General features: G+C 39.3%; 2 protein-coding genes across 4 annotated transcripts in view; one reads left to right on the plus strand and one right to left on the minus strand.

Annotated features, from left to right (window-relative positions):
• Positions 1 to 17,143, minus strand: part of rnpc3 (RNA-binding region (RNP1, RRM) containing 3) — a 20,984-nt gene extending 3,841 nt beyond the window's left edge. For both annotated transcript variants that reach the window (XM_085361954.1, XM_085361953.1), the window contains exons 1-13: positions 17,110 to 17,143; positions 16,137 to 16,287; positions 15,990 to 16,037; positions 15,783 to 15,892; positions 15,555 to 15,644; positions 12,333 to 12,444; positions 11,620 to 11,688; positions 9,529 to 9,671; positions 8,501 to 8,626; positions 7,970 to 8,115; positions 3,695 to 3,892; positions 1,585 to 1,679; positions 866 to 924 (exon numbers count right to left, since the gene is read on the minus strand). In XM_085361954.1, the coding sequence (XP_085218080.1) occupies positions 866 to 924; positions 1,585 to 1,679; positions 3,695 to 3,892; positions 7,970 to 8,115; positions 8,501 to 8,626; positions 9,529 to 9,671; positions 11,620 to 11,688; positions 12,333 to 12,444; positions 15,555 to 15,644; positions 15,783 to 15,892; positions 15,990 to 16,037; positions 16,137 to 16,283 (1,343 nt within the window). In that variant the 5' untranslated portion in view covers positions 16,284 to 16,287; positions 17,110 to 17,143. The remainder of the gene's footprint in view (positions 1 to 865; positions 925 to 1,584; positions 1,680 to 3,694; positions 3,893 to 7,969; positions 8,116 to 8,500; positions 8,627 to 9,528; positions 9,672 to 11,619; positions 11,689 to 12,332; positions 12,445 to 15,554; positions 15,645 to 15,782; positions 15,893 to 15,989; positions 16,038 to 16,136; positions 16,288 to 17,109) is intronic.
• A 25,783-nt stretch (positions 17,144 to 42,926) lies between these two features.
• Positions 42,927 to 109,058, plus strand: col11a1a (collagen, type XI, alpha 1a). 2 transcript variants are annotated; one of them, XM_085361955.1, is made up of 67 exons: positions 42,927 to 43,041; positions 47,535 to 47,699; positions 48,028 to 48,241; positions 50,467 to 50,629; positions 57,085 to 57,207; positions 57,832 to 57,924; positions 59,008 to 59,106; positions 60,527 to 60,833; positions 61,993 to 62,042; positions 62,369 to 62,410; positions 62,526 to 62,588; positions 64,530 to 64,604; positions 64,738 to 64,821; positions 65,575 to 65,631; positions 66,526 to 66,579; positions 66,685 to 66,738; positions 67,715 to 67,768; positions 67,886 to 67,939; positions 68,790 to 68,843; positions 69,261 to 69,305; positions 69,506 to 69,559; positions 69,654 to 69,698; positions 70,423 to 70,476; positions 71,892 to 71,936; positions 72,445 to 72,498; positions 74,216 to 74,260; positions 74,605 to 74,658; positions 74,775 to 74,819; positions 76,167 to 76,220; positions 76,328 to 76,435; positions 76,508 to 76,561; positions 77,350 to 77,403; positions 78,397 to 78,441; positions 78,618 to 78,671; positions 78,820 to 78,864; positions 81,069 to 81,122; positions 81,720 to 81,773; positions 84,767 to 84,820; positions 85,260 to 85,367; positions 87,468 to 87,557; positions 88,646 to 88,699; positions 89,828 to 89,935; positions 90,034 to 90,141; positions 91,089 to 91,142; positions 91,298 to 91,351; positions 91,442 to 91,549; positions 93,291 to 93,344; positions 93,429 to 93,482; positions 93,658 to 93,711; positions 94,169 to 94,222; positions 96,014 to 96,121; positions 96,512 to 96,565; positions 96,715 to 96,768; positions 97,731 to 97,784; positions 99,460 to 99,513; positions 100,936 to 101,043; positions 101,367 to 101,420; positions 101,894 to 101,947; positions 102,691 to 102,798; positions 103,762 to 103,815; positions 103,903 to 103,938; positions 104,036 to 104,089; positions 104,179 to 104,419; positions 105,034 to 105,146; positions 105,544 to 105,612; positions 108,128 to 108,361; positions 108,912 to 109,058. In XM_085361955.1, exons 1-67 carry the CDS (start codon positions 42,927 to 42,929, stop codon positions 109,056 to 109,058), a joined length of 5,433 nt encoding a protein of 1,810 aa, XP_085218081.1. The 2 variants fall into 2 exon arrangements, with proteins under 2 accessions (XP_085218081.1, XP_085218082.1); XM_085361956.1 differs by having other exon boundaries at positions 60,527 to 60,811; positions 61,977 to 62,042.
• Positions 109,059 to 144,179: the final 35,121 nt, after the last annotated feature.

Below are 144,179 nucleotides of genomic sequence, written 5' to 3' on the forward strand. Positions count from 1 at the left end.
TTGCATATTTCAGCAATACGATGCTAAACTGCATCCTGCACAAACATCTTTGTAGATTACTTCAGACCTTTCCCCAACTGGAAACATTTTGCAGATCATAAAATTAAAAAACATGAAAGCCAACAGGAAAATATGAAAGTTCAGGACTGTTGAGCAGCTAGAATTCTAAATCAGACAATAATGGGGCAACATTCCTCTCCCAGCAGACCAACAGCTGGTCTCCTCAGTTCCCAGATGTTTGCAGATTGTTGTTAAAGAAGAGTGAATGCGACACCATGTTAAACATGGCCCCACAACAACTTTCTTATACATGTTGCTGCCTTCAAATTCCAAAGGACTCATTTTTTTCCCCTTGAAATTGAACATTTTCGCAGTTTAAACACTCAAAATGTTTTCACTGTTGCAAAAAAAGCTGGTGTTCAGAACTCTTTTTCAAAAGTGTTGAGGTCACTAATTGTTGTAAACGCCAAAGAAAAAAGAAAAAAGCCAAGCAGGTCACTAAAGTGAGAAACTGATTGGCTCGCAGAGTTGCAGTTTCCTTTTTATCACCTGAATCTGTGTTCAGAGTCCGTCCTCAACATAAGCTCGGTTTGATGACTCAGGTGGAATATTCATTTGAAGTAGTGCTGATGCACAAACATAAAAACATCCCTCATGATCTCTACATCAGTTTAGGTACTTATTAATAACACAAGACAGTGTCAGCATGAATAAGTAAAAACTCTCAAGAGAAAGTGACAAATTGCTAGAGTCAAAAAATAGCTCATGAAGAGAAACTTGGGGGGGGGGGGGGGGGGGGGGAGTGAATCACAAGTTGTGTTAATATGAAGTAAAGACATGATACGGAGGATTGATGTTAACATACATGTTTCTCTCCTCTTCTGACGAGAGGTTAATGTATCTCCCGTAGATGTACTTCAGCTCCTGAAGACAAATAATAAACATTAGCAGCAAAAATGATTAGGATTTTATTTATTTTTTGTGATGCATCATTACAAAATTGAATAAATATTAACCCAAAATGTTGATGACACATTTGCTTCGCACTTAATTGAGTCTCTCTGCGAACTAGAAGGCAACAAAGTAGCTTATTGGATAAATCAGCTCGACACAGCCGGGAGGTTAACGGTGGAGATTAAGGCAGCCTGACCTTCAGGTGAGCCCAGAGACGCCCACACAGAGAACACTTTCGCTGCCACCTTTTTTCTCACCTTCACCAGGGCCGTTACTCACAGCTGTGAGCTACGGCTAAGAAGGCCTGCGAATTCACTGAACAGCTTCCGTATCAAATGTAAGGAAAGAAATATCACCATTTTCCCAGGAAGCATAGGGTCAAACAGTAGTAATGTATGACATCATCCTGATATAATGCATTGCAAGAACACCTTTTATGAGGTAGTGGCACCTGTTATATGCTTTATGCAATAGCAGTTATCATCAAGCTTCTAAAACAAGACATTTTTAAAGATAACTGATGCTATGCCAATTTAATATATAGGACGATGATCCCAGACTCTCACGAAACAACTCCAGTGAACCAAACAACCGCATAAAAGTGGATCAAAGAGCTAAAATTGGACCTACCTTCTCTTCCACTTGCTTTGCAATGTTCTTCACGTATAGTCTGCAGGTCGGCTCGCCAGGTTCATAATTTTTAAACACAGACATCCTTTTTATCTCTGTTTTAAAAGAGAGAAGGAGGGGGTGCCTTGATGCAAGGTGAATTTCAAAAAAAACAGGTACAAAGGATCACAGGGCTGCCTATACCAAAAAATTTAAATAAATTCAAAGTCGTTGCAACTCAATACCATCCGCTCAATGTTTTATTTAAGACAGGATTGAGAAAGAACTAGGCTTAGAAGCTCCATGACTTTAAAGCAATGATTACATGTATGAACTTGTTTTTCAGTGTAATTGGGCATATCGTGTGTTAGCTGGTGTATACGTGCTTCTAAAAACACGGCGTCAGAGAACGTGAGACAAAGTATTGGTTGGATAGCCCAACTATTTAATAAAGGTCTACCTTTCTGTCAAATTTGCTCTCATGCCAGGGAGAAACAAAACAAGTTGTATAAAATGGTTTAAATATACATGAAAATGTGCATTTTTCCACATTTAAACCTATGTAAATGGACAGCAGAGCCAGAGGAATGTCAGTGTTTATTTGGAGGTGTGTTTTCACCTATTCAACTAAACAGCAGGATTTGAAAGCAGCTCTGCCCTGAAGCTGAATTTAAGCTAACCTGCCCTGCAAAGCCGAGTAGACCTGTAAATGATAATTCTGTCTGTGAGTCACTGGATAAATTGTAAATAATTACGATAACGGAATCTTAAAATCACAACCTCATTAGAGAAAATGACTTGTAATCATCATCATCCCTACAATCCTGCTAATGTCAGTAATGTTGATCATTTTTGGCCTTCCTGAGTAATGGAAGTTTCAAAGTTTTATATAACACACCCCAACAGCTAGACAGACAAAAGCACTGGGCCACCTACCAGATCAGTCTTTGAGCTGATGTCTTATGAGTCAGCAGAGCGTTGGTGACTTTTAGCCACTATACGCCTCAGCACGCAGCGCCACCGTTCTGTAAATTTATGTGGCTGCCACTTTGTTGCCGACACGCTGTGGTTCCTAACCGCTTCCACTTTGCAATAATACCACTTACAGCTGATTGTAGAGTATCTAGGAAGGAACTGATCGGCGGCAACAAGTATTACAGTCAAGCTACTTTCGACTGCTCGCTTGTCACAAGGGGCTGCCGCAGTGGGAAGCTCTGCATGTTTGATGTGGCAGCTTTACGGCAGACGCTCTTCCCAACGCAACCCACAAAGGGTCTGGAATTACCTTCTGGTGGTAAACTCGGGCTGGAATTGAACCAGTGACCTTTTGCCTGCCAATCAAACATGTGAACCACTAAAGGTAGACTGCACGGCTAGGTTGTTGATTCTACACAGGGAGAACGATGTTACTTTACTCCCTTATCTCGTCTTAAAATGTTTCAGATTAACAATATGCTGACGCTGAATGCTTTGATATTTTGCACTCAAAAAAAGGTGAGTGTAATATTAGACAGTCACAGTCAGTAGAAGCTAATTAGAAGCAGGGTTTTGCAATGCCAAAAGAAAATTCTGTTCCATATTTACCACCAACTCCTGTTTCTGTGAAGGATTTCTTTCAAGGCAGATTTTCCACAATTTGCACTTCTTTTTTGTTTTAGCCATGATGCCTCTCAGCTAACTGGCAGTTTACGCTAATATGCATTTCAAAGTATCTACTGCTTCTACTCTACTCGCATCTAAACAAAGGAGGGAATCAGAATATATTACAGCTCCTTGAAATGGAAAGCAAGGACTTTTGGAAACTGACACAGCAGCTGATGCACAATAAACTGGACCAACAGAACAACAGTTCCATGAAAAAGTGACTACTGTAATCACATAGCTAACCTAAAACTGCATTTTTGGATCGTTTCTTACTGATTGATTAATCTGGTAAGCATGAAAATGATGTGACTCAGATCCTGTGGCCTTTGCAGTGACTAGATCACACCCTGCATCACACTATGCATTTTATCCTTACAAAGACTTTGAATTGATGACATGCTGATAGCACGAGGTGGCCCAACCCCTTTACTAAGAGACTTTGTTGCCTTTTCCTTTAATCTGTCACATTTCTGTGCGTTACATTTACCATCTCTTGACAGCCGTCCTTTCTCCAGCTCCTTCCTCGAGATGACATCTGAGACGAGATCCTGCTCGTTGTCACTGTGCTCCTCCTGCTGCTTTGATGCCTGCGTGCTGAAGTAAAGCTTCCCAAAACCTTTAGCCTCTGCTTCCTCCTCATTGCTGCTGGGCTTGATCTCGCTCTGATCCACTTGAATGGACGATGCTAAGGGAGAAAAGTGTAAGCGTGCTAAAACCTGTGTATCACATTGTTACATTAATTATGCACGTATTTCTCATGTGCAACTAGGTTAGATCTGCTCAACCGCTTTATGGTATCAAAAACAGGAGGATGACACTCTCCCTCTAGCACAGTTGAGGTTTTCAAAGTGTTTACCAGTAGCAGATGGTGAAATAATCACTTCCAAAATGTTTATCCTCTTCAGTAAACAACACCAGCTCTGGATGGGGATGGGAGGGTGGAAGCAAATCCTCTTGGTCACAATTAGTTTAACATATTGATATTTAAATTTCTAACTGTGGCATCAGTATAATCCGAGTTGGAAATAATGATTTCTTTGTCGGGATTAATACAACAGGGTTTCATAAGGCAAAGAAATAATGAAAAAGGTGGAAGGTTAAACTTGGTGGCGCTGACTACTGGAAGACGAGCAAACATAAGCACATTCAGTCTCTGTGAAATAAAGAACTGTAATCAAAATTCCCTCCTATTTTGCAAACATGAGTTTGAAAGGCGGTGGAAGGATAACTCTTTTGAGGAGCACATGAATATGCACACACACACACACACACACACACACACACACACACACACACACACACACACACACACACACACACACACGTTGTAGATGGAATTACTAAGAGCAGTGAGCCTCTACAAATCCGAGGAGGGTGGGGGGAGTTGTCACCCACGCAAGGTGTATGTGTGTGTGCACTGGAGCAAGCAGCGTTGGGGAGCTTTTCTGATACACTCTCTGCAGAGAACTAGATCGCTGCTTTCAAAATTATCCTTCTCCTTATCTACCCCCACCTCCCCTTTTCATTTAAATAGCTTGTTTATCGGATCCCACACCTCCACTTCCCCAAAACAAGACTAATCCAAAAAGCCACCTGTCATAGTTTATCTTTCCCCTGCCTTTAGGAAATCTTTTGTGTTTGACTTTGAGATCTATTTTACTTCGCAGGGACTTGCCAGAGAGTGAAGTTGTAGCTAGAGAGCAGGGAGATAAGGCAAACAGGGAACTGCACAGCTGACAAGTAACACAGACTGTGCCCTCAATGACATTTGCTCATACAGATAATGGTTAAACCTTTTTGGTGGCAGTTTCTACCGTGATATACTACTGTGTAACACTTGGCTGCGACTTCGTCCATGGTGCGGGCTTTAACTTATGTCAATAGGAACATCAAAACACCTCCTGCATCAATGTGATAATAAACATGATGTATAGTAATAACTAAATCCCTACACTGCCTCAGCTGCACAGAAGGACATAAGCAAACCCATCTTTAAACTTTTGCGATATATTTGGAGACTGCAGCATTGGTCTGATTTATCTTAACGGTAACTATAAAAGTAGCTTTTTGCATGTCTTAATACAACTTAGCCTTTGTTTCTCACATGCTAGAGATTTAACAATTTTCCACATCTGTCGCTCAGTACACATGTGGATTTTTTTTTTTTTTTTTTTTTTATAAATAGAGGGGGAAAAGCAAACTTCGGGTGGGTCATCCACATAAAGAACGCCGGTGGGTTGATCCCTGACTTCTCCAATCCACATGCTGAAATATCCGTGGCCAGGACATGGACAATACATCCATCAGCATGTGTCAATGACAGAAAGTGCTTGAAAGCTATGTGTGATCATGGTTAACTAGCACAATCAACATTGGAAACTGACTAATTAACATTGCATCATTACATAGTTGTCATGGCTGCCACTTCTCATTTCTTAATGATGTCATATTTTAACACTGCTTATGCTAATTTAAAACACGCGGTAAATGTCTGGAGCTTTTCTACTCTACCTGAACACTCAAAGCACTTTACACAACTTTCATCATTCACTTTTATTCATGCACGTGCTCTCTGTCGAACATGCACACACATTCATTGGTGCACTGGAGAGCAGCTCTGGGTTAGGATCTTGATCAGAGGTATTTGACATGCAGACTGGAAGCAGCCTGGGATCAAAGAATCAACCTTCCGATTAGTAGATGACCTGTCCTACCTCCTTCTACAGTTTCTGCTCTTCACCTTTACCACATTTCTACATCCTCATAAAGTTTATTAGTAACTCACTGAGAGCTCTATAGCTCTGGCAGCAGGTTGGAAGAAGCAAATTATAGAGATCATATTTTATTGTTGGAAGTAGGGCTGCTCAATTAATCGAATTTTAATCATGATTACGATCTGGGCTTTCAACGATCATTAAAAATGACTGAGCCGATTATTAGCCCCTCCCTCATTTATCCGCGACACCTTAAAGGCCGGTCCGTGAAAATATTGTCGGGCATAAACCGGTCCGTGGCGCAAAAAAGGTTGGAGACCGCTGATTAAGAGGACCCGAGGGAAGCTCGGAAAGCTAAGCAGAAGTTATTTGGAGAGTGACTGCCGTTGGTTGAAAAGAGTTTAAAAAAAAAAACTTCAGTGGTGTTGCACACTATTTTATATTATTTTTTAAAAGTCATTGTTAACCCTTTAAAGCCGGTCAGAGCAGCACGCTCCGTTTTGCGTAACTATTTTTAAATCCCTGTAGAACCTGGACCATGTAAGCTAGCGCAATAATTTGTTTTGCATATGAAACCAGAGGAGTTGTACTTACATCTGATGCCATCAGCTTGTCCTCGGTCACGGTTTCGTTCCACATATAGCTTTGCAAAAATTGCATAAAAAGCGCTTGCAGGAACAAAAACATAATATTCCAGAAACACGCTTTGCCGTTCCTATCAGCTGTTCGTAACACTTCCCACAGTGAAATGATGCACAGGCTGTTTTCTTTGCAAATTTGCATCATAGGATTGTTTTTTGTTTTTCCTGCAGTATATAAAAATTGCTGTATCTCCAAAATAAAACTATGAAGACACTCAAAATAAATTTCCTGTGGTGGGAAACTATTTTTTGCAACTTTTTTTGTATTTAAAGTTTTGAGGGATAAACCTCTTAAACTTCTCCAAGTAGAAATATATGTAAACAAAACAAAAGCGATTTTCAATTTTTTTTTGTAGTTTATTGCACTTTTTTGCAATTTATGTAATTACTATGGACTTAATGCATACATATTATTAAAATATGGGCTATAACAGTTGTATTGATGTATAGCAACTTGAAATGCTCCCACAAATGGCACTACAGCATGTAAAATAAATAAATAATATAAGCTCTGGTGGACTTGGTTCTATAGTAGGTCTTAAAGGGTTAAATAAATATCGTCAAATAATCGTGATCTCAATTTCAGTGAAAATAATCGTGATTATCATTTTTGCCATAATCGAGCAGCCCTAGTTGGAAGTATTAAATCCACCTTTAGCAAAGGTCTGTATATCCCTCTTTGGAGTCGCACTAAAAGTTAAGCAGCGATTAAAAGTAAAAATGAATAAATATCTTGTGATAATTAAGCACAAGCATTTGGATGGTACCTTAAAATGTAAATAAATTAAAAACAGATAATTTACTGTGAAATGATCCTTGTCATTCTGTAATCCTTTAATCATATTATGTTACATTGATCATCGTCTGTGCCTCAAGCTTTCATGTCTTGTGCATAACTAAACACAAACAAATTACGGTCTTGCAAAGCCACCTGTGGTTGATGGACGACTTCTTCTATCTCAATTTCCTTTTCAAACAGTAACTCTGGCTGAACTGTATCTTTCCAGCGTCATCAGTACAACTTAAATAAGTTCAGTCAAGAGAAGGACCAACAATAACTTTGATAACTGGGACAAAAAGTCTCAATTTCATTTTTGTACCTTTTTTGTTACCATTTCTGTGAAACAGTTATTTTTACCCTTCAACAATGGCAGGCTCCTTTATCTCAGCTCTGTTTGTCCTTTTCAAAAAAAACAAAACAAAAAAAACCCATCATGAATTTCTACAACTGATTAACTACTCTAAACTTCCTCCTGCTTTCCTCTTTATATTACTCGAAACTGAATATCTCTCGATCTTCAGTTTCAGAGGCATCAGCTTGGAAACTGTCATGACTCAACAAAAAAGCTCAATCCAGTAAAACTAGCCAACATAATTGACAGCAGAAATTGTGGGAGGGAGGATTACCTTTGCCTTCGTCGTCTTCAGGCTGAGCTGGCCTACTTCCTTCAACAGCAGCTGCTACATCCGGAGCTGAAATGCGGAACTCAATTTTCCTCGGACCGGCGGCGTGGGGCTGCTCAAACACATCCGAGGGCTGCAGAGTCGCAGCACTGAGGACAACAAAGACAATCACTGCTACCCTCTACTGCAATCTCTAAAAATAACCTACAATAAAACTGAGCTTCTGAGCCCCTTACGGTTCAGGATATTTTGTTCTGGTCAACCTGAGATATTTCCCAGTCCACAAACATGTGGCCAGGAGACTGTGTGTTTGTGTATATTTATAGTTTAGTAACAGAGTTTGTGGCCTGTCATTAAGGGAGTGTGTGAGTGTGTGATGCTGAAACAACAAGTCTCCAAGCCGCACGAGGCTGTGTTTATGAGGAAGACTTATTATCTGGAGGTTTTTGCCCTCTCTCTTTAGCTGCCTGTGAATACTGTCCTGAGATGAGCTATGCGTGAGGACTGTGACATGCATGAGTGCCTTTGGTCTACCTCTGAGAGTCTGGCTTGGGAGCATAGAGTAGATCCTTGATCCTGGGCTTCTTTCGTTTTGAAGCTGTTTTTGGTCTCAAGGGTCGCTTGCATGCTTGGTTGACCAGGCCCATCAGACGAACAATCCTGAAATAAACCAAGCATAGGGAATAAGGGGGAAATCGTCCAACTTGGTCCAAAAAATAAAAAATAAAAAAATCTATGAAGCTAGTACTGTAATCACACATTTGCAAATGTATATGGATAGTTAAATATCTGCTGTAATCAGATTTAGAAATGTATAAAAAAAAAAAATTCTCTAAATTTATATTCTGATTTGTAAATGTGCAGAAGGATCATTGATTTTCCAGGTCTCTGGAGCTCAGCTGGAGGGCTGGGACATCACTTTGGTGATTATCTTCTATAACACGTCAGTCTAAAATCATCCATAGGTGGTCAACTAGGGAGGAGACCTGGTGACCTGGTGACCGCAAAGACAATAGTATATGATTCACACTAGTTTTTTTTTTACTCATCAGACCATTCAGCATCCTCAGACCCTAACACTGGAGGCACAGCCGTTCTGGAAGATACCACTCCCATCAGGACAGGAATGTTTCATCACACCATAAAGGTGATCACTCAGAGCAACTTCATATCGATTGGCAGTGACCCAAACCATGCCAGTATCATTCCACTGACAGCCAGCCAACGCCGTCGATGTAAGGTTCAAAGATTCATATTTGCCCTTTAGTTTGTCACCTGCTGCTAAAGTGGAGCAAAAGTCAGACACGAAAATCTTTGCATTTACACAATTGTGGATCTACACGAGCTTTCTGCATATTTAGAAAATATGACAGGGAGTGAGATACAGATGTGAAAGTCTCCACACACGTTTGCAACTAATCTTTTCTCTAGAAAGATTAATACTGATGAATAATATGTTAATACGCCGGCATGACCGTTAGCTATGATGAGGTGCAAAACTATCTGAAAGCCAGTCTGACTGTCTCAAACAGTGTTTGTGCTGCACTCTGTCGTCGCCTCACCTCTCTTTGTCTTCGTCGTCTCCACTCTCATACTCGGATTCTTCCTCGCTGCTCATTTCCATCTCCTCCTCTGGTAAAGGGGGATAATCGGGAGGGAAGGGAGGAGGCATGGGGATGGGTGGAGCAGGAGGCAGGAGTTCAAACTGCGGGAAAGAAAATTACATGGCTTAGCATACAAATGGGAGAAGCGATGGCTGATTTTGATTTTAAATTAAATACAGATATTTTAAATTCGACAACAGTCAAAGGAGACGACTTTACGGTACTAAAAACAACAATTATTTTTGCAGTTGAGCAACCTGACGACCAGCTTCTAATAACTAATAAAATGTAAGAAAATGAGCGCACAATAGAACCAACGTGTCAGAGGAAAAAAGGAAACTCCTAGCACAGCTGGACACAGCATTCCCGGACATTTTGCATGAGAGAGGATCTCTCCCTTCACATCCTATCAATTGTTTTTTTTGTCTATGACTTTGACATTTTGAACATTGGAATTTCCTTGAATATTGAGCATCATTGCTCTGCTTCTGAACCACCATGTCAGTTACATACAGTTAAATGTAAAGTTTCTGTTGTATTCTCTGTCTCTGCTGTTTTTGCTGCTTGCATGTGTACAGTATATGAACCCTTTTGTAATCACTAAGGCTGGAAAAGACGAGTGAAAGCCTGACTTTAATAATTAACGGACCCTCTAATAGCAGCAGCCTCCATCAGACCTTGGCTGTAGCTGCTTCTGACACTTCCAAATGGTTTTTGGCATCTTTTTGGACCGCTCCTCTTTACAAAGCTGTTTCAGTCCATCAATATTTCTGGGATGTTTTGATTAAACACAATTCCTCAGGTCATGCCACAGAATGAAAACCGAGTTAAGGTCAGGTCTCTGTCTTGCGAGTTTCATCCTTTTAACCATCCTTCTGTTGATCTACTCGTGTGCTTTTTGTCACTGCCCTGTTGCATCACCCAACCTCCCCTGAACTTCAGGGCATGGACTTCTTGCCTGCATTTCTCCTGTAAAATTCATTATTCCTTCAATGATAGCAAAGGAAAGTGTTTTGGGACAGGCGGTTGATTTTCTTTTCTCTTTTCCTATTTTGCAAACCTTTTTTGTGGACTGTAGCGCTTTGGGGTGTCCTTCCATTAACACAATTCTTTCTCAGCGCTTTTCTAACAGTTGAGACATCAAAAAGGATTTCACAAGTTTACCAAGAGATTTCTGCAGGTACTTTTATGTTACCCTCGGGTTGTTTTTTCACTTCTTGCAGGACTGCACACTGTGTTCTTGTGTGATCTTTGCCCACTCCACTTCAGCTAAAGTAGCAACCTGTCCTGAATTTGTCCTATTTGTATGCACTTTGCAGACTGATGAGCACTCAGGTCTTTAGAACGGCCGTTGCAGCCTTCTCCAGCTTTGGGTATAAAGCCTGCTGTGATTTTGTTGAGGTATGGTTCATGCCAACCAATCATTTGAGGGAAGAGCAGCACCTGCATCTGCTTTACTGAAACACCAAACTCAAAGTAGTTTTTGGAGAAGTTCTGAATGTGAATATTTACTCATTAGTTTTCCCTGTTTGTGTATTATTAGTTTACTCAGACTGTGTCTGAATAAAGTACTCATAAAATACCTTTTATGAGTACTCAGTGTAGAAATACTGATCATACTAAAGTGTTCCTGCATCTGAAAGTGTGACGTGAACACATGAAAGTTCTGATGATTAATAAACAAGCTAACTAGTACATTTGTATATTTATATGTGCATTTTGACAAAAAAAAGAATATGAACTATGAATGAAAAGAAAGTAGGAATATTTTGGCTGATCTGGGAAAAGTGCTCACATTTACTGCTCAAACATGTTCTTTTTACATTTAAGAACTTTCAGTCTCCGTATTTGGGAGAGTCAAAAAGTTAAGGAAAGGTAGGGATCTATAGTTCTGCTCATCAACCTAAAGACACACAGCTGAGTGTTACTGCCTTAACAAGCTGTCTAACTCTCAGAAGTACATTTTGTGAAACATAACACCTGCTTTTATAAAAACATTTACACACTTGGAAAGAGCTTTACATTCAGTGATGGTGTACAGAAGCTTACCATGGGTGGTCTGGCTGTGATTGGGCCAAAAGGACATGGCAAATTCATCTTGTTCATCAGATGAAGTACCTGTATAGTTTGAGATACGAGTTTGAGAACAGTGAAAATTCATAGCACAGGCTGGGGGGAGAGAGCAGGTAATATAAATATATATTGCCGCTCTCAAACAGGCAGCCGGAAACTCGGGCTCCATATGTAAAACAGATTTCCAGGCTTTCGCATACAAATACGAGGATCAAGGTGAGATTGAGGCTCGAGTGAGATGCCTACAATGAGGCAGAGCACCGGGAGAGCTTCTCCGAAACACACTAGCACCACCAAGCTGCTGACACGGGGAACAGCAGCAATTAAAATCCAGGCAGCGCGGCTCCCAGGGAAATGTTAAACCCATAACTCATGCCGCCCACTTATGGTTTATTATTAATACTTGCTTCCCAAATTGAGATTTAAAAAGGCAAATGTTTGCTGTTTGATCTTTAAGAGCCTGGATGCAGTTCAAAAACCTCTGGGACACTTATTCCAGAATCATATTCCTATTTTACAATATAAATGTAGGGACTCGAAATGCTGTCACATTAGCTTGAGTTTTTTCTTTCCTGCACTAATTCCCACTTACCAAAAATGAACACAGGGACATCATTATTATGGCCAGCATCTGCGCATCAAGGTAAAATAACAAATAAAACCACACAAAGGAAGCTGTGTTTACTCACTTGAACATAAAACTTTGGCACGCTCATGAGGGCGTGTGTTATATTTGTCAGAATGCCATTAGAGGGTGGTGGATATAAATATTTCAAAGTGGGATTTGATTGAAACTTCAACCTGTAGGAGACAAAGAGAGGGGGAAAAAAAAGAGTGTTAGTTTAAACCTGCAACTCTCTGCCTTAAACACAATAAAGCCTTCACTGAAAAACAGTCACGAGAAAAAAAAAAAAAGTATGGAAATTAGCGTGGAAACAACTGACGTTTTGAATACATCTGAAGGAGCAAACACTCGATCCATTTCAAATGAGTGCATACAGATGAAGGTGATGTACTCTAAACAAATTCAGTCATTTTCTCAATTTCTATACACAAAGCAGTCAAACGGGAACGAAGCATGTACACTTCTATATTTATCTCCTTCACCTTCAAATCTAAAATTGGAATCCAGATTAAAGCACAAGTGATCCGAGTCTGCTCTGGGGAACGACAGGCGGAAACGGTCTGAAGCCAAGAAATCCTAAAAAGGACTAAACCACGCTTGGCCGGTGACCAGACAGGAAAACACCCAACCTTTAGGAATAATGTGCTCTGTACTAGCAAATCAAAAACAGTGTTTTGGGGTTACGCTGTTAGTTTATGGCTTTACGGAGCATGTCCCTTGCAGTCTCTGATTCAACTGTAAAGTCTGCATCACACCAAGGACTGCTTGAAGATCATTTTAGGCCATCTGCTCCAAGAATTAATGCTGAACCAGAAGTGACTTTTGAAGAGGATAATGATCCTAAGAACAGCAGCAAATCCACCAAAAAATGGTTTCGGCATGAGAAACGGAGAGGTAGAGGAGAAGGAACGGTCTCGTCAAAGCTCAGATGTAATCCCACTGAAATCATGGGATTAAATCATGCAAGAAAACCCTCAAACATCCTGAGAATGAATGAATATTGCATATAAATTGGTCAAAAGTTAAAGCAAGATGATGTCAGAGACTGGCAGACAATTATGTAACACGTCCCTGTTTTGTTTTTTGTTCTTTTTATAAGCACTGTTCAAAGATAATCACGCGTTTGCTTTCTCAAATACTTTTTATGGGATAAACTTCTTCACATGACTATATGTCAAAACAGTCACACATCAGTGTGTGGCCCAGGCAGTGGCCCTACCTCTTGCTAGGAGGCCTGTCATTAAGATTAAAAGCACAAGCCATGCCGTGTCAGCACAGCAAGGTTGGTCCTCGGGAAATAGATTTCTTAAGGTGCCAATCTACACAGCATGGGACAACAAATTCACCTACACTCAAGACTAATGAGCAAAGACTGAAGGTAGGAGAGAGTTATTTAATTTGCCACTAGAAACAGCAGTTAAAGGTGCGGAGGCCTGGTAAATGGTGCCTTAACAGCACTCCAACTCACCTTCGTCATCATTTGATTTAGTGAATATAGATTCTGTTGTGTTGCGGCTTGAAGCCACGTCATCAGCAAGATGTTTTTCCCCACAAACATTTCTCCTTTGTTCCAGCGCTCAACCACAACTTCTCCAATTAGAATGAAAGCAAGCTGAAGTTAAGGACTTAACCACAGAGCCTGACCGATACTGATATTTAAGGATTTTAAAAAGTCATTCTGATCTTTTGAACCACTGTTTTTTTTTTTTTAGATTTTCCAAACATTTGCAACATGTAGTCATTTATTTACCCGACTTGACTGGATCAGCTGGTTGTTGTGCTTGTGGTTCCAAACACGTGCTTCTTGTGTTTAAAATTGAAAAACAGGGATGTTGCAAAGCGCCCTCTGGTGGGCAAACTATGAAACATCAACACTCATAATATAGTTGAAGGGTGTTTCTCCCATTTCCTCTTTACTTTTAAAACGTTCCCTTACCGACCATTATGAATGCAGCTAATATTATTGGTCGCTAGCAGCAAACAGCTAGTAGGGGTCGCCGATAAAGTCGGACTGTGGTTGTATGCCTCTCCCAGCTCAGTTTTTTCCAGTTTGCATCAATGTGAAATTTGCAAGATGATTAAAATCTCCCCTTCTGCTCTTTAATTATTAATGGCCAGGAAAAAAAATACATGTTTTGCAACGCATCAGCATATGAGTCTGTCTGATTTGCACCTACTCAAACAGACTTTACTTATTTCTTCTAAAGAAAACAACGTAAAATTGTTTTCTTAATTATTAGCATATAATTTGCCACAGAACAAATTGCAAAAATGTAAATGTGTACAAAATGCAGTTCTAGCCTTTCTGCTTATACAATGATTGAATTAAGAAAATGAGCATAGCTGACCACTATTTTAGAGTCCCCTTTTTTTAAAAGCACAGATTAATGTATTTTAAATTCACTTAATATCCCTCAATGTATTATTTAGTCCATAAAAGGAACCAAAGACTAGTGAAAAACAGTGAAAAACATCAGAGTTCTCCTTCTGCAATCACATTTTTGCTGTACAGGAGATTTAAAATACGCCGTCATTGGTGAACTCAAGCTCAAAATAACCAGCAAGTGCAGCTAGCAGGACATCTCAATTTGTCCCTAATCCAACCTTTCTACAAGCTCTAACACACCTAAATGCAATATACTCGTCTAACCAGACAGCACATTCTCTCAGTTTGTGCAGACTAGTATTAGAATATGGAGCTCTTAAGTCTGGGTTGCTGTAGCAGCAGCAGCAAGACAAACTGTCAGAAATGGAGTGAAAGGTATCAAAGACCACCTGGTCCCACCAACTGGCAGGACAGACGGCCTGTCAGGCGCTCAGTGGCAGCCTGGCTATCTAATTGGACACAAGGCGTTTGACAGCTCCCAACTACAGCTCTCAGATTCTCATCCAGGTTTACTGTCAGCCAGCCTCCAGGCAGTTTCTGCATAGCCAAACTGGCAACACTCTGACCGCAGTTTGGAGAACATGTGTCACACATGCATATTTAATCGAATAAGACAGAGTTTGGGCAGGTAATGACTCACAAACTCTGGGTAATGGGAGACAGGGCCTGTCACCAAAAGGCAGAATGCAATATAGTGTTTTTGTTTTCTTTTTTTAACCCCACAAAATGGCAAAAAGAACAAAGACTAGAAATCTACAAGGTATCTAATGAATAATGCACTAGAGAATAACATCAGCCAAAAAAATAAAAATAAAATAAAAAACAAAACAAGTGATAAAAATAAAATGTTTCCTTCCCTCATGTCACACCAGCTTCATGATGACATGCTTTCATTCTTACCCGAGACTCGGTGCAACGCCCGTCTCTATGATGGGAATATTTGGCTTTTTACTCTCCTGCTTCTTCTGCTCTTGTTTGACATTTTCACCGCTACAGAAAGGCAGAGGGGAGGTTCAGACCACTACAAGGGATGCAATCATCTGCTGTTAACTGACAGAGGCATTAACAGTCCATCAATTTACATAAGAATGAAGGTCTGTGCAGCCCGGGGTTATTCAGACAGCTCACCTTTCTGACACAGGCGGGTCCTTTAGCACTGTTATGTGATCTTGGCCTTTTGCAAACTCCACAATGAGTGTCTGATCAAGAACCTCTAACTGATGGAGTCTGCTTAGAGCCTATAAAAAAAAAAAAAAAGATGTTAAGGGGACTGAAAAAGACCATACAGGACAAAGTGAGAGAAAAACCAGAGGAAGTCTCAAACAAAACGCTTACCCTTGCCGCTGACTTTTCACTCCTAAACGTTGCAAAGGCTGCATGTTTCTGTGGAAATGGACAAACATGTTCAGACTGCCTGGCAACTCAAATGAATGTCAGGATGTGAGATACAGCTCATGGGATAATCGGTGAGGAGAAACGTACCAAGCGGCCCCTGTTTGAGAAGACTCTGACTGACTCAGCTCCGAAATACTTCAGGAGGTCTTCCTTCTCTTCCTCGCTGAGCTCAGCTGGTAAGTGGTGGACAAGCAGTGTTTTACTGCAGTTTGTTTGGACTGGGTCTTCATTCATTTTGCTGCAGGACAGCAGTAAGAGAAATGGCAGCAAGAGAAATGGCAGCAAGTTAAGCTCACAAACCTCCAACAGTGAGCAGCACTCACCTCCTGTGTCCAGTGATAACCACTACCTAATAAGCAACCTTTCACCTAAAAGAGCAATTTCACAGGCTAACTGGTGGTGCAATGCCTCTTGATACTGTCTGCCCCACTGATGCTTTTGACCGGCCCTATGTTCAATATCTAAATCGTTTAAATTGGTGCCAGCCTTCGCATACAATCATATATAATAGTCCTGTGACCATACGAGTAGTGAAGATTTAGGTTACACCAGATGCAGCACATCAGTCTGATACTAACGCTGATGTATTAGACTGGACATCTGACACGTGCTTCTAACAGGCTGAGCAAGCCTCTGTTCAACCCCTAGCAATCGTTAAAGACAATGAGAAATGTGCGTGACTGCAGGCTGAGGTACTAGGTTTAGGCTCATTTATAGAAAAACGTTGGTATTTATTTAAACAAATGATGCCGAATTAATTAATGAATTATGGTCATTTAAAAAAAAAAAAAAAAAGCTGAAGTGAAGCGATATAAGACGTGCTGCTTTTTCCACTAGCAAAGCCAAGTTTAATATGCCTTTCCTCCAATAGCTGCTCTACTCCACGATGACTAAGTCCTTACCGTAATGTGCCGCTAACGCTGGTACTACACGGAGCTAACGTTAAGCTAATTTATCTCAGCCTTTATATGTTCTGGACACTTTCGAGAACCAAAGTAAAGATTTTAAAACATAAAACAGAGTTCCAAACCGCAATAAACCTTTCTGATCAGAAACTTGCCTCCAAAACCAGCCAGTAAACAAACCCACTTCCGTATTCTCTTCTTCTTATAACGTTTGACAGCATCAGGAATGTACATTAGCGCCACCCTGTGGACTGGAGTATAAAATGCCTAACTTCTTTTTGCGAGTCCCCCTTCCTCCGGGACTCTCGTACAGAACACGCATATATGTAAATATAATTTTAAAATGTACTAATATGTAATATTTGATAGTAATACATAGCTCACTGAAGCTTCTTTCATCACTTATTTGAAAGCTAAAGCTCTAGTGTTTATTATGAAGGAAATACCGGAAGTAGTTGGTGTAGTCATTCAGTTAGACCACTATAGAACATACACGGTAACAATAAATGGTTAGTTTTGGTCTCATGTTTTATAGATGAACTTAAATTATAGCTCGCATTCTGTATTCCTTGTTCCTCTAGTGCGCATCATTTTAATACTGATTTAAGTATTAAAATGATGCGCACTAGTGGCTTCAAGTGAAGACTGACAATGGGAGGCAAACCTGAGCAAAGCAGTCGAATTAATAAGCCGATAACGTGTTACAGTAAAGACTGACATGATACCTTCTCATTTCCCACAGAGATGGCTACTTGAAGATGCGTGTTTTTATCGCCCTCTAGTGGTTACAATGAATGACTAAATTCGTCAAGCCAAAGGTGAGAGCACGTGGACACTTCCAATGACTACCTCCAAAATACAACGACAAAAATCGAGGAAATAAACAAATACGGGAACCTGTCAGCGTGCCTGCTCATTTCGAGGTTTCTTGTGCACCCACACGTCCAGCCGATACATTACGATTTAAAAAAAGAAGAAGAAGCATATTTAAGCTTCCTGTACCAAAAAAAAAATCTTATTTTTTCTTTTTTTAAATTATTAAATCACAATACGTAGATATCGATTCATAGAAATTTGTTACAAAATTGCTGAAAACAATATTTTTTATGCTAATTGCTCTTTCAAAAGTACAATAAAGTACACACTTTCTTCTTCTTTCCCGGTCATGGATTCTATATCATTTAGTACAATCCATGTATAAATGCTATAAAAAAATTCAGAGGCACAATAAATTCACAGCTCTATGCAGTATAATGCGTTAGTGGTGATTTTTCACCAGCAGGTGGCATACTCACTACATCAGACTCTGATTAGTCTGACTGCTCTAAGCAGGTTCAGCAGTAACTTCCAGATTCTCCCTTAAGCCACAGTTATATTGTATTTTATTATTAAACAAAACAGTGCGATGTGATTAAAGCTAAGCGTGTTTTAATAATACAAAAAAACCTGTCTAATGTAACTGACCATTTTCTAAGAAAAACAAGTTTACAGTGTTCTTGTTTGTTTATATTGTATGAATTCTGATCTGTTACTGTCACAGAGACTCAAGTTAAGATCTGTCCTTCTCCTGTCCAGCCTCGTGAAAACATCCAGGTTCCTATCCCCACCTCTGAGAAAATCTCCCTACACCTCTCGAGGTCCCTCCAAATTCCTGGCCAAATGAGGCCTTTTCTTTGACGAGCGACGCGAGGGCATTCCTCATCAGGGGGACACAATACCCCCTTTCACCGTGGCCTGGCTCTGAAATTTCACAGGTGATGGGAGGAACGGCGGACACTCGATCCTCCCTCCCCTCTCCAGTGTAACACATCAGCCTGAGGAAGCGGGAATGTGGCTGCTGCATGGAGAAAGAGAAAAAATGCGGAGTGTGGAGCACTGACTCAGTATCTGTTGACTGTGCTGAGAGCATTATTTCAGGGACTAAAGATGCAGATTGTTAATAATTTGTGATGAAATCGTGATGTTTGACATATCAGAGGTGGCTCAATCGCACCGTTAATAAAATGCAAGCCCCACCCTACATATGGGTTTTAAGGAAAGAGGTGAAAAGCAGGGCATGGACTACTAAAACTGTAAAAGAGTTTCAGGTAGTGAGAGAGATGAAGATGAAAGGCTGTGGCTGCCTCTGTAAGAAATCTGAGGAAATGACACAATTAGAAAAAGGCCCCTGTCTTTCTCAGTAGGACATTTTAAATGCAGAGAGGCCCCCGTGGGAGATATTGATGCTCCTACTTGTCATTTAGCCAATCCTCTCATCCAGACACACTTACAGCTTTGGGATGCAGAGTAAGATTCTCATTTCAGCCCAAAAGAAAAAAAGCTTAGCAGCCTTTCAGTGATTTATTGGAAAATCAAACAGAGTCATTTGGAGACGTTAAGGCTCAATATAGAAGCAGCATGCTCCTTTTAAGTGGAGGTGTTAGATCTATTATTTTTATTTCCATCACTGCTGCACTGCTTCTCTGTCTCTCTCAGAAAACACAGTATTACTGTTTGTTTTATTTCCAAAGCTCATTTTGATAGTTTTTATGCCTGCTAACTCGACATTTGTTACTACAGCCAGGAAACTGGTTGGTGGAAGCAGTAGAAAGCAATAACAATCATGGCACATGAGCTGAGTTGATCTGGATAGTATATGTCAACTGTATTTCAGTATTTAAAAAAAAAAAAAAAAAAAAAAAAAAAAGCATTGCATATATGAAGGTGTCCACTTAAAGTAACATCCTCTGGAAAAGTGTATGTAAGTTCTTACTGCTGTGCCATCAGTGTGGTATTAAAACATGACAACAAACAACAACAACAAGCCTGTAAATCTCCCAGACTTAATCTGTAGTCTTCTGATTTCCTCTACTTCATGAAATTTCTTGTAGACTTGGCACAAGGTGGGCTCGCTCCCCCCTCCTGCCACACAACAACAACAACAATGCGTTTTGGTCTTTGCACAGAAAAAACTATAAATGCTTTTGTCAGTGCTGAGCAGGACAGGCAGGTGAGGTCTGGTGATGAACAGTGTTGTGGAAATGGTGTTTGACGTGTGATTAAGGCATGAACAAGACCAGAGGCAGGGGTTTTCTATTTGTAATCACTGATATTAAATCCTAAGGAGATATCCTGATTTGGGTAGTTAGCTGAGGCTAAATGAGGCTAATGCGGGATTTGTGGTACTGCGTTTGTGTAGGTATTTGTCAGAATGACCTTTGCAGATGTACTTTTGAGCAGTCCCCCCCAAAAAAACACGGTGAGTGTCAGGTGTAAGGATTGTGACCAAGATGCCCAAACAGGTGTGTGAAACCTCTTGAGATCTGTAAGTCACGTGACAGTGATCCTGGCTTAGAAAGAGACACGGTGACAGTTTACTGCAAGTTTTTGTTGTTTTTAATACTTTCTTCCTCTTCACTATAAAATAATTCTTTGTATATTCTTCCTTCACTTCATCAGCGGCTGAGCTAAAACACCAACAACAGCAAAAATGTGAAGAAGAGCAGTTTTTGACTCTAAACCCAGTGGTCACAGTGTTGGTCTGCAAAGCTGTGTGTAGGCTTTTTAAGGGACCAGCACACAACCGTGCTGTTCCTGGTACTCAGCTGTGTTGTCAACAGCGGACCAAGAGTTAGGAAGTTCTGGCCTAGTGCCAGTTACCAGATTATGGTTAGGTTTGAGGTGTGAAGATCCGGGCCTGTTTGGGCAAAGAATTAGCACTTTTATCCTTATTTATGGACCAAATATGACCTGAACTGAGCAAAAATGAAATTTTGAAAAATTCGCTAAATTGCTGCTTTACTTAGTCAGATGTTACAATAATAGTTTATAATGCGATATGAAGTGACCTTGCTTAGGTGTTTGTGTTGAATTAATTATGTTTTATGTTGATGTTAATCTACCAGACACAGTTTCTCTCCTGGCTATTTAAAGTGAAGGCACAAGGATTTAGGGGAATGCTTGAAATTCTACTTGCCTCTTCAGTATTGCATCTTTTTTCCCCGAGTTTGCCCACCAAAATACTTTCCTGCGTGGTTCTACCCACACAAGAAAAATACTGGAAACTACACACACCGACTCCTGTTTGTGAGTTTGAGGGACAACCTGAAAAAACAAAAAAAGAAAGAACCTTACAGCATTTCAGCTGGAAGAGCGATCCGAATAAATTCAAATAAACCTATAAGAAAACGCACGCTTCCTTCATATGTGATGAGTGTTTTTGCCCAGAAATTCAAACTAATTTGGGAGCAAAATAATCTCTTCAGGCTCTGCACCTTCAACAGGGTCCTACAGTCCTCATCAACTCCCCATGACCAGTTTTCCCTGACTGGACACACAAGGATTTAGGCTAATACCCCTTAGACAGTAAACTCAGGTCATGCCCAGCCTCTGACGCTTTAAATGGACTCTTTCATGGTTGGGGGCAATGTACAGGGCAAAAGGGGGCTCTGTGGTGGGATAGTGTGTATTTCCAGAACCCATCATGGAAACAGCATTGAAGAACTTAGACTCCACTATAACATGCCTCTATTGTGCTTGTACAAATATGTCACATCAGACTTGGTGGTGCTGATTGAGACATGTCTGTTTGTTTGTTTTTTGAAATTTCCTTTTATACATATTTTTTAAATAGTCTTTGTTACTTTAGTATAGACAGACCTAGTTACCCGTTTCCCAACCCTGGGTTAAAGTATTCTAACTGACTGTCTGCTCTGGCTTCACAATGAAGATGTGACAGATAACTTAACATATTTGCCCAAACGTCAAACTATTCCTTTCACAGTGAGTGCACCTAGCTTTCATTTTGCTAGTTGCATGCAGAGCAGGCAGCTGAATCCCTTCCTCTTCCTGTCTGTCTGTTTGAAACTTTGCATGTGTGTGTTTGACAAAGGCCATCTCTCGGATTGGTGTGGAATGCAAGCACACAGTCTTCGCTCTCCTCTCTCTTAGAGCAGCAATCTTTCGCTCCGGTCATTCATGGTTATAGAAGTGTAGAAGCCACAGTAAATATTCAAACAACAAACATTCACTATTTATATATTTGTGTGTTGTAAGTCGTGACTTTCACAGAGGCACCTGCCAGTAACTAGGACTGATTGTTACTAGAATTTAACTATTGTGTGAAATGGTAATCGCTGAAATAAATAAATAGCAATTTATTATTGCCTGTTAGTCAATACACATTAAACAGACTTCCATGGGACTAAACACGCCTCATGATTCAACAGCTTGTAGAACAACGCTTAACAGTGATATTTATTGCATGTTATCAGTCTCTCACATTGTTGTGGAGGAATTCGGCCACCTGCTCTTTACGGCGTTGCTTCAGTTCATTGAGGTTTGAGAGCATTCATTTGTGCACAGCGCTCTTAAGATCCCACCGCTGCTTTTCAATCAGGTTGAAGTTTGGACTTTTTTCTCTTTCAGCTGTTCTGTAGCAGATTTGTTGCTCATTGTCCTGCTGGATGATTTGAGACAAGCTTTAGTTGTCAGACAGATGGTCTCAACTCTGGAATCCTTTGGTGTACAGTCATCAAGTTAACTCGATGACTGCAAGGTTGCCAGGTCATGTGGACGCAAAACAAGCCCCAATCATCACCCCTCCACCACCATGCCTGACGGCGAGTATGAGGTGTTTGTGCTGATGTTTGAGTTGTTCATTAGCTTTAACAAGTTTAACAAAGTTCCAAAGTTTTTTTCTTTTATAGAGGCGCTCACATTTGCTGATGATCACTGACCAAATACTTGTGATTAATCGCACCTGACTGCTACTTACCCTCTTAATTGCTGTGGAAACAGTAAGGATGTACTTAGTTTTACACATGACTGCACACAGTAACTCTTTTTCACATGACTTTATATTGGTACAGTGGTGGATGCCCTTTAACCATGGCCAAGATTTTCAAATAAAAGGGTCAAATTATGCCCAAGTAAGGCCTGTAAGCCAAAAACTCGGCCTAAAAAATCAGTAAAAAGTTCTGCACAGTGTATCAATGTATTCTTTTAAAATTAAGGAATTTTTTGTAATAATATCCATCCATCCATCCATTTTCTTCCGCTTATCCGGGGCTGGGTCGCGGGGGCAGCAGCCCAAGCAGAGAAGCCCAGACCTCCCTCTCCCCAGCCACCTCCTCCAGCTTATCCGGGGGAATACCAAGGCGTTCCCAGGCCAGCCGAGAGATATAATCTCTCCAGCGTGTCCTGGGTCTGCCCCGGGAGGATTATTATTAGGATTAGGATTATTTTTGTAATAATAATAATGATAATTACAGACTAATGTAAAGACAGAAAATATTTTCCTTTTCTTTTACCTTAAAAAATATTTTATTTTGTTTTTAGCTTTCATTTTACAGTGGATCACTTTCGGCGAACAAATCTGGTTGTGAACACAGCCTAGAAACAGAAACCAAGGTCCAATATACAGAAGTTTTGAACTGTAAATTATGCAAAACTACTCTAGTAGAGTCCATAGCTGGAAACTAGTATTGTAGTTCCTATTTGAGGCTGATTAAATTGCAGCAGTTAGACCAAATGCAGAAATTATCTTCAAGATTTTGACATTATCGAAAGCTTCAGAGATAATTATGTCATCTAAGTCTTCTTTCAGGTTTTGGTTGTATGCAACATGTGTACAAAGTACAACGATGTTGATGGGAATGACATTTGTTCAGTAACTCTTTAGTAATGTGATTATTTGAATTTCTTCCACAGTGAGCCTAAACGTCATTGAAACCACCGAGGCAACACAATTCAGCTCAGTTAACATAGAAAAATTAGCAAGACAGCTAACAGAATCATACCAAATCCTTTCATTTTAAAGCATCTGCTAAGTAGTTGCTTACTGCAAACCAGCAATGCTGGTGGTTGCTTCTGCTAGATTCAATTTCCTTGTGTTTAAGTCATTTAACAAGACAGTCTGTCTTTTGAGACGCCATAAAAACATCCCACAGACATATGAATGATGAACTGAATGTCCCAAGCTGACACTGCATATAAATTATGTTTCAGCCAGTCACAACAGGCACCACATGCTGTTTGTGTTGCGTTTAATTTGTGTCAGAGTGGATTACAAAGTCATTGTGCTGACAGATATAGTGGATCAAGCCATGTGAAAACTGAAGATTCATGTGGCCTGCAGATGTTCCATATTGGAGGTACTATGAAGTTATAATTTGAATGTCATTATAAGTTACGCAACAGTTACTATAGTTTGAGTCTCTTTGTAAGAAATATTCTAGCATAATGTCTGTTTTCCCCTTGAGCCTAAACAATGCTTAGAAAAAGGAGATGTGGCATGTGATATTTAAAGATGCACATTGTGGATCTGGATAGCGCAAGTTGGTAATCATGGCATAGAGTGGTTCTCGGGTACTGAGCTAACCTCTCATTCTCAGGAGTCCTTGCAGCTTATCGGAGTCCGGGCAAAGACGGAAATAACATGAACTGGAGAGCTGTTGTTTAAACAGCATTTCCCAACAAGCATTTGATGGGTGGTGATGGAGAGGAAATGGTAAAGTTCAGCCTACTAGGTTTTACATGATAAGCAGTTTCAGAATCAGCCCAAACATGAGCTTTAAAGTCACAACGATGTAGTGTAACTGTGTGTTAAAACACACCAAAATCACTTTGCCAAAAAGTAAAGCTGCAGTCGTAAAATCTTTCTTTTCTTCTGTTCTGCAGACAGAAGATACTGAAGAACAAATCCCCCTGATTTAGAATCGTGTAAACAGGCTACTTGAGAGATCATTTATGTCTGGCCAGTCCACACACCACTCCAGCCCTCAGCTGTGCTCTGCGATTAATGATAGTACAGGCTGCACTGTCATTGGATAGGCTTAAACAAGCTCACGAGTTTCCTTTTGTCTTCCTGACTATGCAGGGAAAGCCTTGATGAAAGAAGGCAAGAAGCGAGCAGGGGATCAAACACCGCGTCACCCACCGTGGAAGAAGACTGCAAGGGGTGAAGGGAGGTCAGGAATCCAGGGTTGAGGCAGAATGTGAGGAATGTTCCCTCCAGACCTGAACAGTGAAAACCAGCAGCCATAGAGAGATGCTATCTAAGGATTTGCAGAGCAGCAGCAAAGGGGTCAAAGTTAAAGGCTGAGCTATATTAGTGAGGGTCCAGCCCAAATGCATGAAGTCGTGTGAAGGAAGGGCCGTTTGCACCGATGAAGGGCTGCACCTTTTTCAGCAAGTAAAATGAAAACAAGCTGTGCATGACTTTCAAATTATTATTTCACATTAAAGCACGTAACTCAAAACACGTGCAGTAACATGTCAGTTGAAGCATTTTCTTCCTCCTAGTGGCGTGCTTCGACACCATTACATGATCTTCATCCATGCTGAGGTTTGAGGAAACCACAGAGGGCTCTGGGCATAAGGCTGTTAAGCTGTGGTTTATGCTAGCGCTAGTCAGCTGGTATGGTGACGGATTCTCTTAGCCTGGAATATGACTCGATCAATACAATGAAGACGTGAAAAGTTTTCAAGAAGAAAAGCTGCAATAATGATTTGAATTCCTTTTAAAGTCTACATGATAGTTTTACCCTTCGTTTGAACAGGACTGAGAGTTTATTTATTTATTGCCTCTGTCAGGAAGTAGTTAGTCACAGCAGTGCTTTGAGCGAGTCACTAATGGCAGAATGTTCACAACAACAATGCTGAGATCTGATCTTTAGCAGATGTTTAACACGTTCAACATGATGTTTGTGTTAACATGTTTGCATTCACTGATTAGTGTCAAATACATACAGCTGAGGTTGAATAGCCTTTCTTTAAATCAGGGAGTTACTTTAAAAAATCATTAGAATTGCATATATTAAACTTTAATAATGAAAACATATCAAATGTCACTGATACATTTGGGTCAGGAGATTTCCTCTCCATTGTCACTAAGTGCTTACTCGAGGGAGAAATGTCTCTAAAATACTGTAAGGTCTTTCCCTTGTCATGTAAAATGATCCCATTGCACGATAGTCTCCAGTATACCTTCACCAGCCACTTTTCGATGCAGCTGTTCAACTGCTTGTTAACACAAATATCTAATCAGCCAATCACGGGGCATCAGCTCCAAACATTTAGGCTTGGAGATCTGGTCACAATGACCTGCTGAAGTGTGAACGGAGCATCAGTGATTTAAATGACTTTTAATTTGATGTTCATAGTCACTTAAATCACTGCTGATAGGATTTTCCCACAGAACCATCTGTACGGTTTAAAGAGAATGATCTGAAAAAGATTTATTTATTTTGGGTAAAAATTCCTTGTTGATGCCAGAAGTCTGGAAAATCGTTTTCAACTGGTCTGAGGTGAAAAGCAACAATAACTGACCCCACAAAGCTCGAATGATTTCAGAATCATGGACATGCAGCCAGCAAATCTGCAGCAACTGTGTGATGCTGTCATGTCAATGTGGACCAAAATCTCTGAGGAATGCTTCGAGCATCTTGCTGAATCTATGCGATGGAGATATAAGGCAGTTCAAGGAGGGAGAAGCAACATGTACGTGCACTCAAGTGTCTGGTGAATGCATTACAAGTATATTTGTGCTCTCTGTCACTCAAAATAGGAACCAAAGAAAATAATCCTTAAAATGTCCAATGTTAGCAAATGGTGGGAGCACTTTCTGAATAGAAACCAAAATGTAAACTAGGCCACAGCACTTTGCTCAGCTCAAAGGTCCTTTATTGACAATTTTAGTAAAAAGGTCTTTTACCCTGTATTTTGCTTTGCCATCCTGTTTGATATTTTGTCAGGCCACATCATCCCAATCTGCCCGTTCAGCCTGCGCCCACCCCAAACTGCTAATTATCTCTCTAATGCAAGGGCACCTCCCAGAGTCTGACTGGACCACATTGAGACTGTAAGCACACAGCTGGATTAAAGCAGGCATCTTCCACTTTCTGCAGGCATTTCATGTCCCTTAAAGGTTGTTTCAGCCACAGATTTGTGTCTCGGCGATTGTGTTTCTTTTTTATGTAAAAAGAAACAGTTGTTTCTTTTTATGTAACACAATAATTGAGCATGATTTTATCTTTACTTCACTCTGACATTACCTCAAAGGCTTTTCCCTAAAAAATCAGATTGTCAACACTAGAAAACAGAGAAAAATTATTGAAAACAGCGATTTCAGTCCCATCAAAAAACTATTTTCCAGAAAGAAAAAAAGAAAAGAAAACAAGAAAAGAAAAGAGCAAAAACCCTCCACATTGATCTGACATAATTTAAACACCTCACAAAATATACCAAGTGAGACTTCCGTGGCATTGGGAACAAAAGGCACATACGGAGACCATTCACAAATCTGATAGATTCCAGATACGGCCTCGCAGCTGTGCTCAAAACCACTGCTGCAGAAAACAGGCGTTGATTTAATGGTAGTACACACGCATCTTTCTTCTCATAACATGATCATTTTTTGCTTTGGGACGTTAGACTCATTGTTAAGCTTCAAATGGTCTTATACATTAGCTCTTTTCATGCACTAAAATGCTCTATGCAGCCACGTGTGGGATTGCTGGGATTCACAATCCATAACAGTACTGAAGTGATATGGAAGAGATTTCCCATGCAGTTAAAGTCACAGGGCTATTTAAGGACAGCCGTAATGTGGGAAGGATGGAGAAAGATTCCCACCTCTTTACATGTCGTGCCTGCTAGTCTCCACTAACTCTCTTGTCAGGCTGGAATTCTCCAACTCATAGCTGTTGAAATCCAAATCCAATTTATTTATATAGCACATGTAAAACAGAGGTTGGAGTGGGCACAGTAAAAAGAGTGTCAGTCAACTCGGAAAAAAATCCTGTAAATGATAATCTTTTAAATATCCTGTGATGACTCATCAACCTTACATTACGTATTAGTTTACATAAAATCTTAGATATAAATAAGAGATAATAATAATGATCATTCTCTGCCAGAGAGATATAGTGTACTGTAGAGGGTGACAGAATGAGCGAAAGATTTCTTTTATGCGTCCTCAGCAGAGCTGAATCAGGCTGTTTCAGACTGCTGCCTGTTCAGTAAGTGGTGCAACAGCTGGTCAGGATTCTCCATAAACTAACAGCTTGTCAGTGACCTCCTCTCAATCACAGCTTCAGAAGTGTCCAGTTTGCCACCAATCACAGGGTCAGCCTTTCTGATCATTTATTCAGTCCATCTGATGCTGCTCCCCCAGCAGACCACAGCAAAGTACACTTCCCTCATAACAACTGAATACTAGAAAATCTTAATCATTTTGCGGCACACACTGAAGGACCCGCTCCTCCTCTTTCAGCCTGCTATCAGTGCCCAGGCACCCCATCCATCCATATCCTGTCTCAGGATTAACACAGACTGTGTGGTTATTCTCTTCCCTCTGAAATTAATCATCTCTTTGTTCTTATTCACAGAGGATTTCTTTCAGATCACTTAGTGTTTTTAGTATAATGTGATCACTGTTTTTGTCCTTGTCACATGATCTGTAAATAGTGTCTCTGCATGTTTTTACTAACTTGTGTTTAACACCAACCTGCCAGAGGGTCTGCAGGTGGAAATTAGCCCAAGGCTATAATCTGGCATATTTACATTTGTTAAGATGTTCATTAATATGTATTGCCCCTCTTTCTAAAGAAAATAAATAAAATAAATGTCACAAAATCATCCACTTGTGCTCATACTCCTCCTCCTGCCCATCATTAATGCATCCAACCACTGCAGAATCATCTGAGTATTTCTAAAGATAGCATGACCCGGACTTGTGCTCAAAGTTTGAGGTGTTCCAGGTGAACAGGAATTGATACAGCACATGAGCTCTCCCTGCTTCTTTACTGCACATCACAAAATCAGGCAGAGCACTTCCTACTTCCACTTATACATCCTGTCTGTCAGGCAGTCAGTGATCCACGAGATAGTGGATGTGTTTAGCTCTCAGTTGCTGCTGGATCATGTTAAATGCATTTGTGAAATCAAAGAAAGCCATTCTCACCATTCACCTGTCACTTTATAGATGGAAAGAAGCTCTTTGCAGCAGGTTGATGGTCATCCACTCTCAGATTTGGTCTGTATGCAAACTATAGAGTGTTGAAAGGTGTTTTTCAACTGTGGTCTCAGGACTAGTCAAGGCTAGTCTCTCCAGCACCTTCTTCACATGTGATAAAAAATGATGGTCCAGGATCAGCATTGAAACTGAGCAGCCACTGAGCTTATGCTAATTAAATCTGGCTAGCAAACTAACATGAGTAACTTATATTGGCTCAATATTTTACCTCAGTTACACTCAAGAGAATGCATATGTAACCGGTGTGTTCCTGCGTTATGTCTGACAATGAAAGGTAAAAGAAAGAAAGACCTCCAAGTAATTAACTTGCCCGCTCCAGCTCCTCTCCCACAGGGGAATTGTAGAAAAGGGCTGCATTTATTTTTACATTTAACATAAAGTACGAACTTGCATGGAACATTTGATATACGTTTAAAAAAGGACACCAACACGAAATCAGACATAACTGACAATGAAAGGTAAAAGAAAGAAAGACCTCCAAGTAATTAACTTGCCCGCTCCAGCTTCTACAACCAAATACAAACAGTAGGGAAGAGGGTTAGCTCAACCCACCACAACTTCCAAGCTAGCCAGAATTATCTATTCATGCTAGCGTTAACTGTGCCTATAACACAGACGCGGCACATACGTACTACACATTTACAGGATCTAGGAAAGACAGGCATAATGATGATAAAATTGAACTAAAAACACAACCAGAAATTTCAGGGTTGCTAAATATACAGTATGTGTGTTTTACAGTGTTGGAAAAGAAATTACACCAACCTCTCCCACAGGGGAAGTGTAGAAAAGGGGAGAGGCCAAAGGGGTACCCTGTATTTATAGGGTTGCACCAAAGAAGAAGAAGAAGAATGAGGAGGGGCTCTAACTGATAATGAACACAACTACACGCTTGGAGGTCCTAAAAGTCAGGTTTAAAAGGAATGGTTTGGGGTCACATTTTGTTTAATTATAACAATATGTAATTTATGACCCAGTTACACATATGTCCACAGTGGATACCTCCAAAGCTAGGCAGTTCACGCTAAAATAACCAAGAAGAATACATTTATATAAATCAGATTTTTCTGACATACTTTTTGCAGCATACCTGAACACTGAAGTGCAGTTGAAGTTTACTCCAAGCTTACCTTGGGGCCCTGTGTTGGATAACTTGCACAGACCCAACAGGGTAAAAGAACGTACAAAACAGACAGCTCTGGTTGGGGTTCAGGATTTGATGACTTGTTTTGATTTTGGGACTTCTTCATCAAACTCTCAGAGGGGTTAAAGGCTAAACAAAACAGGGCAACTAAACATAAAAGCAGCATGATACCTAACATTTCCATCCAACCCTTTTTCATTCAGTTCCTGACAATGAGCTAATAAGTTTGCTGGCCAAAATCACAATTGATTGCCAGGATGACAAATTCAACTCATGGACACTCATTCACCCTCTGAGCTATGATGTAGTCAATAGTTACTTTGTAAAAAAATGTTTTTACATTCATATTTTTTTTTTCAAATTCATGCCAAAATGAAAAAGTAAACATTCAATGCACAGTCCAAATACTGTTCATGCATATACTAAGTAATGTCTTTATTTATTATTTAAAGCATTTGTCGGCATTTGTGTTTTATTGTATTTATTTTAGTTTAAGACTTTTTCTAAAGTGTGCTTTGAATTTGCTGTGATTCCTGTGTTTTCAGCAGCAGCTGGTCACAAGTCATGACTGAGTGGTATGAGCACCAGCTTGCAGAAACGTGCAAGCTGCTTGACATGTCATCCATCACAGTGAAATACAGTGAATGCTCACACTTACTTTACTCTTGGTGTTATCACTGCATTGAAATGTTGATGCCTGAAAGGAGTCGTAGGATTTTCCAGCTGCCTGTGTAACTCGCTACATGGCAACTGCAACGTACGGAAAAAAGACTTTTTATTTGGAATGTAGCATCGAGTGAGTTAGTAGTGGGATAATTATGTGGTCAGTTAACTAGCAGAGGGGTTTTGATCACTTTCTGCTGCTTTGGTGTTAATGAAATAACAACAGGTGCACTAGAGGGCCAACAATGAGACAACCCCCCAAAACAGGAATGGTTTAACAGTTGGAGGCCTCTGACATTTTGTCCCTTGTCATCTTTTCTCAATGTTTTTCGCCTAGTTTCATTTGGCTAATGTCAGTGTCTACTGGCAGAATGAGTTGATACCTGGACCCTAAAGACGTTGCACAGATATTCCAGCTCTTCCAGAATGGCACATCAATACATACCATTGCCAGAGGGTTTGCTGTGACTAACAGCACAGTCTCAAGAGTACGATGGAGATTCCAGAAGACAGGCTGTAGAAGACCCTTAAGCAATCCGGAGGACTTGTATCTCCTTTGTGCAAGGAGGAACAGGATGAACACTGCCAAGGAACAATGAGCAAGTAGTGTGCAGTTAAAATGTCATTTTTTTATCCTCAAATCTCCCATTTTTAAGTAAGATCATTGAAAAAGCAGTTTCTCAACAGCTCAGTTACTTCTTAAAACAGAATAACTGCTACGATGCCTTCCAGTCAGGTTTTAGACAGAACCACAGCACTGAAACTGCTCTGACCAAAGTGTTTAATGACATATGTCTGAATACAGACGGTGGAAAAATGTCAGTCTTAGTTTTACTGGATCTCAGTGCAGCATTTGATACAGTTGACCACAACATATTACTCAAACGACTGGAGAACTGGGCAGGTCTTTCAGGAACTGTACTAAACTGGTTCAAAACATACTTAGAAAACAGGAAATACTTTGTATCAATAGGTAACTTCACATCCGAGCAGACAAGTATCACATGTGGAGTTCCCCAAGGTTCCATCTTGGGACCCCCTCTGTTTAACATTTACATGCTCCCACTGGCACAGATTATAAAGAACAACAAAATAAACTATCATAGCTATGCAGATGACACACAAATATATATCACAATGTCACCAGGAGACCGAGGCCCTGTACAGGCTCTTGGTAAATGCATTGAGGAAATTAATGACTGGTTGTGCCACAATTTTCTCCAACTAAACAAAAACAAAACTGAAGTAATAGTCTTTGGCGCCAAAGAAAAACGATTACAGGTCACCAGAGAACTTCAATCTATACATCTAAAAACCACAAACCAGGCGAGAAATTTGGGTGTAGTGATGGATGCAGACCTAAACTTAGAAAAACACATTAAGGCAATAACAAAGTCAGCTTACTATCACCTCAAGAATATATCAAGGATAAAAGATCTGATGTCTCAACAGGACCTGGAAAAACTAGTCCATGCATTCATCTTTAGCAGGCTTGATTACTGTAACAGCATCTTTACAGGTCTACCTAAAAAATCAGTCAGACAACTACAGCTCATTCAGAACTCTGCTGCTCGAGTCCTCACTAAGACCAAAAAAGTGGACCACATCAGTCCAGCTCTGAGGTCTTTACACTGGCTGCCTGTCCGTCAGAGGATAGACTTTAAAGTTCTGATGCTGGCCTATAAAGCTCTGAATGGTTTAGGACCAAAATACATCAGTGACCTCCTGACCCAGTATGAACCTTCCAGATCCCTCAGGTCATCTGGATCCGGTCTTTTATCAGTTCCCAGAGTCAGAACCAGACACGGAGAAGCTGCATTCAGCTTTTATGCTCCTTATATCTGGAACAAACTCCCAGAAAGCCTCAGATCAGCTGAAACACTCAGTTTATTTAAATCCAGGTTGAAGACTCACCTATTCTCAGCTGCATTTGAATAAAGCACCAAATCCACACTTTTAAGCTTAAATTTCAAAACTTACACTAACTACTGATCTTATCTATTTCTGATTTTATCTGTTTTGATTTTATATACTGTTTTGTTTGTTTGTTAAGCTTAAATTTCAAAACTTACATTAACTACTGATTTTATCTACTGTTCTGATTTTATCTGTTTTGATTTTATATACTGTTTTGTTTGTTTGTTTGTTTGTTTGTTTGTTTGTTTGTTTGTTTGTTTGTTTGTTTGTTTGTTTGTTTGTTTGTTTGTTTGTTTGTTTGTTTGTTTGTTAAGTGGGTTTAGAGCTCTGGGTAGCTCCCCAACTGGGTCTAGACTGGGTCTAGAGAGTATTTTAAATTCAGGGAATTTAAAATAGAAAGTAGCTCGTCCACAGAAGGACTGGTAGCTCCCCTTACGATAAGGGTTCAGATCGCGCGAACAGGTGTGAAATGTGTGTGTTTAGTTAGTTTGTTTGTTTGCTTGTTTTAATCAATTTTAAATCATGCTTTTTATTTGTTTTTGTTTCTAATGTCTCTGTAAAGCACTTTGAATCACCTTGTTGTTGAATTGTGCTATACAAATAAATTTGCCTTGCCTTGCCTTGCCTTGCCTCTAAAATGGGCAGAGTGAGTCAGTCATCAGCTTGGTTATTTTTGGTTGATCACTGTTGAACATTTTCCAGAACATCTTTGGGCTTAGCTAAATAACTGAGTTACTCGTGTTTTCTTTAAGTTCATTTTGACAGTTTAAAAAAAATATTCCCATTCCAAAATGTTATGTGACAATCTCATTGGCTTACAGACTGATGATGTCACAAAGACATCATGAAGGATCTTAGACCCTTTGCATGCAGAAAGGAGAGTAGGAATCAGCAATTTTTAGTCAGTTTGTTCACAGCAGTTGTGCTCGTAGCCTTCAAACGTTTGACCAGAGATACATTTGGAAACCTGTGTACAGACTCCAACATGTATCCACAAAAACGCCAACAAAGAAGAAAAGATTACGCCGCCTCTCCTTCCTGGCGTGGCCAGCAAATTAATCATTCAAAGGGCATTACAAAAAAGTAGGAAGGAAAACTACGACCTACAGAACAAAATTAATCAACTAGAGGAGAAGTGCAGACGAATGGAAGCACAAAATAAAGAGCTGGAAGAAAAACAACAATGCCAGCCAGACATAAAAAGAAAACAAGAAAAAGTGTGCTTCAAGACAGAAACACTACTATTGAGGTGATCCAATGGGATCTCCAAGACATGGAGCAAAACAATCAGATGCTCAGAGGAAAGCTCTATGAAGCGCTGGAAAAAAAATAAAGAAATCCTCCAACAGAAGGAAGAAAAGGACATAAAGCAGAGAGAAATGGAGCGTTAATTCAAAGGCATGGAGGAAGAAAACAGAGTGCTGAAAGCCAGACTTGGTCAAACACTGCGCAACAATGAAGAGCTTCTTCGAGAAAAAGAGCAACAGAAGGAAAGACAGGAAGAAGAAAAACGTATTCTGCAGGACTTTAAGAGGAAAAACCTGCAACTGCAACAATTCTGTGATAAAATGAAGGGCAAAACAAATGAACTTGAAGGAGAAAAGGAAAGACTGGAAAAACGATCCTCAGAGATGCAGCATAGGATCAGTGGAATAGCAAGAAACAACTCACAGCACATTAAGGTGATGTTGTTGAACTACAATGACTTGAAGCGTGAAAACACAGAAATGCAGGCACAAAAGCAACAGCAAGAGAAAACGAATGAAGACCTGCAGCGTACGCTTCAAGAAGTCCAAAGAAGAAATGAGCAGTTGCAAAACGAAGGACACGAGGCAAAATCGAAAGAACTGAAAGAAAAGCTTGAAGAAACACAAGCAACGTTAGAAGTGAAGCAAAGATACCAGAAACTCGAGAAGCAAAATGCTGAAACAATCGATGAGTTGAAAATCCTCATTCTGGAGAAAAAAGTGTCTGAAAAAGAAGGAAAAAGCGCTTGCACTTGTTCCAAAGGAAAGACATCTCACCCCCAACCAGTCCTGGCAGTTGACTGCCCCCTCCTGAGCCTGGTTCTGCTGGAGGTTTCTGTTTAAAGGCACTTTTTCCTCCCCACTGTCCCCAAGTCTTGCTCAGAGGGGATCGTTGGGGTTTTCTCTCCTCTGTCTTGTTTCTTTATGTACTCGTTTAACTTTTTTTGCTCTTCGTATGTAACAAAATAATAAACCGACTGAATTGCTCCTTTGATTATTTTTCATCTATTCATTACAGAATTTTTCCAAAACAATTTCAAACATTCAGATCTGTCTTTTTTTCCCTGTTGAAGCCTCATAAATGGTGAACTAAAAACACTGGAATTGTTTCAATTGAAACCGGCAAAGTCATACGTACGTGTGTGTGTGTGTGTGTGTGTGTGTAAAAAGAAAGAGAGAGAGACATCATAAGGCCACAGAACTCTTACCCCTGCAAGAACCAAGTTTAGTAGACATGACTGAATATGTTTGGCATAGAAGCTGACTGGCTTGCTTTAAACCCTGACCTTAACCCCATCGAGCACCATTGTGATGGACCGGAATGGAGATTGCAAACATCCAACATCGGTGTCTGACCTAACAAACACTCTTCTGAATGGGCAAAAACAACAACAAAAAATGAAGAAAAAAAAAAATCCACAGACACTTTAAAAAATCTTGTAGAAATCCTTGGCTGACAAACGTAAGCCATTAAAGCTGGCAATGGGTGGAGGGGATAAAGAACGTGACATCATGCTGTAGGTGTAATGTGTAGGTGGCCCAATACATGTCTGTAGAACGTATCAAAAAAATGAGTCCATTTAATGTAAGTAAGGGAAAGTCTCTCTTAATGTGCATGTATCAAATTAAAGAGAGTATGGTTACAGTGTTTTGTACCACCCAAAAATTAAATGAGTATACTGAACATTTGCCTGTATAAACATCTGTGATTGTAAGTAGCCCAACCCATCATTTTAAATCTCTTGCCAGTATGGGTACAAGTGAACTTGTATAAACTCAATATTTGGGTCTTTTTAGTTTGGGGTGAATTCTTAAGAAGTTCTTCGGAACTTTTAGGAAATGGATAACCATGTACGCAAACTGTGTATTAGCATAAGTGGGGTGGTCATGTTTATATGTGAAAGAAGCTGATAAAACAAACGCTAATGCTCATAAACTCTTTTACAATCATATGGTGGTTGCAGACAGACTTGGATCAAACACTGCATCCAAACTCCACCACATCAAATGCGTATGGTAATGCACACACCCTGTCATTTTGTAACATGAATAGCAAACTATAGTTTACCTCCTACAATTCATCACTCAGCCAGTCTTCCTCATGGGCTTCCATTTAGAGGCTGCAGTATTTTCAGTGCCACCCCTGTGGGTGCGCTCAGTTACAGGGTGGGAGGAGAGAGACATAGTGCATGAAAAGGAGCTCTATGAATGAAGCCTGACTCCAGCTGCCCACAGAGCAAACCCGGAAACACGAGGAAGAATATTTTAGTTGATGCCTGCTAAGAAACCTCTGCTTTGTATTGGTGACATGTGTGCAGCTAAGGCACTTGATGGGCTTCTTATAACTTCATTATTACAGGATTATTACTACTGTTCAGTTAACTCACTCCGGTCTTCACATATTATTACATAGTGATAGATGGTGGCTTCCTCACTGACCTATAAAAATGTTTGTTGCTTACAAACACAAAAAACGCTAGCTAGTTGTGGGCCATCCTCCATTACTTCACAGTAGAGTTGCTATCTTGTGATTCAGCCACAGTGTTCACCTGCTTTCTTCACTCATACTCCAGTCAGTCCAAGTTTGCTTCAATCCTTTGTAAAATGTTCTTCTTTATTCAACTGTTTCGCGTTAGTGTCACAGCACACCTTGCTCCTAGTGTCATGATCTTCACCTTAACACCTGTAAGAAGAATGATGTGCAGTATGTTTTTCCACAGACTTTTACACGCCACGTTTGTGCAACTCTTCTAATCCTCCATTGTCCTGAGGGCTCACTTTGGAAGCGCCCTGATCAGTTGGTGGAAAAATGTGCAGCTCTCTTTTGATTGGCTGAATGTAGCGCTTCTTTTCAGTGAAGGAAACTGTTCAAACTGTCCATCAATATATTAAATGAAGTTATTCTGATGTGCTCTGGTATGTTTTATGGTACGGCTGAAATTTGAAAATGATTTTCTTTCTTTTTTTTTTCCTTACTATGGCTCTCTGCGCTTTATGAGCAAAAAGTAGAACAGTATTCTTAAATCACAGGGCTAGCACACTAGAAATGCTGACTACATTTCCGCTCTGTCTTGTGAGACAAACTTACCCGAGATCTGGATCTGAGCTGTTATTACCTGTGGCTCATATAGCATACATAAAATAGTAATTATTAAGCCATCTGAGTTGTGAATATCACAGCACCCTTGAAATTATACTTTTATCAACCGAAGCCATCATTTTAGATGCCTCTTAGCTACAGCGTGCTCAGACGGAAAGACATTCCTGACTTTCTGAGACACATAAATGGCTTGTTGCATGTCTGGCTGCAAAATTGCTGCTTTCTTTCTCTTATGTGCTGTAGCATTGAGTTGCTTCCCATTAAGAACACCTGTAGACCAGGCCAGACTGACTGCAGTTCATTTCTTTTTCTCTTGGCCCAAAATAGTTGACACAGATTTGTGTTTTTTATCCATATAAACAATAGAGGCATGTTTGGAGGAGCTTTTATCTCAGGCCTGCTTAAAACAGAATGTTAAATTTAATAAGCAACACAAACCCCATATAAATAGTTCTCTTGTGCCCAAGAATATCCTTTAGCCAGATTTTTTGTTAATTATTTGTGTGTGTGTGAGAGCGAGAGAGAGAGAAAGTCGTAAAAGATACATATGTTTATATAAATAGAAAGATACATATCTTTATATTTACTGTGCAAAAGTCTTGAGTCGTCTATCATTTCTTCATTTTTGCTTCGAAGGAACCATATGTTCTTGTTCTTTTTTCAAAGTGGTCTTGAGGAATAGTTCTCCAAGCTTTCTAAAGGTCCCTCAGAGTTTTCTTTGGATATTGGCCTGATCATTTTCAGAGGAATGTTTTTTTAAGCCAATTAACACTGACCCATGAATCATTCAACCATAAAAAGGCACCTAACTGGTGAGACAAACCAATATTGTGTCTTTAGGCACATAACAGAAAATTTAGCAAAGAAGTCATTTTAGATTGTGTTTCAAGAGACTTTGTTACTAGCAGCCTGTTGTAAAATCATGTAAAATGCCAAACATAATATAGTTTGATTGGCACAAGATGGCATTTTTTAACCAATAAGATGATTCCCAGACTGCTATTAGCCAAAACTTGGCAAAGCTTGGATTTATTCTGAAAACAAACTATCTATACTAACATATGAACGGTATCTGAACAGCCCACCCTTAAGAAAAAGACAAAAAAACACCTGACACACGACCTCAGAGGTACATACGCCCCTTCTGTTGATCTACTGTTCACTGAAGCCTAATCAGAAAAGGTCGCTGTGAAAGGGTTGCAGGGACAAAAAAGCCAAATTATACAACAACTGGACTGAAAATCAGTTTCAACAGGTCTTATGAAGCTATGAATCCAAATGTAACATTTTTTCATGTTGTATGTACAAGAGGGAGGACCAACAGTGACTGTCTAAAGCCCTAAGTTAAACACACTGAAGGCTCCATCATGGTTTGAAGTTCCTTTTCAGCCATTGGTGTTGAGGGTTGAAAGTGATGAGTCAGTTTTTCATCATCCAATATCAGCTTGAAACATCTAATTGTCAACAGTTCAATTTTTCAGCATAACAATGACCCCAAACACACTGCCAATGTGGTAAAAGCTCAACTGGATAGAAAAACACAGTACAGACCTTAAAAATGATGGTAGCAGTGTGGAATCATCTCGACAAAGCGCAGAAAAGGCAGAAACCTCCGAAGAAGAGCTTTGAATGTCCTTCAAGAAGCCTGGAGAACTATTCCTGAAGACTACTTAGAGACATTACAAGAAAGCTGTGTAAGAGAGTTCAGGCTGTGATACCACCAAATATTGACTTTCAAGCAAATTAGACTTCAACTTTTGCTTTATATACTGTATTTCCTTATGTTTGCAAAAGTTTCAATAAACTTCCTTCCTTTTCCTAGAAAATAGAAGCTAATGATTGTTGGCTCAAGACTTTTGCACAGTACTGTATATATCATTTGCAATACAGTAACAGCCAAAAATAATATTACTGAAGTCAGGGAACCTTTTCTTACTTGTTTTAGACAGAGGACTAGAGTGAGTGTGGAGAAAGAGCTCTTTATACTCGCCTCTGTGCAGTGTGTAAACAGTGACAGACAGTGGCTGGAGGGTGGCTCAAGTTTGCCTGTGAAAAGTGCTTGTGTTTCAATACCATGTCAGGTAAAAGTCAAAGCAGGTTAAAGAACTCTAATTTTTACACTTCTGCTTATATAGTATTTTTATTGCAGGTCTATTTTGCGTTAGAAGGGTTCTGTGTTTTGTGCTTGAAATATCACTGACTGCTGTTCCATATGTTTAAATTAAGGTTTTGACAAATGGCAAAATAGTTGCAAATGATTTGCAATCCTTAACATAGATTTGCATATTTGCCACTTTAGCACATTAACACACAAGCTTGCTTTTATGCAGACTGATTTTTATTCTGACCTTCATTGTATCAACAACACACACAATTTCTTTTATGTCTCTTAACACTCTTAGTTATAAAATAGATTTTTTCCTCACATGAATGAATAAATTATAAATCCCTTTATGTGTTACTCGGTCAAATGTGTCGAAATAGTGATAAATTGCTATCAGTTTGCAATTGAATGCGGTCAAGTTGGCAAATGCATCACATCAGTTTGTAATAATACAGTGAATAACTTTGATAAATAACTTTGATAAATCAACAAAAATTGCAAAATTTCAAATTAAACAAAACCTTATAGATCTGAGACAAAATTCAGAAATTCCTCCACCTTTAGTGACACAGCAGCATGGTGATTGAACTGCATAATGACAGAGGCACTTGGGAACCTTGCTTTTACATACGAATAAAACCAGTATACTGCAAACAGCTGAGTTAAGTCTCCAATTTCAGAGAGACGATTCACAGATGTGTTGCATTCTTTGTTGCAACCTGACAAAACTGGTTGCAACATGCTGGAAATCTGTTTGCATTTTTAAGTTAATATATTTGCAAGCCTTACCAGTCTCGGGGTGATTACTAGAGGTTGCCTTCCTACAGGTGACCTTGGCGACCATGCAGTCACCTAGGAACTGAAAGCAAGGTTGAGAGGGTTGCACGTTCAACCGCTGGACAATCAGCTGCTCACCTCAATAACTTGCAACTGGTTAACAAATACAAAGAAAAATCAGCGCAGTCATCAAGCAACCATCAATTCTTCCTAGCTGCAAGGAGGTTACCGACCTATTATAACTCTATTGTGACTGAGCCATAACACAGCATGCTTGAACTAAACCAGTATTAACTCCTCCTACACTTTTCCTACTGTGACCAAATAATAACTAATAAAAGCATTCTCAGCAGTTTCTGGATATACATGTAATAATGAATATTGAATTGTATAACTGTAAATACCATAACCCCAAAGTTGTAGCAGAGCACTACCCAAACTCTTGTGCAGTTATAGTCTTCATACAGCAATATATACTAATTTTGGCTGTAAGACATAAACACTTATTTACAAGTTGCTGAACAGAATCAGTAATCATTACTGTGGAAATAGTAAGAGACTAAAGCAGATAGCCAGAGAGATTATTCATCACTTCTCTGGCAGCAGTTAGTTGGCTTTGGTTCTTTTGGTTTTAGGGTCATCTCATTAGTGGAGATGGTAATAATTTTGAACAAAGGCTGATTGTTCTAATATTCACAGCTGATAACAGCTACATACACACGCTGGCAGTAATTACGGGAGAATATCTGAGACAGACTATATATCACACTGAAAGAGTTTTTATTTTATAAATAGGGACCATGAAACAGTTAAAACGTCATTAAATGGATGTCAACTCTAAAGTCCACCTCTAATGTGTCACTTTAACTATACATGCATTTTGCATACATTACACCCAACAGATTAGGCACATAAAGCTTTCTGGCACTACTTGTATTTAGCTATCTAATATTTATAACAACATAAATAATCACTAAGTACAATTATTTGGTTGCGCCCTATTTCTAAAACACAGGGGAGAATTTGCTTTACTTATTGTCCAACAGGAAATCAAACCAGCCTTAAGTGTGCCTCAATGTCCCCGGGGCTACCATCTGCTGCTGTCACCCTGGCATCTTTGAACTGTACTGTAGCTGATTCACTCACCCCAACTTTATCTCCTTTGAAGTGCACTTCTGACTCTAAAGCAATAAAAATAAGTGAAAATACACACAAAAATAAGATTCTTTGCCCTGAAAGACTTGCCAATCATGCAAATTTCATTTGACCAGATGTTTTATTAGACCAATGTAGCAAAGTTACGTGCATGATTTACATCTGATCAGGAAAATAACAATAAAAACAGTTAAGATCCTACAAGCTAGATACATTGACACCAAATGTGTCTTAAATTTTTAACTGGAACAATTTCTTATGAACCAAAAAATAAAATTACACTCAGGATTAAGCAGACCTCCAAAAGAACCCATGGACGTCACTGGAGCCCACTTTTCTTGAATGACTGCCCCTGCTCTGTGAACCATGCTAGGATGAGATGTAGCATGAAACCATCTCTGACCAGACAGCTATTCTTCCCAGCCATGGATTCGGTCACTGGGCACTGGGACTAGCATCTGATACGATTTGGCTGGGAGCTGGCTGGGCTGGCCTGGGAGGATGAGCTGGCTGAAAAGACAGAGGCTGATCAGAGCTCTTGCCATCAGTGGAGTGAGCCAAAAGACATACAGATCTGACTCCTAAATCCTGGAATGCTTCAACTTCATTCAATTACAAGTTAAAGTTGTTTAAAAGAAAAAAAAAACAAAAGAAGGTAACTTGCCTTAGTGTGTTGTGGTCCAAGAAATTGAGGAAGTAACTCTCTGTCTTTCTGTCTTTTTTTTCTTTCCTTTAAAAAAACTTTAAAAGCAAAATGACCTAATCACTGATCTAGAAAGCACAACATAAGGTTTATTGGCTTTGAATAAGAGCATGGTGTAAGTATAAAAAAGCGATAACATTAGCAAATAAAATGAAATGTATCTTCAGGTTTTGTTGTTATTTCTTTTTTTAGTTTAACTACACATCAGGAGAACATTACCCTTCATGACCAAAAACAAACAAACAAACAAACAAATAATATTCTGTTAGCTTGTTGAAGGTCAGTGTATGACTAAAATATTCCGTAGGTCTAGTTGGTCTGGATGTTTATGAGGCATAACATCAAAACATTTATTGATCTCTCATACCCCAAAGCAAAACATCTGCATTCCTCTAATTTATTCAAGTGTTTTCTTTCATTCCACACCCGCAGGACCTTTCAGGATCGGTTTTCTTTTCCTTTTTCATGTTTCTGTCCACGGAAAATCCTGTTGATTAGTATTTGTAGTGATGTAAAATATTGAATCCTCAGTGACTCTGTAGCACTGTCTGGTGTTTTGTTTGATTCAATGGTGCATTATAATTCACTACTATTATTTTTGAATGGTGTATAAGAAAACATTGTGGATAACAAATGATGTAGTCTCTGGTGAATTGTAGATATTATCAATGTTACCGAACATCCTGCGTGCACAGTTTTCCCAGGTCATTATGAGCTGTGTCAGAGTTTTCTTTCATGAAAAGCGCTCTGAAGAGACTTCGGGGGGGCGCACAACAAAGCCAATGGGTGGACCCGAAGGAGAATTTCCAGCCCCGTGATTTGCTAATCGGGGGCTGGTTCACTTGTCATTTCCCTGTAATCCTTGCTCTGGTTTGTGGAGCTCGCCCAGCCCTCCTGTCCGTGGACGCACCAAGTGTACCGATTGCACTCTTTGCGTTTTGGATAAAGCCCGACTACCTTCACTGTGAAGGCTGGGCACGGTACAGGAGGATCAGGGCCTCGTTGTGGCTGAGAGAAGAGGCTTAAATTCGTCACATATGGCTTTTTTGTAGGACAGTATCTATCATTACTTGGGATTGTGGAAGGGACGTCAGTAAAAATCACTTAAGTCGCCCAGAAGTTTTATACACTTGTGGGCGCGCGACCATGGAGATGCAAAGGTGGTCCACAAGGTGGAAAACGAAAAGGTGGCTTATGGATTCCACTGTAACCGGATTCATCACTATAACCTTGGTTCTACAGGCTGCTAATGTCAGAGCAGGTAAGATTACTAGGTCCCAAACGCCTCTAATAAACTTTGTATTGCCGAAAAGGGGACGGTGTACGGAACGCCGACTGGATGGCAAACCTAGGTAACTGATGATGGAGATTGGGGGGTGGGGGTGTAACATACTTACCTGGAGAAGGCAGCGTTATGCTCGCATCGCAATTAGACGTGTTTTCCCGTTTCACAAACAAACGAGTCACAATAAGGTGAGACTGCCCCATATTTAGAAGCCGATGAAAGCCGAACCAAAGGCACCGCAAAGGTGTGCCCTGTTACTGCCACTGTGAGGAGAACCGTTAAATACTTTGAGACAGGCGGCGCAGGTAGTGCTCGTGAGGAATCGCTTGAAATGCGTGTATTAGTTGATCAAAATCCCGTTAATTAAAGCAAATTTTACCTCGTGCTACTTTTACGCATGAATGAAAAGCGTCTGCGGCAAATATGAAACACATGGCCTAATTAAATTCATCCTAAGCCGCTGGTATGCACTTATAAAGATCAGGAAACAGAGCATGGTGCTTTTTCTCTCTCTTTTTTGTAAGATTCACTTGGGCAAAAAGAAACCTCTTTGTTTGAACTGTGGTCCCCTAGGTGGATTGGAACACGGTTAGCAGGGTGGGCTTTTCCAGCCAGATGGCACTGGACATTTGTCGGACCCTGGACTTTGTTCACTTGTTTCTTACAACTGTTTAACTGCACCACTCATATCAGAATGCAGTTCTTTACTTCATGCCTGGCTGAAGATATATTCAACAGTGGATTGGTGTTTAACTTTGGCCGTGATCTGATTGCCAGTCTCATATTATACAGTGGGTGAAATTCTAACGTGTGAACGTGTGGAAAGATATTTAATTGAAGGTTCTTGGGCACAAACATTTTGACGTGAAAGTTGTGGTTTGCGGAACAGCAGCAATCGTTTCATGAAATCCGCTTTTATGAAAGGTCTCAGTGGATCTCCGACCTGTCAGAGCAGAGTGCAAATCAACTGTCGGTGTGGGTGCTAAAAGTGGTCATGCAGGTTCACCCTATCTCCACACTGCCCTGGTCCACACCAAAGCCCAAAAACTGGCCTGTGCATCCCCCCTCCCCCTTGCCACCCACCAACTTTGCACTTAAAGGTTTGGTCAGCTGCAGGACAAGGCTGTGTTGTGTCCGTGGTGGGAATGCTTCCTCTCTAAGTATTGAGCAGTTATTTGATGATGGTCCTTTTTGAGCTTCCCTATGATTTAAGAGCCTTCAAAGAGCAGACCTGCGTATGGGCCTAGCCTACCATTACAGCCACAAGTGACATGGTTCAGGATTACATGGGTCTCACATCTTGGCCGACAACTCTGTAAGGACTCCTTGTTTAAAAAAAGGCTGTTGGAGATAAACATGAACTTCATAGTGATATTTGTCCAATACCTGCAGTTTGTCTAGTGGGTTTTCAGTGGTAGACTGAAAGCGTGTTCTGCAAAACAAGAAATAAATGCAGTTTAATTGTTTCACTTGATGTTGTGCAAATGCAGGGGTTCATGATTACGTTGTTGTGCATTTATCTACTTCACACAGCATTTTGGTATCATTTGTTGTGTTAAAGTACTACAGAACCTGTTAAATTTGATGAAAATTACTGAATTTATGGTCTAAATTGAAAATGTACCGTTTAATAACTAAACAACTAGAGACATTTTTATACAATTTAAATATCCTCCTGCAGACTTTGTGCTCTATGGTCCTAATTTCTTCGCCACTCTTTATGGCAGTAGGAGCTGTTCCTGTAGGGTGCCCTCTCCATCTAGCAGTGTACAGACACGTTTTCTCAGCCCCTGGGGCGTAGGCTCAGATGTGCATTCCAGCAGACAAAGCTAGCATTTCCAGAGTCTTCTCCTTAAAATGCCCAACTGTGAACAAGAGCTAATCAGCTCCTTGCTGGACCTTTGTCTGCTGAAGCTGTCACACATTTATTGTTATTGTCAGTTCATTTAGAGATTTAAACACAATGGGGCAAACAAACCCATATTTCCATATGGAGGCATACAGTAAAAAGAGATAGTGTGAGGAAAAGTAAAGTGAAGGAAGAGGAGTGGGGGGAAATGCTTTGAAAACTGGGTTGGTCTCAGTGAAGTTTCTTTGGTATGACAGCAGCATAAAGCCGTCTTGTTTTAGCCGGCAGCGTGGTGGAAGTTAAAGGAAGCAGAGAGGGAGAGTGGGGGAGAGGGGCTATATATATAGAAAGAGAGAGAGAGGGAGAGAGACACTCTGAAGATGTTATTAGAGTCTCAGGGAGCTGCAGGTGAAAAGGTCCTCTTCTATTTACCAGCCAATTTTACATTTCTTTACCTTAAAAGACAAAAATGCTGAAAATGAGAAAGTGAGTGTGGGATTTATTATAGGAGTGTTATGTACAGTTTAGTTAGAGTTGAGAGTATTTGGCCTCAGATGTGAATGATGATATCTTTTGGAACATGCAGTTTACAATGATGTACACTTGTGAACATGACAAATAAATTAAATCTGTCCATTTTGATGTCTTATGGCAACAAAGCTTTATATTGCTCCTCCCATTCTCCTCTTTCTCTATAGTTTGCATTATCATCCACGCAAGGAGTGATGAAACAACAGAGTATTTAGCAGCTTAGGTACTGGTTCCTCCTCCACACTAAGGAAGGTCCATCCTGAGTTCTTCTCACAGCTATGTGGCCTATTTACTTAGCCTTGAGGGCAAACACACCAGCTCATCAGATGCACTCTTTTAAAATCTGTGCACACTCATTTGGCCACCTTGATGGATTGGCCAGTATTGACGTTTTCACAGCACCACTGTATGAGGGTCGTAGCCTGGCCAAATTGGCACATCTGGAACATATGAGTCCTGGAGTCTGAACTGAAAGCGACTCTGCGGGAACTCACAATAAGCTCCTCAGTTCACGCTCCAAAATAAGTAGCTGCTTCATCCTCACAAGCTACAAAAATGACCATGTTGTCCTTAGTGAGGGTATTCCCACAGTCACGGCTGATAATGCTCTCAACTTCGCATTTATTTAAGATGTTTTTAGATACTTTGCCTTATCTTCCTTTGAGCGTTTTGTTGAAATGCGAGTGAGTTAATCAGCCAACACAGATTTTTCTTAGAGGGATCTATTAGCGGTTGGTGTTTGTGAACGGCCTTGTGACTTCTTCAGATTTCAAAGTTCAAAGTGCACCAAGTTTAAGGAGATCAGCTCTCTGCTAGCATTTTGACCTGTTGTGACTATCTAATGATCTTATACAAGCCTTCTGTATGAGAGCTGCTAGTGGCACATTCAGTATTCAGTTGTAGATGTTAAGACAGGAGCTTGTTCCCAGAGCACATGCTTCTCCGAATGAATGAAACATGCTCTTTCTTTTCTTTTCCTTGCCATTGCTGGAATGTTAACCAGAAAGTGTTGAGATCGACATCAGTGACTTTTTTTAACATCCTCTTGTGTCAAGAAGTTAGAGAAATACAAGAGTTATTTGACCTCAACATGCCAACCATAACAGCGGCTTGAGAGCGATCAGAAGAGGCTTACTGATGCTTTCAGGCACCTTTGCATGCTTCCGCTCCAGAAAAACACATTAGTGTTATTACATCCAGCAGTCTGCAGTTGTATTGCCTGATTTATTCAGATACCGCTGTCTGCTTCATGGAGTAAACTGAGCAACTGTCATTTGAGCATATTCAGGAGTTAAACTCATTTGTCTATAAATAACGCTTGCTGAATTTATCCATCAAATATTTCACATTTTTATCAGACCTTGGGCAGGAAAAAAAAATCTTCCAGCTGCTAATGGCCTATATGGCCAATGTTGGTATATATACATATGGTATATGTTGCAGTTGATGTTTTCCCAACCTAATGTTTTATGATGAGACAGTGGTCTGAATAGAAGGCATAATTACAATGCTTTCCCATGGGAGTCCATTTGCACCCACATAGGCTCCTTTATGTAAAGCACATCAGATTGAAGAGTCTTATCAAGGTAAACCTATCCAGGTGTTATAGAGCTCGAATTCTGTTGGTGCATTGTTCATTGGTATGCTTGGCTTAGACATTTCCTGTCAGATGAGATTGTAGAGCCTGGGCAAGGCCACATTTCCTAATTTAACTATTTATTGTAAGAAACTGAACTCCACATTTAACCAGCATAACACACATATTTTTGATAAAAAGCCATAATTTATAAAAATTTAATTTAACATTAGGTAGAAGTCCTGTTAGTGCCCTGCATTTATTTACAAGCACAATGACATGTTTATTTATATAAAAAAAAAATGTTAAAAGCCCCAACACTCATCATTGTTCCCTTAATATCTTTGGACTTTGTTGAGAATGCACCTTCACTTTAGCATACTATCTTGATGGACTGCGTTTTATGTTTCCAACCTGAATCGTTCATGAGGTGGTTATGAAAAGGAAGCGCACCTTCATGTTGCCCACAGAAATCGCTGCAATAACCTGATGTTTTCTTTGCCTTTTAAACAGCAGAGCCAGTGGATGTCCTAAAAGTATTAGCATTTGAAAATTACCCCAAAGGAGTGACAAAAACAACAGGATTTTGCGCAAACCGAAGAGCATCGACGCCAGATACAGCTTACAGAGTTGCCAAGGAGGTCCAGATCAGTGCCCCCACCACACAGCTATTCCCTGGTAAGTACCTTTAACCTTAGACTGCTATGTGCAAACTGCTAGTGACTGCTTTTATCACGACATTAGGTGAGCATGAGAAAAACATACCATGCAGATATTCCATGCGCCTTAATATTTTACCAAAATTAAAAGCGAGTAATGTCGCATCATTATAGTGTTATTATTATTGTAATTCACTGTGATAAAATGAGTATTTACTGAGAACGTACTAAAAATATTTATTGGTAGTTATTTATTACTTTTGAAAAGAAAAGTGATGCTGGGCGAAATTAAATTTTATTTATTAGATCATCTCAGTCACATTAACTTTTCTGTTTTGACCATGCAGGTGGTGTTTTTCCTGAGGATTTCGCCATCCTAGCCACAGTGCGTCCCAAATCTGGCATCCAGTCCTTCTTGCTGTCCATTTACAACGAGCAAGGAGTCCAGCAGCTGGGCGTGGAGGTTGGACGCTCACCTATCTTCCTGTATGAGGATCATAATGGCAAGCCAGTCCCAGAGGAATACCCCCTGTTTGATGGTCTTAACCTTGCTGACGGAAAGTACGTCAGATCTCGAACATTCACTCACGTAGTCACGTATTCGAACACATGCACAGGACCTCAGAGGGAATGGGTGTGGAGAGTGAAGGGTGTTAAAATGCAACATGGGGCAAAGGAAACATGCCAGTGCTTTGGCATTTTGCAGCACTGAATAGTTTTGAACAAAGTGATCCAGCATTTATTTATTGGTGCCAGTTTTGCTGGACTATGCGTTCCTATAATGCATTGAATGCTATTTTAATCAGCCTAAAAATAGTTTAATGACCATGTAAAGCTAAATATTTTCTGATTCCCACTGACTTGTTCTTTTTAATAAAAGTGAGAAAACAACCCAGATCTTCCCCTTGTTGCGCTGCAGGTGCTCATCACCGGATTAGCCATCTCATCAGGGGTCTGTGGGCATAGAGACAGGTCAGAGACAGACACTGGATTATTGGGGCACAGCAGGACTGCTATGGACAACCTGACCTCATCTATGAACTCACTGCCTCTGCTATTTTAGAGACAGAGGCAAGGGGCAGTACCAGAAATACAGGCCTCTTAACATTTAGCATAAACCTGATTATCTTCTCCCATGTTCAAAAATCACAAAATGCTCAGTGGGAGTTTTTAGGTCACTGTCAAGAGTCCATGTGCAGGGACAGGCTGGGGATAAATAATCAGAAAGGCTGCTGTGCTTTACAGTTTCTTCCAGTGTTATTAAAGGATTTTGCACTTGCTGAACATGCTGAACTTTAGAAGGAAGTCAGAACCCAGTCACAATATTTTTGTGCTCTAAATTGGCTTAAGATGAGTTATAGTATATATGCTGTTATCATAATAGAAATAAGCTTGACAAATCCTTGAAAAGTCAGCAATAATGCTGCTTCGTGAGCATTTTTCAGCAAATGAAAGATACTCTGAGCCGGCTTTGTGCTAGTCTTGTAGGCGGTTTTGCCCATTATGTGCTACTTGCTTTGTTAGAGAGTGCACTGTTTTTGGTGGAGGACTTTCCAGCTCAAGGTCTTGTTTAAAACTTCAGTGGCTATAGCTGCATGCATGGATGGATTCACTGGTACTAGCAAGCAGACACTCAGGCTGAATAGGGAGGTACAATGATCTGCTATTAATGAGGTAAAAAGGAGCATTCTTTTATTTAGAAAAATGGATAAGATATGATGCAACTTAGTTTTGCCATAATTACACTTTTTAAATATGATTTATATAATAATATGCTATTTCAAATATAATCTTACCCCTCCGATCAATATGCACTTAAAGTCTGAGAAAACTGACTGAAGTCAACGATTGCTTTTCTGCCACATAAGGTGACAAATAGTCCTTTGTGCCGTAGTGCTTATCCCAGAGAGTGTTGCACATTTATTTTTCTCCAAGCTCCATTTCCTGCCCTGGAATGTGTCTGTATGACTTAGCTGATATTCAAAGACACATTTTCACTTTTGGTAACACAATTGACCACGCAGATAAATGAATTATCAGAAACAGTTATATCTGTGATTAAAAAAAAGGTCTTTGATTGCTATCTTAAGTTAAGATGTTGTCAGGTCTCATCTTCCACCTGTGAACAATGTTTTGACTGTCTGTCTCCTGCTCTGGCAAGGCAAGCCTTCCTGGATCTTGACACACACTTTCCACAATGTTCACAACGTCTGTCATGCTAAGTAACCCAGAAGGAGGATTAAGTTTGGAGTTTAATGAGTGTAATCCCGTGTTAAACAGGGCCAAAGTGTGGGGGCAAGAATGTGGTCCAGTGCTGCCTGGTATGCAATAGCCCTCAAGTGCAGCGCAAATGGTGCAGAGGCAAGGAAGGTGTCAGACTCACGTGTGACCCCAGTTAACCCATTGCATCGATGGCGGTTGTCGATCAAAATATACCATAAACACTGGAGCATGTATTGTAATGAGTATTGTGAATTTCTTTCTCCTTGAGTTGTGTTGTGAAGCAGTCAAAGTGGACTACATACTGTTAAAGTGCTGATGTTGTTTTAGATTATGATTAAATTAAATTAAATTAGATATCCTAATTTGTACTTGACACCTATAATAATATTTTTTAGCAGCTATCTGCTGTGTCAAGGCCTTTTTATTATGTGAGAATTCCCACAGCAACAACATGCAACAACATTTCAAAAATGATTAAATAACAAGCAGTTAACTTATTGAACTTTATAGATGTTTCCTTTTTTTCATTTATTGCTTTTCTCCTTGTGTGTGTCCTTGATTAGGTGGCATCGTGTAGCCATCAGTGTGGAGAACAAAGTGGCCACTATCATTGTAGACTGTAAGAACAAGGTCACCAAAAACCTCCCCAGGAGTGACCATGCCTCCGTCAGCACCGATGGCATTACTGTGTTCGGCACCAGGATACTGGATCAGGAGGGTTTCCAGGTAAGGTTGTCAACGTGGTGGATTGCATATGTACAGTGTTTGTGATTGAGTTTTCTAATCTGCATTTTGACACATTTGCTTTGTATTTTGGCACATTGTTTAGGAACCATGCATCTGCCATCTGTGACTGAAAAAGTAGAAGTTTAATCCATTACTGTGTGTATTAAATGCATTTTTCCCTTGTTTAATTTGAAAGAGTATTTACTGTCTACCCAGTTTTGAAAGTGCGTTGTTTAGTAGGTTATAGTTTAAATCCCGCTGGCACAGATCCTTGTGATCCTGACAACATGCGTATCAGATATGAGATATCTGAGACCATTTGAGCTTTGTCGCTTCTCATTTTCAGTAAAGCTACCTTGTGGCAACTTTAACATTTGCTGTTTTATTTGATCTTCCCACAGAAGAATTTTCCATAACTAAGGGATATTGAATATAAATCGAATACAAATCTGCTTTGTTCTGCTTCAAACTCCCAGACTGTATGAGTAACTGTCTGGGAGTTTGGGTTTGTTACCATTTGTTCGTTCAGTGTGATGTTTGTTCTGCTTTGAGGCGCAGGTCATCCAGAGGTTGATGGTGGCAGTGGGTCAGGCAGACGTAAATAATGACAAACAGAGGCTGAATTGTCATGATATTTATGGTGAAACATAAAGGTCACTGGGTGGCTGCATGAGAACTATTTTGGACTGAGGTTTGCCTAAGTGGTACAGACTAGATTTACTGCCTACTTTTACTTTTATTTAAAAAAGTAACCATTGCAGGTGTATATTAAAGCATATATTTATGTGGATGATTCACTTATGTATTTTAATATATTCCACAAAGATGAGAAAAGATAAAACAAAGACATCAGTGTCTAATATATAAATCCAACATTAAAGACCTTTAAAAGCTCAAATCAGACACAAAGACATAGACAGCACAAACAGTCACACCACTTCATGTTATGAGAACATGTTTGCTTATCCTGTTTACGTTTATAAAGCATTATTTTGCTTTTTATGTTGTATATCCTGATTATTTTTGTGAGAGCCCCTTAAAAAGGATTGTTCATCTCAAGTGAATAATCTTTCTAAAAACATCTAAAAAATGTTTATCAGCTGACAAAACCAGATTGTAGTTTATGATCTATGATGGCCGACTTATTCCTATTTGTTGTACTATTTTTTTAAACGTTTATAAGCAGATTTGCTTTCACATATCCTGTCAGTTTTGATTAGATTTATGGGAGGGGGGGGGGGCACTGAGGCCCGTGTTTGTATCAAACAGTGTGTCTAGTCAGAGGCTGGCAGTGGAAGGGCTGAAAATATGAGCCATAAGTCACCTAACAGGATCTTCTCTGTGTAGTTTTTGGAACAGGTCTCCTGTCTGTTCTCTGTCCTTGCGCTCTTCAGATATCCTCAGTGCCCATTGCATGCTGGGATGTACAGTAGAGGGGAAGGAAATACCTCGACCTTTTACATTCATGCCAATTTTTTTATAATGAGAGATGATGTCAGACCTCCCCCTGATGTTTTGATCTTTTTTTTTTTTTTGTAAAATTGGTCATTGCTCGAGTTTTATGAGATTTGACCTGGTAAAAATATAACTATGTATAAGAAAATTTAAAAAATGTTTTGAAATGTAAGAAATACAAAATTGCCAGTTTGTCCAAAAGTTTTACTTCTCTGTTAAATGAGTAGTGTTCGATTTATAGGGTTAGATAGCACACATTGCTGTTATGTGTTTCTTTACTCAAATTTTGGAATTTATTTTCCCAACTTCACCTGCATTTTTCATAAATGTCTATTCATGCAGTACCTGCCTCAGGTTTGAGGCGACCACCATGGCAAAGGGATCTGGCTTAGATGAATGGGAGTCTTTCATTGAGCCTTCAGGCCTTCTTAGTTGCTCATCTCCTCCCCTCCCTGCATACTCACCCATGCTCACCACCCCCTCCTCCCACTGTATCCTCCCTAGGTTCAGGCCTCCCTACTGTGTTAAACGAGACTGTCTATTCATGCCTGGTGAAAACACTCACACATATACACACACATATATATATATGTATAAATGCACAGATATATCACTTTGCCTTTTGAGTTCTTTTTCTTACTTGCGCATTCTAGTGTTTACTAGGATTATAAATCACATATTGTTGTAATTGTTGTATGAGGCTGTCTAATTACAGCTGACTGTGGTTAGACTTAAAGGTATGTTGCCTTTGGCTACAGTATGTCAAAGGACACATGCTGATGATAAATTTGGCCAGTGATAACTTGCCTCTGTATTTAGAACTTGAAGTAGGACTTTAACTGAGAGAGAAAAACAAACAAATAGCTAACTGTCACAGAAAAAGGTGACATTGCTGCATGCTAATGGTTCAAAAAATAGATGTTATTTCAATATACCTCTCGATTCCAACAATTTTACTATGCGTGGACCTCTTCCATGTTTATTTATATCCCAAGATGCCTTGTGGTTAGGATGAGGTAGAATGTAAAAAAAGATATATGTCAGAATTTGCCCTTTGCAGATCACAAATATGATTATTTTCCAGGTTTATTTCTGTCACTTTGTGCTACATAAAGTATAAGACAGATGCAGTTTTTCCAAAAAAAACAAACATAACTTTTTATTAGCGACTCCTTGACTTAACTAGTACATGTTAACAACGATCCGTGAAATAAACAAAGACATGTTTCAGATAATAATGTAATAACTGGTAAATTTATTTGAAAATTATAATAATGTTCTTCGTAACTGCTTTGACCCTGCTTATCCTGATTAACTAAAATTAGCATAGCTTTAATTTTAGTTACTTTTCCCTTGTTAGATTCTTTAACAGATCCATTGGATGTGTGGGTGAGGGTGATTTAAGTGTCTGATTACATTTGTTATGGTATTTGTTTTTGTGACAACAGATGCGGTTTACATTGGCAAACTTTGTGTCTGCACACACAGTGAAGAGCTTCCATGCTAACGACATGTTAGCATGTGGCTGTGAGTGCTGTGAGCGTGCACACGTGTGGATGTTGCGCATGCCTGAAACAGACCGCCTTGAACAATTTGGAAATCAGTTGATTGTGGTCCCTGGCTGGTTGATCAGTGCATCTCCGTTTCTTAGTCTTGTATTTTGCTTTAACTTCTTTGCCAAAGCCCTTTGTGAAAGTGGATTTTTTTCAAAGGCATTACATAACTTTACTATTTTGGTAGCATGGGATGCTTCACAAGGTGGATAAAGCAGGTATAGAGTAGCAAACTGATTTCTACAAGGACTGACAAGTATCAGCTGTTGATCTTAGTCCCACTGCTCTTATTCATGCCCTCCCTTTTCTTATTGACCTCTAACAGTGCAGTCATTAATGTATAACCTCATGGGCTTGCTTCCATGCTGCACAGAGGTATTCTGTAGCCAGGAGGGGCATATTTTGGAGTTCTGGCTTTACTCCAAGTTGCTTTGGCTTTTTTCACCCCTTTTTTTCTCAGCAGTCCACATTAGAAGACAGGCTTAGAACTGTGGTGTAACTCTTCCCAGGTGTTTCCCAGTACAAAACATCTTTTACCATCCCAGCTGCTCTCTCTAAATCCCCGTCTGTCTCTGGAGCCCTCATGGTGTTACTTTCCAGATTTAATATTAGTTTCTCTCTTACCTTGTCTTGGTTTTGTGGTTTGGCTCTTGTTTGTAATGCAGGTCTGCAGCAGTCTTATTATTTACTGGAAAGACATTTTAATGAACCGTTAAAGGAAGAAGCTGTCTGTGGGATTTCGGTTTATACCTGAGAGATGAAAGAAGAACTTGGCAGGTATATTGATGATGAGATGATTCATATAGATTTGCTTCAACATTTATCATCCCAGCAGTCTCCAAGAATAAAATCTTAAATTTAATTTAAAATGTTTTTATCTATTAAAACTTTACTGGTGTTCTTGATTGTGAATGCCCATCTTTGATCATTTTTTTTCTAATTATAACTATTGTTGAATATGTTGGTCATGACGCAGTCAGAAGTTTACTAATTGTGCTGAGCTGGTTTTGAGTGAGAACACCATGTCTCCACAACCTATTTGTGTGCAGAAGGGTGGCTCTCAGACGTGGACTAATTACAGCTGACTCAAATCAGGGTTCAAGCATTCACTGTTGGTCTTATGGTGACACATGTGAGGTAATACATGTCAGCTTGATTCAGGAGAAAGCTTGATCTTACCTTTTTTTATTGAGTCCCCTCCCCCTAAACACTTGGACTGAGGCACACACAAATCTCTTTCCAGGCTTGATTTATAGCTGTTCAATGATCATTATACAAGTAAAATTTTGATTTAATGAACAATATGGCAAATGTCTTCAAATGATAACACAAGTTAATTTTTTATTTGTAAATGTATACACAGACAGGTATGTTAAATCAAACTAAACAAAAAGACATCACCCTTAAGCTTTATAAATGTGTGTTTGGGCTCTGTGTCTGGCATTTTGCTGCTATTGTTTGTCTCCATTTGTGTCCTTAGAGGGAAGAGACCGGACCTTGGTACTGAGTGGTTACTAAAAGCTTAGTTGTGTGGTATCTTTCAGACACTGTGGGTACAGCTATTTAATTGTCCCACTGTGCGATCCAAGAGTGTGGCTACTAAAATGTAATATATGTAGTGTAATGACTTGGCATGAGCAGAAATGTTGTGACTAGCCTAATAAAACAGAAAGTTTGAATTAGGCATGACAGATAAGATCAGATGTTTGGCAGTCCAAGGAATGGAGCAACTGCAGTAGCTAGAAGAACCAGAGACAGAGAAGATGCTTTCTATGGTACATCAGATAGACTTTTGTGTGCAGTTGCAGTGTGTTTAACTTTAAACTGACAGTATGAGGTTTAATTTTTACAAATGCATTCCTACATTCAGAAACATAGGCAGGATTCTCTGGACTGCCAAAGTGATGCAGTCAAACACGATGCGGATGGATCGTTATACACGGAGCAAGCCCTAACACATTGATGTTTATTCTGAGGTACATGTCAAGGATTCCATAGATCTGTTTTTTTAACAAAAGGAGAGTTCATGCATGCACACACAAACGTGCACACAGACACACAAACACATTCTCCTGCCAAGTTTCAGCTTCCTTGATTCCTCTTCTGTCTGACTTCCAATACTCTGTTCTGCTCTTCCACCTATAGTGCCTCTGCTGACACAGATATGTTGGGATTGTACCTGTGAGCTGCCTCAGATCCAACACCCTTCACCCAGCCATTGGTTCAGTGGTGGTGTAGCGTGTAGATGCACAAAGTCAGTCTGCAGAGACTCAGTTCAAGCAGTTCTAGACGCCAAAGAAAAAAACTGTTTGATTTGGCTATAAGACCAAGGGCTTGGCAGTGCTGGAGTGGTGTCAAGCGTTGCGGTATCCGGTCACACAGTAAACATTCATAAATCATGTTTGAAATCTACCTTTGTTTGTGTTTTAGGAACTTAAAACTGTGTGCAATACAAATTTTGCTTAATTGGTTGTCTTTATTTAGTGGTCAGCTGAGCTGTAACACAATTGCCTTTCGACACTCACTACAATCGACTTTATGGGTAAACATGTCGTCTTGTGGGTTTGCTAGGCAAATCAGAAAATACTGAGTTTGAGTCAGATAGCTGACTTGTGAACAAGGATTCGAGGGGAAACAAAGATTCTTGTGTTTGCTTTTTACGTACCCAACATTTTTGGCAAATATGTTTTTTATTTTTTGAAGTGGTGTAAAAAAGCTGTGTGCTGTGGCAGGATATGAAGTTAGAATTAAATGATCAAAACCACAAATGACACTTAAATTTTATTTTTCTCAATGTATATTCCCTGTGCACATGTGATAAGGCATATGTGGGATAAAAACAGAAATACTGCATTGCCAGGATTGTTTGCATTTCATTTTCTTATCTTTCGTTCACTATAGTTGTTGTACTGAGTATAAAGTCTTTTATATTTATAGTAAAACACACGACTACACCAGGTGTTTCTTGTGTCTTGATGATACTCGTTTATTTATTTTTCCTGAGGTAAAATCCAGTGCTGATAACAATAATTTCCCAGTGTCTGAACTCGGTTTCCTCCCTGCGCCTTGTCGGTGTGGATTCTGTGGTCTGTGCTTCAAGCTGTTTAATCATACAAGACTCTACTCTGCCAGACTCTATAAGTGTCTATAATTTAAGATTTTCATTTATTCCACTTTACACAGTGTGTGTGGATGTTGTGTGAGTCTGTGAGCAAGATGAGGCATGACCCTCATGCCAGTAGGCCTGGGTACAGCATTGCCTTGTCAGGGAGGTAGTGATCAGGTTTCATAATCCTTTAGGGAGTTGTCAGTACTAGTAATATTCATGCAAATTAACATGCAACGAAATAAGGATTTCAGATGTTGACTGTATATTTTTAAAGCTGGCAAAGAAATTCATGTGTGGTAGAAATTTGCTTATTTTTTCTGTTTTTCTGTTTTCTGCAGGGGGACATCCAGCAGCTTCTGATTGTAGAGGATCCCAAAGCAGCATACGACTACTGTGAACATTACAGCCCAGACTGTGACACTGCCCTCAGCGATTCTTTGCAGGCACAGGAGCCAGAAGAGGTCAGGCAACCACCAGGGAGGGTGGTGGAGATTCCACAAATCAACCATAGTAGCTAACATAAAAATAGGAATATAAACTAAACTGTGACAGAGGAGGGGCTTAGATGTTTTAAAGCCTTAATTACCCTTCTTTTTATATTTTAATGTATTAAAATAAATTCGATATTGGGAAATACTCCCCAGGGTAAAGTGCAATGCTTTGACTTGATCTTTCACTGTTTCACAAACCTAAAGGTTTATGATCCTGGAGAATCAGTTCATCATTTGCACTAGAGTGATGCATGCTGACATACCGACAGACATGCAAAGCTGTTAGGATTTAATAATCATGACTAAAACTTCTACTACTACTGCAATGTTGTATTTTTGTTGCAGACTATACAAATAAGGAGTAAAAGAGTACTGATTGGCTGATTTTCCATTTGTGTTCAGTACAATACAGATATATTTATCCAACACATCCATGAATTCTCGGTTATCTAACTGTTTGCTGTTTAAACACATCGGATGATGAAGCTGATTTAAATTATGTGTGTCATTTTCTTGTTGAAAGAAGTTGAAAGAAGATGTGTCTTGCTATTGCTAACATGAAAACCTCTCTCCCTCCTCTGTCATCCTCTCCAGTACACTACTGATGATTTAGATTACTCTGTGTTTGATGAGTATTCAGAGGGAACGACAGAAACCAGTCCAACCTATGATGATTTTGAGCCGCAGGTAAATGGAAAAAGCGAAGGACAAGATGTTTTTGCGCTGTCTCATTTAGATTTTGGTTCTTTCGTGTATTGTCTCCGTGTCCCACTGTTATGTTTACATTCATGTCAAAGCTAAAAAGGTCGACTTGCCCTGCGACATGAAAATATTGAGATCATGCCCTTAGTGTGCAGTACTGCAGGTGTAAATTTGAATGTGGATGCAAACATACACAGTGTGCTAGTCCTGTCTTGTCTGTCTACAGCCTTCTCTTGGAATGCCATCTGCTTTAAGTGAATTTCCAGCATATCTTTGAAAGTACTGTATACACTGTGGAATATCAGCAACTCTGTACTCTTCTGTGGATTTCATATCTATGCATTTATTTATTTGTTTTTTGTGCGCTTGTGCCTGACTGTGTCCTAAAATCGTTCCTGTGTGTCACATGAACAGCTCAGTCCTTGATTGTTGTACAGCACCCTGTTCTACCCAACTGTCACGCAGTAGTATTAACATGATCAGGGCTCCAGTTGCAGCCCTTTTTAGTTGATCTGCATGAACAATATGTAAAGTGATACGTGCAGACCAAGTACTGTGTATCCAGCTGCTTCTGGAAACACAATTGTATTGAAAAAATACTGTACATCAATCAAGGAGTGTGGCTTCAAATCATTTCCATTTTCCATTTTCCATGTTTGGTATTATTTATCACCGTCACCTCTTCCAGAGAAAGAAACGTAGTCTGTCCTCGAAAAAGAAGATGACCAGAAAGCCCCCCAGTAAAACTAAGCCCAAGCCCTTAAAAGCTAAAAAGTATTCCACTAAGAAGAAACATCAGATGCCTGGCTACCAGGCTACAGCACCGGAGCAACACCGAGGCGATATTAGGGTAAAAATTCATTTCGAGATTAGAGAACATCCCATCAAGATCTTCCCGCCCTGAATTCAGAAGGGAAAATCTGTGATGGCAGATTTCAGCCTCGCTAACCTTCTCAGTGTAGAGGTAGCAGCGACTTCAGTCAGCTTGAGAAGACCTCAGCAAATAACCTCTAGTCTGAGCTTTTATGCTAACCTTTATTCTTCTTTGCTTTTTTCAACATGACTCAGATAAACAATTTAGAAGGAGATTACAATACAGACATTGACTACGGAACTGTAGATGGTACTCACACTCAGTCCCCCTTTGCCACGAGTGGACCCTATGAGGTAATTTTCAACTCACTTCTGTGTTAGTTATTTTGGGGAGTATGAACCAGGATTTTACCCAAGGAAGTGCCTGGTATGATATGACAAAGACATGGAGATTCAAGTCAGTGAATCTCTGTCTTTTGACCTTTGAATTGATGGACAGAGGATAATTTTAAATGCTTAAAAACAAAAATACACACACACAAACACACAAACATATATATACATATATATTAGTGCTGTCAGTGTTGATCTCATAAAAATTACGCTGTAACCGCATTAACGCGGCAAATCTCCATTAGCGAGGATTGCCCCGTTTGTGGGGCTGCACGGCGTCAACGGGTTAGCTTAGTTAGCTCGTATATATACATATGTGTGTGTGTGTGTGTGTATATATATATATATACATATGTGTGTGTGTGTGTGTATATATATATATATATACATATGTGTGTGTGTTTGTATGGCAGAAGCTGTGTCATCCAAAAATACTGATTGTAAATTATTTAGCAGAGATTATCTGCTAAACAAAAAATAAAATTTCCTGTTGTCCATCACAACATGAGCCTTGTGTTGGTCACTATTTGTTCTTATTACCTTGAAAAGAACTATGATCAAAAGGCTTAACGCTCACAGCCAGCTATGACTGTGCATTGTATACTGCAGTTTTTGACAAAGTTGATGTGATTATTTTAATGCTTAATTTGCCTAAATGTCCACAGCAAGTGTAATTGCATCCACTTTGTCTTGCTCTAGAACTAAATCCACAGCGATCACCACTGTGTTTGAAAAGCACTATTGTGCCAGGTAATCGTGGTTGTGGTGAAAATCGCTGTGGCTAAAACATTTTAATAGAAATTGATTTGCTAATTTTGATTTTATTTGCGTTTCAGTTACTTCACTTCAAATAATTTGATGTTTTTGCAAGTTGCTGATGTCTTTAGTGACATCTGTTTGAGCCTTTCTTTGCTTTTTGCATCAGTATGCCATTTACAGAACGGCCATACGATGAGAGAGAAAAGCAGGCTCGGATAACATCAAGCCTTTCTTTATATCTATGATTGCCAAACTGATAATGATTATGTTTTGTTATCATGGTAACACTTTATTTATTCCTTTTTTTCTGGTATAACAAGTAAATTTATTGAAATACATATATCACAGTACTTGGCTGTAATGGAGTGATATATTGAAGAGTGAAAAGAGTGTAGTTGTTTTTCTCACATTAAAGATAATCTAAGATTGACAATATGGTATTCAAAATAAGTGAAGTGTTACCATTTCTTTTCTTTTCTGCATTTCCTGTTGAATGAACTTGCAATTTTCTTTAATAACATCTTAAAATGGATTATTTTACCTCAGTCGCTTAACTAACATTGTCATTTCCTTGGTTGCTCACTATTATCCCCACCCCCTTGGCTTGGTTAACACATGAAAGGCTGAGGAGGAAGATGTTGTCGGTGCATATGTCACCGAGGCCACTCACGTTGCTCCAGAGCCCACCGTTGTTGCAGAAGCACAGGACACCTTGGATACTGGTGCGGACGCATATGACTTTAAGGAGTATGACCTAAACCAGTATGACTTGGGCGAGGTTGACAGCAGGTTGTATGATTATGGGGCGTATGATGAGTATGGCACAGCCCTGCCTAAACCTGAGGCGACCTACGATGATGAGGTGGGGCCTGGGGTCGCTGCTGAAACCGATGTTTCGGAGAGTACTGTAAGTATCACACCCGGACCTGGTGACTGACGGGTGTGCGCATGAACAGCATGCATTAGAGACTCTGTGTGTCGTGGTTTCACTTAGTCCTTCAGTGCACGTCTTCTTTGTTTGTTGCTTGGCATGGGAAATGCGTCATTGACACGTTAAGTGTGGAATCAGGTGATCTGCTGCTGTTTCAACAGTGTGTGTCTGGTGATTCAGCGGTCATAGGGACTATGCATGCATCTATTTCGCTATAGTTTTTGTTATTAAGGTGGATTTCTATTTAACATAGCACAGACACTTATTCCATACACATCTTTTAATCAGTGTATGCTGACCCAGCCTACACCCACTGATACCAAACAAGGCCTATTGCACCTCCCTACCCACCTCATCTTTCAGCAGCTGGCTGTGATCCCTCCCTCTGCTCGTCTCACTGTGGACTGCAATTAGCCTATAAATCGTAGGCAGCTGTCTGCATAGTGCACCCACACAGTTGTAAAGAACATGCAGACTTTACTAATCAACAGTTTGTCACAGTATGTTATTTAGTCAGTATAAAGACCATATAAATTAACATAACTCCTCATTTTGTGTCTATGTTGGAAAATTTGGCCCCAACTTTGTGCTAAATGTACACAACCAGACTCCATTAAGTGCATTATGTGTCTGTGCGCCTTTGGGTATTGATACTGTAGAATGTTAAGATGAGGCCTTATATGCCTTTTACTACCCATCTCACACACAGCTCACCCAGACTTGCACCTTCTAATCTCACCACACCTTCTCCACCTCCATAAGGAAGAACTTACTCATATTATACATTTGTTATGTTCAGCTACTCGTGTGTATTTGCTAAATTGCAATGTTGGAAAAATAATGGGAAATAAAATATACTAAATTTACATAGATAACCGCTGGTATGTTATATTGGGTGATCATTTATTAACCACACTGCTCAGTGACGATGCAATGACAGCACGACTCCATTTCAAGCATGCAGAGGTCCGTTGTCGCTCATGAGGATTACCCTTCTTCTTTGTTAGTGTTTGTTAATGTCTCGCTTTGTATTATCCATGATTTACTTAGTCTAGTGCTATTTGTACCTGTGGAGAATAACTGCTCCATGGTTTAGCTTTACATTTATAAAACTGCCTCCACTTTTCTTGCTTAACTGCAGGTCGCTGGTTCCGTAGCAGGCTTTGGACAGAAGGGAGAGAAGGGCGAGCCGGCTGTGATTGAACCTGTAAGCTCCAAAAAGTCGATAATTGTCCAAATATTATGACTTATTATCACTTTCCTGGTACACATATTTTTTAGAAAAATGTTATTCTCAGAGCGAGCAGTCTCACTTTTATTAGAACTTTAAATCATATTAAACCCAAACGAAATAGTGACAAACCCAAACCACAGTTTTATTTATATACTTCTTTAAAGATCCCATTGCAGTGCTATCTAAACATCTCCAGAACACAATTTTTTCCTATTATTATCTAATCTGGAACTTATCTATGATACTGCTTTTGCATATCCCACTATTTGTGGTGATAAACACTTTGCTTGTATTTTAAGGGCATGCTAATTGAAGGACCACCAGGACCCCCCGGCCCAGCAGTGAGTATATTTTTTTGGGAAAAAAAGAGACCTAATTATGCGAAATTATCAACTCTTGTCAGAATTTCCTGAGTTGACACTCCGTTGGTCTGCTAACTTTGTTTTGCTTATTCAGGGTCTTCCAGGACCAGCAGGCCTACAAGGACCCCCAGGCACCTCTGGAGATCCTGGGGACAGGGTAGGTTTATCATTTATGTCTCCAAGCTCATAGTTTTTTATGTGGATTTACTCTGAATTCTGAATTCAACTATGTTCTTTCCGGTTATACTCTTTCAGAAAATGAATGTCTGGACAGCTTAATAGACACTCCGAATTAGTGAAATTATTTTGTTATAGGTTCATTTATTGGTGGACTTCATTTACGCGTTGAAGAATAACGATCTGTGTCAGTGTTTTATATGTGAAAGGAAGGCAGTGTGAGGAATAGAAATTTTATAGCACACTAATTGCATTGAAAACTGCATTGAGAATAATACTGAATGAACTGTGTGTAGCTTACCATTAAAAGTTAATATGAATATCAAACACTAGTGATCTTGGGGGCATTACTTGTGCTACACACAGTTCACTGAAATTAAACTTCTTGTTGTAAGAATGGTTAAAAGCAAGTTTTAGCACATTCAAACTCTGACAGTCATTCATTTCTACAATAGTGCACTTGAAAGTGTATTAATAGATTATTGTCAGTAGACAGAAATAGTCTTGAGCTGTTATTTTCACTTCCTTGCTGCTCATCATTAGCATAAGCAGCAATAGCCAAGGTGAGTGAGACTATACCTGAGATGTAAAGTATTGTTATAAAAGTCTTAAAACCAACTGTTCCACAGTTCTGCTGCACGCTCACACATGTGCACAAATACGGCTAAAAAGAAAAGATGGAAAAAAGGTTGTTAGTTTTGGATTGCAGATGGTTGTGTTGCTCACCGATGGACATTCCTAGTATCTGTGCAATTAAGCATTTATGTTAATGATATGAATAGAAATAGCACAATATAAGATTAAAACTTAAACTAAAAAGGAGCAAAAAAAGTAATAAATCACCTGAGTAGAGATTCAGTAGTTTTGTGTTTCCAACATCAAACTAGTCTATATATATTGTAAAGTTGACATCTTCTTGTTGCCATCTATACACCTAAACAGTGTCCCGAATGTAAATAGTATAGTTTTGATGCTGTCATGACACAGCCTGTCTACAGACATATGGACAAACAAACACGCAGCAAATTGCTGTGAATCCTGGTATAGCAGGTATCTGCGCGTCTGCCTTTTTGCCGTGATGACACACACATACACAGACACATGATTACAGCCACACTAGCTACATCAGTGTGTCGGGTAAAAATTGTAATTTTGTAGCTCAGATAAAGATACTTATTATGTAGTTACAGATGGACAGAAAATGTAAAAAATGTCAAACAGGGCTGTAATCTGGGAAGAGGAAAAAAGTACTCAGTGAGGGTCAGTGTAACCCATCTTTGACCAGAGCCTTAATCTGAACATGAACTATGCAGTTTAGTTAAAATCTATAGATCGACAGAGAGATATATAAACACCCAGCAAATTAGTAAAGGCAATCATTTTGTTTAAGTGTCAACACACACACATACAGAGTCACAGGGTGCACTGATGAAAGTGCAGAGCATATAGATAATTATGTTTTTACATTTTGTATAAATTTGCTTTCCACCCCCTCGTGTTTGAGTCATTTTAGCGATCTGTACCATCATAAATTCTTGAATTCAGCCAAAATATAAATGGTAGTACATACAAAGATTCAATTCCATTCAATTCAATTTTATTTCTATAGCGCCAAATCACAACAAAAGTCGCTTCAAGGCGCTTTATATTTTTCCAGTAGATCGCACAATAATAGATACAGAGAAAAACCCAACAATCCTATGACCCCCTATGAGCAAGCACTTTGGCGACAGTGGCAACAAAGATGTGACAAAGTCCACAGGAAACTGCCAGAGAGCTTTTGCCACAACTGATTTGCTAATGGTTAGATGTTATAAACATAACCAGCTATGGAAATGTATTTTTTACACTTTTTTCACGTGCCATAATTTGTTTTCAATGTTGATGCTATTAATAATTTTTTGCCTCTTCTGTATCACAGGGTCCTCCTGGACGCCCTGGTCTGCCTGGTGCTGACGGTTTGCCGGGGCCCCCTGGTACCATGCTGATGCTTCCAGTAAGTGCTCATACAGCAGAACTACATTCCATCCAAACTTATCATATATCCATAACCAAGATCATTTTTAGGATATTGCGTAGTGATGACAGAGTGAGCTGAACAAAATGCGCTGTCTGTGTGTGTCCAACAGTTCCGTTTCGGCGGGGATGGTGAGAAGGGTCCAGTGGTGTCGGCCCAAGAAGCCCAGGCGCAGGCGATCCTTTCACAGGCTAGAGTAAGTAGAAACAACATTTTAAAAGCCACAGGGAAACCAAAAGGCTGTGGACAAACCCCTACCCCCTCTTGCTGGCTACATAGAGCTGTAGGGGGAAAGGAGGGGAAGGAAGACAGAGACAGCATTTTGGTGAGGAGGGGTTGTGCTGCATTTTGTTGTCCTTGTGGGGCTAAAAGGAGACATGCCGAGTGGGCTAAAGAGCAACAGCATGAAAAGGCCACTTTGAACAGGTGGACAGGCAGGAGAGACTGTTAAAAATACTTCAGGGGCTCAGTGTCTGTGGGTGGGCTAAGAAACAGGTGTAGTCTTTGCATCTTTGTGGAAGAGGAGATGGGCACTTAGAAAAAGAGACAATTCACTTTAGACCCAATAACTGAACAGGTAAACCGAATAATTGCTAAATCTGATTATTAAATGTTAAAGTCATCACAATGAGACAGCAACTGGAGGATGATAAAGAATGTTTACTGCAGTCCAGATGAGAGGCATCTCAGAATAGGATGTAGTGATCATGTAGTGTGAGCAGCGCCACAACTTTCTTAACCAAGACCCAAAAAAAAGGATTATTAAGTGCAGACATGCCAGGATACTAGAAAACAGACTATCAAAATATGTAAAATGGGAAGGAAAATTCTGAAAAATGCATAAAGATATGCGTCATGTGCTGTTTATGCAGTTTGCAAAAAGTATTATGAATGTTTTTTTTGCCTCAGTGAAATTTGACCTTGCTCTTGTCTGTGCCCATACCTGCAGCTGGCTATGAGAGGACCCCCTGGGCCAATGGGTTTGACGGGAAGATCGGGGCCAGTGGTGAGTGAGAATTTATCCTGTGGAATTTATGCTGCAACACAGCTCTTCAATCTCTAAATATGTTTATTATTCATAGTTTTGTGTTTATTGTATTCATTAAAGTTGTCATTTACAGCCATTGTATATATCTGGAACAAGTATTCAAGATCAAGTTAATCAAATGCATATTTTTAAAAATGCAGTGTTTTATTAGATTGGATTATAAAATATCTTCTTTTGTTGCTTGTGCATTTTTCTTTGTACTGTTGGTACTAGAAGAAAGTACAATCAAATACAGAGTAGTACGTTTTTTTTGTTGCTCAGTGAAACAGAGGAAAAACACGTTAACGAAAAACATGTTAACAGCTGCTTTACATATTGCAACTGGGCAAACTTTTTTTTTCTTGGGCTTGTTGATACAAGATCCACAGCTTATCTCCAGGAAAAGACCCTACAAAAGACTTGCCCAGAGATGAATGCCAGATAAAACACCGATCTATCACTGTACCTGTATGTGTAATCTTAGGCCTCTGGTGCCAGCTAGACCTGGAGCTATCAGGCTAGTCTTGCAAATAAGTTTGAACTCTAACTTGGCACAAAGCGTTTAGAAGCTGATTGTTTGCAGCAAATAAAGATCAGCGTTTAAGCCAGGTGGATATAATCCATGATTCAAAAATCTGATAGGAGTGTCTTGCAGTTTATAATATCATATGTGCCAATTTGTGCTTAAAAATAATCGGTGCAGTGATGTTTATTTTGATGAGCATTGGTATATGGTTTGAGTGCTGTAAAATGTCGCCATCTGCTGTTTTTTTAAAGAACTGTTTTCCATAATCTTTCCTGAAGGAAACTGTGAAAAAAGCTTGAAAAGATGTGTATATATAAGCATGCTTGGTTTGTGTTCTCTTACTTTAGGGTCCACCTGGCATTTCTGGATTGAAAGGTGAAAGTGGAGACCCTGGTCCTCAGGTGAGGGATAAGTTATGACTTAATGAATGAGTGAAAACATTTCACACAAACTGAGAAACAAATAGTGCTGCTGATCACCAAACTGGTCCTCATGTGCTTTTACAGGGTCCTCGTGGCACCCAAGGTCCCCCAGGGCAGCCTGGCAAGGCAGGCAAGCGGGTGAGTGAACTCACTCACCTCCAGCACTCGCACTGCAGTGTGTGTGTGTGTGTGTGTGTGTGTGTGTGTGCTTGCATGCCTCTGTGTTTGTTGTGTGGTTGTTTGTACTTGTCGTCTCTCCTCAGTAGCTGAGAAGCTTATTTCCACTCCAACAAACAATTGCTTGAGATGTGCTTAAAGGCCTGTGGTCCCTCCAATCCTCGGATCAATGGCTGGGCAGTTAATCTGTCTGAAAATGCCAAAACATTAACACTGACTATGAATGTAGGGTGCAATTAGTGTCACGGTTCAGTCCCTCTGCAGGGCCAAACATCGTGACCTAATTGGATACTAATAAACATAAACCAGTCATTTGCAAGTTAGTAATACAAGCTTAATTAAAATGCAGGACCTTAGCTGATTTTAATGTCACAAAATGTGATTAAATATTGCTTAATTAAATAAACAGTATGCAAGCTAGTTATGTATGGATGCAGTGGATGAAATGTATCTTGCACTGTCATTTCTAACGTTTTCCCTAAAAACTAGTGAGGCAAGGAGGAGATAGAGTTAATAAGAGAAATGTAAGCTGCCCTTCAAAAATGAGTCAAATCTGAAAAATAAACATATTCTTTGGTTTTAATTCATTATTTACTGATTATAACAACCAAACAAATACTCATTTTCTTCATCTATCGGTAAGAATTTGCAACATCCAGGAAGCCAACTGGTTCACAGGAAGAGTAAATCTAAATGAAAAAACAAATATTGACATTTTATCTGATGATATAAATAGAACGTAGTCGCTGGTAGTTTTCTACAGAAATGAAAAAGGAGACTGATACTAAAATACAAAATAGAAAAGTGCGTGTTTTTAAAGCAGATATAACAAAAAAAAAATATTATCTTACTTATCTAGAATCCCATAGTTATGTTCTGAACGTCTCCGCGGTATCAAAATCTGTGTTCATATTTTTAATCTCGCTTCTGTTTTAAGGGTCGTGCTGGAGCTGATGGTGCCCGTGGGATGCCTGGAGAATCAGGTTCTAAGGTACAAATGCTGCTACATAACATTTAAAGTTTATTTCACTAGAAAAGAGCAAATAGTGGAAGTGCTCTTGTCCATATAAAGATTGCTTTTGTAATATTGCGTACTGTTTCCTTACAGGGTGACAGAGGATTTGATGGACTTCCTGGGCTGCCTGGTGAAAAAGGACACAGGGTGAGCATAATATGGCACTTCATACGTTAAATCATGTGCAGTCTGCTCCTTTTGCAGAGCTCTCTGATTTAGAATAGCTGTGAGATTTATCCACTGAGAGTAAATATAAAACAGAGCATCGTTTGCCCGAGAAACAACTCTAGATGTTTTTGAGCAGGTGAACAAAACACTGCTTCCTCGTGTGATAAGTCACAAAACTGGCATTAAAACAAACTCTCTCAGTTATACAGGATTAGCCGTCTTAGATTACAATAATAACCAAAGGTTTGGATATCTTGGATCTCTTTTAGTTGGCTGTAGTGGGTGATGTAGTTTGAAATTTCAGTATCTTTCTAAGATCATGTTGAGTAACATCCTTAAATTTCAGTGTGCTGAGTGAAGAACTGTTATGCCAAGAGGGGAAAATGGATTAACAATTTATAATTTGCTACATGGCTTCCACTAATGTACCTGCATTAATCACGCACTGAAGCTCGGTAATTGGTTTGTACATTGAAAAATTACCAATGAAATCACTGTCGAGTACGACATCCTGCCTGTCACCTGGTTATTCGAAATCTGTGTTATGATGTCGTATTTGTTTCATTCCGAGCAATGGTTTATAGCATCAAAGGTTTGGTATGAAGGCTTTTACAGTATAGTGAGATGCAGCAGGAAGTGAAAACATAATGTGTTTAGTATGCAAGGATGAAGAAACAAAAAAGTAACCAGTGTTTGAAAGGACACTAATGTAGTTTTCAAATTAAAAGCTCCAACTAGAAAATTCTACAAAATAAATAAAAGAACATCATAATGTGAGACATTAACCTCAACCTGTGTGTCTTTCTGATCTCTTTCTTCTTTTTCTTAGGGAGAACCAGGACCAATGGGACCCCCAGGTGCCCCTGGAGAGGATGGACAGAGAGTAAATGCTTCCTCTTTTATCTCACAAATACCTGCACTCAGCTGAGATGCATCACCAACATACTTATTTAGATCAGATGTGCTTCACCAGCTCAGCCCTCAGGCAGCAGCAGCTGGGTTGAGACTGGGAACTGGGAACGAGGGGAGGTTGTGTCTAACCTTTTCTTCTTATGAAACTACCTTAACCAACTCCTGGCTGTTGGTGCATTCAGTTATGTTTGCAGTGGTTTAACATAAGCTGTAACTGATAGAGGATTTTGAGCACCTAAAATTAAAAGTGATGATTACTAATATATAATGCAAGATGCCACTGTTTACTTCCTGGTCTGGTTTATTTGAATTAATATGATAAACGCTAAAAGTTCCGTAAAGATCATTATATTTCATTTTCTCTGATTATGTCTGTTTCTTCCCTCAGGGCGAGGATGGAGAGATTGGGCCTCGAGGATTAGCTGGAGAGAGTGTAAGGCTCCTGGTTTTATTATATCATGCCATCCCAGATCTATGAAATTACAACAAGCTGCAACATGATCTTCCTTAAGTCATTTAAAAAAGCTAACACAAGCATCCAGCAGGGGCAGTAGTGCCCCTCTGACAATTATTCATGAATATTATGACCATAAAACAATTCTCAGTTTACTTGAACTCGTTTGTTCCTCATAGGGTCCAAGAGGTTTGCTGGGACCTCGTGGTCCTCCAGGACCCCCTGGATCACCTGTACGTACTCTGACTTTTACCATGTCCCCATGTAGTATCACTGCCTGCAATTAATATGATCGGTCACGAGTCTTGTTTAATGTGTCCTCTGCAGGGTGTTGCTGGAGTTGATGGTCCTCAAGGTCCAAAAGGAAACATGGTACAAACACAGCTTCCTCATTATTATAGTCACCAACATGTGACCATATCAGCTTTTAGTGCTGCAGATCTTCAGACCCTGGGCTGAACTATACAGATGCTTTTACTCAGTGCGCATTGTTAAAGTTAACTTTTAGGTTGTAGAATGCACAGCTGTGAGATCAAAGGTTCAGTGCTCAGTTGTGAGTCTGCTGTGATCATTATATCTTAAAGATGTGTTAAAAGTTACATTATGTTAAGATAAATATATATAAATAACAACAACTTACAGAAATGTGTTATTAATAAGTTTTGCTGCTTTTGAGAATTAAATGTCCACCAAGAGTATAGCCTCTCTTTCATTTATTTCTGTCCTGGACTCCTAAGTAAACATGCTGCGGTATTTTAGGAAAGAGTGGAATTTTTTGGACTTTGCTTTTGTAACCAAAGTAAAATACATTAAGCTCAGTAAAAAGGCAGCTATATTCCAGATTGGAGTATATGAAGCAGATTGGGAAAAGTAGGCATACCAAAATATTTCAATTAGTTAATTAAACTCTTCTGTAACTTATCCCCTGAGATATCATTGTTTTTTCTTTGTGATCTGGAGAGTAAATAGTCCTGGCGACAGAGCACACCTGTTAACAGTGCCACACTGGGTGTAATTCAACTGCACTGTATTTGTGAGAGTTGCTCCAGGAATAATGTTTCTTGTCTAGTTTTGACAGTCTTCTTTTTTTTTTCAGGGACCTCAAGGAGAGCCAGGCCCACCCGGGCAGCAGGGAATCCCTGGGACACAGGTGAACGAATCAATCACGAGGTGTCATCACTGCACCTGAAACAAGCAAAGACAAGTGCAGTGCAGGGATATTTTCCATGGACTTATCTTAGGAGAAAAACTATTTGTTTGGTTTGGTTTTCATTGTCTTTGTGTTGGTTTAATTCCTGCAAAGCTTCTACAACTGTTGCTTCAAGCTGACACACACCCACACATACACACACATAAATATATAAGCACATATCAGATAGTGTTATGTTGTGCTTCAGTGGAAAACATTATGAGGTCAAAGAAAAGTGTGAGGCAGAATTCATAAGGACCTAGGAAAAGAGAAGTGCAGCGGTCAGAGAATCTCAGACAGCTTAATAATGTGGCAGCGGATGTTGTTGATGTGGTGAAACAGTGTCTCAAAGATGGACTACACAAAATACATCTTAGATGCCTCATGCAGTGTTACTGTGCTGTTACATGCAGGTCTTATGAAAGAGAGAAATCAGTGAAAAATATCACTTTGTTACAAAGGACGGAATTCGGACTCATCATTAAATACAAATAACGTTCACCGGAGAGGTCACCTCTCATTGAAGGTTCAAATTTTATCAGCACGTTTTGGCATCAAATAGAAACGGCACTACTAATGAACATTTAGCTGTCACATGTCAGTGATGCTCATTGCAGTTAATGATGTTCATGTATTATATCGCTATGAATAATGGGAGGGCATTATCTCCTTTCACTTCATAAAAGGATTGGTCTAGTCTATCTACTGCTGAAGGAGGGGATGAAAGAATCACTGGAGCACCTTTCCTTAGTCATTAGAAAATTCATCCAGTTTTTATTAAGGGTTATTATGGCTGCCACTCAGAGAGATTCTGTGTCACTTCCCTCTGTTAGGATTCTTCCTAAGCAAGTTTGACAGTTTGCTTGTAGCCTCTGTATACACTGAGCATTGGTTTAAAAAATGACACACAAGTGGGGAAAAGGGCACATGGGCCGACTGTCAGGCATAGAAGGCAAAGGAGCAAAGGTGGGAAGTAAAAATACAAGACAAATGGGAAGACGAACTTTCACAGTACAACGGAAAGTAACCAAAAGATAAATAACTAATGCTGAAAGACATGAAGACAAAAGCATGGGAAACAAGGACAGAAACACAACCAAACCAACAAATATAAAGGGCAATGGCAGGTAGGGACTCAGAAATGCATATATGGGAGCACATAAACAAATATTTAAGGATTTGCAAGAATGCTAAGGACCAATATACCCCACTTAGAAAGAACAAGCACACTTAAACACACAGGCTTAACATTTCTTTACCAGCTAAACTATTTACAGCTCCAACAAATGCTTCAGTTTATCCAGCTTGCGCATGTGTTTGAGCATGCCTGTTGTTGCTATATCGACTCTCATCTCTATCTGTCTCTTGTTTTGCAGGGTCTTCCTGGTCCTCAAGGCTCCATTGGACCACCTGGAGAAAAAGTGTGTTTATTTCTGTCTTCATTATTTGAAAGCTTATTATTAAAGCATTACGGTTTGTACCTGGTGAATGAAATGTTTGTTGGTACAAAAAAACGTAGTCTTGTGCGAGGAATTATTAAGTTGCCGAATCAGTAAACTGTATTTGATATAAGATATAAAGACCCATGATTTGATGTAACTTTTGCATTATTTGGCAAAATAAGGCAAATTTGGTATCTGCAGGTTAGCAAGATTCATGCTAAGTATGCTATGTACTGCATGCTTCTTTGTCATGTCTCTTTGTTAAGGAAGCTTAGTTGCATTTATCTAACTACAATTTAAAATTTAAATTCAGTTTATTTATTTTTTGTTTATGATAGAATTTCTTTTTCCTTGAGTTTTCTTTCATCAAAACTAAGAATCTATGCTAAAGTCAAAAAGTTGCATTTAGCTTATTTGAACCTGCACGTGACCTTCATAAGAATCCTGGACGTTTTTTTAAATCTGTCTTTTTCTTTTCCTCATGCAGGGACCTCAGGGCAGGTCGGGGTTGCCTGGATTACCTGGAGCTGATGGGCCCCCTGTGAGTGCTCTTGTGACCTAAACACATGCATACTGTATATCAATATTACATACATACATATCCCACAAAAAAGATAATCTAACACCACTTTACTCATTTAATATTCACTAAAATTGTGGGTGCTATTTTTTACTTTTTATTTTGTACTAGTATTAGTAGTAGTTTAGTACTGCCGTTTAAATATGGGGAAATTGTGCACTTTTATATAACCACCAAGTTCAAAGATAGCTGCACAGCTAAAGTACTTACGAGATCATTGAGGATTAGCGAAACAATAGACATGCAAAGTTTAGTTTGTGGACAATCCACTTTGAGAGCCTTTCCTTTATTTGTTTTGCAAAAATAAAGGGAAGTTTTAGTTCCCATAGATTAAGAATTTAACTATGGGTGCTGAGTAGATGAAATGGACATTTTGCTAAAAATTGTTCTTAAGTATGCAAAGAAAAAGTGCAGTCATTAATAAAAAATCAAACCAAAACCCAAGTTAAATTAGTTACATGCTTCCCCTTAAAAGTCAGGAACCATGTCTGGAACATTGTAAAATTGTGGTGGCCATAACTCACACAGATTGAAAATTTACATGTGGAGGTGGTTTTGAGAATATTCGTCTCACACGTCTCACCTGCAAGTTATCAGAAGTTGTGAAAGCAGAAAAAATAAAAAGCTTATACCGTAAAATAAGAACCATTCATTCAAATGACCTGAAACAACAGTATTCTCTATTGAATCCTCTGCATAAACCCACCAAGTGGAAAGTAGATTGCTAAGAAAACAGACAGCGCACACACAGATGCACACATATACAGTGACTCCTTGACTTATTTGTGTTATACCTTCAGTCTGTTGGTAATGATTTTTGGAAATGGCCCGATTTTTTGTTTGTTTGTTTTTCTTGAAATATCTCATATGCATTTGAGACTATAAATGAAGTTGTTGTGCAAGCTATGTGCTTCAAAAAATGCACATGGACAATATTTTGATTTTTATTTAATCCTTTTTGTGCAACATGGCAGAACTGTACCTCAGACATCTCTCGTGGCATTTTCCATCACCAGAAATTTGATAAATAGCCTACGGGATTTGTTATTTCGACCCGTAGTTGTTCATGTCATACCTCCTTCACTGCCCTTACTTGGAGAGGTGTGTAAGTTCAACAGGCAGACAGCCTTAGCTGGCCTCAGGCGCCAGAGCCTGGTGATTTACAGCCCTCTACCTCAATGTCACACTTCAGATCGGGATGTCAGAGGCCAAAGGATCCATTATGTTTGTGGGCAACCTGTCTGTCTGTACGATAAACCTTACTTCATCAGTGGCCATCACACAAATATCTAATTTAATATTATTACTAGAAAAACTTGTACTTGTAGTATATCTGCTAATATACTATGCTATTGTTTGCAAAAAAGCACCATAGAGCACACAAGTTTACCCTTATAATTAATGCAGCATTGTGAGAATGCACTACAATTCAGCTTTGCTCTGAAATAGTAACTCTTTTGTTGGTTTGCCATGTGTTTGAAGGACAACACAAAAGCTAGAAATTGATCTTAATATGAATTCAGAAAGAAACGCTGGGGTTCTTTTTTGTGAAGTTGCTTCAACATCATAAACGGTTGCATCACGTAGCTCAGTGACACACATTAGGTCACAGCATTCACTAAGTTCAATAGTTTTGCAAGTTTTAACCATGTTGTGATGTCTTTGTTTTGTTTTGCAGGGTCATCCTGGTAAGGAGGGGCCACCTGGAGAGAAAGGAGCCCAAGTAGGTGTTTTGAAGTCACAGAATTTTATCTTATTTTTATTTATTTTTTTATTTTTTTCATTTGTTCATTTATTCATTCATTCACTTTTTAATTGTTATTCATATTCAGATCACATAACCTTTTGTTAACTGAGCTTATGTTGTGCCAGTATTTAATATTACAGTTTAGCTTGGTTCAATAATTGACCAACACTGATTGTTTACGATGCAATTGTAATGGCGAACCATCTTAAATTGACACTAATCGGGTATTTAAATATGTAATTACAAGTTATTATTAATGCCATCTGCATTTATCTGCTAAGCGTTAGCCCCAGTAATCATAAACTCTTTCTTTGCTCCAGGGTCCATCAGGCCCACAGGGTCCCATTGGTTATCCTGGTCCTCGTGGTGTTAAGGTATGATGTTTGATGAGGCATGTATTTGATTGTCCAAACGCTTTTTATTATTCTACAGGAGTTTGTCCTGCTAGACATCATTGTCATCATTCTAATCTCTGGCTTCTGTCCTGCAGGGTGCAGATGGTGTCCGTGGTCTCAAGGGATCAAAGGGAGAGAAGGTATATATGTCTTTTTAAAATATATATATTATTTTACACAATTTTTTTTATATAAAATATAAACAAAAATAGCTTAATAATTATACATAATGTATTGCTAAAGTCAAAGTAAAGAACCAAATGGGAGTCAGTTCAATGGGATAACTCCCTTGGTTTCTGTTAAGGAAGTTGGCAGAGTGAATTGCAGACTGTCAGTCTAAACTTCATCTTGTGATAAAACTGAAGGCATCAAAAATAATGTTTGGGAACAGCTAGTAGATAGTTGAACGTCACAGGCAGGACCTCTCCAACAGTGGCTGTTTACCAGCACTCCCAGCTTTGGTTTGAGTCCTTTGAGCTGGAGTGGACAGCTGCTGGAGCCTGAATGTAGAGGTCAGTCGATAGCCTTCTTCAGCAAAGACGGAGACTTTCTTAAAGTGACCCTCGATCCACTGTTGAATGTAAAGCTGTCATGCTCTAGAATATTTTTGAAAGCCCACTACAATCAACTCCAAGCAGTTTCTGAAGTGTTGAACTGTGCATGTATCCATGTAGAATTTAAACTAATATTTTTTATATATAGATAGGCATAACTTTTATTCAAGATCAATACAGCTGTGTCACTGTAAAAAAAATCCATTATCTGACTGAGAGATGTTGTTCTTACTACAATGACAGGTATTCATATCATTTTTTATTGAATTATTTATAGCAAGAGATCCAAAAGCCAAAACCTCGAGGAGAAAGCGTTTGTTATGAATAAAGGATGTGCTTTTCTTGAGGTGTGTGCGTGTGGTCTTTGCGATGCGAGTTGGTGGCAACAGACGTGCTCAGTACTGCATTATGCATCAGAGAGTTGAAAACATGGACAAGTGAAAGTTTCAAAGAAAAGAGTAATAAGTTTGGATGAACTCAATCGTGTCCTTCAGTCCATTTATTCACAAAGTCAATAAACCCGAGCATCATTCGGTGTATTGTAGATATACTGAGTGTCTTGTGTCTTTAAAACTAGAGCAAATTATATAATGTTTTCTAATTTGGTACATCGGTATATAAACAGTCACAAATAAAAGTGAATGGGCACTGCTGCAAATGTAGAGGATGAAAATGTCAACAGCTTTACGTTTCCATGCAGGTGCTATTCCACTATCTGACCAGCAGATAGCACTGTCAATCCTGTGATTTACACAGTGAACCTAAGAAGGCTGAAGCTTTAAAATATTTTCAAAAAATAACTTTTAAAAAAAAGTTTCAGGGAGTTTCTTAGAAAAAATAATCAATTTCAGACAGTTAAACAATGCTTTTAGCAAGAATATAGTAAATTAACCCCAAAAATGCCAGAAAATTCACTAACTTCTCTCATTTCAGGGTGAGGACGGTTTCCCGGGTTTCAAGGGGGACATGGGAATCAAAGGAGACCGGGTGAGGAGCTTGACTGAAATAAAAACACTGATGACTCAACATTTAGTTGAATCTTTACTATTTGGATGGAAAATTAAGATATGTTGTTATATATTTGTTGATTGTAGGGTGAAATTGGTTTGTTTGGGTCCCGTGGAGAGGATGGTCCTGAGGGTCCTAAAGGCAGAGCTGGGCCCCCTGGTGAATCTGGTCCTCTTGGTCTTGCTGGAGAAAAGGTAACATAGCTCTGACTGCAGTTGTGCTAAAATTGTATTCCTGTGCTTACTTGTGGTGTTAATGTCTCTCAGGGTAAACTGGGTGTCCCAGGATTGCCAGGTTATCCTGGAAGACAAGGACCTAAGGTACGTTTGTAAAAATCAAGTTTTTTTGTTGGTAATAATAGATAACAAATATTAAATGGTGGTTTACTTTGTTGGCTGTGGTACTTCAAGTCATCGGGTTTGCCAGGTTACTCGGAAATAACGCAGCTGACAAACATCCCATATTATAGCACGCTGGTTATTTTTATTTTTTTTAGTTATTTTTCAAAAAAATATTTTTAAAAAATTGGCATCACTTTTTAATAAGGTGTCACTAACAAGGCTATAATTCCCTAAATGAGTAAACAACACAGCTTTATTTTGGCAGTGCAAAATTTTAGTGTTATTGCTTTACGGAGGTAAAGTTTGCCATGGATTCAATTTTTGTTGAATGTCCCCAATGCAACATTTGAGGCTCTGCAGAATAGGTAAGCTTTTTAAAAAAAAATCCCCCTGTTCACAGTATGATTACAGAAAATGTCACTTTGTCTCGTGTTTAAAGATATTTTGTGCCATGTTGTAAAGTTTCCCTCTTCTTGTTTCAGTGTGTCAATTATTTTATATGGACTGAGAAAATGTTCTTTAACAAGAAGTATAGTGCAGTATAGATAAGGAACAGCTTTTTTTAACCCCCTTATGTTTCAAACTCTAGATTCAGGCTATTTGACAGGAGCGTGGGGTTAACAGTGTAAAAGTAACTGAAGATGACATGCAACAGCAGTGCAGATAAATACAGGATGAGCTTTAATTATTATGCATGTGCTGACCCTCACAGCTTCTCTTGTGTTTCTGTACTTTCCCTCCACGACATATCTACCTCCTGTCGACAGGGCTCAAGCGGTTTCCCTGGATTCCCCGGAGCCAATGGCGAGAAAGGAGGCAGGGTAAGAAAACACATGCATTAAGTTTTTGTGTATGAAAATCACCACGACATCACGGTCCAGCACAAAAGAAAATTGATTCCCATTACAAAGCATCTGCATGGTGACTCGGCACAAAAATAAATAAATAAATAAATAAATGAATAACAGCAGCGAAATCAATGTCAGGGAGAGAACAAAAGGTGCGGAAACAATTGTGCTTTCATTGAGCCCATGGCCTCATTTCTTGGCTTGAAAAAGAGTTGCACTCACGCAGTTTTGGAGAGTTGCTGAGATGCTGTTTGAGTTTTCATATTTGCACGTTCACCACTGACGTGTGCAGTAAGCCAGATATCCCCAGGTCAACACCATTCGTTTTATTAAAGGTGGAGGTAGTGGGAGAGAGTATTAGTTTGAAATCCACTTTAATATAAAGATTATTAAAAGTATAAAAAGTTATTAAATAAATTGGCTTAAAAATCTTTTATTAAGTGGATACTTTAAACTGTATTATTTGACCAAAGCCAGGTCCATCTAACAGCTTTATTTGGCACACAGAGGTTATTTTGTGAAATAAAGCAATCCAGCCAAAGTCAAAATTTCTCTTCTAATGTGAGAAGCCAAATAGTTACTTAAAAATTCTTTGCTTTCAATGAACATAACTCCTGTACTCTTTATTTATATTTCCATATGAGCCGTTTACATTTATTAATGGGATCACAGTTTAAATTCAAGGTTTTCTTAGTAGGCCCATACAGGTAAATGACATTGCACTGTGTCCTGTAATTACAAATTATTGTTTATTTATCAGTTAAAAGGAAATAATGAGTCACTACAGTGTGTTCCCTGCTTGAACAGGGAACACACTGTTCTCTGGTTGTTGCTCGATGTAGAAGAGATGCTTTGTGTGGAACACATGTTAATGGGGTTTCATATGTTAAGTGGATTAATGCTGGATGAGGACAGACGAGCAGAATCTGTGCTTAAGCCTTTTTTAATTTTTTTGTTACCTAACAGGGCACTGCTGGCAAATCTGGTCCGCGAGGACAAAGAGGTCCGACGGTAGGTCCTGTTCACGCCATATTTTTTGTGATTAATGGGCTATTAGTGTAAACATTGTTGAATCGTTTAAATTATTCTTCCAGTCAAATTATGTGCATATATTATAGCTGTTGAACTAGACTGTTGTTGCCATAAAGTCGTGTGCTTAACATGACTTTGTCTCTCTCTCTCTTTAGGGTCCCAGGGGCGCTCGAGGAGCCAGAGGTCCAACAGGAAAACCTGGACCCAAGGTCCTGATGCTATAGCCGTTACAACAAAACACTACTCACAAAGAGTCAAGACTTTTCAATTAAATTGCTACTTTGTCACATAATTAAATAGAGCTGCTTTTTTTTTTTTTAATTTGAGCTGATGATGATTTGTTTTTGTGTGCTGAAGGGCACAGCAGGCAACGACGGTCCTCCTGGCCCACCTGGTGAGAGAGTAAGTCCAACACACTGAGCCTGCAGTAGCTGTTATGCATTTTAAAAGCACACAAGGTTTAGGTCCATACCAGTTTGTTTTTGTTGTCCTTGCATTAGAAATATACTTGTAATTGTTGGTATTAGGTCTATCTCATCAAACTGGATTCTAAGCATTAAAGATAAATAGTAAGAAAAGATGCTAACCTATATGCTTTTTTTCTTCCCAGTAGATCTCTAGCATCTACTAAAATGATGGCTGTGCCTTACTTTTACTTTTCTAGTTCAACAGGAGGATAAATAATAATTAAGAAATTAGTTAATCAATCGATAAATCGTTTGTTTCATTTTTAATGAGGGGTAATTCGGGCATCATATAATATTATAATAAGACTTCTGTTCTATACGTTGTTGTCAGCTGGGATTTTGCCTTAATGCTATATCACTGTTCCTACAGACAGCAGCATTTTTGTTTTGTGTTTTTTCACCCTATCACTTGGCTCCCAGCATTGCAATAAAGTAAATTGCTCCTTTGCTGCATTTCAAACTGACACTCCGAAAGGAAAGGAGGAAAGAAAGGAAAGAAAGCGCTTCAAAACTAGATGTTTAGTGCTGGGTGGCTTACTCAGCAAAACAAAGGAAAGGAAACAGTGTGCAGTTGCTGCACAAAAAGAGATTCCCAGCAGTGACACCTTATTTAATAACTTTCATTAGATTTTGTTAGGTTTCTAGTGCCGTTTTAGTGGAATTTGATTTTGTTGTGTATCAAAGAAATGAGAAACATTGGCTTGATTTAGTGAAGGCCTGAAAGAAGGAAGGCTGTTAAGCACCTGCAGCAAATGCTCTGTTTCCATTAGCATTTACCTACCAGCACTATTTGTACTGACACAGTGTGATGAATTTTAGTTGATCGGGAAAACTGAGCCTCTTTCCTGAAAGTTGAAAGTTGGTAACAACAGAAATGAAATAATGGCACATGTTGCTCCTACTTGTCCTCGGCTAGGTACAGGGATTTCATCATTAATCAGTCATAAAATCGTTTTTTCAGTCTCAAAGGTAAATGTTTATCATAGATATGCTTTCACAGACTTAAAGTTTTCTTTTTTACTGATCTAATACAGTAATGGCACAGTGATTGAAGCAGATATTAATGGACTGCTGTCAACAGTTCTTTGATATTTAAGCTATCTGAGATGTAGTGTCATGAACTCTGTAACAGTATGAACATCCTCTTTTGTTAAACTCCTATGAACATGGACAAGTGAGGTGAAATAAATTTGAATCTGATGAATAAGGATGATTAAAAGATAACCTTAAATGATGGAGTCAGCTTTGAAGCTTTTATTAGACTGCAGAACATTAAACTTGTATTAGATGTTTCATCGATTTATGTTTAATCTCCTTAAATAAAACACTTGTTACCTCAATAATGTAAAGTAACTGAAATCCTTCTTTAGCATATTTGACTCTACAGACTCGGATACACAACCCCACAATATGAATGTCTCTATTTGTAACATTGTGGGTGGCCAAGACACTTTTCCCCCCTTAAGTAATTAAGATACTATTTGTATAACAGCTTTTAGTCATTACCCTGATTTTTTTAACATGCAGTTTAGCTTTCAGCTGGTTTCAACCCCTCATTAATTATATAAGCTGAGGTCCCCCTGGTCTTTTCTACAACAATGAAAAGTAATATATTAGGATACAACAACGTTTATTTGGAGTTAATGTTTATGTTGATGAACTTGGAGAATTCAAAAGGTATTTTTGGCTTATTATTATTGCCATGATTATAATCCTCCCTGTGATGTTGTCTGCTTGATTTAGTCAGATCAGATAGGGACTTTTTTTGAAGTTATCTTTATAACAATATAATATTGGATTTCAAAAAAATATCCATGCTACTGAAATTTTAAGGTTAGCTGGACAAATAAATCATTGCAAAGAAAAACTCCAGATACACTTTTACTCTCACTACTTTTCTGTGTGGTTAGAAAGTGAGGCGAGTCTTACCAGTAGTCACATCATATCATTTATGACCTGAGGCACAGTTACTCACCTCAGGGTGAGGCTAGTTTTTCAATTCGAAAAGCTCCACTTCTCCAACCTTGTTTCGAAATTAGCCATAAGCAATCCCAGAGCCTGACACTTTTTCACTTTTAGGTTTTGTTTTGCCTTTTTGCATAATGTCATAACCTTAATTTGACCGTGTGTTGATTGCAGGGACCTCAAGGACCACAGGGACCAGTAGGTTTCCCTGGACCAAAAGGCCCCCCTGTAAGTATTTCTCCATCCTTGGAACAGAAGAAAGCCACTTGGCCTCTCAGACTAAAAAAGCATCTACGCTGAGGCTTTGTGGTTTTGCAAGGCTCTGTGTCTAATCTCTTACTTTATTTACCCTTCCTCGGTGTTGCAATAGCAAAATAGCCTGTTTTCAAACATTAGAAGTCACAATTGATTCAATTTGAAGAATTCATAGGGTGTAGTAATACATAGCAATATCCCTAATTCTGTTCAGAGGTCATTACTCTAACTGTTATTGAAGCAGAGCTCATTTTCTCACTACCCAGTCAAGGCAGGAGACAAGTGGTAATTTCCACCTATTGATTCCGGTTACATTCATAGCTGGCTCTCACGTCTCAGCCCGTAACGATATTTATTTCACACAAAAATAAACAAAAAAACTCTAGCCCTGAGCCTATTTTCATGCCATTCAACTACTTCGAGATATTCAAGGGTTTTTCCTTTCTCAATATTATGTTTACACTGCCCACAAACCATTTGCACAAAATTGTAGTAATAAAACTTGTTGCTTAGAAAAAAAACTTTGAATGAAAAAACTGGTGAATGTATGTCTTGTTTTCTACCTGACAGGGACCACCTGGCAAGGATGGGCTGCCCGGACACCCTGGCCAGCGCGGAGAAACAGTGAGTAATTGCAATATCTTGTATGAACGTTACAGACCTCACGTTGAACTTAAACCCAGCATGATCTAAGAATTATACATATTGGCTTTTTTTTAGCTTTCTACATTTAAACTACTTCAAAACAAGACTTATTATTATATTATTATACATAAGCATATGTATAGTGCTTTCATATGCAGTAGATAACGATGAAATCGTTGGCACAACATCTCAGTGGGATGCCAGAGGTGCAGACCCATTTCGTAAAGCAAACTCTAAAAGAGAAAGCCCTTGTGAATACTGCCTGAGTCTGCTGCTCAGCTGGTCTTTATTCACACAGACAGAATACACACAGACACCGTCGAGGTAAATCCACAGGGCTCAGACTGTGGGCTGTGTAGCCATCCACTTCTGATGGAGTTTCTATCTTATTGTTACTTTGGCATATTTGCAAATATCCAATGAATAGATGCTAAGCCTTGACTGTTTAGTTCCACTAAGGTTTACTTGTGTATCACTGCCTACTGTCTAACAATAACACCTTACAGATAACTAAGCCAGCATAATATTTGTTGCAGCAGGATAAAACAGTTTGTTGCTTTTTTATTTGTATTGTTTGTTTATTGTTCCAAAATGTGCATGAGCTAAATGAAAAATGGCTGAATTGGCACATAGATAACAACAATAAAAAAACAAAGCGGAGTAAGATTCGATCAAATGAAGTTAGAATCCCCCGCTTTTCGATTCCTCTGCGCTTGGTATGCATCAGTGCACCATGGTTTGACGAGGCTCGGAGGACAATGATTCTACTAAAAGCTTGACTTTGCCTTTATCAAAGCTTCCTTTTCCATCTGCCTCTTTCCCTTAGATAATATAATACAACACACACAAGTGCTTCCCTGCCTTTTCTGTAATTCAGGCCCCAATAGTAGTCTTCATTAAGGTGTTTATGTGCTGATGAGTGGGCTCCAAACAACAATAAAGATGCTCATAGATGCACATCATCAGAAATGCAAGTTACATTTAAGTAAGTGCAAATAAAGATTTGAGCCGGTGTCTCTAAGCCGATGCTGCAGCAGCCTGGCTTGAGGGCTTCCTTTAAAAAATACATCATCATAAATCACAGCACATAGTGATCAATAGGCCTGGAGTCATAAGTCTTTCAGTACTGACTTTGTAAGAAGTTTGCATTTGAAACTTTGTTTAGTTATAGGATAATAAGTTGCAAATCAAATGTGCTGCGATTGTAATACCTCAGTGTGTACAGGTTATAGAAAAGGCCAGAGAATGAGGGATCCAATAGAAAAAGCTGATTTCATCTAACGCTCCTCTTGTGCTGATCCTGGGGTTGTACTTGTTTGCTTCTCAGTAACTCTCAGGAAGCTTAATTAAGCTGTACACTGTTCACTGTCTACAAGTGTGTAGCCTTATTACAGCTGTGATACAGGTAGAAGATACCATTCTTTATCTGCTTGTATCAGTACACTTAATAGTGTGTTTTAAGAAAACTGTTTAATTAGTATTTCAGGAATATACTGGAGTGCACTTGGACTCTGGTCAATGTGGATTGGATTGTTCCTCTCCCTGAAGACAGAAGTTCATCGGATTTGTACTGCACTGTCGGATTCAATGCTCGGGAATTCTGAACTTGGATCTTTTTTGGCACGTCCTGTTTTGCTGTTTAAATGTGCTTAAACGTATCCACAGGGAGTACTTCAATGCAAATCAGCCATATGCTGTGAATGTAAACTTAAAAGTTAACTACAACTAACTGGTCTGTATTCTCCCAGAGAACATATAACTTAATGGTGACTTGTACACTTAACGCTGTATGCAGTAGTAGTAGAGCAGCTACACTATTATACTGCTGGCTTTGAAGTTGGCTAGTTACACATTGATACACAACATGACAGGAGTTTTATGTCACCTCAATGACATAAAGTCAGTATTTTATTAAAGATTTCAAATTAAATTCAAGAAAAACCCCAACAATCAGATGAGTTGGTGCTTGCTCAAGGGACCATAGGAGGTCCCTTTTAACAGAAAGAAACCTTTATCGGAATCAGGCTCAGGGAGGGGCAGCTATCTGCTCTGACCAGTAGGGGTGAGGGGAGGAAGACAGGACAATAGATACACTGTGGAAGAGAGCCAGAGATTAATAATAACTAATGATTAAATGCAGCGTATATAACTAAGGGATGTTTAAGGGTAACTATATGCAAAATCGAAAAGGGAAAGTTTGAAGCCTAATCTTAAAAGTGCAGGGTGTGGCTGTCTCCTAAGTCCAGACTAGGAGCTGGTTCCACAGAAGAGGGGCATGAAAGTTGAAGGCTTTTATATACACTATGAACCACGAGTTAGCCTGCAGTCTAAGAGTGACGTGTTCTGTTAGCGACCAAAGCCCAGTGTAAGAAGAAGGACAGGACTTAGAAGCCAAAATGTTCATAATTTTGCACATTTTTATTCCTCATGTAGAAATCCATCACTCTCATAGCAAACAAATGAAAATGTCATGTCAAATCTGTTGTCTGTTGTTGTGTTATTTTCAAATCTTAATTACAGCATCCAAGTACAGGTACCCCACTTTATTGTCTGAGTGTCTTTATTGCCTGGTTTGGTTTAAAGAAGAGGCGTATGTTGTGTGACCCTTCCTTTTCATGTCTACTTTGGACTGCAAGCAAAAAAAGCTGTAAAGCTTATTGCATAGACTTAATGTCCACATAGACATTAAGATATACAACATATTAAACAACTGTACATATAACTCTAGTTATTTACTACCCTGCACTGTATTGCAAAACAATATATCCTTGACTGTAGATAGAAGCTGAAAAACTCTTGTTCCAGAATCAAGGAAACGTCAGACCCAAACATATAGTAAATCCCTGCTCATCATCATAAATAATATCACAGTAATTGCTGCACATGGGCTTGAATAGATACGATTTATGTCTCCAATGCTGCTGTAACTTGTATAAATAAGGTTTCATACTCTCTCTCTTTTCTTTTTTCAGGGTTTCCAAGGAAAGACCGGTCCTCCAGGACCAGGAGGTGTTGTTGGGCCCCAGGTAAGAGGAGATATACAGAAGAGGCAAATACATATATTACTAAACAAACAGCAAAGCAGAAGGTGATATAAAGTAAGTGCTGTATTCGCAGTGCTGTGGATCAAATTCTTCTATTTTACAATTTTATTCCAACAAGAAGTACTGTGGGCAATTAAAAGAAAACACATAATTGCTCATATACAGTAGATAGGTCATCATTTACTCAGTTGGATCTTGGACACCTACTGGCTTTGAGCTCTACTGTACTGGCGTAAATTATAAGTGAAAACTGATAAGCTTTATTTATATGGCACATTTTAAAGAAGGTTACGAAAATAGAAAAGTTAAAAAACAGCTGTGAAATTCAACCTTTCATTACTTATTTTCTAAATGTAACTTACTGATTTGTGGTCATTTTCATACGTTGACCTGTAAATCCAAATGCGTGATAACATCTTAGGGACCCACAGGAGAAACTGGTCCCGTCGGTGAGAGAGGCCACCCTGGACCTCCTGGCCCACCTGGAGAGCAGGGTCTTCCAGGTGCTGCTGGCAAAGAGGGAGCCAAGGTATGCATATTGGATTCCCTTTAATTTTACTTTTCCAATTTATTTTAGATATAGTATAATAGCAAACTATGCTTTTCTAGCAGCTAACACTTTTACACACTAACCTTCTGAAAACACTCAAAAACAAACAAGAAAAGTGGCCTTGGCTTTTCTTGTAAACTGAAAAAGAGGATGCTCATGACATTGATAGGAAGTTCAAGAGGGTATAAACGGGCTGCAAATTAAACCTACACATTGTTCTACATGATTTGATTTTGCAGACTGAGCCAGCTGTCCTCATAAACACTTATACTTTTGGGGGGCATACAATGCTTGATAGATTACATATTCCTTTGATAACAGTGTGGGATGTGTTTCGCAGCAATCACCCGACTATCACCATTGCTCTCTATGCTAGACAGTGCAAAATTGAAGGAAGTGACTGCTGAAGATACAGAGGATGAGATTTGAGCAGTGTCTGGCTACGTTCTCTCACTGGGCCTCCCTGCTCGAGAAGTGAGTTCCCATTAGGAGCAGACAGCAGGCATTTTGTAGACGTATGGGCTGCTCCTAACCAACCCCCTGATTCCTAGGGCCACTCAGCATACCCTGCTCCTCAACCCCCACAACCCTCAAATCCTCATGTGTTCTTCTTTCATTTTCTTCCTGTCTTCCCCAAGCAGACAGTTTAATCAAGTCTGTCGGCTAACTCCAAACCCTGTGCCAGTCAGGTCTACTCCGTTCAGACCTGCGCATCAGTATGCCAGGGACACTTTGAAGAGACCTTGGCAGCAGAGCCCAAATCCTCTTATACTTCTCAAGCCTACTCTTCTCTGCCTCCCTGTTTGCAGATAAAGTCAGCCTGCCAGCACTAAAGAAGAGAAGACGAAGCCAGAAGTTACTTTTTCTGAAGTCAAATGTCCTTGTTTTAGAATTGCACCATATAAAAGAAAAAGAAAAACAAACAAACCAGAATAAAAATCTGTACTCAGTGAGGATGCAGTACAAAGTTTTTTTTTTCTTGTAGGCAGAACACAAAAGAACTTCTGAAGGAGATGTCTTATGTTAGGGAAGGGTTGAGTTTGTGCAACCCTTCCCTAACATAAGACAGAAGGATGTGAACTTTGTGTTTTTTTCTCTGTTTTTTGGGTTTTTGTTTTGCTTCATTGCAGCAAGAAACTGGCTGCTGGAGTGGAGCACTCTTGATTTTTGATTTTCTTTTTAAAATCTGACTGAAGTCTTTATGTTTCATATTGTGCCTGATGATGCAAAAGCAATACTGCATTGGTATTAAGAGTTATTTATTGACTGTGTAATGACAGTACTAATGAATCCACAGGAAACATGTGTCTGTAAAACTAATTGCATCTAATAGCTCATGATGGCTGTCAGTTTTGAAACAGGTTCACTCCTGTCCCTGCCGGGGAGTTCAGAGGCATTAGTACACATATTTGCTCATTTTCCCAGTACTATGTATCTCTCCCTCTCTCTCTCTCTGCCTCCTGCTACTCAGCAGCCAGCACTGCAGTATAGTCCTTTTTTAAATACATAAATGGCTGCAATGCATATTCCACCAGTGGGATGAGAATCATTAAGTGACTTGGTCATTTCATAAGTTTCTCAATTTCAAGGTTTTCTTTGTAGTGCAACTAAAAATCCTTTGGTTTTTTTTTCACATGTGTTGCATCTCCAAACCCATACTAACATCATCAGTTCCTATGCAGTAAAGTTACGTTAGCAGTTGTTATGTAGATGATGTCGTTTTGTGTAAAAATCTCTCTATATATATCAAACATACCAAAACAGTAGTTGTAAGTCTTTTTTATTACAAGGACATACTCCTGCAGTAAAGAATGAAGACCTTTTCAGACTGAGACTATACGAAGAGTGAAGCTATTCAATACTTTTCTATGGAAAGTGAGCTTTTGTTATTCAGCAACAGTGCCTGAATTAATCTTTGTGAATGGTGACAGATGATTCATCTTTTATAACAGTCTTAATGTAAAGAATTAGTATGGTACAGGAAAGTTTCAAATGACACATTTGTAGTTATACTCAAAAATTAATGCAACATTTTGAATTATAGTAAGTCCAATTAAACACATGTTATTGCTTGTGTAGGGTGATCCTGGGCCACAGGGATCCCCTGGTAAAGACGGTCCCCCTGGTCTTCGTGGCTTCCCTGGAGAGAGAGGTTTACCCGGTGCCCCGGTAAGTGCTCCATTTCACCTGCATCTATTCATCATCATCAGTTTTCCTTTACACGTGTTTGCTAGTAGAAAGTGACAGAACATAGCTACATAATAAATGAACCAGCATCTATCTAGAGCAAGTCACTTCATTACCGACTCCGGCCCCGGAATTCACACCAAGTGATCAATCCGATGCAGAGGAAATCCAAAGCGACATTTTATAAATGAACAGGCGTGCCTCGGCATTGCTCTGCTGCCACCGACGGCGCTGTTTTAACAGCCGCAATGGATCTTGGGCCTGTATTACAGAATTGGGAATTGTTGATTAGGGATTCATTTGTAAAAGTTTAACTCAAACATTTTTTCTTGTGGGGAGGGCAAAGTTATGTGCTGTTTCTATATGCATTATTTACCTAATAAATTATTAAGTGAGAAATGTTGGCAATTAGACTGGGTTATCTGGGAATGGATATACTGCAGGGAGAGGAAGTGTTGTGCTTCCTCCATCCTCAAGGTCAGTCGGGCTCTGCAGGACAGCAGCACCACTGATTGTTTTCTGCCATTGTAATTTACTCCAGCAAACAGCCAGAGCCAGCAAAAACTCATTACCCATACTGCTATGTGTTCTTTTGTGGCCCACTGGGGAGCTGCACATGCACATGATGGGAACTGACAAATATATAAAACAGCACACATGCGTCTAGCCTATTATGCACACCCCTGCATGAGCAAAACTGAATTTACAAGCTTGCATATGCAGAACAAGATGGAGAAAATTGTATGCACCCATACAATCGCTTGCAACTTTAAGCAGCCATCTATCTGCAAAAGAATCCCACTACACTTTCCCTGCAGTATTCACAACAACACAATTATAGATGAAATGTGTTTTTTGAAGTGTTGTATATTGTGACTGAGATATGTATTACAGATATTAGATTTACAATACACTAGCAATCTATAGCTTTGGCCTTTGATTTGTGTTTACTAGGATGAAAATCTCAGCGCTCAGCTGTAGTGGAGATTGGCTTGGTTAAATGCAATTAAAACACAAAGTTCAACAGCTGTGTGAAGGTATTTATGTCTCTTGTTCCATCTTCACCTCAGGGCCCTGCTGGTCTGAAGGGAGGAGAGGGTCCCCAGGGTCCACCTGGTCCTGTTGTAAGTACAGTACTGAGAGCTATGTAAAGATAACTGTTTTTATGCTCTCTGGATTGTGTTGGTTTGCATGCCATTTATATTATCATCTTAGATTTTTCTAGATAGTTATTCTAGATAGTTCCACACTATACATTTGAAGTATTATTAAGACTTGAATATTCAAATACTACTTTAATTCAGATATTTGTTTGTTGTGTCATCATGACACTTGCGCAACACAGTACTGGCTAAATAGAATATAAACCAGATTTAAGTTTTTATTATTTATTTACATATTTAGGGTTATTGTTATGTTGAACGTTGTAGTGTTTTAAGTTTGATTAGTGTAGTTTTAATCAATTTTAAATCATGCTTTTTATTTGTTCTTGTTTCTAATGTCTCTGTAAAGCACTTTGAATCACCTTGTTGTTGAATTGTGCTATACAAATAAACTTGCCTTGCCTTGCCTTGCCTAGAACAGCCTCAGTAAGCCAAAACTACCAGTCGTTTGTATGAATTTATCATTTAAAAAAAGAAGATGCATCCCTGTCTCTACATAAAGCATTTGTTCAATAAAAACAGAGTCTAAATGATCTGTTTGGCTTTTATACTCAGAGTTTTTATCTTGTGTTTCTGTAACCAAAATTAGTGTGTATGCAGGTTGGTTCACTGCATCAATAATATAAAACAAAAAGTGCTGAGTGTCATTCATAATCATGTTTTATGGATTGAGCTGAACACTGAGTAGTATAATATATATGCAACAGAAGTCTGCTTCATTTTGTAATGCAGCTGCAGGTGAGAGTTGCTCAGGGCTTGGAGAACCACTAAGACATCGGCTCCCTGACAGGAGATAATGCTGACTACTTTCAATGAGCTTTGCTCTCTTTTAGAACTTGAAAGCCACCTGATACTGCATGTTTCTGCTAATGTTTTCACACTTTCCATTTTAAAAAGAGGGTTTTGTGTGTAGCTGTGTATCTATTGATATATTATTAACAGAAAGACACAGTGGGGTCTTTGTTTGCCATCTTCCTAATGTCCTCGGTGTTTGTTCAGTGCAACCAGGCCAACAAAACTGAAATCTTTAAAAAATCCTTCTGCCCTTGTTTTTCATTAATATTGTCCGTATTGTGCTCATGCTTACAGGGTTCTCCTGGTGAGAGAGGTGCTGCTGGCCCAGGAGGTCCAATTGGCCCATCTGGTAGACCTGGCCCTCAGGGTCCCCCAGGTCCCGCTGGGGAGAAGGGAGCACCTGTAAGTGTTACTTTGCTCCTAAAGCTTCATTCTTCTTGTCCTTTCTTTGGTTACCAATTTTCAGAATATAATTAAAAGACATTTCTGTCTTCTTATAGGGTGAGAAGGGGCCTCAAGGTCCAGCTGGTCGTGATGGTGTCCAGGGTCCTGTAGGTCTGCCTGGACCTGCTGGACCCCAGGGCCCACCTGGTGAGGATGGTGACAAGGTCAGTTACCTACATTCAGCACCACCAATTTCATCCTGTTACAGCTGCTTGTGTTCCCTAAGTGGGGCATGTGGGTAAATCAATCATTTTCCCATATTAATCTGCAACAAAAATATATTCCTCTTTTTCTAACTGTTGCTTATCCATCTTCATAAACAGATGTAACAGAAAGCACAATTGCAGGAGATGCTGTTGCATCATTCATTTCTTGTAATTATTATGGCCTTTAGGGTTACTATCAGACATTCTATAAAAGCTGCCAAACAAATGCTCATGCAGAGATTTGCAGTGCATTAACTTTGACTGACAAAATACATTTCTGTACTTGTATATACATAGCGTGAACTCTCGGGAAATAAAGTACCTAATTGCACCTTGACAGGAAGCACTTATTTTCTTCTTGAACCTCATTCTTCCATTACACAAAATTAGATTAAGAATGAAACTTGTCACCGTGTATTAAATGCTGTAATTTATCTTTAATTGAAACTGGGAATGAAAACAATATTCAGCCTAACCTAACCATTTTCTGATATTCCACCTTAATATCGAGAACAAATATTATACATATGCATACCTTTATGGCCCTCAGAAAGGTTGACATAGTTAGTTTCAGGTCTAAAAATTAGTCCCAGGAGTGCATTTGTGCAGACTGTGTCGGTATACCCTCTCACCATTACAGTTATAGATAATGTATATTTCTGTTAAGCTGAGGTTTTCAATGATTTTGCAATAACAGAATGTAGTATTGTGCTCATTTAGAAGTCTTAAATCCTACATTTGGTGTTTGGGCTTGAATTTGCAAATATGCAGAGAAGAAGAATATCAGCACTAGCTGATAACTATTATTGTTGTTGTTTATTGTTGGGTTTGGGACATGTTTTGTTTATTAGTCAAGTCATTTTTCATTATCTCAAAAACTGACTGTGTGTTTGTTTCTTTACCAGGGAGAAGTTGGAGAACCAGGTCAGAAAGGAAGCAAAGCTGACAAGGGAGAACAGGTAGGTGATACAGAACATTTATATCCATCCTTCTTCAAAATAAAAAAATAGCCCGTTAGACTTCTACTCAGGAAGTGATTCGTGGGTGCTTGGATTTGTCTTTGACTCTGTGGGGATGTGCATTTTGGTGGCATTATTTTCACTGTATGTTTCAGGGTCCTCCTGGTCCAGCCGGTCTCCAAGGTCCTGTAGGCGCTCCTGGTCCTGCTGTAAGTACTGACAAAGAATGAGAAGTTAAACCTGAGCAGGAGGTCACAGCAGTGCTGTTCAAATCTTTGCTTTTGTTTGTTGTTAATAAGGGAGGTGATGGAGAGCCTGGTCCCAGAGGACAACAGGGCATGTTCGGACAGAAGGGAGATGAGGGCTCCAGAGGTTTCCCTGGACCTCCTGGTCCTATTGGTCTGCAGGTTTGTGCCATAACTATGAATACAAATTGTAATATATAGCTGTCACACAGGATAATATTCACGTTATTTTTTTCCATTCTGTCTGCCTGCAATAGTGTGTCTAATGATGTCACACGTTATAGTCAGAAACACTCATTTACCTTTTTTAACTACACTGTGACCTTCAGGTTACAAGCTACGGTGGAAAAATGGTAGACACAAACAAATTCATATTTACACTATTGCTTAAGCACTTTAATTGGATCTGGAATGTCACGTCCAGTAAACTTGCTTTGACCTGCAACGATTGCACCTCTCACCTCCATTCAACGGCAAAATCCTTTTTTCATCACGGCCTGGCTTCTCTGTGCAGTGCCAGTCTCAGCCCCCGCAAAGAATTCACAAAAACCAACGAGGCCTGCCAGTGCGTGTATTGCAAAATAGATTATTATCAGTGGCGTACTTTTCTTTTCTATGTATTCATTGGTGAGGGTTATTCATCCAAGGAAATACTTGAGGCCAGACTAAAGTTATTGGGTGCATTTTAAAAACCCAACACTTTGACACAAAAAGATACACATAAACTTTAATGATGTTTTCCTGAACTATGATAATATTCTAACGAGGTAGGACCTTTCCCATAGATAGACCTCATTTCTTTGTAATTATCTGTTTATTAGTAATCAACTTCTTAAGCTAGACGTGTTGGGCATTTACTGCAGAGATTGGGGTCATTGTCTTGATCAAATTACATAGACTGCTATTTATCAATCCGAGGTGCTATCCTGTCTCTGCAGGATTTTATTCAATGGACTTTTAATTGGGAGTAATTCACTTCCCATCACGATTCCATTAATTGCATGGACTAACCCACTCCAATAGCCTGGCCTCATTGAGCACATTTACTATTCTACATAATGAGTAGCACTGCTAATGATCTTAGACTAGACGGGACCTTTACACAGATTATATTACTCAGCACAGGAGACATTAGCATGCATCCACACACCGTTTTTTCAGCACCCAGCAAGCACACACATGCTGAGACGCATGCATGCACAAGCTCAAAACAGTCAGCACAGGGTCTTTGTTTTCATTGTGTGTCCTCAGTGTAATGTGGGGAGAAATAAATTCTTCGATCTCCCCCAGCAAACCTCCACCACTCACTCACGATCAACTCCTAAATCACACAGAAGCAAAGCAACCTTCAGCAGTGATATCGTGGCAATTACTGGTAGAAATGTCACAGATCAAAAACACATGTGAGGTCTGGACCACGCAGCTTATTTTACAAGAATTAGTGAGCAGGATTTATGCCTGCACCTTGGAATAAGGATGTACAAGTTACTGACTGCAAAAGGGAGAAAGAAATAATAGATTAGTGCTCTCTTACATGTCTGCAGAGCTGCAGGAAGAATTGTAGAATAAAAACATGACATAAGGGAGCTTAACCCCCCCCCCCCCCGTTTTGCTCAGGCAACAAGTACGTAACATAGAGTCTAACAAATTCAACCTTTCAGGGCAGCAGTTTTCCTTGACCTTACTGATCATACTCACTGGATGTTTAATTGAACACGGACAGCAGGTGAAACATGAATTCAAGTAATTCATTTGTGCACATTTGGCTCACAGATACATTTAATATTTTACAGCATCACTGCATCAGTAGTATCAGCCGTTGTGACTACAGTTAACAACTCTAGTAAAATGATTGTTTTCTTTTCTAATAACATGATCATTTATTCATTTTATTTGTCCACAGGGGCTTCCAGGACCTCCTGGGGAAAAGGGTGAGAACGGCGATGTTGGACCTATGGTAAGAGAGAAACCACTCGATATTTGTTAGTACTTATAAAAGTTTGTTAAATACACTGTAACACTCTCTGACTCTTTCCTGCAGGGCCCCCCTGGTCCACCTGGTCCCAGAGGTCCTCAGGGTCCTAGTGGAGCTGATGTACGTACAAATAGTTGTTAACAACTGTACTAAGTACAACTATACTCATATGCATACTAGACTGTGACTTTTTTTTTTACTTCTATCAACTTACATTGTGAGGCCTTTATATCATTACTTGTCCTTCCCTGTAGTGATTGATGATGATTTATCTCTTTCTTATGTCCTGCTGCAGGGTCCACAAGGTCCTCCAGGTGGTGTGGGCCCCATGGGATCTGTAGGTGAGAAGGTAAGAATCAAAACTTGGCACCCCAGTGTTTTGTGCCTGCACTGAAGGATGTTAGGCACTGAGACTGAATTAGAGTCTGTTACACCTTCCAGCCAACTTCAGACAACCCAGTCACCTTCTTGTTTTTTAACACCGTGTGTTCATTTCAGTATGTTTTTTATGACTTAGAGCTTGGACACAATGTCGTTTTTAAAAAAAAAAAAAAAATTATAGCACTTCCAGGACTAGGACTACGAATACTTTGAATATAGTAGCACATTATTAGTCAGCTACAGTTATAGACTTAATAGAGTTAACTGTTAGTAATATCATTATTTATTCTGACAATAATACTTATTCTCATGTATGACTTACGTAGTTATGGCTCAATTTCAGATATCATATCTGAATTTGGAAAAAAAAAAAGTGTGATATTGAAGATTTATTTGTTTTGACATTGACATTTGTCTAACCACAGGGTGAGCAAGGTGAGGCTGGAAACCCAGGACCACCTGGAGAGTCTGGAACTAAGGTAAGTAAGCTCTTGTTTTTGTTTTCTGTCAAGCTAAATATGTGTTGCTAATGTATATTTGTGTCACTGTGTTACATGTTAGATGTTTACACACTGGACCATGCTTATCGACATACATTCAGTATTTTACTGTAGATTCTAGCACTGTAGCATGATTGAAGGGCCCGTCTTTAAAATGGATAAACTCACTTTGTGCACACCATTGCAATTGAATGGTGACAAGGAAAAAAAACAAGACTCACTAACTTTTGGTATATTTACCACTAACTCCAACCTAATGAGGAGGTGTTTTTGTTTGTTTTTTGTAAGTGACACTGTGTATTCATCACCATGATAGTAATTGTTCCTCACATTTAACAGAAGAAGAGTCATCTCAGCATGACTCTTCTGCTTTGCACCCTGGATCCACATAACCCGCCAAGCTGAGTCTATTCCTCTTAAGATGCAGCCTAATTAGCAGGAGGATCTGCACACTGCTTCTGACCTTATGAACAATGATTGCAGCAACCCTGAAGCAAGTTGCCTTTAAAACATCAGACATCCGTGTTAATGCAGCTTAAGTTGTGATTTGTCCTCCTTGATAGTTACATTGGGGCTGTTGCACAAGAAATCGGAAGTGCTCTTCAGTGCCATACTTGTTTGGAGTTACTTCTAAAAGCTTTAAACTCATTAACGTACTGCAGTCATACACTTGACCTTGCTGTTGTCGAAGAAAAACACCCATCAGTGTTTGCTTTTTAGCTCTTAATTTATCATTATTGAGGTACAACAGCAGATTGAAAAGTTGTAAAAAAAAGTGTGATTATAGGTGTCTGTATGCCCTCTATTAGTTCCTCTTTGAATTGCTGGTGTGACAGTTTCAGAGTTAGGGTGAAGTTTACATTCCTATCATAAGCAATAGTGTTGGTACCGTATAGTTTAGTTAGTATAAAATAAATCTAAATCTAGCTGTCATCCTATTTGCTTACACGCATGAACCTTTACATGCTGTACATCAGATTCAGACACAATAAATAAATTAATAATACAAATATTAAGAAATGAAACAGTAGTGGACTACATGAGTTTCTAGTTTTCTGTTTCTTTGCTTGTTTCCACATCTTAACTGAACTGTGAATCATCTTACTTTAAGAAATGTTGCAGAAACCAAGGACATTAATTACCAACTCGTACGCTCAAAGACTTGATTTTTCACCCACATAAACATGAAGCAAAAAGTAAAAATAGCCTGAAATGTGTAAAAGTAAAGATTTATTTACTCAAATTATTGATCAGTAAGGATCTTTGTATAAACTGACTATATACTGACCAGATTCCATTAAAGTTACAATCAAATTACTTTAAAGTCAGAATTTTCAGAATAAAAGATTTTTTCGCATGTATCCAAATCTTCTCCTGATTTCTCACCAAATCAGCTTTAATCCTTTACAACACTTAACAGCTGGACTTGCAAATAATAGACACGGTTTGAAAACTTGAAAATCATAACCAGCATATTTTTTCATCAGGGAGGTTTTAAAATATATTTTATTTATCTATATAATTTAAATAAGGCTTTTAAAAATATATATGTTGCACCTCATTTCACATCAGTGTTTTTGACCATCCAGGGTTGCTGTGCTCTGTTACCAACACTGGGATGATCTTTGGATCCAGTGTCTCTCAGCAGCCTCTGACTGCTTGTCTGTTTTTATCACCCCATCCTGTTCAGTGTCAGCCTTGGAAGAAAAAAATGCTCCCTCTTGTGGAATTGATGTAATGAATGCCCTCCCTTGCCCCCCATCACTACAGGGACCTAAAGGTGAGAGGGGAGAGAAAGGAGAAGCTGGCCCACCTGGAGCTGCTGGACCTGCTGGTGCCAAAGGACCCCCTGGAGATGATGGCCCCAAGGGCAACCCTGTACGTCTGGCACATACTCTCAATATCTCTATAAGAGTTTTTTAGGATTGACTCAGACAAGCTTAAATTTACTGCTCCAAAGGAAATATCTCTTGCAGCCATAAGGCAGGCAATTTTAGCCTAGAACATATTCATGAGCTAAAAAGCCTTTTTATTGATGGAGATTATATTTTATGCCTGCATAGAAATGGGATGCAGTGAAGCCTTTTCTCAAAGATTTGCAACATTATCATTAAGTCCATCATATTTCCTTCAGAGGCTGTAACCAAGTACACCAAGTCTAAATCACTGTCGAAATTACTAACCATGTCCTTAATGCTTGAAGCCAGGAAAATTATGTCTTTTTTTAAACACGGATGCATCTCATCATCTTATTTCTTTCTTCCAAAGGGTCCTGTTGGATTCCCTGGAGACCCTGGCCCTCCTGGAGAGCCAGGTGTAGCTGTAAGTATGAAACCCTTATGTTAGCCCTATATAGAGTACAGAGTACATATAACTCTGTTCCAGGTGGATCATGTTTAATGCAAGAATTAAAGAGTATGGTCCTAATGGATATTCCAGTGTCAGACTAATCTCTAATGTCTTTTTTGCAGGGCACTGATGGCGAACCAGGAGAGAAAGGAGAGGATGGAGAGGCTGGCCAACCGGTAAGTTGACACTTTTTTATAATTTGGAATGAAGAAATGACTGCATGACCTTATATCACGTATAACATTTGGTACACTTGGTGCAAGCACATCATATGAGGACATCAGCTTAATAGTCAGTTTCTCTGTCAAAGTGCTTTTATTAATTTTTTAGTTTTATATTAGACTTTAGTACTCCACCACAAGTTTGCCACTAAATGCTCTAATTATATTTAGTGAGTAAATAATTTACACTGCGGCATTTTAATTCATGCTAGTTACCTCATAGGTATGGGTGTAGGGTAAATGGACTTATCTGCTTTGTAGATTCATTAAGTATAATTAGAAATAAAATCCACGTATTAATGTGCTGGCCCTGTGTAAAGTGCAACGAATGACAACTCTGAATATTTATGGATGTAAATAAGCCTTTATCATTGCCAGAGAAAAACTCGACCGATGTTACATATTCTGTTTTTTTTTGTTTGTTTGTTTATGAAGCCGGTTTGCATCTTTGAATGCTGCAGTGAAATATGTTGATTTAGAAGGTATATTAATACATAATGTGAACTTCATATGATGGCTTCCCCTTCTTTGAAATCAGATCTACACACAATGACTTTTGTATTTATATGTCACTGTGCAGTCATCCCAAAAATGAGCTGATTAACACTGTGAATATTTACCAGTTTGAATGTTTAAAAAAAACACTCTGATTGTCTGCAATTAACTCAGAGATAATTGGATGAAAGTATCTCAGGGAACACAGTGTGTATTATTTCAAGCAGTGCTGTGCACCATCCAACTTTGGGTTTAGCATTCCCAAAATGTGTATTCGGCCTCTGTGTTATTATCCTTCTGGCAGACAGAAGACGAATGCTGTGCTTTCATAAAAAATCATAATCAGTACAGATTTACTTGTTTATGCAAACTGTTAATAGTGTTTCTCTGTTTTCTTTTGTTTTTTGGCTTGCTTCTTTTAGGGACCTCCAGGTCCATCAGGAGAAGCCGGCCCACCTGGACCACCTGGCAAGAGAGTAAGCCTGAGGCAGTTAAAACTCATTTCAAACTGTTTGCATCACTGGTATGGTTCCAGCTAAAATCCACAATCGACCAATCGGATGGTCCCATTGTTACAGTTGTCATTGCTGAATAAAAATTTAAAATGTAAAAAACAAAAAAAAAGCATATAGCCACACTAAAAGACAACGTGAGTAAAGCAGATGTCCTTCATATACTTCATGAGGCTGAGATTTCGGTGAAAAATATCAAAGAAAATAAATTGCTGAACAGAATGTGCAGGTCAAGGATTGAACATTAACATATTTTCAATCCCACATGAAATTCAAAGTCCACATGAAAATGAGCAGCTATTCTCCCAAATTTGAATGAAAAGTTACAATCGTGAGTGCCTCACTGCATTTCAAAGAAAAGCACTGGGCTTCGGTCCAATGGGATAAAAAAACATGTTGTGCATTTATAAACCAGGGTTGATTGCTTTTCTAATGTCTCCAGTCAAATTTATATTCTGAGTCTTTAGCATGGTATCAGCATATGCTGCACCTTAATGTCCTAGGGATTATAGTTAGGATAAGGGCCATTTTTCCCTCCACGCAGATCCTTGGTAGTCCATGCCCGGTCGCTCATACATAACTCCTCCTAACACTTTTTTGTAATTTCTCTGCATTTGGCCTTTTAAAAATCTGTAACCGTCCTTAAATCGTTGTCTGCTTCAGCCTGTGATTCTTAATTAGTCGGTTGAGCCTGTCCACAAATTTAGCTTCATTTATTCTTATAATGCGTTAATGCTGGAAATTTATTCACCTATGCTCCCTGAAAAAAGAGAGGTGGGAAAACGTATTAACCCCGTCTGGCTTTAATTCTTTTTATTTGGGTACAGGCCACAGCTTTTCTTTCTTTTTTCTTTTTTTTTAACTGGAACACTAATAATCTCTGTCCTAAACACATGGCATATGTCAAGGTGCTTTAGAAACCTTGACATAAACCTACTTATTGACTCTAGCTGCTGTATATTGTGCCACAACTGAAATGGTTCTTTGTGCTGATCAAGAGCCTGCCTCTTCATCACCAGTAAGAGGTGCACATCAGGAGAAGATGAAAGCGCCAAGACAGGAGGCAAGCTCACATTATAGGCTCTCAGTCAATAGCACTCAGGCTGCAGTCGGCCAGATCAGAGTGGAATTTGGATGGAGAGTGGATTTGAAGAGGGTGGAGTTGAAAGAAATCATTGTGGGCCTCGAAGAGCCTGACCAGTAAGATAAGAGGATCCAACAACTGTTGGCTCTGACCGAAGACGCCTGTGTTTCTTAAATGTGATTTTTTCTGTTTTTAACATGGCTGATTGCAAATTATTGAAGGCAGACATAGAAGAGTCATTCAGATAGATCTTTGCATAATAGACCTGTTGTACTTCACAATGGATGATAGAGAAAGATCCACCCTGTTTGAAGAAAATATCCACCAAGAATTTAATTAGAAAGACAACTGACAAAAATTTCCAGCGATTCCCCTTTTGAGACCAAAATATGCATGATGCAGAGTTGCATGTAACTTGAAAAAATGAGCCAACAGACAGAGTAACAACTTCTGTGAATAACTCTGGTGTTCATTTCCTGTACGCGTTTGTGCAGTCTTCTTGTACAGTTGATGTTATGTCGGAATGCTGAAGCAGTGTACTATCATCCTCCTCAGGGACCTCCGGGGGCTGCTGGTGCAGAGGGCAGGCAAGGAGAGAAGGGCGCTAAGGTAGGAAAATCAATTCTTCCTTTGCAAAGTAGAGCCGTCTCAGCAAGTCCCTCGGACTTCCTCCTCCCTCACTGCGCCCACATTGTGGAATTAAAATCGCAAAAAAAGCGCTGAAGTCATTTAATTTCCATCGCAGATTAGATGGAAATTTATGAACACAGTCTATTTGAGTAAAACCAAGATTCACTTGTTTCTCCTATTGTTCTGTGGCTTAATTTCGAGGCCTACAAAGGAAGTCAAGGCTATTTACGTATAGCCCTCAGGTATTCTTCAGTTATCGTGCGTTTCTCTTTTTTGTGCTCGCTGAAATTCCTCTTGAGTTTGCACTTGTTGTAAGCCAATTTCTTTGTTTCATCATTGTCTAAATGTACACACATACTCTGCTGCTTTGTGCATAGGCAAAATCATTTAACACCAGATGCTGCTTGCAACAAGATGCCTCTCTGTTTATGGATAACAGGGAGGATGTGGATGTTAACCTGAAGAAAATAATATTTTTTAATGCCAGTAGTGTTGCACACTTTGCATACATGTTTGATAATCACTGTTAATGAATGACACTCTACGGTGTTCTTAAAACAGAGATTTGGCCTTAACTATCTGATTCCTGATCGAAAACATTGCATATGTCATACACAGTGGTCATAATAAATTCAGTAAAGTTGTTCTGACAGCTTTGCAATAAGCCTTTAATCTGTAAGTGCCTTGCAGCTCAGACATGGTTTATTTCCATGTGCTCTGTTTGCATAATGCTGTGTTTCAGATTACAGCTTGTCAGTATTCAGCTGTAGAACATGAGGACTTTATGTTCTCATGAGCTTTTTATTAAAACATGGCCAGAGTAACTTCCATCTATTGGGCCAATTTTCAACCCTGTGTAAAGCAGCAGCAACATAACTTTGAAAACTCAGGATCTTTTTAATTTTATTCATTTATTTATATATGAATTTTTTACTGGCCCCCATTTACCCAGTCTAAAGACGAGATACTTTCTCGGCATAATTTAAAACTCAAAGCAGCCTGCAGTTGAAATTAGTCTGTAGTGCTGAGTCGCTTCAGAAAAATACTTAATAAGCTAATAAGGTTGTGTGTGTGTGTTGCAGATCTCAAACGCCACACACAGTTTTTAATCTATCCCATTATATTACACACTGCTATTACACATTAAGACTTTTATGAATAACCAGCTATATACCACTGGTTTTGAATCTGTGGTGAGTGCTTGCAGGCTATGCTTTCCTAAAAACCGTGTGCATGTTGATTTATTTGTTTGTTTTACTGCTTGTAGGCTCCAGGACACATTTCCTAAATTTCTTCAATGACTGAACACTTTGGACTAGCTACTTTAAAACCTGCATTTGCTCAACTGTACAAAACTTTGCTTAAGTTATACCATTAGATCATTTGTATGTCCACATACAGGGTGAGTCAGGTGTGGAGGGTCCAGCAGGTAAAACAGGACCAGTTGGCCCCCAGGGACCTCCAGGAAAACCTGGTCCAGAGGGTCTGCGTGGAATCCCTGGCCCTGTTGTAAGTTGAAGCTTCAGCAATGATGCCTTCCTGTTCATACGATATACTCCAGAGAGATACGCATGCTTAAACTAAGACTCACACTCAAAGTGCACACACGTTTTTTCTAAAAAAAAAAAACTACGGCTAAGGCATGATGATAGACTTCATGGAATAATCAATACTCCCATTTGGCTTATACTTTAGTTTCGCTTGTTTATTCCAGCACACTTTTCTTCCCTGTTTGGGCTATTAATCATCATGCTGGGCACAGAAAATCAATGGCAGACCAGAGAAAATACAGCAGCCTATAATGCTCACTATAATTGAATGGTTTTTCACAGGGTGAACAAGGAATGCCCGGCTCCCCAGGACAAGATGGCCCACCAGGTCCTATGGTTAGTATGCATAGCGTCCCCTACACTCTCCTGCCTTCTACCCTTGGCATTTATCTGTCTAACTAGATCTGGTGCTGTTGGAAGGGGATGTTTTTGAAACAGTCTTGCTTCCAGACTTGCAGAGGTTAACTCACATTAGACTTGTTCCAGATTTGGTTGTTTAACAAAACCATAGCCTATCCCCTTAAATAATGTCTCAATTGAAAGTGTTTTCATCTTTTGTGTTGTTTCTTTGCTTCCCTCTCTGTGAAACGTGTGATTTTTGAGTCACTTATTTTGTTCCCTCTCATTTTGACACTCCAAGTTCTCTCTTACTGTCTTCTCTTTCTTTCTCTTTATTGCCTCATTTAAAAAAAATCAAGTCTTGTAACTTTACAGTTTTGCTTGTACTGTCATGAGTTCTTTTCTCTTTTTTTTTTTTTTTTGTTCGTCTCTGTGAAAATTGATTTTTAACTTCAGTTATTGTTCTTCAGGGTCCTCCCGGTCTTCCTGGCCTGAAAGGTGACCCGGGTTCTAAAGGTGAAAAGGTGAGCGTAGCACTTTCTTCTTCGTCTGATTGCAGACTGGTTTCATTTCTCATTTTTGATATAGGAGATAACCCTATAATTAGAGAGAGGAACTCTGGGGCAGAAGTGAGTCAAGACTACAACTTCTACCCAGCTTCCATGCCTTTTGGAAATTATCAAAAGCAACAGATTTAATTAAGAAGACAACTATACCCTTAAATTAAAATGAACCAAAATGAGTTCTGTCATACTTTCTGTAAGGAAAAATGCCTTAAAGTGATTGAATATGCAGTTGAATGTGATGTATCACTGTAAATCTGTCTAAACTAAACACTGTCAAATTTGCTGATGAAATATAACTGCAGAGGATATTCAGACAGCACACATTGCTAAGCTAAATTGCCTCCCACCCACTGACAGGGTCGGCTTGGGAGTGAGCAGTTTAAAAGTGCACAATTTAGGCACCGTGTTGCATGTTGTCAATTTAGCGGGCCCGGTTAGAACTCACCAGTTTCTCAGTAATCACGTACTTGTGAATTGGCCTGGCTCATGTTTGATTTTCAGAGAAGTTCTTCGGTGTGTGCTGTAAGAAAAGCATTCCAGTTTTAATCCCTGAGGATTTGTACTGTAATGAAACTTCACCCTTTGCAGCCTCCCACGTGCATTTCATTTTTGCGGATAAAGAAATAACTTCACCTTTGTCAGGAGATATGAACATTTTTTTATGGTAGAGTTCACAAGTGACATTTGTTTTCATCCTGCAGGGTCACCCAGGTTTGATTGGTCTGATTGGACCCCCTGGCGAGCAAGGAGAGAAGGGAGACCGAGGTTTGCCCGGGCCTCAAGGTTCTCCTGGTGGCAAGGGCGACGGTGTAAGTGATTGATGACTCTATTCCCACACTGGTCCACAGGCCACTTGCCCTGCACCTCTTGCCATTTTTAGCCCATTTGCCCTTCTACTGTGGCCACAGATCTTGCCACAGTCACTTGTTTTTGACTACAGCTTTTTACTAGAGCTCTGCAATGCACTGCACATCTCTTCTCTTGCTGTATCCAAAACATTTGTCTCATTGGATTACTGATGCAAATTGCTTAAAATGTGTAGAGAAAACTGTATAATTATGGCTGTGAGGTGTTTAAACCAAACTCTTTAGTTGTCACTGCTTTAGCATGTAGAATATCAACATCATGGAAACGAGCAGTTCAAGTATATGAGCATCAACACTAGTATAGATGTTCTTTGACGACTCATTAACACCGTGGTCAGTTCCTATGTGTGTGTGACACTGCTGTTATAATATCACACTGTGTGATGTGAAAAACTGCTTTCATTCTGAGCCACATCATTAAAAATCAGACCGCTTTTATTCTGTCTTTTCCACTTAAATAAGAAGCAGTACTGAAAGGAGGACATGACAGCCTTCATCCATTAAAAACATACACACACTGCAGGATCACTGAATATGTTACATTTGTAACACATTCTGCTGTAGTCTTCAGCCTGCCTTCGTTTAGTGATTTAAGGTGGTGTGCTGGTTATCTATCCATGTGATACTGCACTGCCTCCTTTTATCAAAGCTAAAGAATGTAAACATTTTTATTCAGATTCGTATGTTTACTTTAAGGCCTGAGAAGCAACAGGCCTGTCACAAGTGCAGTGTTTGGCCACTTTTGATAGTTTTCTTTGAATGTCACTGGTTCTCTTATCGTATTTTTTTTATGTCACCAATTATTCAAGCTTGACAGTAATTCTGTTCCCTGCAATGTTTTTTGTTGTTGTTTTGTTTTTCTTCTCAAATATATGTACCTTCTACTTCGATCTGATCTCATAACAGGGTATCGCTGGAGCCAGCGGTCCTCTTGGTCCCCCAGGCCCACCTGGTTTGCCCGTATGTTTGTTACTTATTCTACTTATATATTAATGTCATAACAGAATGACTTTGCTAAATTGCTGTACTGTGTTCTTTGTCATACAGGGTCCTCAAGGTCCCAAAGGAGCCAAGGGTTCAAGTGTGAGTACAAACCCATGTTTCTAATAATGCATTGCTGCTGCGACAATCAGCATTTACTTTAAATGGAGCTTTAATAACATGTTTGTAAACTTTAAAGGGTCCTGCTGGTCCAAAAGGAGACACTGGTACAATTGGTCCTCCTGGTCCTCCTGTGAGTCTTTCAAACTACTGTTTTCATTGTTTCCTGTACAAAGTCTGTTGTATATTTTTATATTGTATGAAATCTAAAACACCTTACAGGGCCCACCAGGTGAAGCTATCCAGCCTCTGCCAATTCAGTCACCAAAGAAGACAAAGCGCTCCAGTGATATCCAGTCAGATGGTACCATCATGGATTATGGCGAGGGTATGGAGGACATTTTTGGCTCCCTCAACAACCTCAAGCAAGATATTGAACGCATGAAATACCCCATGGGCACCCAAAACAACCCCGCCAGGACATGTAAAGATCTGCAGCTCTGCCACCCAGAGTTTGCCGATGGTAAGTTGAAGCCCAGCAAGACTTCAGCCTGAAAGGAAAACACACCCATGTTGTTGTCATGTTTCATTGTATCAGCAGAGAGAAGCAGCCACCAGAGATTCTCCTCATGTTTTCAGATACTAATGCTCATCCTAACAGCCATTATTGTGACAAATGGATTCTCTATTGAAAAAAATAAAACCGGTATAACAGTGATTGGCAGACCTGCTCTGAAAGAATTAAATTCAGAGCATTAGTGTTTGTTTGATAGCTCTTTGTATATCTCCTTTTTAAACCTTTGTGCCCTGTCTTTGCCTTATAATTAATGCATGAATTTTAGGCCGTCTCTCCTCTCGGTACAATGTGGGATTATCTGCTTCTAAAGTCTATAACCATAGCTGTTGCTGCGCAGTAGGTTTATTACTGCTGCTTTACTTCCTTTGAGGAATAAAATGTACCTTGGCTCAGGCATAAAAACATCATTTAATCCAGCTGTGTGTGAGCCATGAAAATGAGCAACAAATTTTTACTTAAGGTAAAGAAATCAAGCACACTAACGTTTGAAACTGAGCTTTCTGCAATTTTCTGTCGATGTAAGTTGAAGAGAAATTTTGGCTGTTCTTGGTTCTCTTCAGGTGAGTACTGGATTGACCCGAATCAAGGCTGCTCAGGGGATTCCTTCAAAGTCTACTGTAACTTCACTGCCGGAGGCGAAACCTGCATTTATCCAGATAAGAAGTCCAGTGGAGTAAGTAACTTAGGTTTTTACGAGTTATTTCAAACTGACTATTGTTAATCATCCTTTCTAAATTACTATTAAGCCATTATGCTAAGACAATGACGCAACAGAAGGCACATCACAAGGCTGCCATTGTTTATAAGAACTTGTTTGATCTGCTGCAGGTAGAAACCTGTTCAGATCTGATTTTGTGCAAGCACCTCAAACACCACCGACAGGCAAACACTACACACAACTCAAGAAGTTTGTGAAAATGTTCTCTCGGAGATATAAGTTTTATCTTCTTTCCCAGATGATAAACTTTGATGCTATGCTTGAGGCATTGCTGTATACAGCAGAAATGTTCACATATTATGCCTGTGGTAATCTAAAATATTAATAAACTTTGTCTTTTTATTTTCCAAAGGTCAGAATATCTTCGTGGCCCAAAGAAGTCCCAGGATCATGGTTTAGTGAATTTAAGCGTGGTAAAATAGTAAGTTTTCTTTTTGTTTTCATCTCTCATCCATCTCTTAGAGATCTAACATAGACTGAAACATATTTAGTCAGCTGTTGGTTCAACAATATGATTCAGCACCTATTAAAATAAAAAAAAAAGAAGCTTAGTTTGAATTTGGCTGCAAACTCTTTCAAAGTTGTCTCTTTGAGCAGTCCTGCTAGGTTTCAGTCACTCAGTCAAAGTCCCATTTTCACTTGGAAGTGTTCATTTATCCCAATTGCTGGATCAACTCCAGTGTGTCAAAACAGGGGCAAATACTCCAGGCAGTGTCCCATCATTGTGTTGTTTTAGCAAAAACTTCAATAAAAAAAAATGCAAAAACCTGTTACCAGTTTTTTCTTTTGGGCAAGATTCACAGTTGTAATTGTAAAAAAAATATTTTTTTTTTAAAGAAAGAAAGAAAGAAAGAAAGATCGATCTGATCTAATGCACTTTCTCCTGACTTGGAGGCCCAAACTGCAACATAAGTAGGGATGGGTATTGATAAGATTTGCACGATTCCGATTCCATTTTCGATTCTGTTTAACGATTCGATTCTTTATCGATTCTCTTATCGATTCTTTATAAGAAAGGAGAACACTAAGTTCGATTAGCTTGGAACTTCGTTTTATATCTTCTCTTTGAACAAGATAGAAATTTAGGAGTAACATGGCCTTACAAACCCAACAGTGAGATCTTAAGAGATCCACAGCCTACGGCTCTTCAATGGGGTGTCACAGGGTCCCCAGGAAAAAAATTTGTAAATGTAAAATAATAAAATAAATATTCTTCTGTAGCAATAACAAAATATAACATAAATTATTCAGTAGCAATTATACAAGAATATCCAGTAATGTCCCTGCCTACAATTAAACACATTCACTTACCTAAAATCGGGGGCATCTGCTGTGGCAAATGGGTGCAAGCCTTTGACCACAAACTTAGACACTGCTGGGTGACATTCGTCTATCCTGGCCTGAAAGGAGACGCTACCGGTAGACTGCAGCGACAACTGCCAGCATCTGAGCCAGACTCTGTCTGTCTCTCTCATCATGATCACCTAAACGCACAGTAATGGCAGGTTTTGTAATAAGGCAGATCGCGCTAACATAATATGCACTGTTAGTTGACCGCATTAACGGGAGAGGACGTGCAAACGTTACCGCTGCTGCTGGGTTGAGATTCATGAGTCCGGAGCGGAATTAAAAACACGACATTCATTTAAGGTTATCACGTGTTTTCTGAGCAAATGCTTTTGCATATTCGTAGTGTTTCCTCCCTTAAATGAAATCTCTACTTTGCAAGTATTGCAAGTTGCCCTGTTGTCATCCGTTCTAGTAAAGTGTAACCAAACTTTTGAGCGTTTGAGCCGCTTACGCGCCGTGTTTCCTGCTAGGTAAATGATGCTCCGCACCGTGGTGACGTCATTCGGGGCGACTGGAATCGATAAGGGAATCGTTTGCAAAAATGGCAAACAATTCCAAGGAATTGAAACAGTGGGAACCGGTTCTCAACAAGAACCGGTTTTCGATACCCATCCCTAAACATAAGTTTCAGTCAGTTTGACACAGAAGTTGATCTCTGCCAAACCTGAGATCAAGATAATATCACAAATGCAAGAAGTCAAGGAGTCAAAAATGGACTCTTAGTGAGTAATGTAAATGTAACAGAGGTGCTGGAAGCACTGCACTGCTTTACAAGAAGATGACCTTGAGAGTGAAAGCAATCACATTTAAAGCAGGTATGGATTTGCTTTTTATGGGTGCATACACTGAAGTTTTTCATTGAACTTCAAAAACTTGCTTAGACAGTAACACCACACATAAATGGTTACTGTTGAAACATTTCTGTAACCAGACTTTGCCATATACAGAAGAAAGTATCACTAAAATATCAGAGTGAAGCCGAGGAGAATTCTTCAGGATGTTAGCATTCCAGCTGTCCTCCTTCTGTCCCTGGACAGTGAAAATCTCTCTCTAAACGTCATCTATTTACTGTATTCACCAATGAAAGAAACAAGTTTGTCCCACTCCATCAAACTGGTGTCATGGTTCATTCCACAACAGCACAAAGGCTGGCTGTGACAGAAAATGACACGACTTTGAGGTATTGAAAGCCCGGTGCATTTCCTGACTTTGGATAGTGAGTGCTTTTAATGCACATGTTCAGACATGAGTTACACAAAGTATCTGTCAGAACTGTGTCGTGTCTAAAGGTCTTGTTTCTCTTGAAGCTTTCCAAGACTGTGCATGTGTATGGATGCAGAGCATCCATACACATGCATTACTATCCACATGCATTACTATCCACATGAGTCCTTCAACTTAAAGTATTTAGGGATCTGAAATTATTTTGCACTGTTTTTCACATAGTTTGTACGATCTTGCATGGAGAGACAGAACATTTTGTTCTTGTTAAATAAGATCAGGTATCAGTCATCACATTTATTTAGATTTATTTCACAAACATTTGGTAATTGCTGCTCATTCTCTCTCTTTCCATCTCTGTCTAGTTTTCCTATGTCGACGCAGATGGGAACGCAATAAACATGGTACAAATGACCTTCCTCAGACTACTGACAGCCTCAGCCAGGCAAAACTTCACCTACAGCTGCCACCAGTCTGTGGCGTGGTACGACGCCTCTAGCGACAGCTACAACAAGGCACTGCGTTTCTTGGGTGCCAATGATGAGGAGATGTCCTACGACAACAACCCTTACATCAAGGCCATCTCAGATGGATGCGAGGTAAGCTTGACCACCTAAATAAGAATGTTTATTGCGGTGTATTAAATTAAAGATAAAGAGCAGTCCTGTTCTGAATGGCTATAATCTCTGTTTGTTATCTAATTCACATTTGTTGAATAGAGCTATTTTAAGTATTTCATTTACTTAAAAGAGACAATGCAGTTTGACATGGTTCCAATGCTGGCCTTTGTTGGGCTTTTACATCTACAGTTGAATGATCTAAATCACAATTTAAATCATTCAACTGATTCCAAACCTTCATACAATATGAAAAATGAGAAAATATCAGAGAATGGATAAAAAATTGAGCTGCTGGCACCTTTAATTACTTTAATTACAACTTTTATTACTCATGCAATTAAAGTTATCAGTTGGTAACATCTTCCTTCAAACAGAGTTTTTCCAGTAGCTTTTTTCTCTAAGATATAAATGAAATGGCTTTATGATGAGCTTACAGATTGAGCACACAGCTGAAGGTCCCGGTTTATTTTCCTGATCATTTCTCATCTGACTGCTTGTTTTTAATGTGTTCCTCTCTCTCTTGTTGCAGACGAGGAAGGGCTACGGAAAGACTGTGATGGAGATTAATACTCCCAAAATTGATCAGGTTCCAATTATCGATGTCATGTTGACTGACTTTGGGGATCCGAACCAGAAGTTTGGGTTTGAAGTTGGGCCTGTCTGCTTCCTTGGCTAAATACAAATGAAAAAGTCAAATAAAAAAATAAAAAATAAAAAAAAGGACTTGATGGGGCCAACAAAGAAAGTCAAGTTGAGACATTCTGGGTACTACCAAACCCCATTTTTAGCCCCCCACCCTTTTCCATGCCACATGCAAGTTTTGAATAAGAGATGGTGTAGCAAACATGTCTTTCCATGTATGTATGTGTAACCCAGGAAAATACTTGTTGCCCTTGTGGGGCTCGAACCACATGACTTAACCACGTCACGGAGCAAAGGTGAAGGACAATCGAATCGTGTGGCAGAGAAGGGTGAATCGGACATAACCGAGGGGGGTGACACGCGTCTCCTCTCTGGACTCTCCAGGTGCTGTATGAAAACAACAATGGTGCTTGTTCAAAACACACACAAAGTCTAAAAGAGGTGCTACAAAAGAAGGTGTATTTTGCTAATTATAAAATACTGTAATTATTATTTTGTACAAAACTTTTATTTCTAAATCCACTTTCAAAACTTGCATGTGTATCAGATTTCACTTTTGGCTCTTTCATTTCAACGCTGGTTTAAAGACATACCGTGTAAGTTAAAGGCATCATTAAGTCAAGTCAATTTATAATTCTGTCTTTTTGTTCCAACACTTACTGTGTACATGTCATGAAGAAAATAAAAGTGAGCATTCAAACAGTTCTCTATTGCTAAATTAGACTGTATGCCCTTTGTATATATTGACAGTCCAAAGCTTGAGGTTACTTGCTGTTTTGCCCTTGTGACCGTAGGTGAAACAACTGGAAGTATTACACCTGCACGTATATGACAACATCTCCCACTAATGTTGTGATCCCGTGCTAGTAGGAAGCAATCATGGCATTCATCTTCTTTTATTTAATTCTATTTTTCTTTTGTTTTGTTTCTTTGTTTTTTCCATTTTCTGACAGGCTTTCATTTTGGTTGGATACCTCAAACTTTCTTGATAACCTTTAAGATGCAAGGTTGCCATGCCCTGTATATACCTTGGTTAAGCAATTAAGTTTATATATATTTGGGTGGGGATTTTTTAAAAGAGAGAAATACATTAACTGTTAGAGATCCACTGTTCAGATCCCTCTGTGAATGCATTGAGAATCCCTTTCGGTGACCCATTTTTGTAACTAAGATGTTTTAATGTGCTTTTTATAGTTCATTTAAATATTAAAAACCGGATTCTAAACAACAGTGAACTGAATGTCTCAACAGTTTGTGTAAGATGATTTTGGAGAAGATCTACCTACTGTACATGTGAAATGCTTTAAATCAAGGATATGTTCATTCAACTAAGACTCTGGGCTGGTGCAATTCCATCTCTTGAAACCAATAAAGTACCATCTTACACTAATTTACGTTCATTTGGAGTACATGAATGGAAACATAAAATGTTTTTTATTTGCCATGGAATGGATGAAAGAGACTTACCTGCCTTCATTTTTAAATGTTTCAGTATCTGCTGCTTATTTACCCCTGATCAGCCTGTGAAATACATGCTGTATTTCACTATGATGCCTATTTGAGAAGCATGCGCACACAATAACACTTAATTCCAGGGAATACACTTTATTTCATTCAGTTGGTGGAAAAAAAACTGGGCGTATACAGAAAAGGATGTAAAGACTGCAGCAAGTGGGGTTAGAGTATTATTCTTTGCATATAGATGTTACATGCTGGGCGCAATTTACTTGAGGGGTTTTCCCCCACTCATCTATGTATCCTTGCCTCTCCTGAAATATTTTTAGCCCTGGTGGGGGAGGGACCTTCACCAAAGTCATTAATAGTACTTTAAAAATAGATATACCAAGATATGCTGTGACCTTTCAGTGTGGTGCCAAGCACAGCTACCTAAACGAAAAGGATTTAGAGCAGCAGATATTCCTATTTTACAGCACTCTTACAAAATAAAGTGGAATTTATAACTGCTGAGAATGAGGTTACAATCTCATTCTACAGTATCATTAAAGCATTTTTATCCTTTTTTTTCTATCTGATAAGTAAGAATACAATCGTAAAAAGAAAGTTTTCATAGCACTCTGCAAACCTGTGAGAAACTGCATACGCCGCATGATTCAGTTGCTCGTAGAGCTACCATCAGCAGCAGGGACTATCAGTAATAGCACTTTGGTCAGGTTTATGTCTGGTCTCAGACTGGGCCACTGCAACACTTCGATTTTTTTTCTTTTTTAGCCATTCTGTTGTAGTTGCTGCTGTGCTTGGGATCATTTTCCTGTTGCATGAGCCAATTTGGACCAAGCTTCAGCTGTTGGACAGATGGCTTCACATCTGATTCTAGAATGTTTTGGTGCACTGACTAGGTCACAGTTGGCATGGCAACTGCAAGGTTCCCAGACCCTGTGTCTACAAAATAAGCCCTAATCATCACACCTCCACCACTGTGCTTGACAGATGGCATAAGGTATTTGAGCTGATGTGTTGTGTTTGGTTTCTTGACTGTGGCACTGCACATTTGGGCCAAATACCTCCACTTTGGTCTCATCTGTCATTGTTCCAGAGGTCTTGTTGTTTGTACAACTTGCAACTCTTCCAAACAAGCCAAACTACAGTACTTCAGCCTTCTTTCTAATGGCACTGACATGAACTTTAACATTTCACATGCTAACTGAGTCTCAGATGTAGAGCTTGGATTTTTTTGCAATTTCTCTGCAAAGTGCACACTTTGACCTTGTAGTGAATTTGCTGGGTGGTCCATTCCTGGTGAGATTCTGGTGAACACTCCAGACCACCAAACTGCTAAGCTTAATCAAGTGCATATGATTAACAGCACATGGCTACTACTAGCAATACTTTGTCATCAAATCGCTAATTCATTTTTTTTAAACAGAGGAAAATTGTGAGTACAGTGGTTAAGTTCAAGTTAGAATTGGAGAGCTAAGGCCTGTTTTAACTCCTACAATCCATAATGTGTATAGACCATAAAGATGAAATGCCACCATCAAGTGTTGTAAATATGAGCCAGAAGGCTAGCTAGCTAGCTTTGCTTAACAGAATAACTGAAAATATGCAATCATAATGAACTATCCTGGCTGTGTCCACGAGCAATAAAATTCCCAAAAACAAATTACATCAAACCTGACCATTTAATTTGCTCAATGTTTGTGTCAGAGAGTAATAGAAACACTTTGCTGGTTAATGTAATGACCAGTTAACGCAATGAACAGCTAGCTTGGTCTGCCTCTGCGCAAAGGTAGCAAAATCAAATCAGGAGCATATTAAAAGTGCAATAATTAATAATTAAATATTAAAATTGCTATCGAAATATAATCATGGAAACAGTATTTGCAAAATACCACATAATCACTAACTCTGGTGCATAAAACATTTTCAGAGTGTAATCAAAAAGAGAAAATCCAGTTTCTGAGTACATCTTTGGTGCACTGAGAGAAGGAAAAGTTTGGCTAGTTTTATCATTGTTTAATAGAGACATGAGTTTAAATTAGCCTTTGAGGTCATTAGAATATAGCTGATCTCCACAGGTTTGTTCTAGAGTTGAAAGTTCTTGGTACTTGGCCTTGCTTTTTTATCAGTAACTTGAAAAAGCTGAATGAAAGCGTGTATGGCAAGTATACAGTGTTGTGTGTCTTTGCTGATTCCTCTTGGACTCCACAGTAACTAGACGTGATTGTATTAACGAAAACAGAGACAGGCCTCATCTATCTAATGAGAAATCAAATAAATGCATTTCAAATGTAAAACTATTGCTCTACAGTCTTAAGTCATCCTGAAAGTGCCCATTGTCTTTCTAATAAATGTAATTCCATTACAGTTGTGTAGGTTGTTCCAGCCAAATCACTGCAGTTCTGCAGCTCCTCTTCTCTCCTTGAAATTATGAGGGGCAAAACAGGCCTAATTAGTATTCAGTCCTCCTGTGCCTTCTTGAAACAAATGTTAGCAATGGCCTGTGTCACTTCAAAGGACTGACCACCGCTAAACCTTTTATTTTCTCCTTGAAAGGTGTAGAAGAAATCCTCATAATAACAACTGACATGTCTGTGCTAGGCAGCAAAAGAAATGGACTTTGCATTTTCTTTTATCTTTTTTTCCCCCTTTAGATAGTGGGTCTTTGTAGGGAAGCGACCAAAGAGAATACTCATGTGGAACTGCACACAAGCAAAACAATCAAGAAATGCTCCCCGTGGGTTCAGAAGCAAATTCAGCTCCACAACTCACGCTACCTTCTTTATAGTCCTTTAGCAAATACCACGTTTGTCTCAAGAGATTGCTCACACCCTTAATAGCTCTTTTTAAATATTCAATTCACAGAGTTTATTCAAATGAAGCAATCAAACTTCCTCGAGTTGTTGTGAAAGATAGTTGTAATAATAATCTCCTACATTACCATATAAATGTCAGTTTTGCTGCATTTGCTGTCGTACACTGTGAGGTGAACAAGATCTCAAAGAGTCCCGCTGACAGAACATCATTCTTTATTAACAGGAGATCAATGGGCAAAACAAGCTGCAATTGCACTGCATGAATGATTTATGATTAGTGAGTAGCGCGGCTCAAAAGCATCACAACAATAGCTTGTTAACAACAAAGCAAAGATACACTAAGCTGCGCAACTTGAAAGAAGCCAAATGTCAAGTGGGGGAAACCCTCAAATTTCAGCGAAAACACAATATTCTGGTTGTCCCTAACACAAGATCATGTTTCCAGCAGCTTTTTAATAACATAAATCTTTATTTCATGTCCCTAACTGGATATGATAAAGATCGCTTTGGAATAAGATATCCAAAACCTAAAACCACAGCACTTTTATAAGCTGTTGATGGGTCTAGTTTGTTTCTAAACTCATTCATAGACCTAATCAAGTCCGGTTTTACTGACTCCAGCAAATGTTTGTGTTGGTTCAGTGTATACAGAAGGTAAATAATTACAAGGACACCACTCACAGGGAACATTAAGTCTTCAGTTGCTTCAGCAGAGAGGTAGGAAAAGCATTTGGCTGTCCAAATTACTGCTCTATTCCTCTGGATCAGTGGATATGAAAAGATTACACGGCACCCCAAGGATCACACAGGGACTTCACAGTCACAGCAAGAACTAAGTGTGGCTAAGATACTCTAGTGAGTCAAGAAAGCGGTAATTCTTAATCAAAATCACCTTGAACTGTAGCATACAGCTCCTTTTTAATGAAAACAAGACAGGATTGATTTAGCAAGCTCATATACAGCAAGCTAATATGCCTGACACCGTGGCATGAAAATGAGGAACATGTTATTTATTTGGAGATTGGGGTGTAGACGTTCCAACAGTTTCTCATACAATTATAATACAAGGGAACCTCATACCACTAAAAACAGAAAACATATAGTATTGAAAGCAAAAGATATTTAGAATAAATGGAAATAAGATTAAATGTTTTCAACGGAACAAACCCTTTCTGGGGATTACAAAACTTCTCAGGATTTACTAAAGTTGTTAAAGGTGTGTGATGGAAAGGCGTGGGCTTCCCCTTTCAAACAGCTACATTTAGGGGTTAAATTTAATCATACAGGCTTTACAGTCACACAATCATACAACTTTGCTTTGGTCAATTTCCTGCTTATAAGCGACCAGATTTTTCATTTACACAACCTTCACGCAGATAATGTCTTAAATGGCTAATGAGGCCATTGTGGGACAGGAGGTTTCAGGTGTGAGATCATTATCCGAATGCTGAAGAGGTAATGGTTTATCAGTTTAGTAATGATGGGGGAATGATTGTTCGGTAGGATATACAGTGGGGCAAAAAAGTATTTAGTCAGCCACCGATTGTGCAAGTTCCCCCACCTAAAATGATGACAGAGGTCAGTAATTTGCACCAGAGGTACACTTCAACTGTGAGAGACAGAATGTGAAAAAAAAATCCATGAATCCACATGGTAGGATTTGTAAAGAATTTATTCGTAAATCAGGGTGGAAAATAAGTATTTGGTCAATAACAAAAATACAACTCAATACTTTGTAACATAACCTTTGTTGGCAATAACAGAGGTCAAACGTTTACTATAGGTCTTTACCAGGTTTGCACACACAGTAGCTGGTATTTTGGCCCATTCCTCCATGCAGATCTTCTCGAGAGCAGTGATGTTTTGGGGCTGTCGCCGAGCAACACGGACTTTCAACTCCCGCCACAGATTTCCTATGGGGTTGAGGTCTGGAGACTGGCTAGGCCACTCCAGGACTTTCAAATGCTTCTTACGGAGCCACTCCTTTGTTGCCCGGGCGGTGTGTTTTGGATCATTGTCATGTTGGAAGACCTAGCCTCGTTTCATCTTCAAAGTTCTCACTGATGGAAGGAGGTTTTGGCTCAAAATCTCACGATACATGGCCCCATTCATTCTGTCCTTAACACGGATCAGTCGTCCTGTCCCCTTGGCAGAAAAACAGCCCCATAGCATGATGTTTCCACCCCCATGCTTCACAGTAGGTATGGTGTTCTTGGGATGCAACTCAGTATTCTTCTTCCTCCAAACACGACGAGTTGAGTTTATACCAAAAAGTTCTACTTTGGTTTCATCTGACCACATGACATTCTCCCAATCCTCTGCTGTATCATCCATGTGCTCTCTGGCAAACTTCAGACGGGCCTGGACATGCACTGGCTTCAGCAGCGGAACACGTCTGGCACTGCGGGATTTGATTCCCTGCCGTTGTAGTGTGTTACTGATGGTGACCTTTGTTACTTTGGTCCCAGCTCTCTGCAGGTCATTCACCAGGTCCCCCCGTGTGGTTCTGGGATCTTTGCTCACCGTTCTCATGATCATTTTGACCCCACGGGATGAGATCTTGCGTGGAGCCCCAGATCGAGGGAGATTATCAGTGGTCTTGTATGTCTTCCATTTTCTGATGATTGCTCCCACAGTTGATTTTTTCACACCAAGCTGCTTGCCTATTGTAGATTCACTCTTCCCAGTCTGGTGCAGGTCTACAATACTTTTCCTGGTGTCCTTCGAAAGCTCTTTGGTCTTGGCCATGGCGGAGTTTGGAGTCTGACTGTTTGAGGCTGTGGACAGGTGTCTTTTATACAGATGATCAGTTCAAACAGGTGCCATTCATACAGGTACCGAGTGGGGGACAGAAAAGCTTCTTACAGAAGACGTTACAGGTCTGTGAGAGCCAGAGATTTTCCTTGTTTGAGGTGACCAAATACTTATTTTCCACCCTGATTTAGGTATAAATTCTTTACAAATCCTACCATGTGAATTCATGGATTTTTTTTTCACATTCTGTCTCTCACAGTTGAAGTGTACCTCTGGTGCAAATTACTGACCTCTGTCATCATTTTAAGTGGGGGAACTTGCACAATCGGTGGCTGACTAAATACTTTTTTGCCCCACTGTATTTGATCAATTCCTCCACTAACGTCAGTTATTCCACACCGAGCAGTTCCTCTGCTTGTTCTGTAAAATAAAAACATGTATAAAACCTGTACTTATTTTTAGTCATCACTCACACCATTTTGTGGTCTGCTTGATTGCAAAACAATACGGAAATGATAAAGGTGAGTCTGTTCTCATACATTCAAACGCCGTCAGTAGATCACACAAATACATTTCTAAGTCTGGTAATGTCTGCCGGTGTGATTACCTCTCCAGATCTTGCTTTGTCAGTATAATTACAGAGCTCTTTGTTGCGCAGGCTTGGCTGCTTTTGGCTGTAAAGTAGTTTAGCAAATCACGTTCTTCTGCAGGGAACTTGTGCGTCAATGCCAGTGTGCCTTGTGTTGGAGTGAGATCATTCATCTACTGCATCCTGCTGATTCAAACTGCATTTTTGAATGACGTTATTACCATTTTGGTACTTTGATGTTACCTTTGCAGGAGGTAATTTTGTCATTTTGTCAATACACACAGCCTGAAAGGCTAAATCACGAGGGCTGATGGCTTACTGAGTCACATCATGTTTTCCATTACTTAATTATCATTATTTTATTTTCAATGTTATGTTTCACAAAAAAAAGTGCAATTTACTTAAAATGACTTAAATCGAATGCAATTTGAAAATAGGGAGTTGTCAGTGCCACAATAGTAGGCTCTGATTGGCTGAAAGCAACAGAAGCTTCATGGTTCAAATGAGGTAAACTAGCTAAGCGGAGACTCTCGAGCTTTAATGCAAACTGAATTTTCTAGCGGCAATCGGGACCGGTGTTATTCACTTCAAATCTGACCAGACAGTTTGTGGTTTCAGTGTTCAAAGACAGACTTCAACTGTTATTATGGAATTAAAATTGGCTAATCCTCAAACTATAAATGATTACAGCAGAAATTTCCCCCAAATGTTAAACTTTAAAAAGAAATAACAGCAAAGCTCAGCTCTGAACGGCTATCTCCCTTCCAAATTTCCTCTCACTCTCTTTTCTGTTCAGGACATCTCTACATGACAGCTGGGTTATCGCCAGATGTGCACTTCTTCATTTTTACTACTCCTATATGACTCTGCAACTAAAAGCAGTGCATCACACATGCTGGCTGATTGCTCAGTCAGCACAGAACGTGAGTGGCAATCATCTGAATGCACCAGCCTGGATTTCTGCTCAATGCAATAGTCAAAAATAAGGAAACACAAGACACTGGCTGGGAAACTCAAGGAAATGATCTCCTGACAGTCACTATCACATTCAAACATGGACAACTTTATGTGTGTTTGTGTGTGCTCTAAGCTATTTTTGTGTTTGAATTAATTAGCATCCTCATTTCCACATGTTACTGTATTGTCTAAAGAAGATGAAAGGGCTGAAGGAAGCCGGTGAGCTGAAATTACATCGATAACAACTAGCAGTTACATGGGACTTTTTAAACATTTTTTTAAAAATGTTTTACAAGCTTGTCTGTAATCAGCTGAAAGACTTTGAAAATATGCTTTACACGTTATTTAAAAAACTAATTTCAGTACAAAAGCAAACAAAAAAGAAGATGAAGAAATGTGAAATAAAATGACAAAAACACTAGATTGTCATCTAAATATTTGTGTCACATTCTAGAGATATCAGCAGCAAGGCAGTGGATAAAAATGTGTCATCAACAAAGATATTTGGGTCTTTCAAAGGATATAAGAGGAAACATGTTTTGGATGAAACAGTGTACTACTTGGTGCATCAAATGCCTGATATGTAGTTTAAAATCTGATTTTAAACACCATCAGACTTTGGCAAAACATAAATGAACCTGTAATTCCAGGGAACGTCCAAAGAAGACTGTGATGGCCAAACCCATGGCCACACTCTAGAGTTGGTAACTCTTGTGTATTTTTATTTCTTCACTTGAACACAATAACACATTTTAGTTGCACATTCTTGGTTCCAATTAAAAGAAAATCTCAGTCTCAGTACTCCCATATTTACTGTGCACTGCTGGGCATTTGGGAAATAATTCCATTATTAGGTAAATAGGCATTTTGGGGGGGCTCGACTGTCTTGACAAGTATATCGGAGTAAGCAATTAGGGTCACTCACTAGTGTTGCATGCTCACTGATTTGATTTAATTATGATTTAATGACTGTCATTATGTCAACAGGCAGCACATTTTCTTTGGTTCTTTGTCTACAGGGAGTGCAGAATTATTAGGCAAATGAGTATTTTGTCCACATCATCCTCTTCATGCATGTTGTCTTACTCCAAGCTGTATAGGCTCGAAAGCCTACTACCAATTAAGCATATTAGGTGATGTGCATCTCTGTAATGAGAAGGGGTGTGGTCTAATGACATCAACACCCTATATCAGATGTGCATAATTATTAGGCAACGTCCTTTCCTTTGGCAAAATGGGTCAAAAGAAGGACTTGACAGGCTCAGAAAAGTCAAAAATAGTGAGATATCTTGCAGAGGGATGCAGCAGTCTCAAAATTGCAAAGCTTCTGAAGCGTGATCATCGAACAATCAAGCGTTTCATTCAAAATAGTCGACAGGGTCGCAAGAAGCGTGTGGAAAAACCAAGGCGCAAAATAACTGCCCATGAACTGAGAAAAGTCAAGCGTACAGCTGTCAAGATGCCACTTGCCACCAGTTTGGCCATATTTCAGAGCTGCAACATCACTGGAGTGCCCAAAAGCACAAGGTGTGCAATACTCAGAGACATGGCCAAGATAAGAAAGGCTGAAAGACGACCACCACTGAACAAGACACACAAGCTGAAACGTCAAGACTGGGCCAAGAAATATCTCAAGACTGATTTTTCTAAGGTTTTATGGACTGATGAAATGACAGTGAGTCTTGATGGGCCAGATGGATGGGCCCGTGGCTGGATTGGTAAAGGGCAGAGAGCTCCAGTCCGACTCAGATGCCAGCAAGGTGGAGGTGGAGTACTGGTTTGGGCTGGTATCATCAAAGATGAGCTTGTGGGGCCTTTTCGGGTTGAGGATGGAGTCAAGCTCAACTCCCAGTCCTACTGCCAGTTTCTGGAAGACACCTTCTTCAAGCAGTGGTACAGGAAGAAGTCTGCATCCTTCAAGAAAAACATGATTTTCATGCAGGACAATGCTCCATCACACGCGTCCAAGTACTCCACAGCGTGGCTGGCAAGAAAGGGTATAAAAGAAGAAAAACTAATGACATGGCCTCCTTGTTCACCTGATCTGAACCCCATTGAGAACCTGTGGTCCATCATCAAATGTGAGATTTACAAGGAGGGAAAACAGTACACCTCTCTGAACAGTGTCTGGGAGGCTGTGGTTGCTGCTGCACGCAATGTTGATGGTGAACAGATCAAAACACTGACAGAATCCATGGATGGCAGGCTTTTGAGTGTCCTTGCAAAGAAAGGTGGCTATATTGGTCGCTGATTTGTTTTTGTTTTGTTTTTGAATGTCAGAAATGTATATTTGTGAATGTGGAGATGTTATATTGGTTTCACTGGTAAAAATAAATAATTGAAATGGGTATATATTTGTTTTTTGTTAAGTTGCCTAATAATTATGCACAGTAATAGTCACCTGCACACACAGATATCCCCCTAAAATAGCTAAAACTAAAAACAAACTAAAAACTACTTCCAAAAACATTCAGCTTTGATATTAATGAGTTTTTTGGGTTCATTGAGAACATGGTTGTTGTTCAATAATAACATTATTCCTCAAGAATACAATTTGCCTAACAATTCTGCACTCCCTGTAATTAAACTGACAGACCTCGAGGGGAGTCCAGTATCAGGTTTTTTAATAAGTAGCTGTTTATTTTCCTAATAATTTCACATTTTAAAAGACTTCAAATTTAGGCCCTTAAAGGTTTGTACAATTCGATTTTTTTCTGTACTTCACCACAGTGGGCTTTAAATAAAACAATCAACTTGTGGCTGAAGTGCAGACTTACAACTTTAATTCAAAAGGTTTACCACAAGCTGGTGATGTATGTTCCCTCGTTATTGTTCCTTCATTATTATTGATCTGGAGTTGAGTCTAGATTTTGAGAACCATGACTGTTGTCCAATGGTAATGTGTACTTTTCACTGAGAACTAGAGAATCCAGAGAAGATGTACACTAAGACTTCATTTTTTATGTAAGTGGCCTCTCTAACTCCCTGCTCAAACCAGTGTCCCTCCCTTCACGGATCATGTACATCCTGTTCATTGAAAGAGTGGTCACTGGGCTATGGATGTAAATGCAAAGTTCGGGTCTAAGGTAGTTCTTCTGTGTTGAGCCATCCACTTAGGTAAAGGTTGTTTGAGTGTATAATTCATGTAAATCCTCTTGGCACTTAACTACGTGTGGTACGTTGGTCTGTTTGTGCCGGGGGATCCGATTCGTAGGGTGGACTGATTTCTAGTATAGAGTGTTTTGGGGTTTAGAAGTCACAAGACTTTTTTCAATATGCATCTGAGCTGTTCCAACAACACTCCAGACACACAAGGGCTCAGTGTCGTTTCAATTCAGTTTCTTTAAGAAGAACGCAACAGACATACTTATTATATGTTAATATTATGCCCTCTTGATTGTTAATCAGTGGAATGCTTTCTTCTTGCTGAACATCATCAGGTATGTCTCAAGGTCTGCAGTCTTAATCATGTCATAGACTGACTGCAAAGACAGAACCATGTAGGAGTTTTCTGGATGAGTTTAAGGAGTCCGAGTGGACAGACTGGTATCAGTCACTCTCAGAACATCCTTGGAGAAAAACCTTGGACTGTTATCAGTGATTCATTGAATAAAATGGCCTGAATTGGTAGCTAGTGTATTTGTTCTTGTTCTATATTTGCCTTTTAAAATCCTCTAGTGGACTTCAAGGTCACAATTAAAAAGAAGGGTATAAAGAAGCAGAGGGAGTGATCAGAGAAGCACCCGAAGTGATTGTGAATAAGCCCTAAGGCAAATGCCAAGGCTCCCCTCGTTAGAAAACCTGAGACTGTCAACGGCACATCCACTGGGAACCATAACAAAGCTCACCCCATGCAATGCTTCAAAGACACACTCTCATTTGAATAAGTTTAGATGAGTTCTGCGCTCCACCCTCTCATTCTATGCACCGGGTGCTGCAGCCGGTGCGTGGCCATGAATCTCGAACAGGACAGCAGGCTCTCTGACCTCACTACCAATAAATTTTAGTACATCTCCTGGGAAGTAGTGAGCCGATACGCTCTTAAATAGCAGGTAAGGGACAAGCGTGAAGATTGTGTTTACCAGCCAAGGACACGGGATTCAAATACCCCAGGCTGGGGGAAGACAGGGCAGGCAGAATAGATCTTGGCAGCACCTGTTAAAACATTTAACAAGTCGACTTTTCAAAAGTAATTTCTTTACTTGAAAGGGCAGGGATACATCTGAGGAAACAAAGGGGCGATACAGAGAGGGAATTGGGGCTCTGCATTTACATTTAATTATAAAGTTGTAATAAAGCTGATGTCAGACAAACAATACCTCAAAGTAAACAAGTTCAGCAAAAACCTGCATAGTCTGAGTGTATTATAAGCATCTTGAGTGAAGTCTGTGGTCTGTCTCTAGGATTACATCAAATATTAACTCTCTGAAAATGCTGCAGTTACTTCTGCTTACTTGGTCAGTTTGTGTGTGTGTATGCGCGTGTGTGTGTTTGTGTGTGTGTGTGTTTACTATACTGTGTCATTAAAACTCACACTACATTATTCCCATCCCTGCTGCATCTCCCTCCCTTCATCTTTGTTCTCTTACTTGGAGCTTTTAACATTCTTTTTTTTCACCTGTTTTTTCAGATTGTTTCCACCTGCTTCCACATATCCTCCCCCCTTTTCTTTATGCTAACTTACACAACTTCTCTCATCCTGTGATCTGGAAAATCATCCTCCATCATCATCATCATGGATAAGCTTTCAGTTTTTTAATTGAACTTCAAGGTGAAAGTAAAGAGGCAGCTTTTGGAGGAGCTTAGAGAATGGGAACACATTTGTATTCTACAGAGATTTGTTATCAAGTGGTGCGCCATGTGACAAAAAGCCAAGCCTCCTCAGTCTTGTGACTGGCTGAAGAGCCAAAGTCATTTGGCAGCTTTGGCTTTTCATCTCTTCCTTCTCCTGATTCCAGCTCTCACTCACATATTGGCTAGAAAGAGCTCAAAACTGGAGATGAGAGTCGAGTGAAAAGATTATGTAGACATGTTAGCTGAATTAAAGGCACCCTTCTGCTTAACTGTCTGTGTGTCCTGCATCCTTTCTGAGTGTCTCTTTGTGCCGTCACATTGTCCCCTGGGGGTTTGCTGTGTAGGAGTTACCTAAACCCTAACCCAGCAACTCATCAGCCACCTGTTGTTATTTCACTGTCAACCTTTGTTAGCTTCTCCCACAGACTTTATCCAAGTACCTTTGGTTTATTCTACCTCACTGACTGCTGTTCATCTTTGCAATCAGGTCCTTTTTACTGAACTCACAACAGCAGTTTGTGTAGCAGAATAATACATAATGATACTTTTTTTCCCCCGGTCTAACAAATCATTTTACTCCCCTTCATATATAATTAAATATTGCATTAAAATATTATTTTTAAACTGACTGTCCATTTTTTTGCATGCTTATCAAACATCTGTGTTAACTTTATATGCATTTAATTTGCATATTAACTACTGTTTTTCAGTATGTACTTGAGTGTATTTCTAACAAATTTCCTGATATTATACTTGGTCCTTTCACATTTTTTTTAATTGAAGAAAAAGGTCTGAATAGTTCTTCAGTCACAGGATGGCTGGAAAATAAGAGAAAGCCATGAAACTCTGACAGGATTCACTTTCACATTCACTGCTTCCTTCTGCAAAGAATGCCGTTTGCTTTTCACGGGTAAGAATGTTCTACACAAGGTCGCACATATCCACCCACCACTGATGGATCTGATCTTTAGCGTGCACCTCCTCGACAGCCTTATTCACATCACGACCACTTGAAGTCCTGACGTCCAAAATAGTCTACCTGAAAGACTGACATTTTCATTTGGACATAAACTATACGCCACTGAGATGCTGTCATCCTTTCAGAGCCAGCTGCTTTCTTTGTTTGTCAATATGGCTGTAGATGGTTAGCCTGTTGGGTTCCTATCACTATTTTTTCTTTTATCATTGTTATTGAAATTGTGTTGCTGAATGGTGATGACCTTCAAATGACTAACAACTTTCTGACTCATTAAAATTGGTTTAGAAATCTACAGAAAATCACCCTGGTAAATATCACTGTGTGTTCAACCTGCAATGAAAAACTTGTTTTGAACCAAATCTCTTAATTGAGCCAAAAATTGATGATGTTTCACATCAACAGTCTGAACCTTTGACCTGAGAACCCCCTCCATGGCTGCACAACGTGGACTATATTGTCCTACTTGACAATGCCTTTATGTTTATTAAGTGTCCGCTCTTATCCCTTATGTATTCCTTACATACATTAACACAGAGGTTGTTTTCTGATTTTAAACAGGCCCTCGGTGCAGTAAATGACATGATGGAATGTGGCTGTCCTCATTCAGCCTTCACATAACATAACAATTTTTCCACAACATTCAGCACAGATTGTGTGAGGAGAAAAAAAACCACTGGAGTAGAGGACATTAATGTTCTTGGATATGAAAGCATTTGTTCCTGCATTCAAATGCTGATAGAATTTCATTTTATGTCCATGCAAAGTTCAAAATTAAAGACATCAACCTTGTTCACACATTGCAAATTTCATTTAACAGCCTCATCACCTCAACGGATGTTGATTAAAGGTGGTTGTAAAGAGAGGCAGAGGTTTCAGCCTCTCACTATTACTGCATTTATTGACAATAAATTAAAGTAGATGAAGACCAAAGACAGGAGTAAAGGATATTCTTGCATTTAAATGTGAAAAACTTGGGAGGCATTTTTCCCACTGAGACTTGAAATTAAGACCCTCGGGAATGGAGGTGAATTGAAAGCAATCATTGCTCATTTGACCGCGATCCATCTGGCCTGACATTTTAATGATACATCTCCAGAGCAGTTTCATCTCTGTGTAGCCTGAGCAACAAAAAAAAAGTGTCACAGCATTTCTCTTCTCAGGAGGCCGAAGAAAATGAACTGATCTTCACCTTAATCTCACAAACACTTACACATAGGAGAAGATCGTGGATGCTGGAACCTTTGAGATAGGGCATGTTGACATGGAGCCTGACATTTTACCTGGAAAATTACATCTATGAAGCACGCTATTCTGTTCCCTGTAGAAGACAGAGGGGGGGGGGGGAACGAATCATTTCTGTGACTGTAGCTCAGGTGGTAGAGCAGGTCACCTACTAATCAGAAGGTTGATGGTTCAATCCCTGTCTACTCCAGTCTGCATGCAACTTAAAGTTTTGCTCAGAGCGTGAATGTTAGATAAAAGTGCTTCTGTGAATGAGGCAAGTTGTGTAAAGTGCTTTAAAAGCCCAGTTAGAGTAGAAAAGCACTGTACAAGAACCAGCAGTCTTTTATTGTAGTTTAGAACTAATTAGTCATAAAATTAATTAGGTTGCAAAACAATTAGGAGACAGGTAATTTATAAAAATGTAGAAAGCAAATTCATGATTTCTTGCTTGATGTCTCTACTCTGTTAAATCACAGTGAAACAATAATCACAGCTATTAAGAATACTCAAAAGACGGCAGCTGTTGTTAACACAATGAATATGTGCTAAGAATAAGGTGAAAAATCGTTGCCTTGTTGATGCCACTCAGTTCTCTTCAAACGAACTTTAAGGGGATTTTTTAAAAATGCATGCCTAAAAATTGTATGGGTCTTAGCTTAAACATTCACACACATTTAGCTTTAATACCTAGGAGTTTGTGTGATGAAAAATGTCTAAATTTACTCTGCTGTTTTAGCCCCTTTCAGTTTACTTCCTTCACTAAACCTCTTTTTCCAGAAGGACTTTGAACAATCCCCTAAGAAAAGTCCTTGTGGAATCCAAATTTTGGTTAATAGTACAGCTGGAAAGGAGTGCAGGAGTCATTCACAAGTAAAGGAGTGTGGCAAGATGTGCTCTTCACAGCCGCACAATGGGTCCACATGTTTCTGACAATGCTCTCGAACATTTTGCATTAGATGGAAGCAATTGATACTGAAGATGGGTTAGTGCTGGACTAATAAGCAGTGTTGGGGTGTTTACTCATATTTGTTGCACATTACTTGTTACTTTTTTAAAAAGTGTTGCATTAAATTACTCAGTTACTCACTGGAGAAAGTACTACTCATTAGATTATATTCGTATTACTCCATAAAAAGCTACAGTCCCAAACACCAATACAGATCCTCCTCCTAATAATAATAATAACAACAACAACAACGTATACTTTATTGATCACCGTGGGGAAATTCCTCTCTGTATTTAACCCATTCACTCAGTGAAGCAGTGGGTAGCTATTGGGCACCTGGGGAGCAGTGTGTAGGGACGGTACCTTAGGGTAGCCGTTCAGTGGATTCGAACCCTTGACCTTCCAGTCATGGGGCCACCACGCTACCTGCTGAGTTATCCCTGCCCCTAATGAGGACACACTATCTTTCTTTTAGTGCTCACATGTGAACATAATGTTGACAACACAAGGCAAAATTGAAAACCAGCCTAACTAGACTTCAATGCGATCTCCACAGTTATTCTGCTGAGAAACATGAACAGGTAGAAATGAATGCTGCAGGTCTGACCTCTCATTGCTGCCTATTTAAGTTCAGATTCTGGATGTTGGGTTGGGGGTCAGCATACACTCAGCTTGAACATCATTCTGGATTTTTGGCTAGCTTTTTGTTAGCATGCTGTATGTGCAAATGCTTGCAGAGAGCCAAAGTTGTGTTAGCAGTATAATGCCATTGTGTTTTTGTTGTGGTGGCAGTTTGCCATTTACCATTCCACACTTCTTCTTTCGTGCACTAAGAATAAAAGAAATGTTCATATCTTCACTCATGAACAGCTGTAGCCCACACCACCATTTTCCTGCTGCTGTAAGTATCAGCTGATGAGCTGATACTTACAGAAAAAAAAATTAAGTGAACTTACAACAAAATTGTAACTGTAATTTGATTACTGATTTTAGTGCTCTAACACGTTAAATTACTTCATTACTAAAAGATATGACGTCATTACAATACTTGGTGTGCCAAGGTGTACCGTGTACAAAGTAACGGGGTACACTGGACTTTTAACTGCTGCCAGTGTCCCCTGTGTGAAGGCCAACAGCAGCTTTGGTCCATGTTTTTATTGTTAATTTTGCTGAATTGTAATCCACACTGATTCAGCAGTGTTTCAGCATGAGCAAGCTGACATTTCCCCAAGACTTGCCAGTCATGCAGCAAGAGTAGTGAAATTACTTGTCCACGCATCTCAGTAGTATACAATATTTCATGTCAAAGAAGAAAAAACACAGAGATCTGAAAAGTGGGCTGAAAAGAGGAGAGGATATAGAAAACAAACTAATTATATTTGCAGCAAGGATCCAGGCCACTGTGAATCATTCAGAATCTGGTGAGTAACAGTGGGAATAAATCAATGGAATAATTCACCCATGTCATCAGATATACTCAGGGTGTTCTTTATAAGCGCGATATTAAACTTAAGAGTTCTAGTTGGCATCAAAAAATTGATAGTAGATTCTTATATCCAGACATAAGTCTGCACTAATATTCATAGAGTGTACATATTTTAGTGTTTATTAGCAGTGCTTTGTGATCTCTGTCTCAGGGTTTGGTCTCTCTTCCAAACAGAAAAGCAGCTCTCTTAAAGAAGTGAGTGAGCAGAGATCCACGCCTTTGGTATGTTGAAAGTGAGGCTGCATTGTGTTAGCAGGACTTTTCTTAATATTTACCTGATACCACTATGAATATGTAGGCTATGCTTATTCACTGGGGTTGAATTATTAGACATTACTACCATTTTGGTGGGTGGCCAGTTAGGATCAAATAACAATACAAATAATCCGTTACCATGCACAAGTATTTAGCCACCCCTCATTTTATGGTTTTGAGTAAAGAACCTATATTAAATAGTACGTTTTGGCACTTTGTTGCTGGCGATCTGTTACAAAAACATATAATTTGTTCCCATTTCTTTAGCTGAATCTATTAAAAATGCCAGTGATAACAAACAAGGTGATTAACCAGTTATATGCCAAAAAACTTGGTATGGTGTGCTCTGTGCTCATGAACATTTTAAGGAAATGAGAAAAGTGGGTGACAAAATAAGTAGTAGGTAGATCTAAAACTGTATATGGTAGAAGAACCTATGAATCTGAAAGTCCCTAGGAAATAGGAAAAAAATACAATAAAGACCTGACACAGGTCCTGAGAGACGCAACTGGCTCTTCAGTTGATCTGAAATGGCCTCAATGGAAGGGCAGCTGTTTTGTTCTTATGTCAGTAAGTAGTAAAGTTTAATTTTATAGAGCTTTTCAAGAACAAAAGTCACAAAACGTGTTACAATATAAAATGAGATACAACCATTAAGTATGAATAGACAAAACTAAATTAAAAAACTAAAGCACACATGTGCAGGTAAATCTTGGGCTTCTTTTAAAGGTATCAACAGCGGCCACAGAAAGTGCAATGGAAGCAAGGTCCACAACCTGGGAGTCACAACCTTTAAGTCTCCTTGTCTCCACAGTCTTCTTGTGTCCTTAACTTGGACCTGGGCAGCACCAACAACCATTGATGAGCTGACCTTAGACATGGGACCTTTTAGATGACCTGGTGAGAAGCCTTGCAGCAGCATTCTGTAAGTGATCCAGGGATGTTTTCCTTAGGCAAAGGAATAATGGATTGGAATAATCGATGCATGATCAGGTAAAAGCATATATAATCATAATGATAATCTTGGCTGTTTTTTAGAAACTTGTACAAAACAGCCAAGATGCTTATCAAAGCTGAATACTGATCAAAACACCCACATTTTTCACAGGAGGATGAAATGAGTCCATGGGAAAAAAAGCTAAGAGAGACAAAAATGATTTTTTTAAAGAGAAATAATTAGCTGCCATCCAGTTCTTTAGAACATTTTTGTATATTCTGCATGATTTATATAGATGGATATCATCTGTGTAACAGTGGTATGTCATGTCCTTAAAATCATTCAGGATGTCCAAGTGGAAGCACGGGAGTGACAGGGAGAGAATCAATTCAGCGCTAACCCAAAGATGCTGGCAGAAGAAAGACCTAAAAGTACAGGAGCAAAATATTAAACTCTTTGCATTAAATCACCCAAAATTGATTCTGTTCATCTGGATGTAGCGTTTCCAGTGGGAGGAACGTTTTGTCACTCATCCAAGTGACTTCTCCAGTCTCTATGCATTAAAATATATATAAAAATTCCCCACTCGCCCCTGTGGGCGGTCAATCCTTCAAGCTCGGGTCCTCTACCAGAGGCCTGGGAGCTTGAGGATCCTGCGCAGTATCTTAGCTGTTCCCAGGACTGCGCTCTTCTGGACAGAGATCTCCGATGTTGTTCCCGGGATCTGCTGGAGCCACTCGCCTAGTTTGGGAGTCACTGCACCTAGTGCTCCAATTACCACTGGGACCACTGTCACCTTCACCCTCCACATCTTCTGGAGCTCTTCTCTGAGCCCTTGGTATTTCTCAAGCTTCTCGTGTTCCTTCTTCCTGATGTTGCTGTCATTCGGAACCGCTAAATCGATCACTACGGCCGTCTTCCTCTGTTTGTCTACCACCACCATGTCCGGTAGGTTAGCCACCACCATTTTGTCCGTCTGTATCTGGAAGTCCCACAGGATCATATATACATACATACATACATACATACATACGTACGTACGTATGTATGTATTGTCACGGTCGCAGAGAGTGTGGAGAGTGTGGAGGACTCAGGTGCAGACACAGGCATGGACACGAAAACTGAGGTCGAACCAAAAGCGAGCCTTTATTGTGGCTGAAGACAAGGAGTGCAAACAAGGCAGAAGCGCAGTGACAAAACTAAACTATAACTAAACTGGGGAAGTGATACCAGGATAAACTATGAAGACACAGGAAACCATAACTATGAATTCAAAAGACTGGCTGTGACAACATGGAGAGTGGGAACACAGACGACGCGACACAGACTACATGAAACACAGAGACTAAATACACATGAGGGATGATCAGGGGAAGTGGCCACACATGGGAGCACAGCTGACACACATGAACCTAACGACAGGACAGGACATTTTTGCACATGTCGAGGAGCGTGTCAGGCTACATTTCACTGTGTGTTATACTTGTATAACTATGCATGTGACAAATAATAAAGAACCTTGAACCTTGAACCTTGAGAGGTGAAACTGAATACACTGACATTGAATACAGACTTTCAAAGTAAAACACGAAACATGGAGATTAGACATGACATGAACTAAACATAACCACGCAGACATGACGCATGAACCAGGGAGACTTAGTACAGGGGGAGATGACATAAACAACTAAGGAACAAGACTAAACAGCAATCTAGAAATTAACTAGGTGAACTAAGCTAGGCACAAATGAATACAAAAGATACATAAAACTCAAACACTGGGTCGCTCGTGATTAAAACAGTGTAGGAGTTCTCTTAGATAATGATGTTTAAGATGAACCTGGAGCTTTCTGGATTTCCACAAATGCTCCACTTTTTGTCAGCTACACTTGAAACAGTCAATACTTTCATTCATCCAGGGTAAGGATTTAGCAGAAGGGCCATTTCTGGTTTTAAAAGGAGCTGCTTCGTTTAAAACAGATAACCTGTAATCATTAAATGACTGGACCATGAAATTTGCATAATTGTTCAGGAAAACAAAAAAGGATAATTGAGGTTAAATACAGCAGAAAATGTATCTACTTAAAGATGATGCGAGAGATAAATAGATGGTAGGATGAGTCAGATCTGAGGAGGAATTAAAAAGAATACGTGTGTTCAGATATAAAAATAGTCCGTGTTCAGGCCCAGAGAAAAACATGCTCTAAAACATGTTCCTTGTTATGAGTGTGGCCTGCTGCTTGCTGAGTCAGATTAAAAGATTCCATCGAATTAACGATTTTTGCTGTAGATTTATCTGTAGCATCAAATATGTGGGAACTGAGGAGGTCAGGACAGAGGTAAAGCAATGAGTGTTTATAGGTGCCTGTAAGACACAGTGGTGGTGTTGGGGATTTTGTCAAAATGGACTGGGAATGCATAAAAAAGTGTGGTCAGATTTTAGTCCAGCATGCAGTGTTATCTGGAACGTCTTTTTCTGTATGTCAATTATCCCAAACACACTGCCAATGCAGTAAAATCACACCTGGTTAGAAAAACACAATATGGATCAGTAACAGGCATGGACTGACATCCCCAGACCCCGCACCTCAACATTATCAAAGAAGTGTTGATTACCTCGACAGAGAACCGAACCAAAGGCAGTCAACATCCAAAGCAAATCTCTGGATGTATTTGAAGAAGCTGGGAAAAACTATTCCTGAAGACTGCTTAAAGAAATACAAGAAAGCTTGACTAAGAGAGTTCAGGCTGTGTTGAAGAATAAAGATGACTTGGTTTTTTCCCTATATGCTGCATTTACATTTTTGTTTGTGCATGTTTGAATAAATCAATAAAGAAATGAGAGACACAGCAAAACTGAATAACTTACTGTCTGTGTCATAATGAGCAAAGTGCTTACTCTAATTTTATTGTGCATTACTACTCTATAAGTACCACACAGTATACCTTTCTATAATGTCAAATGCGTACATAGTAACCTTTAACCTCAGCATCTGTGGGAAATCCAGACAGAGAATCCTGCATTTCTTTCCCTAAATGCACAGCTATTGGTAAATTAGCTTTAAGTATAATGGAGAAATATATATTCCCTAATAAAATTGGTTTTCAGCTAATCGAACTAATCCTTTGGCTAAATTAGCATAATCTTGTAAATACCAGATACAGGGGCAGAATGCATTACACTCTTAAGTTTGATCTTAACTGTCTTAAATATCAAATCTGACTAACAAGCGAAAACCTATTTTATTATCGTGAGTAATAAAGAGATCTTTATTTGGCTCAAACAAAGGAGGAGTCATACTCAAGAGGCCACTCAACTTCCAGCATTCAAGAGCCAATTATCCAAGTATAAGCTAATTGGCACACTATACATTGTAATTAGCTATGCGCAGTAGGATCAGTGTGTTACTGAAGGTTCTTGAGCTTCATTTGAATAGAAAACACCATTTCAATGAGTCTATTTTATCTCTCACCATGAGAATTTATCAAAACTTCCTTTCATAAAGCCAAGAATGCTAATCAGAGCAGAGAAGAGGTCAAATAAAACATGTTTGAAGTTTATTCTCACATAGTGGGTTAACATTAATCTGCAAAATAATGAGCTTTTGATTTTCAAAAAAATAATAAATAAAATATGACAACTATTTCCTATTAATGACATCATCTGAAGCAAAATTAATGACTCACAGTGATAAGGTACACTAATACAGTCCTAGCTTTGCAGCTAAATGCTATTCACTGAGCAGTTATTTCTGCAAATGGACTTTTTTCAGCCTGACATATGAAAGTGGAAGTTTTGTTAATAAAGTCAAACTGCATTAACAAGTAAAAGACTAGCATAGCTATAGCAATGCCACACATTTTTTTTTGATTTGATTTTGATTACAGGAGTGGATTTATTTTTAAGACTGTATGCACGCACAGTGTATGACAGAGCAGTCTACAGGATACACCTTGCTATCCAAGCTAGGCAGCATTTTCGGCTGACGTTGCACTCTTGTCCAAGTATCATCACCTCTTGCTGCTATAAAACAATAGTTTCATACTGTTGTTTTCAAATGATGTCACATAATTAAGGGAAAATACAGCTGAAAGGCAAAATGAGCTCCTATTTGTGCTTTCTAGCTTTTTTATCAGGACTAGGGTTGCCAACTCCCTGAAAAATAAATAAGGGACACCTCGTGGCCAGGGCCGGGCGACCCAATTGTCTTCACCCTTCCCAGTGTGGTGAATTTTCTAGCTCTTTTTTTGTGTGTGAAATTATTTTTTTAACCATTTGACTTGAATTTGATTTAAGTAGATGCATATTCTATTCTTTGTGATATGAACACATGTGAAACAAATGATAATTTAGCCATTTATTTTTAGCTCAAAATGACAACATTAACACAGTAAAACAGGTCTCCTTCTTAAACAGAAGCCTGTCATGCTTAATTTTTGAGAATATAAGTAAATCTTTCTTTAAAAGAACTCTGTCCTGCTTAACTTAAAATAATAGAAAACAATAGAAAGAAAAACATTCTTGTAACAGTGCACATTTAGTGCATTTAGTACAATTGGCTTCAGTTGAGGTATTATTTCAGCTTTTCTAATGCTAATCAGCTGCTCCTGTTTGTAAACCCGCTTGTTCCCATGATTACGCATCATAACTCATCATCATTATTCATCTATGTATTACTTTTATGTATTAGTCATCTATTTGTTGTAATCATCTATCCTTGCAGTTGTTTATTACACAAAATAAATGATATTATCACACTTCTGGCCACATAGCGCTGATATTCACTGCACATGCCCATATTAACGTTTTCCAGCCAGGTGTTTTCCTTTTCCCATTCTTCCCTTTCTCTGAGGGGAACAAACATTGCTGCTCTAATGCTGGGCTCACACTGTGCGGTTTTAGGCCCATTTTGAGCCGATTTTTGAGTGATCGGACCGATTTTGGCCTTCATCGTGCGTCGTGTAGTATACGTGGGGTAACGAGAAGTGATTAACACCTCACGACCAGCTCACGATCATCAATCGCTCGTGAGGGTGTCACCACAGGTGCTCACACTGCTCACGCGCAAACACGTAAACGTCGGTGAAAAAGATGGAGCAGCACGGCTGTGCAGCGTGTGATCTGGACACAAGCGATGGAGGCACAACTTGTAGAACTTTGGAAAGCTCATCCGAGCCTTTTCGATGTGGCATCACAAAATTATCACGACCACAACAACCGTGAAAATAGTTGGATCGACACTGCTGCTCAATCACAGCTGCCCGATCATGTTTTTCATTAGCAATTTAGCAAAGTTGATGGTGGTGGTGTGTGTGTCTGTGTGAGTGAAAGACAGAGAGAGCGACAGATTTTCTGTTATAACCTTCATGTTATGGACGCACAGTGTGAGCACTCAGGTCGCATCAGAGCATCGGGCCGTATAGTGTGAGACCTGCATCGTGACCTACCAACTGCGAGTCAATCGTGCAGTTTGAGCAGGAGCTGAATAACGTGACTGAAAAAAATCGCACAGTGTCTGCCCAGCTTTAGGTGTACTGTCGTCCGAGACTTGCACCGCAGTGTCTGCGTTTGTTTCCCTGTTGGCCATGCTTCTTGTTGTGGTCATTTGTTGTCTTCCGGTATTTTCTCCGTAAGCGACCTTTCCTTGACCAATGAGATGAGCGGTAATCTGAATTGTCATACTCGTAAGTGTGCTGTCAGCTCATTGGTCACAAAGCAGGAGAGGGGCTGGGAATTATGTTTTCAAACAAAGCGTTAATTCCATTAAAAGTTATAGACTACTTTTGATTCTCACTGTATTACGGGACAAAGTGCGTCCCTTATTAGCTCAATACGGGACGTGTACTTTTGTTTCGAAATACGGGACGATTCCGTATTTTAAGGGACGGTTGGCAACCCTAATCAGGACTGTCTAGCCAAAATGCTAACAACTGACCACTCAGTCTTTGCACAACAGCTAGGAAAACATAGGGTAAGCCTCTGAATGTGAACACACTGCTAATGCTGTCATGCAAATGCTGTGGCCAAATTCCACAATCCCTCCTCCATAGTATAACAGCCAAGGCTGTTAGTATGTCATTTATTCGTGTTTTGACTAGGTTCATGTCATACAGGGAGTGCAGAATTATTAGGCAAATGAGTATTTTGTCCACATCATCCTCTTCATGCATGTTGTCTTACTCCAAGCTGTATAGGCTCGAAAGCCAACTACCAATTAAGCATATTAGGTGATGTGCATCTCTGTAATGAGAAGGGGTGTGGTCTAATGACATCAACACCCTATATCAGGTGTGCATAATTATTAGGCAACGTCCTTTCCTTTGGCAAAATGGGTCAAAAGAAGGACTTGACAGGCTCAGAAAAGTCAAAAATAGTGAGATATCTTGCAGAGGGATGCAGCAGTCTCAAAATTGCAAAGCTTCTGAAGCGTGATCATCGAACAATCAAGCGTTTCATTCAAAATAGTCAACAGGGTCGCAAGAAGCATGTGGAAAAACCAAGGTGCAAAATAACTGCCCATGAACTGAGAAAAGTCAAGCGTGCAGCTGCCAAGATGCCACTTGCCACCAGTTTGACCATATTTCAGAGCTGCAACATCACTGGAGTGCCCAAAAGCACAAGGTGTGCAATACTCAGAGACATGGCCAAGGTAAGAAAGGCTGAAAGACGACCACCACTGAACAAGACACACAAGCTGAAACGTCAAGACTGGGCCAAGAAATATCTCAAGACTGATTTTTCTAAGGTTCTATGGACTGATGAAATGACAGTGAGTCTTGATGGGCCAGATGGATGGGCCCGTGGCTGGATTGGTAAAGGGCAGAGAGCTCCAGTCCGACTCAGACGCCAGCAAGGTGGAGGTGGAGTACTGGTTTGGGCTGGTATCATCAAAGATGAGCTTGTGGGGCCTTTTCGGGTTGAGGATGGAGTCAAGCTCAACTCCCAGTCCTACTGCCAGTTTCTGGAAGACACCTTCTTCAAGCAGTGGTACAGGAAGAAGTCTGCATCCTTCAAGAAAAACATGATTTTCATGCAGGACAATGCTCCATCACACGTGTCCAAGTACTCCACAGCGTGGCTGGCAAGAAAGGGTATAAAAGAAGTAAAATTAATGACATGGCCACCTTGTTCACCTGATCTGAACCCCATTGAGAACCTGTGGTCCATCATCAAATGTGAGATTTACAAGGAGGGAAAACAGTACACCTCTCTGAACAGTGTCTGGGAGGCTGTGGTTGCTGCTGCACGCAATGTTGATGGTGAACAGATCAAAACACTGACAGAATCCATGGATGGCAGGCTTTTGAGTGTCCTTGCAAAGAAAGGTGGCTATATTGGTCGCTGATTTGTTTTTGTTTTGTTTTTGAATGTCAGAAATGTATATTTGTGAATGTGGAGATGTTATATTGGTTTCACTGGTAAAAATAAATAATTGAAATGGGTATATATTTGTTTTTTGTTAAGTTGCCTAATAATTATGCACAGTAATAGTCACCTGCACACACAGATATCCCCCTAAAATAGCTAAAACTAAAAACAAACTAAAAACTACTTCCAAAAACATTCAGCTTTGATATTAATGAGTTTTTTGGGTTCATTGAGAACATGGTTGTTGTTCAATAATAAAATTATTCCTCACAAATACAACTTGCCTAATAATTCTGCACTCCCTGTATAACCTTCTCATTTGTCATTATTGCCCCAGAATTCTGAGTAATTTTGATGTTAGTCCTGAGAACTAATCCTGATAATGCTGAACTGTTTATTAACTTACATTAGCTAGTTAACTGGCAACTTTGGCCTGAAAATGAAGAAATTCCTCATCCACGTTACTGACACATCCTGATGTGATACATATAACTGCATATACTTTTGTACACTTTGATGACAGAGTAACCGGAGAGACTTTAAAAGATGTGGCATATATAAACATCGCCAAAGTGGAAATCTGGCAGGCATGTCACTGTTTTTAGTGGTTAAAATACTGCAACAGTCCCAGAGGTGAATTTACAAGTGAATATTGTCAGTGTGCAATTAATAAACTCTATAAAGAATTTGCAGTTTGTTCTCACATATGTGTTGGAACAGTGGATTGCCCACCAGGGCTCCGCACTGGAACTGCAGTTGTGACTTTAAAATAACCTTGTATGATGTCACAGTGGCTTCATCCACCACTTTAATACTATACTCATATTCACAGCCTTCACTGTATCCATTGTATATGTATACATATATTGGCAGATCACTGGTAAAGTTATTGTCTCATCAAGAATGTGGTTTTGGCATCATCCCATAAAACCCAGTATTGTACGGTGGATAACTGCCACAAACTGGTGCTGTAGTAATGTGCACTCCTGTATTAACAGTGTGCTTGTCACTCATTGCACATCAGAAGAAAGGTTATACTTAAATGTACACATCAAATAAATAAATTCAATATTTATTTCATTTTCTAAGTTTTGAAATAATAACTAGCAAAATGTTTAATCGCTAAAAGACAGCCTCGGTATAACTCCACTCAAAGTTATTTGCTTTTTGGACCCTGCAGCTCTGCAAAATGAAAAAAGACCCCTCACAATGAACTGCTGTTTCTGCCTCACTATTTTTTCCTGTACCAACAAATACCACTTGATGTTGCTGAGCAACTAATGCCAGAAAAGAGGAAGCAAGCATATGAAAAAGGAATAGCACAGCAGAGGGAATGACAGTAAAAGGATAGCAAAGCAATAGCATATAAGGTTTTTAGATGAGCACAGCAAAAGGAATGCAATTCCTGCAAAATGGTAGGGTGAGAACAGAAGAAAGGGGAAATAGAGGAAGGAGTAAAAGAACAATTTGGGGAAAAAAAGGATATTGGTCTATTAAGCTTTGGCATGAAAAACACAATTCACATGCATACTCACTTTTTGTAGCTTTCAGAGCTATGGATGGTGCACTAATGTCTGCCTGTGTGATGTTTCTGGTAAGAAAAGAAGAGAGTCTTGACAAACTGAAGAGGATGTAAGAAGCATTGTAAGTTTTAATGCTTTTCGCAAATAGGGTATAGATCACCAAATGCTAAACATGCAGTGCTGAGCAAGTCTTGAGCTAACCTATTTTCTTTATATTTTTATAGAGTTTGCATGTTTTATAATGAGCTTGAAAGTCAACTTTCTTCTTCAACACATCCTGGATTCTCCTAGGCAAGCTTTCTTGTACTCTCTTTAAGTAGTCTTCAGGAATAGCTCTCCAACATAGAAGGACAACCGAACCTCTTTTGTGCCTTTTGTTCTATTCTCTGTCGAGATTATCCCACATTGCTTCAACAATTACAAGATCCAGGCTCAAGTTTTCAGGTTATGGGTCTTCAGGAATTACCTTGTTGGCGAAAAACTGCTATTTTATGCCTGTTAACTGTGTTAGTTTTGATATATTTCATATATATCTAACATATATTAGTATTAACTGTACACACACTTAAGTAGCATCTTTATTGTGGAAAGTTATTTAAAGAAAATCAGTTTATTCCTTATTTCCTCTGATTGGAGATAAACACCTTTAATCAGCTTACAGTGTTTATGCTTGTGTGACATCAATCATGTTACAGAAAAGAACCCCGGTGACTCAGATGTCCCCCTGATTTGCACAAGTGCTGCTCTTGTGTTACCTTTCACTAAAAGAACACAAGACCCCTATAGATAGAGTTGGATGTCTCGAGACCGGTCTTGGTCTCGGTCTTGGTCTCGTCTCGACTTGGTCTTGGTGTTGTCTTGGTCTCGATACCCTCTGGTCTTGGTCTTGTCTTGGTCTCGGATTAGGCGGTCTTGACTACAAGTCTACCTATAGCTCTATGAGATATCTCGAAACATTTTTATTTTTCATTAATGTGAACAAACACTTTTTTCTGACAGACACTTGTCATGGACAGGCTGTCTACGTCTTTTAAACCAGACTGGAGAAATCCATGGAGGCACATTGTTTTTATGGTATAAATTGGATGCAAAGCACTTTTTTTCAAATATTATGTCACTGTTGCCACTATGATGACAACAAGTTAAAATGTTGCATTGCACAGTAGAACTCTATAACTCCTTTGCATGAAGCAGCACATCATGCTTCGTGGTATGCTTCATCTCTCATGGGTGACTCAGTTTAACAACCACTCATTGATTTCTTGAAAACACATTCACAGGTTCACAGGTGATGAATCCTACAGCCTTTACTGCTCTGCTGACCTTTCCTTTGGCTTCACCATGAGCTTTATGTTATCAGTGGATTAAAGTTACTTATTTCAATTATTAGTCATGTTCATATGGAATCCACACATCGCTTTTGGTGCTTTTTTCAAACTTTTTGTATAAACTGTAATGAAACTTGCCTTGATGAGTAACGAACCTATCTCAAACATATCTTTCACAATTCTTTCACTGCAGTAGAGATCTGGTGCCATGAAATATCAGACACAAAGGATCTATAAAACTGCGGCTCTTATTGTCTGTGTACCATTATATACTTTACATGCCCCGATCATACCGCTGTGCCCTGCTTTGGAGTGTCTGATTTTTGGAAGTGAGACTGGCAGCTTCAGCTTGAACAAGGTAAGTACTAAACAGTTAAAAACACCGTCGACATCAGTGTTTATCTAACAGCCATGCTGCTACTTCAAATATCTGGAGGCTTTACAGATACCTAGTACCTCAGAAAAAACAGTCCATGCTGGAGTGAAAACGTGCCCATACTAAGATGTGTCCATGTGAAGTGCTCACACTTCCTTTGGACTTGGTGTGTTCTTATCATCCACGGCTTAACTATCTTTAAAAGTCGGCCCTTCCATGCTGAGCTAAAGCTCAAGAGTCCCCTTCTGAACAAAACCACTGGGAAAACAAAACAAAAAAACCCACTGTGGCTGCTGGTAAATCTTGTTTACTGAGACTCTGACTGGCCAGCTCCCCAGACTACTTATTAGATGCCCTACAAAGAAAACTAATGTAGATGAACATACACACACACACACACGCATTCACACACAAACATTTATCCCTCAGTGATGCATTAACCTTTAACCTCAGCTTACATCTGGTAAGCACACAGACATATGTGCAAACATTTCAGCTAATGTGAAATAACACTATTGGTGTCTCATACACCAGCTAAACGGCTGATACATTATGGACGTCTGTACTTCTGTGTTTTGCTGATGACCTTTGATAAGTCCAAAATAGAACTGAAGACCACAGGGAGATGAGAAGCAAAGAGAGTGTGAGACTGAGCTGTTTCAAGGTGTAAAAAACAGCGATCGGATGGAAGCTTTGAATTAGCAAAACAAATAGCACTATTCAGAGATGGAGCAATGAATGACGCAAAAGCATTGTACATAGATGTGTGTTAACAGCTTTGCACATGACAAACAGCAGAGCCTGGAGTTCCCAAACACAATCTTCTTAAAGAATATAGAAATAAGCCCATTGCTCTCCGAGCAGTAGCAGGTCTGTTTAATTTTAATTACTCGAACTTAACCGTCTGAACCGGCTCTGTTCTTGCTCCATTAAGACTCCATTATACTGGTGGGAACAGGCATCGCATCACTTCTGGTATTTCTTTTCTGTTCAACTACAGATTTAATTCCTTTAATTGTCCCAGGAAAAAAAAACTAGAGGTCGCATTTAATTAAGATGCAAACACGGATGCAAGCTGCTTTTCCTTTCACTGTCAGTGTTTCTTCATTTAAAAAAGAAGGGCTGAGAAAGTCTTTGTGGGGCTCATTGGTAAGCAGTGTTTATGGTGGTGTAGAGAAAACTGCTTCACTCCCCATTGCTGTAAAACTATGACCAACATTTCTGTATGCTACTGAAGAAACACTGTGCTGCAGTCTGAATACAGCAAACCACCGGGAACAGCAGACTGCTGAAAAACATCCTTTAAGGAACTCTAAGGAATTAGAAGTAAAATATGAGGGGGTGAATAAGCAAAGGCCACAAAGCACAATGCTAATCTGATCTCACCTGGTGTAATCTAATTGGTTTGGTGGGGAAAACATGATCCAGACTTGTTCATGGTAAAGGTTTTACACATTTATTCTAAGAGCATTTGGGGGCATCACGAGTGAACCAGACACAAGCTTAGTGTCCACCTATGGTGTGTCCTAACTGTTTTGTTTTAAAAGCTTTATAAAGAGTCAATTAATATTTAACCTTTCATATTCCCGATGTTTGCACTTGATGAAGGTGGTTTCAGTTAGTATGGACTTCTCACTTCTTTGAACTACCTTCAAACTACCCTCAAATTACTATATTCCCCTGGAGATCTCAATGCTTTATTGCCTTTTTACCTTTTTTGGGTGCTATCTGTTTAAGTTGTCCTGTTGCTTTTGTCTGCTCAGTGTGTTTTATAAAGGTTTTTCTTTCTTTCTTTCTTTCTTTCAGGTAAAACTTCTGAAAACTAGAGTTTAATTTTAATGACACTGCCTCAGAGTATAAAAATGTAATATTTACAGCTTAAAATTAGATTTTTTGTTTTGTCTTGTCTTTTAAGCACGTTTAATAATATAATTCAGAAGTAAAACTATTTTTTCTGGTATTTTTGAAATCTCACTTTGGCATGAGGATAAGGAAACTAAAGTGTGTCTTATTCAGAGAGCTCAAGATTTTGCTTGAATGTTACTGTTGACTAAATCTGGGGGTGTTTTTTCCAGGTGAAAATAACAATAATAACTTTTTTAAGGCTTAGAGCTTGGGAAGTGAATGAAGAATGTTTTCTTCTTTTTATAGACCTCCTTCTATATATGTAAATACATATTAAGATGGGTGAAAGAAAGATAAGGTTGAATTGCATGTCTGTTTGATCTGTGTAGCAAATGAATCAAAATGACCTTATTTTAATCATCATGTACATTAGCCATAATCCTCTGCACAATTCTACTTAGCTACCCCGTAATTTGTAGCAGCATGAATAATAATAACACGATATTGGATGTGGCTTATTTGAATGAATTTCAGAATTAAACATTTCATCAGCTACACCAGCATCTACTGAACTGCATTCTGAGTAGGACAAACTGGAGATTTAAGTTAATTTTTTAAGGATTGACTGACCTTGTACGGATGAAGAGGAAAGGTGACCAATCAAAGTTGGCTGGGATCAACATTTCTAGCACAGAAATAATGTTGAGGCATCAACCAATCATAAGTCCCTGTGTTTACACAGTGTAACACTGCGCATCATTGCACAGTGGCAACAGTGTCACTGGTGACACTTTGTCTTTACTGTATGTCACTTTTTCTATTGTGCTTTCATCCTGGCGGCTCTTTGATGCTCAAAGCGAGCATGTCAGCATGCTTATGTTACATCATCTCTAATTTATATAGATAGCTATAAGATTATATCCCATTATATTTATCATCCCACTTTCGAGTGTTAGCACACCAAGAGGAGTCAATTACCTCTAATTACATAGTGATGTGAATGCCATTTTTATGCCATAAAACTGTGATGCTGCTAATAATTATACATGGCTGAAGTTATTACAATTTTTCTAGAGGCAATATGCAAATTCTGTGTGAATGCAATGTAATGCTTTTCTAGTCTTACTCTCTATTTAAATTGTTTTAGATCACAAGTCTAGACGCTATACACTAGGACTTTATCCACCTCTCATCCATTACCTAACAGGAGTCACTGTTTACCCTTTCCGTGTCTTTGGACTGTAGGAGGAAACCCATATAAACAACTAGAAACAGGTAGAAAATGCTGACTACACACAGAGAGGACAATTGAAACTGGAAGCTCATTGCTATGAGGTCAAAGTGCTAACCACTGCACCACCGTTACAATGCCCAGAAGTCTGTAATACTTTGTCTAATCTAAAGATAACATGGACGTGAAGGTTAAACCAAAGCAAAAGCCAGGCTATCACTAAAGTATTTAGCATTCATCACATGTGGACCATGAATGTTTGTGCAAGATTTCATGGAAATCCATCCACGAAATACGTATTAAGATCGGTCTAAGAAAGATAAGGTTGAATTGCATGTCTGTTTGATCTGTGTTGCAGCTGAATCAAAATAACCTTATTTTAATCATCATGTGCATGTACATTAGCCATAATCCTCCTTATTTAAAGGTTAAAGTTTGTACAAGTTCAAGTACAAATGTATTAAAGCATCGAACTGATGACCCTGTGAAGAACATTTTACTGATTTATGCTTTTAGTTTGCTTCAAAGTATGCTTCAGCATTCTCACCATGATCTCCAATTCATAAAATAGCAAGGATGAACTTTTCACTTTTAGTGCTTTGCTTTTTGAAATATTTATCTTAACGTGGGGAGCTGCAAACGTAGAAAGTGAGTGTGTGTAGCTGCTTCAATAAAAAAATAAGAAATTTAGAAATTTGAGAACAGAGCTCAAAAGCTTTCAAACATCCTGAAGAATAAAGGATGCTCGTAACAACCGGCTTGTTGTCTAGAAACATAGATCAGTGTAAGACAGTGAAGAGCGAGAGAAGCAGTCTGGATAGACTGAGACTGACAGAACTCAACGAGAACCCCCAACACAGTGTCACAAACCAGATGACCAGATCATCAACAGCCCTGCTGACTACCACTGCCAGCATGGCATTATATTGCTGCTTTCCTCTCATCACTGTACCCTGCACCAGCATCTCATCTCCCTACTGCTGCTTCAGTTATGAATATCTCAGACATGATATATTCGTGAAACTATATGAATGTAACCACAGAGCTGTGCAGTAACCAACTTTGTAAATAAAAATCTCTCAGCCCAGGTTTTAAATAAGAGTCATAAAGAAACAGTGGCCCTCATCTTCTCAAGAAAATGTAAGGAACCACAGTCTATTCTCAATGATGGCTTTTTATTATTACAAAGCCTGTTTTGCATCTGCTATTTCCTCCCCTAAAGTTTAGTATATCATATAAATGCATGAGGTGGGAGAAAAACACCTTCTTAGGCCGGAAAAGCTATTTTGCATCAAGTAGATATACTCTTTTAGCAAAGTCTGAGCCACAGTCTTACAGCCAACACAATACATATCTATTCCAGCATGATTTTTTATACATATATTTTAAGTGTGTGAGTCCCAGCTCTCAAGTATGATACCTGAACCAAAAGAACAGAAGTAGACAGTATGGACCAATACTAAGCTTCTCTTTATATATAAAAATAATTTGCATTATTATTTGTCCTGATGGCATTTAGGTAACCAGTATGGAGACATACTGGTGATACTGGTTAGTACTCATAAACAAATTCTCTGATGTTAGGTAAAATGAGTGTTTCAAAAAACTGTTTCTCTTTCTTTTTTTTTCTTTTTTTCTCAAAAAAAAACTGTTTCTCTTAAAACACTGTTTCAAGTCAAATTAAATGGGTATTTTCTCATTGAAATCGCTCTTGCTCAAGAGCTATTTTCTAGTAAATCTCCCATTTTACTTTTCTAGTAAAGTGGGAATTTGTTATTTGAACATACAGTTATGTGAAAAAGAAAGTTTTCACAGGAGTTTTATGCATTATTGTGAAAAAGTAAATGCACCCTTGCTCTTTCCATAGTAATTAAAAGTCGCATCAAGTTGCAACCAGGTTCTGTTAATTAAATGCATTTGATTATTTGATCATCAGCAAGTGTGAGCACCTTTTGTTCGTTGGTCTGGAGCATGGAGTGTGTTAAAACAACACCACAATGTTCCCAGGAGTGGACATGCCAGCAATTCTAGCCCAAAGTCAGACCGTGTAGTGTTCTAAATTCAAGAGCTACAGCTCAGATGCTACAGGCATCAGTTAGCATGTTAAACATTAAAGATCATGACAAAAATATTAGAAAAAGACTGAATGGCTTGCTTAGGAGGGTTTCCATGTGAAAGCTTCTTCTTTCTAACAAGAGGATTGTAGGTTTGCAAAGTTACATCTGAACAACCCACAAAAGAATGACCTTTGGACAGACCAGACCAAAGCAGAGATGTTTAGCCGTAAT

This window comes from Diplotaxodon limnothrissa, linkage group LG9 (assembly GCF_057381915.1).
Source record: "Diplotaxodon limnothrissa isolate DT_005_m linkage group LG9, D_limnothrissa_male_GT1.1, whole genome shotgun sequence".
Taxonomy (NCBI): domain Eukaryota; kingdom Metazoa; phylum Chordata; class Actinopteri; order Cichliformes; family Cichlidae; genus Diplotaxodon; species Diplotaxodon limnothrissa.

What these genes read in the sequence shown, in the direction of transcription:
- col11a1a (XM_085361955.1), top strand. Translation starts at nt 42,927, where the DNA reads ATGGAGATGCAAAGGTGGTCCACAAGGTGGAAAACGAAAAGGTGGCTT. An exon ending in TGGGAATCAAAGGAGACCGG is followed by an intron (nt 76,221 to 76,327) that starts GTGAGGAGCTTG and finishes TGTTGATTGTAG; the next exon opens with GGTGAAATTGGTTTGTTTGG. An exon ending in CTGGAGAGTCTGGAACTAAG is followed by an intron (nt 94,223 to 96,013) that starts GTAAGTAAGCTC and finishes CCATCACTACAG; the next exon opens with GGACCTAAAGGTGAGAGGGG.